At 42.3% G+C, this 144,179-nt stretch overlaps 1 protein-coding gene, 1 long non-coding RNA gene and 1 other non-coding gene across 6 annotated transcripts; 1 reads left to right on the top strand and 2 right to left on the bottom strand.

Moving 5' to 3' along the window:
• Positions 1–46,040: 46,040 nt before the first annotated feature.
• LOC132207814 (ral guanine nucleotide dissociation stimulator-like 1) lies at positions 46,041–93,953 on the bottom strand. 4 transcript variants are annotated; one of them, XM_059643665.1, is made up of 20 exons: positions 92,454–93,953; positions 90,123–90,200; positions 85,688–85,750; positions 83,017–84,299; positions 80,658–80,735; positions 74,974–75,036; positions 73,504–73,584; positions 72,302–72,379; positions 69,944–70,021; positions 67,889–67,975; positions 67,155–67,232; positions 61,834–62,027; positions 61,076–61,203; positions 58,723–58,938; positions 56,601–56,704; positions 55,734–55,812; positions 52,954–53,040; positions 52,359–52,391; positions 48,578–48,637; positions 46,041–46,095 (listed from the first exon to the last, which is right to left on the bottom strand). In XM_059643665.1, the coding sequence occupies exons 4-19, from the start codon at positions 83,112–83,114 to the stop codon at positions 48,629–48,631; spliced, it is 1,491 nt and encodes a 496-aa protein (XP_059499648.1). In that variant the 5' UTR covers positions 83,115–84,299; positions 85,688–85,750; positions 90,123–90,200; positions 92,454–93,953; the 3' UTR covers positions 46,041–46,095; positions 48,578–48,628. The 4 variants fall into 4 exon arrangements, with proteins under 4 accessions (XP_059499648.1, XP_059499651.1, XP_059499649.1 ...); XM_059643668.1 differs by lacking the exon at positions 74,974–75,036; XM_059643666.1 differs by lacking the exon at positions 85,688–85,750.
• A 24,116-nt stretch (positions 93,954–118,069) lies between these two features.
• Positions 118,070–129,496, top strand: LOC132207815 (uncharacterized). The gene is made up of 3 exons (XR_009443862.1): positions 118,070–118,184; positions 123,176–123,275; positions 128,839–129,496. It is a non-coding gene; the product is annotated as an uncharacterized LOC132207815 (long non-coding RNA).
• A 3,426-nt stretch (positions 129,497–132,922) lies between these two features.
• Positions 132,923–133,114, bottom strand: LOC132207817 (U2 spliceosomal RNA). The gene has a single exon (XR_009443865.1). It is a non-coding gene; the product is annotated as a U2 spliceosomal RNA (small nuclear RNA).
• Positions 133,115–144,179: the final 11,065 nt, after the last annotated feature.

The following is a 144,179-nucleotide window of genomic DNA, read 5'->3' as shown; positions in this document are numbered from 1 at the left end:
TTCTCTCTCTCTCTCTCTCTCTCTCTCTCTCTCTCTCTCTCTCTCACACACACACAGAGACAGACACACACACACATTTCCCCAGGCCTGAAATCCACTCAGAGACAAAGCTGCAGTTTCAAACTAGCTACAACGCCCTTTCATTCAGACAAGGGAACAGAATTTTCTGCAGCCAGGGAACCCAGATTTATCCCACAGGGGAACACAATACTTTCACACAAACACAAGATGTGAGTGGGATTGAAATTAACCAGTACAGTTGGCGAGTTTACTTTTAATGATTTTCTGAGAATGAACATCAATCAGTTTCACAGATGGACATCAAGTGATGACATGGATCTGTTGTACCATTGGGCGTATGTACATTGCACAAATGCTCATGTGTTTGTTAAACACATTCACTTTCTCCCTGACAGTAGCCAAGGGGCATCACAGCACTGTCCCACTTTCTCATTGGCATTTCATTTGTAAAAGCTCGGCTATATCTGATTCACAAGAACTGTCTTGAAGCTGGTTAATCTCAGGGCTGTGTCTGCTACTGCACACGGAATCTGTATGTGTCATTTTGTTTCTTTGTGTCTGTGTTTCTGTGTGTTTGAGGTGTGTGCTTCTGCCTTTGTGTGTGGCTGTGTCTATCTGTGTGTTTCTGTCCTTGCATGACTGGGTCTGCATGTACATACGTGTGCATAAATGTATCTGGATGTCTCCATGTCTGTGCGTATATGTGCATATGTCTCTGTGTCTAAGTGTGTGTGTGTGTGTGTGTGTGTGTGTATTGACGCTGCTGTGGGCGACTCTCCCTCTTTGACTGAGTCCCTGCTGGCTTCCACAATCTACCATCCCTGTGCAGTGGCATGAGGAGGCCAGCAGGGGGTAGTATTGTTTCACTTTAAACACGAGGGAGCAATCGGGATCAGAGACAACAGTGTGGAGCTGGATAGACACAGCAGGCCAAGCAGCATCAGAGGAGCACAAAAGCTGATGTATCGGGCCTAGACCCTTCTTCAGAAAAGGGGGATGGGGAGAGGATTCCGAAATAAATAGGGAGGGATGGGGAGGCGGACCGAAGATGGATTGCAGTGGGAGAGAGATTCCCTGAGTTGGTCCAGAGGGAGGAGGGTAACTTCTTCAGGTTAGGTATCCCTGGAAGAGGCTTCGCAGTGAGGTTAAAATTGTATCAGAGATAATGGGAACTGCAGATGCTGGACCAGTCGGGAATGAGATGCAGATCCTTCTCTCTCTCTCACTGTCCCCCACCTCATTCTGTTTCTGCCCCCTCTCTCTCTGCCTCTCCTGCTCTCTCACTTCATCTCTCTCCTCCCTCCTTTGCTCTCTCCCTCTCTCTCTCTCTCTGTCTCATCCCTGGAGTTTGGCCCACCATGAGGAAAGCTCATGTTTGATGTGATGGTAGGTGAACGCCCCCTTCCTGCCAGAGATTGCGGAAGGAAGGTGATAAATCTAATTTGAGAAGCAAAATGGGACAATGAACGAACAAAGACAGCGAACATTAGAAGATAGTGAGTGTCAGTGAGCAGCTTATTGTTGAGAATGTGATGCCTGAGAGCCCTGTCCACTTCCCTTCCATCACTTCAGTGAACATTGAAGATGACTCACTCAGAGATAGTACGAGCCGCTGATGCTGGAGTCTGAGATAACACAGTGTGGAGCTGGAGAGACACAGCAGGCCGGGCAGCATCAAAAGAACAGGAATGCTGATGTTTCGGGTCGGGACCCTTGTTCAGAAATAGGGGAAGGGAAAGGAGGCTCTAAAATAAATAGAGTGGGAGGCGGTGATAGCAGGTACGTAGTAGAGGGATACGGTGGGAGAGAAGACGGACAGGTCAAGGAGGGTGGATGAAGCCAGGAGAGGTGAGTGTGGTTGGTGGGGATGGTCAGTGAGATGGAGGGAGTGGATAGGTGTGAGGAGCGGGTAGGTGGGAGGAGCGGATATGTGAGAGGGAAGATGGATGGGTCAAGGAGACAGTGATTGGGGGTTGATGCTGGACTTGGGATGAGAACTAGTGGGGAGTGTGGAGGATATGAGGGATATACTTCCCTCTCCACCCCATCTACCTTTTGAGGAACTGCTGTCTCCGCGATTCCTTCGTGCGCTCCACACCCCCCACAAACCCCACCAACTCCAGCACATTTCCCTGCAACCGCAGGAGGTGCTATATCTGCCCCTGCACCTCCCCCCTCACCCCCATCCCAGGCCCCAAAATACCGTCCACGTTAAACAGATGTTCACCTGCACATCCCCAAATGTGGTCGATTTTATCCGCTGTTCCCGATGTGGGCTCCTCAATGTCAGGGAAACCAAACGGAGGCCCAGAGACCGCTTTTTGTGGAACACCTACGCTCGGTTTGTGACAAACGACTGCACCTCCCAGTAGCGAACGAGTTCAACATTCCCTCCCACTCCTCAGACGACATGCCTATCCTGGGCCTCCTCCAGAGCCACATCGATGGCACCTGGAAACTGGAGGAACAGCAACAATAATACAGTTCACTCTGCTGCTTGGCTCTCTTTAATGTACATATTTATCAATTACAAATTGAAGTAATAGTTACAGTCAGTGGGATGGTGCCCTTTCTCACTGGCCCACTGAGTTGAGAGAAACATCAAAATGTTTCCCTGTAACCCCCTGCAAGATGAGTTTGGACCAGCGCTACCTCCAGTCTGTTACCATAGCGACAGGCTGCTTCATTGCTGAAACATTGAACTGAAATGAGAAAATCCTGGATGGATTGATTAATGAGTGAATTTGATTGATTGATGAATTTGGGTAAAGGGATATTTCAGCACATTCTTCAGCTGCTGCCTGAACTGAGTCTGGGTCACGGCATAAATCGCGGTGTTTGTGCAGCAACTGAGGAGCTGCAGCATGAGGCCCAATTCCTGCATAAAGTCATGTAGATGCACAGACCAATACCCAAAATCCCACATCCGGGCCCAAATAGAAAACAGCATTAACGTTGACCATAACAGGATGAAATTGGCTGAGATCACAAACAGTAAAATGATGGATTTTCTTCGATTTTGCATTTCTGTGTCACACTGACCGTCCCCATTGGTGTGAGCCCGGAGTCTCCTGCGGGCTCTGCTGGTCACTAAAATGTGTCTGACGGTGAAAACATTGAGCAGCAGAATCAGGAGAAATGGGAGAGTCGGGGTTAGAATGTGGTGGAGGAACTCGATTGTGGTCCAGGCACGAGAGTCATAAACACCGTCTGTTACCTCACAAAACCAGGGGCCGTTCCCCAGCCAATAGTGAGGTGTGAGCATAAAATACCAGAAAATGTTCTTTAAACAGCTCAGCACAGTCACTGTTCCCAGAACCACAGCCGCCGTTTTCTCACTGCAATATTTACTTTTCAGCTTCTGGCAACAAATGGCCACAAATCGATCAAAGGTGAAAGTGACGGTGAGCCAAACAGAACAGTCAGTGGCTGCATAAAGCAGGACGGCGTGGATATTACACACGGGGATGGACCGCAGGAAATAAAACTGTTCGTCATAAACAATGGGAATGTGTCTCAGTATCAGGTCGAGGATAATGACCAGTAGATCCGCCACTGCCATGGCCCCCAGGTAATGTCTGACACATGGAGACAATCCACAATCTTTATAAAGCAGAACGTAGATTGTCACCACGTTAACTGTGAGGAAGGAAAACAAATAATATATGTATCAGCCTGGAGGCAAAGTTACCAGTTTGATTGAGGACTCAGTGGCATTTTCAAATGTGTCACTGATTTATTGAGGAAAAAAAAGCTCAAATAACAAATAGTAATTTCTCAATTTTGTTTGCGAGAAACGCTACGTGAAACACAAGAAGCACTCCCACCCGAAACACACAGACACACATCCATAAGAACGGATGTTTTCTGGAAAATTCCCACCTGCGCAGTCACAGGTCACTTCTTCACAGTTCCTGATACAGAGGGTGAAGACGTTGCCTTCCTGAAGGATTCTCTCCCTGTTCCTTAAGGACAAACAGAATTTGGAAATTTCTGTCATTTCGTCTAAATTGTGGTCAATTTTCGCTTGTGAAGAAATGTGAACACAGGGAAAATGTATTCACCCCTTTAACTGCCTTAGGAAATTTTGAAACAGCATCTCCTTCTCCCTGGAACAGGATCTTTTCCCTCGGGATCTTATCTTTTGTTCAATTAACTGACATCCAACCGTTCACAAACAATGTCAGTTGCAGAATGTTCCGGGGAATGTCAGTTACAGAATGTTCCGGGGAATGTCGGTTACAGAATGTTCCGGGGAATGTCGGTTACGGAATGTGATGGAGTCAGAAAGACCCACATCACAAAGGCCCTTCTGTCCATCAGTTTTGGTGAGATCCACTCAGCCTCGCGGTGGAAATCTCTCCACAAACTCAACACAATTGGCAAACACAAATTAAAGGCATTGCCAGATCAGCTGAAGTGGTCAGTTATCTTACATTCTCAATCCACCTCACAGAACCAGCCCATACACCACAAACCCAGATGGAATATCTGTTCAGCATGGAGCACTGTGCAGACCAGGCTAGTGTCCTGCTCAATACAACCCGGCAATCTGTCCAGAGTGGGACACTGTGCAGGCCTCACCAGTCACATAGATATCAGTCCAGCACGGGGAGCTGTGCAGACCACACCAGTGCATTGATCTATAAACCCGGACCAGGTATCTCTCCAGCGCGGGGGGCTGTGAAGTGAACACCACTGAACTGATCTGCAAACCTGGAGCAGTTACCCTCCCAGCGTGTAGATCTGTACAGACCACCCCAGTGCAGTGCTCGGTAACGCTGTGTTAAATCGCTGCCCAGCCTGGGGAAACTTGCAGCCCATGTTGGAAGTGACAGGATGTGGGGGTCCCATCCACTTACAGCTCCATATCTCCAATGTGCCATGACAAGGGGTGCCATGGGAGTGAAAATCACTGCCAGAGAGAGATGGTGGGGAATCAGTTTAAATATGAAAAATGGGAGCGGTTGGATATACAGACAGAGAGGGGGAGATTGAGAGACTGTGTCATGGAAGGATGTGCTCACATGTTTTAGAATGCTGGCATGTAGACATTTTGATAGCATCTTGCAACATGGGTCAGTTTTTCAGGAATGATGTGTGAATAGGATATTACTGTGAGTTCAGATGATGGAGAGTTTTGAATGAACATTTGTTCTGCATTTGTGACTGAGAGTGTGGTGAGCACAGTCTTTGGCTCATTTTGCCGAATCTAACAATATTTTGTCTCAGTGACATTTTAATTGAGTGTGACAGAGGGATAGGCTGCAGGAGGCTGAGCTAGTTTTCTGATGCTATCTTATCAAACTCCCCTCAGTATCTACCTACCCCAGCACATGCCATTCCTCTCATTCAATGCCAGCCTGACTCTCCCACCCATCATGGCTGGTAATAGCTCCCATCGTCTGGATGGCCCAGGTATTCCATCCCTGGTGCAGGTGCCATCTTTAAAAGGCCAATGGGCACACATTTGAACTTTCTTAGTTTGGAGCCAGCCTGCACGGTTTACCCCGAGCCTGGCAGATAAGGGGCAATTGCTGCAAGATTTGTCAAAAGGGGCTCGGAAGTGCTGGTGGGTGGGCGAGTACAAAGGAGGACCATTCTTTTAGCAGAGGAAACCACACCACCAGGCCCACCGAGCATGGTCTGAGCTCACCACCCAGCTCAGTGCAGTACCTGCAGTCTGAAGAAATATCCAGCAACACAGGACAAGCAACTATAACCTTCCCCGCTCTGTCAGGGTAAGTCTCACCATGTTCTCTCTGCTCTATCTCTCTCTCTCTCTCTCTCTCACACACACACACACACACACACACACAAGCATATAGAGACACAGACATAGTCATGTCTTTAAGACAGAGATAGATACATTTTGATTAATAAGCAGATGGTGGGTTACAGTGAGAAGACAAGAGAATTGTTTTGAGAAACATGTCAAACATTATCGAACAGCAGACCAGACTTGATGGGCCAAATGGTTAATTCTGCTCCAATTTCTTAAACTGCCTGGTCTGAAGTTGTCGGGAATATTTTCCCAAGAGAGCAGTGATGGCAGAGATTGACTGATACTTTACTGAACCGAGTCAGTCAGAATACGGAATAGCTTTGAGGGGGTGAATGGCCTCCATCTGCTCCCATGTGTTGTGCCCTTTAAAGAGGAGGTAACTTGCTGTGAGGTTAACACACTTTATGGAGTTTCCCCATAAACACTGAGATAAGAATATTTCATTCTCTTTAATATTGTGCTGTCTGTGTGTTCTCACCCCCAGGGAACAGTGAAGACTGGGTTAGTGAAGATATTCAAGGTGGAGATCAACTGACCGTTCATGGAGAAGATTGTCCATTATTGGGAATAAACAGGAAAGGGGTGTTCAGCCACAAACAGATCAGCCATGTTCTTTCTAAATTGAGCAGCAGACTTGAGGATCCGAATGGCCAACTGCAGTTTCTATCCTGTGTGTTGTTCTCTCACTCCAACCTTCAAGGCTGTTACAGAGGGAAACGAAATCCCCATTCAAATAGTTGTGATTGTGACAATGAGATAGGAGATCATTCTTCCTCTCTCAGGAGTCACACAGGACTAGAATGAAGTACTCAGACATCGAGTCAAAGAGACACAGAGATATACAGCATGCAAAAAGGCCCTTTGGTCCATCTTGCCCATGCTGTTCAGATATCCAAAATAAATCTAGGCCCATTTGCCAACATTTGGTCCATACCTCTCTAAACTCTTCTGAAACATATACTCATCCTGATGCCTTTTAAATGTTGTAACTGTACCAGCCTCCATCGCTTCCTCTGGCAGCTCATTCCATAAACACACCACCCTCTGCATGAAAATGTTGCCCCTTAAGTCCCTTTTAAATCTACCCCCTCTCTCCTTAAAGCTGTGCCCTCTCGTTTTGGACTCCTCCACCCCGGGGAAAAGACCTTGGCTGTTTACACATCTTTGCCCCTTATGGCTTTGCAAACGTCTGCAAGGTCACTCGTCAAAGACATTTTATTTTATTTTATTGTGTAGCAATTGTGGCAATCTTTCCACACAGCACCCACAGCCAACAATGAAATTAATCGTGAAGACTATCTGTATTCCTGGTGTTGTTAAAGGGACAAATGTTAACTAGGCTGAAAGGAAATCTCCCTTGCTGCTCAATATGTGTCCAGGGAAAATTGTGCATCTGATTGAGAGGGCAGACTAGATTTATTGCTGCATCTGAAAGACAGCATTTTTGACCCTGCAGCATTCTACTCAAATGTCAGTCTATATTCTGTGCTTGTTTTTGAAAATGCTCAAGGATCAGAATCATTGACAACCTCTACCTGATAATCTGACAACAAATAGCCCTAATGGTGTGTTGCTGAGCTCAGAAACACCTGGACAACCAGCTGCACACCACAGGAGAGGCCCTGCAACCTTTCCCAGCTGCTACACAGCGAGCCCTGGTTAGCTAACAGGAAATGCAGAGTAGAGAGAATTATTTATTTTCAGTTTGGGAAGCTGCAATTCATGGAATTTCTCAGGGATCAATGCGAGGTTCATCAACAGTTTACAAACTAGATTACCAGTTTGGATCAAGGGCTGATAGGATTGAAGCTCAATTTGCTAGTACACCAGCAGAGTCGTCCAATAAGATGCCAAGTGGAGGCAGAGCATCTGCAATGGGCTGTAGACAGAGGATGAGAATGAGCAAACCTTCGGCATTGCAATTAAAACAGTAGAGTGTGTGTTATGGGAAGTTTGTATTTTGGGGAAAGGATAAAACAGCAGGAAATTATATGAGTCGAGAAGGTACACAGAGGTCGGTGCCACTGAGGGATTTGTGTGTCCTGGGACATAAATCATATAATATTGTTCTGAAGATGTTGCTATTGATTTGGAAAGTGAATTGAATGATGTTGTTTCTTGCAAAGGGTGCCGGGTATGATCTCAGGCATGTTTCTCTGAATCTCTACAGGGCATTGCTGAGAGCTCATTTGATGCTCTGTGTGTAGTTATGATGCCCTAAACGGGAAAAAAAAAACTGTGCTTGAAAATTTTCAAAGATGGCTCTCTATACACTGCCCTGGGATGAAGGCATTATGCCATGGAAGATTCACAGCTCAGACCTGAGAACAAGAAATGTTCTTCTTGGACAATATAAGACTTTGAAGGGAGTGTAGCTGGTGAATGCCTGTTGAATATTTTCTCGTGTATGGGAGAATAAAACTGAGGAAGTAATTTAAAAAATAAAACAGGTTCTGAGGAAGGTTCACTGGGCCTGAAACATTAACTCTGACTTCTCTTCATAGATGCTCTCGGCCTGGTGAGCTTTTCTAGTAATTTCTGTGTTTATTTCGGAATAAGACGCTTTCATTTTAGCAGAGATATTGTGAAGACATTAAGCATTTTATTTTTTTAAATTACGCAGGCACATATAAACATATATTTAAATCAAGTCGGCCCATTTGTTGCTGAGGAAATGGCTCTCTGTACGGCAGCAGCAATGATGCACCGACATGGAGCCGGAAATGTCACGGAAACATATAGTTCAGACAAAGTTCAAGGAGACCTCACATGTTCCAGTTTGGGGGTTGAATAACATTATTGTGTGATTCAAATCAGAGAGGGAAATATATTGGAACCTCCCTGTTTAGCAATGGCCTATTGCTCCCTCTCTGTTTCCTTCTTCCCCATCACAGCAATGTATGAGAGCTAAACACCGGTCAGCCATCTTTACCGCTCGTGGAGGATTCATGACTCGGATTCACTGGAATCTCCTACTGCCTGGAGCAATGGGAATTCAGCCAAATCTAGCTGTTCCAGGAAGGAATCTCATTGCCAACAATTTGTGCTAACAGAACACATTTGGAAGCAGAATAACATTGGGGGCAATGTCACATTTTTCCTTTTATCATGAGTTCAACTATTATGTGAACAAAGTTATATCAAATTAACATTTGTATGTTAATGTGTGTGTGTGTGTGTGTGAGATATACCTACTTGCAGATCCAGACTGTTTTACATTCTTCTTTCCAGCACAGCTTGAGTAACTTTATGTTGGGCATAAACGTGCTTTTTAGCAGATTAAAGAAAACTGCCTGATTCGTTCCTTACACTGGCCCTGACCCAGTCTGAGACCTATATCATCGGCCACATCACCAACCTGGTTACATTTAAAATTTGTAGTGATCAGGGGAGAGGTGGGACTAGAAAAGGGAACACTGACCCGGCAAGCCAGGGAACCATAGACCAGTGAGGCTGACATGAGAGCTGGGTAAGTTGTTGGAGGGGATTCTGAGGGATAGGATTTACATGCAATTGGAAAGGCAAGCATTGATTAGAGACAGTCAACATGGCTTTGTGTGGTGGAAAATATGCCTAAATAACACGATTATTTTGAAGATGTGATAAAGAAAGTTGATGAAGGCAGTGTGGCAGACGTTGTTGATATGGGCTTTAAGATGATGTTTGGTAATTTTCCAAACGGTTGACAGGTTAATAATGGTGGGACACATGGGATCCGGGGGAGATAGCCAATTGAATTCAAAATTGTCTTGAAGACAGAGGATTGTTTTACAGACTGGAGACCTGTGACCAGTGGTGTGCCGCAAGTATCAGTGCTGAGTTCCCTGCTTTCCATCATTAACATAAAGGATTTGGGTGTGAATATCAGAGACATGGTTAGTCAGTTTCTAGATAACATTAAAACATGGTTCAGTGGACAGTGGTGAAGATTATCTCAGAGTGCAATGGGACATTGATCAGATGGGCCAAGGGGCCAAGGTGTGGCTGATGGAGTTTAATTTAGGTAAATGAGAGGTTTTGCATTTGTTACGGTGAAGCATGGCAGGACATGTACAGTTAATGCTAGGGCCCTGGGGAGTGTTGCTGAATAAAGAGACCTTGGGCGCAGGCACTTAGCTCCTTGAGAGTGGAGTTGCAGGTAGACAGGATGCTGAAGAACACATTTGTCGCGCTTGCCCTAATCAGTCAGAGCATTGGGTACAGGGGCTGGGATGGCATGTTGCTCCTGTACAGGACGTTGATGAGGACACGTTAAGAATACTGTGTACATTTCGGTTGGCTCTGCTAAAGGAAGGACGTTGCTAACCTTGAGAGGAGCAGAAAAGATTGACAAGCATGGTCCTGGATTGGAGGGTTTGAGCGAGAGGGAGATGCTGAATAGTTTGAAGCTTTTTTTCCCCTGCAGTGTTGGAGATTGAGGGGTGACATTACAGAGGCTTATAAAATCATGAGGAGCATGAATAGTCTGAACAGCCAAGATCTGTTTCCCAGGAGTCAAAAAGTAAAGTGCCTATGTTGAAGGTGAGAGGGGAAAGATATAGAAGGGAACGTGGGACAACATTTTCATGCAGAGAGTGGTGTGCGTACAGAAAGTGCAGGCAGAAGTGGTGGGGACGGGCGCATTTACACAGTTAAAGGGAACCTGGGTTGGTAAATGTATAGGAAGCATTTAGATGGATATCAGCCAAATACTGGAAAATGGGAATAGATCAGATTACATATCTGGTCAGTGTGGACAAGGTGGACTAAAGGGTCTCTTTCTGTGCTGTGTGAGTTTCTGATTCTACGATATGGATGAGAAGAAATTCTAAAAGGGCATTTTGACTGGGAATTCTCTTCCCCAGAAATCTGTGGTGCCTTTCTGTTTACATTTATTCAGAGCTACAGTCGTGAAATAGTTGACAGATGTTGCGAAATAAACTGAAGCCTCTCAAGCTGTTTACTCAAGTTTTATTAAGTAGACAGCTTTGTGCATCTCGTTGAATCTCGCTCTTGAAAGAAACCAGGACAAAACAATTTCTTACAGCTACAGCATTGTCACACAAGTTCGCACATCGAGCTGTTACACGGGAACCCTGGGAAGCCCAATGAGGCATTTGGCCCTGCTGTGCAGCCCCTTGCGTCACTGACATATGAACTGGAGGAGGCCATTCAGCCCCTACAGTCACTTACATGGAAACAGAGTGAGGCAACTGATACTCCAACATGACAAGCAAATGGGGCAGGGGCTGCACAGATAGTCAGCTTCATGCTGTTCCTCATGTGTCCATTGCTCGTGGTACACATGTGGTACTTTAAAATGGTTTTATAGCAGTGAGGTGGGAAGCTTTATGTTTTGTGCAAAATCTCAAGATGGCATCCTCCAACACGACAGACTTGTGTTCTCTATGGACACCAGAATCTGGTTGGAATGGCTTCTGTTTCAGAAGTAAGGTATTCCGGAAAATGTTGGGATTGTGAACAACAAGACATTAAGTGGAGAGTCACACATCAATGTGGCGAGATTTCATTAAGAGTCTGCATTTCTGTCTCAATTGACATAGGGCTCTATATAATTCTACATGTAAAATCTACTTGTATTTAAATAAGCAAATTATGGAATTTCTTATCTTATCAATGCGTTTCTTTGGACATAAGTCTTCAACACGAACTCCAAGTTCTAATGGAATTATCTGTTACTCTTTCACAGCTTTAGAGATTAAACAGTCAGTTTCCTCATGGGACCATCATCTCAGGGATGAGACTGGTGATACTCGTTTGCACTGAGCCTGTGGGAAGGTGATCTTTCCTTCCAAAATAGACCAAATGTGTACCAATGCCCCTAAATACTCTCTGTTCAAGGCTCTACAAGTGCAGAAAGATGGCTTTATTTATGTACTGGAATAATTTACAATGAAGGACAATATACCATTTACTTCCCTTGTTGCTGATACCCCGATATGTACTACTTTTGGCAACCTATGACGAAGGGCAGGCAGGTCATTTTGGACAACAAGACTTCCCAACCTTGCACCATTTAATCAACACAAAATGAGATGCATGCTATTGCTGGCCACATCCAAGTTGTTTGAATGCCTTTCAAATTCCTGTGATCCAAACACTGGTACATGTTATATACCAAAAGTAGCAGCGTTCAGCCTGGAAAAGGGCTTGACTCGCTGTATGGTCTCAATCAACAATTCTCAATCCATGTAGTATATTTCTACCTACCCCTCGACTCCAACTTTTGTCACACACCTATGTGCAACCATATCAAAAGTGTTCTGTAAATTTAAATACACCCCCCCCCCCCACCGTTCTCATGTGTGGATGCTTCAACTGTTATATACATATGACTCAGTCGTACATGCACTGGTCAAAGGATCACAACACACAGGAATTGCCAAAACAAATAGCAAAGTACATCTACTTCTGTCGATAGTATTGTTTTCTCTATTTTTACATCTCATTATCCACGTTCTCTCTCACTTTTTCCCTCGCTCATTACAGATATTGAGTTAATAAATACTCCATTCTTTCTCCATATATTAGCTGTTAAACCTCCATCTTTCAGTTTAAATATATTGCTCACGTTTGGATGTGACACAATTATAATTGAGAACTAAAACTACAAAGACATGAGGGAGGAACTAACCAAAGTTAACAGGAATACAATCTTAGCAGGGAAGACTGTGAAGCAGCAATGGAAGATATTTCTGGGGATAATTTGGACGCAGATCCGAAATTTGTGGATACTTTAATTAACACAGGCTTACCAAACATGATTTCCTTTTTCTGAATCTAAGTTGATTCTGGCAAGTCATCTTATGATTCCCCAAGTGTCTAGTTTTCACAGCCCTCATAAAAGATTCCGATATTTTCCTAATAACTGGCATCAAGTCGTCCAAATTTTAGTTTTTTTTGTTTCCCTCCCATTCCGGATTTTATCTGGGTTACAATAGCTATTTTCCATTCTGCAGGAAACAGAAAATCCACAATCTTAAGAATTTTGAATGGTGGCCAATAATTCTTTCTTGTAGTTACAAGTTTTAAACGACATTTGGATAAGTACATGAACAGGATACAAGTGGAGAGATATGGGCCAAACCCAGGCAGGTGGGACTAGGATAGTTTGCGATTATGTTTGACATGGACTGGTTGGACTGAAGAGCTGTATGACCATGTAGCTCTTTCACTAGCTCTATTGCCACCTCCATGTATACTCTGGAACATAGCAGAGAAACGTACCAAGCTTCAGTTCAATTAGCTTTCAGTAATTCCTCTTTATTTATTTAAATCTCCCACAGTTACTCATTTTCACATTCACTCTGCCCTGTGGAATTTCTAGAAGATTTTCTGTATCTTCTTCTGTGGACACAGAGTAATGTATCCCACTCAGCAGTGGGTCAGTGGGGGTGAGGTGAAGAGAGATGCCTCTGTCACCAAGTGAATACATTGGAGCACTGCACTTAGGAGATGATGGACATGGCACCCACTCCTACTCGGAGAGTTCTAGAATCTAAACAGTCCAATGTAACTGTCATTTGATGATCATTGACAGGTTATGCTGAAACCAGTGACACAAAGCTGTGACCACCTCATTTTAGAATCAAACTGGCTTCACACTTTCCAACTGGCATAGGCCCAGGTAGAGACAAAAATAAGTACACAATCAAAATATTAGTAACTGCAAGTGTGGCCAGAAGAGAACTGCAACTGGAAAGGAGCAGATTATAGTTTATTCAGAAACAGCGCTGAGGCAGAAGTGAAAGCTGGGAATATTATGGGTGATAAAGGGAATATTATGATATAAATCAGCTCAGGACAAAATGGGCCAATTTGTTTGTTTTCCCTCCCACTCCAGCTTTTATTTGGGTCATAACAGTTATTTTCCACTGTGTAGGAAAGTTATGAACACTTATGAACACTTCCTCCTCAGATCTTTGTTAATTGAAGGTGAAACAAAGCCACGGAATAAGAATTGAGTTTGTTATTGAAAGTGAATACGAAAGTTTCTATTTTTGCCAAATACAGAACTTAGAAATTGAGATTCTGTTCACAAAGTTTTACAGAATAAATGAATGGACAGAGATAGAAAGGCTTACCAGGAACACCAACAATAGCGAGGATGGGATAGTAACCAGCTTGAATAACCATCAGTACAGCTTCTATCCATGATGTTAATGGTAACCAATTGATAGAAAGCCAGGAAAGGCCCAAGGATAAACTCCTGTCCATTGTTGGAACATTCCAATCTATTCCTCTCTGATTCTTGTACATTGTTGTAAAGTTCTCACATTCTGATCCATGATTGGAACATCCCAATCTGCTGGTCACAGATTCTGATCTCTCCCTCTCTCTGGAGCTGCTGATCCCAATTGTGTTGAGGATGACACAGCCACGGATACTATGGGATAGCGCATTGGAAGAAACCCCTTATTAACAGAAGAGGGAAATCCTCCAGCGACACAGTTGGGATCCATGGTGACTGTCATTAATTTGAGTCACAGAACAAACTGCTCCAGTTAACCCCTTTCACTCTGACACTTTTAATGTAACAACACTACCTGGTCTGGGTGGGAAGCTGACATTGCCTGCTATTGGTCTTAGTGCCCATCTCCAATTACTCTCACAGTGAGAGAAGAAAAGGAGAAAGGTGATGCTGTCTCTGTACAGGCTCGGTGATTCTGCTGTGTTATCCACATGCGATGCCATATGTAACCGTTTACCTCAGAGCCAATCGAGAGGTTGTTACTGCACTGAGCTCTCCTCCACCACAACAACTGCCAAACTAAACACTGTCTCTGGCCACAACTGCCTGGAGAATTACAGGGTTTTGCTGAACTTTCCTCTCTCTGCTCTGAGAAGGCAACATTTTATCTTTCACAAAATACTTTCAATAATTTGCTTCTAAAGTTGCAAAAGTCTTTTTTTTGCAGGTTATACAGCTTTTGTTTCCTGATTTTTTGGCCTTAGCCCCAAAGTAAACATTACATTTCCAATTGCTTTGCTTACTGGGAGTAAAGGGTCAGAGACAATATCTATGTGAGTGATTAAGGAACCCTAAGGAAGAGGAGACAGTGTGTATGCAGACTGGGCAGGACTAACGTGATATCGCCCAGTAGGCAATTTCCTCTTCATAGACGGAATAAAATAAAGTGCAGAGAAAGAAACAGAACAAATTTGGCTGAAGGAATGGGGACTGACAGTGCAAACAAAACACAATAGTTTGAAATGGAATGGAGGAGAAATGATTTTATATTCACTGTTTAATCAGTGTGCGTGTGCAGATAGATAACATGCATAGATAAATGTTCACATTTGTGCAAGACATTCAGAGTTATTAATGGAGACGTGGTTAATACAATATGATGCAGATGAGATAACAAGGTGTGGAGCTGGATGAACACAGCAGGCCAAACAGCATCAGAGGAGCAGGGAAACTGATGTTTTGGGCTGAGACATTTCATCAGAAATGGAGGAGGGGAAGGTGTCTCTGAAATAAATAGGGAGAGGGGGGAGTTTGAACAAAGATGGATAGAGGAGAAGATAGGTGGAGAGGAGACAGACGAGGCGGGGATGGGTCTAGTAAAGATGAGTGTGGGTAGAGGGGTAGGGAGGGGATAGGTCAGCCCAGGTAGGACGGACAGGTCAAGGGGGCGGGATGAGGTTAGCAGGGAGGGAATGGGGGTGCGGCTTGAGGTGGGAGGAGGGGATAGGAGAGAGGAAGAACAGGTTAGGGAGGCGGGGATGAGCTGGGCTGGTTTTGTGATGCATTTGGGGGGAGGGGAGATTTTGAAGCTTGTGATGTCCACGTTGATATCATTGGGCTGCAGCGTTCCCAAGCGGAATATGAATTGCTGTTCCTGCAACCTTTGGGTGGCATCGTTGTGGCACTGTAGGAGGACCAGGATGGACATGTCATCTGTGGAATGCGAGGGGGGTGTTGAAATGGTTCACGACTGGGAGGTGCAGTTGTTTATTGCGAACCAAGTGTAGGTGTTCTACAAAGTGGTCCCCAAGCCTCCACTTGATTTCCCTGATGTCAAGGAGGCCACAACAGCTACAGGGGATGCAGTATACCACATTAGCAGATGTACAGATGAACATCTGCTTGATGCGAAAAGTCTTCTTGGGCCCTGGTGTGGGGGTGAGGGAGAAGGTTTGGGAGCAGTTGTAGCACTTCCTGCGGTTACAGGGAAAAGTGTTGGGTGTGGTTGGGCTGGAGGGGGGTATGGAGCGGGAAAGGGAGTCACAGAGAGAGTGGTCCCTACGAAAGCATACAAAGGTGGGGAGGGAAAATTGTCTTTGGTGGTGGGGTCGGATGGCAGATGACAGAAGTGTCAGAAGATGATGCATTAGATCCAGAGATTGGCGGGGTGGTATGTGAGGATGAGGGGGATTCTTTTTTGTTGCTATTGTTGGGACAGGGTGTGAGGGATGAGTTGCAGGAAATGCGGGCGGCGTGGTTGAGGGTGTTCCCGACCACTGCAGGGGGACGTTGCGGTTCTTGAAAAACGAGGGGCATCTGAGATGTGCAGGAGTGGAATGCATCATCCTGGGAGCAGATGAGGCAGAGGCGAAGGAATTGGGAAAAGGGGATGGCATTTTTGCAGAAGGTGGGTGAGAGGAGCTGTATTCTAACTAGCTGTGGGAGTCAGCAGGCTTGAGATGGATATTGGTTTCTAGGTGGTTGCTGGAGATGGAGACAGAGAGGTGCAGGAGGGTGAGAGAGGTGTTAGAAATGGTCCAGGTTAACTTAAGGTTGGGGTGGAAGGTGTTGGTGAAGTGGATGAGCTGTTCGAGCTCCTCTTAGGAGCATGAGGCAGCTCTGATACAGGCATCAATGTAACAGAGAAAGACGTGGGGTTGAGGGCCAGTGTAGGTACGTAAAAGGCATTGTTCCACATAACCTACAAAGAGACAGGCATAGCTTGGACCCGTGCGGGTACCCATGGTCACCCCCTTTGTCTGTAGGAAGTGAGAGGAATTGAAAGAGAAGTTGTTTAGGGTGAGGACGAATTTGGCGAGGCGGATGAGGGTGTTGGTGGAGGGGGACTGGTCAGGCCTGTGGGACAGGATGAAGCGGAGGGCCTTTAGGCCATCTGCATGGGGAATGCAGGAGTATGGGGACTGGATATCCATGGTGAAAATGAGGTGTTGGGGGCTGGGGAATTGGAAGTTCTGGAGGAGGTGGAGGGTGTGTGTGGTATCATGGATGTTGGTGGGGAGTTCCTGGACCAAAGGAGAGAAAATGGAGTCCAGGTAGGTGGAGATATGTTTGGTGGGGCAGGGGCAATTGGAGACAATATGTCCACCAGGGCAGTCAGGTTTGTGGATGTGGGAAGGAGATAGAAGCAGGCAGCTCGGGGTTGGTGAACAATGAGGTTGGAGGCTGTGTGTGGGAGGTTGTGCATGGTTTTGGAGATGATGTTTTGGTGCTCTGGGGTGGGATCATGATCCAGGGAGCGGTAGGAGGAGGTGTCAGGGAGTTGGTGTCTGGCCTCTGTGATGTTGAGGTCAGTGAGCCATACTAAAACCGCACCTCCTTTGTCCGTGGGTTTTGTGGTGAGTTTGGGGTTGGAGCGGAGGGAGCGGAGGGCTGCCTGTTCTGCAGGGAAGAGGTTGGAGTGGGTGAGAGGGGTGGAGAGGTTGAGGCAATTGATATCTTGATGGCAACTGGAGATGAAGAGGTCAAGGGAGGGGAGGAAACCTTGGAGTGGTGCCCAGGATAGGGGCTTGTGTTGGAGGTGGGAGAAGGGGTCAGTAGAGGGAGGGTTAGGTTCACAGTTAAAGAAGTAAGTGTGGAGGTGGAGGCGGCGGAAAATCTGCTCAATGCCCAAACGTAACCGGTATCCATTGATGTGTGGGTGGAGGGGGACATAGTTGAGCCCTGTACTGAAGATTGAATGTTCATCCTCCGTACGGGGAAGGTCTGCAGGGATGGTGAAGACTCAACAGGGCTTTGGGTTGTTGTCTCCTCTGGAGCTGCTGTCTGTCGAGGTTGTGGGCGGAGCGATGCTGGCTTCGGCTGTGGGCGGATTTGCGTCGGTCGTGGTGGGCGGAGTTGCGTCGGCGTCAGCTGTGGGCGGAGTTGCCTCCACGCCACCGCCCTCACTGCCATCCCAGGCCCCGAGAGGACTTTCCACATCAAGCAGATGTTCACCTGCACATCTGTCAATGTGGTATACGACATCCGCTGGACCCGTTGTGGCTTCCTCTGCATTGGGGAAACCAAGCGGAGGCTTGGGGGCTGCTTTGCAGAACACCTCCGCTCAGTTTGCAATAAACAACTGCACCTCCCAGTTGCAAATCATTTCAACACCCCCCCCCCTCCCATTCCGCAGACGACATGTCCATCCTGGGCCTCCTGTGGTGCCACAACAATGCTACCCAAAGGCTGCAGGAACAGCATCTCATATTCCGCTTGGGAACACTGCAGCCCAATAGTATCAATGTGGATTTCACAAGCTTCAAAATCGACCCCCCCACCCACCGCATCGCAAAACCAGCCCAGCTCATACCCGCCTCTCTAAGCTGCTCCTCTCTCACCTATACCGTCCTCCCACCTCAAGCCACACCCCCATTTCCTACCTCCTAATCTCATCCCGCCTCCTTGACCTGTCTGTTGTCCCTGGACTAAACTATCTCCTCCCTGCCTCCCCACCTACACTGGCTTCTTCCCCATCTCTTTGACTTGTCTGTCTCCTCTCCACCTATCTTCTCCTCAATCCATCTTCAATCCACCTCTCCCTCTCTCCCCATCTATTTCAGAACTCCCTTCCACTCCCCCATTTCTGATGAAGAGTCAAAGCCCGAAACATCAGCCTTCCTGCTCCTCTGATGCTGCTTAGCCTGCTGTGTTCATCCAGCTCTACACCTTGTTATCTCAGATTCTCCAGCATCTGCAGTTCCTGTTGTCTGTGATGCAGACGATGTGACTTTGTCTTGTTTGTGTCTTGTTAACATTGCACTCAATAGAGAGAGCCCATCTCCCGCATTCACACCTTTATTTATTCCCATTGTACATCTGCTTCTCTTTCACCGGAATTAAAAGCCCATTTGTATTTTGCACTGTTCCCCCACACCCTCTGTTTTCTATCACCCCTCCTCCACCTCTGTCAAGTTATAAAAAGTTTGTTTTCAAACCCTTTTCAGTCTGAAGAAGAGTCTCGCTGGACTTGAAACTTTAACTCTGTTTCTCCAACTCCACAGATGCTCTAGGCCTGCTGAATTTCTCCAGAAATGAATTAGCACTCACTGAATTTTCAACAAAACAAAGAACCGTGCATGCTGGAAATCTGAAACAAGCAAAATTGCTGGAGAAACTGGGACCCTTGAAAAGACATCGCTGGATCCAACAGCTTAACTTTGCTTTCACTCTGCAGATGCTGCCAGACCTGCTGAATTTCTTCAGCAATTTGTGTTTTTGAATAAATTCCAAAACATACGTCAAAGTTTCTCAAAAACCCTGCCCAACATGGATCACCATATACTGAGAAGTGAATGACAGCACAAGGTGAACAAATTAATTGGTTCTGAAACTACATAACACTTGCATCACTGACATTACAGAGCTCTTAATCATGGTCAGGGCGAGAAACATTCACTTTAAAAAAAACCTTCCTATGGTTTGGTAACAAGCCCTCCAGCCTAACAAGCCCACACCGACCCTCAGGGCATCCCATCCAGACCCACTCCCCTATTACCTACCTAATCTACACATTGCTCAACACAATGGGCAATTTATCAAGGCCGATTCAACTCGTCTGCATATCTTAGGACTGTGGGTGGAAACCGGGCCACCTGGAGGAAACCCACACACAGACACTGGGAGAATATGCAAACTCCACACAGACAGACACCTGCAGGTGGAATTCAGCCTGCATCCTGGGCGCTGTGAAGCAGCAGAGCTAACCACTGAGCCACCGTGCCACCCAAAGATGCCTCTACTGGAGGGGTAAACGTTCAGATGAATATGTTAAAGGGTTTTGAGGAATGTGACAAATTGGTGGTGTGTTATCATGGAGAGAAGAATGAGAATATTAAAATGCAAGAGTTACCACACCAGAAAACAAAGTAGGTCACTGTGTACAATGGGGACTCGGTCTGAACTGGGGGACATTACGTTGCACTTATTGCAGCTCAAAACTGGGCATCCATGTGGTGATAGAAACCCCAGCAGCAGCAGCAGAATTGTATTCCACCAGAATCTGTGACTCTTTGTCCCGGATAATCCCTCAGTCTATGATTCCCATGAAGCTGGTCAATAGCACAGTGACGAATGCAGGCAAACACGCCGGGGTCAGAACCATGTGTACCTGAAACTGATGGCAACTGTTATAGATACTGCATTTGACTGCTTGCATTACAGACAGCAGAACTGACACATTACAGACAGGGTGGAATGATTGCAAGATCAACAGACCAACTATCCTGCTAGAGCCAGTCATGAATGGTGATGGGGGCAGCAGGAACTGCTGATGCTGAAGGCTGAGATAACAAGCTGTGGAGTTGGATGCACACAGCAGGCCAGGCAGCATCGGAGGAGCAGGAAAGCTGACATTTCGGGTCTGGATCCTTCTTCAAAAAGGAGGGGAAGAGAGCTCTGAAATAAATAGAGAGAGGGGGAGGTGGCAACAAAATGGAATCAGTGGAGGAGATAGGTGGAGAGAGGACGGGCAGGTCAAGGAGGCGGGGATGAAGCCAGTAAAGGTGAGGGTAGGTAGGGAGGTGTGACGGGGGTTGGTCAGTGAGGGGGAGGGGGCGGGTAGGTGGGAGGGAACATGGACAGGTCGGGGAGGCGGGGATGAGGCTAGTAGAGGTGAGGTGAGTGTAGATAGGAAGTGGGGGTCAGGGTTGGTCAATGAGGGGGAAGCGTAGGTGCTTCACAAAGCAGTCTCCAAGCATCCTTTTGGTTTTCCCGATGTAGAGGAGGCCACACCGGGAACAGCGGATACAATAGACCACATTAGCGGACGTACAGGTGAATATCTGTTTAATGTGGAAGGTTTTCCTGGGTCTGGGATGGAGGTGATGGGGGAGGTGTAAGGGCAGGTGTAGCACTTCCTGTGGCTGCAGGGGAAAGTACCAGGCCTGGTGGGGCGAGTGGGGAGTGTGGAGCAGACGAGGGAATCGTGGAGAGCGCGGCCCCTCCGCAAGGCAGTAAAGGACAGGGAGGGAAATATATCCTTGGGAGTAGGATCAGATTGCAGATGGTTGAAGTGGCGGAGAATGATGCATCGGATCTGGAATTTGATGGGGTGATACATGAGGACAAGGGGAATTCTGTCTTTGTTTTTATTGCAGGGAGGGGGTGTGAGGGCTGAGGTGTGGGAAACACAAGAGATGTGGTTGAGGTCATTTTCAACCACTGTGGGGGTGAAATTGCACTCCTTGAAAAACAAAGACATCCGGGATGCCCGGGAGTGGAACGCTTCATCTTGGGAGCAGATGTGGTGGAGGTGAAGGAATTGGGAATAGGGGATAGCATTCTTGCAGGAAGGCAGGTGAATAGCAGAATATTATAGGGAGCTGTGGGAGTCGGTGGGCTTAAAATAGATATCAGTTTCCAGACACTTACCAGATGGAGACAGAGAGGCCCAGGAAGGAGAGAGAGGTATCAGAGATGGTTCAGGTGAGCTTAATGTTGGGTGAGAGGCGTTAGTAAAGTGGATGAACATTTCAATCTCCTTGTGGGAGCACGAGGCAGTGCTAATACAAGCATCGATGTAATTGAGGAATTGGTGGGGATGGGGCCAGTGTAGCTGTGGAAGAGGGACTGTTCCATGTATCCCACAAAGTCGCAGGCATAGCTTGGGTCCATACGGGTACCTATGGCCACCCCTTTCGCCTGTAGGAATTGTGAGGAGTTGAAGGAGAATTTGTTTAGGGTAAGGATGAGTTTGGTTAGGTAGATAAGGGTATCGGTGGTGGGGGACTGGTTGGGCCAGTGGGAGAGGATGAAGCGGAGGGCTTTTAGCCCATCTGCATGGTCAGTTACACAACTCCCTGGAGGAGAGGGTTTCAGAAATATCCCCATCCTAAATAATGGAACAGCCCTGCACATCAGTGCAACTTCAAGGATGTAGTATCCCCACTTTCCTCAGCCAGAAGTATCGAGTTGATGATTCACCTCACCGGCACCATGACGTCCACAAAATCACAGAAGCCAGTCTTCAAACAATTAGATTCGCGGCACATGATACCAAGAGAAAAGATAATGATAAAGTAAAGATACGATAAAGATAACTGGCCCTGATGCCATTCCTACAATGGGACTGAAGGCTTATGCTGCACAACAAGCCGTGCCCCTGGGGAAGCTGTTTCATTCCAGCCCCAACTCTGACACCTACCTGTCAATGTGGACAATTACTCAGCTGTGCCCAGTCCCCAAAGAGGAGAATAGTTACAATCTGACCAACTGCCACACCCTCAGTCTCATCAAGATCGTCGAATTGTTGGAAGTTGTTTTTGACAGAGCTGTCAGGCAGCACCGAAATAACCTGCTCAATGTGGTTTCTGATGGGTCCCCATGTGGAGATGGTGCTGTTGTGGAAATATCATTGGGTTTCTAATCCAGACCAGGCTAATGCTTTGGTAGCTGGGGGATGTTAAGAATAATTAATAAAACATCGAAGTCTCAAATCTGGTGTCAGTAAAAGTGACCTTGAAGCCAATATCGATTGGAAACATCAATGTGCTTCACCAACACACTTTCAGGATGCAAATCTACCGCGCTGTCCTAATCTGGCCGAAAAGCCTCTCCAGATACACAGACATGTGATGAACACTTCAATGTTCTCTGGAACAGCCAAGCAAGGGACTCAATTGTATCAAACTGCTCTGATGCCTTCAAGGATAAAATCGGATGGAACACCCAGCCGTGGTATCGGAAAAGGGACAAAGAAACACTGTTGTGTTGAACATACACAGGCCTCCTTCCTGATATCTGAGAGCTTGTGGGAACATTTAAAGAGCTTTCCCACGGGCGGTACAGAAATATCAGGAAAGGAGAAGGCCATTCAACCCATTTAGTGTCCCCCAATCTAGTTCATGGCTGAACATACACAGGCCTCCTTCCTGATATCTGAGAGCTTGTGAGAACATTTAAAGAGCTTTCCCACGGGCGGTACAGAAATATCAGGAAAGGAGAAGGCCATTCAACCCATTTAGTGTCCCCCAATCTAGTTCATGGCTGAACATACACAGGCCTCCTTCCTGATATCTGAGAGCTTGTGGGAACATTGAAAGAGCTTTCCCACGGGCGGCACAGAAATATCAGGAAAGGAGAAGGCCATTCAACCCATTTAGTGTTCCCCAATCTAGTTCATGGCTGAACATACACAGGCCTCCTTCCTGATATCTGAGAGCTTGTGAGAACATTCAAAGAGCTTTCCCACGGGCGGTACAGAAATATCAGGAAAGGAGAAGGCCATTCAAACCATTTAGTGTTCCCCAATCTAGTTCATGGCTGAACATACACAGGCCTCCTTCCTGATCTCTGAGAGCTTGTGAGAACATTTAAAGAGCTTTCCCACGGGCGGCACAGAAATATCAGGAAAGGAGAAGGCCATTCAACCCATTTAGTGACCCCCAATCTAGTTCATGGCTGAACATACACAGGCCTCCTTCCTGATATCTGAGAGCTTGTGGGAACATTTAAAGAGCTTTCCCATGGGCGGTACAGAAATATCAGGAAAGGAGAAGGCCATTCAACCCATTTAGTGTTCCCCAATCTAGTTCATGGCTGAACATACACAGGCCTCCTTCCTGATCTCTGAGAGCTTGTGAGAACATTTAAAGAGCTTTCCCACGGGCGGCACAGAAATATCAGGAAAGGAGAAGGCCATTCAACCCATTTAGTGACCCCCAATCTAGTTCATGGCTGAACATACACAGGCCTCCTTCCTGATATCTGAGAGCTTGTGGGAACATTTAAAGAGCTTTCCCATGGGCGGTACAGAAATATCAGGAAAGGAGAAGGCCATTCAACCCATTTAGTGTCCCCCAATCTAGTTCATGGCTGAACATACACAGGCCTCCTTCCTGATATCTGAGAGCTTGTGGGAACATTGAAAGAGCTTTCCCACGGGCGGTACAGAAATATCAGGAAAGGAGAAGGCCATTCAACCCATTTAGTGTCCCCCAATCCACTTCATGGCTGAACATCTCTTCAATGCACTTCTCTCACATAGTGCACATAGCCCTTACAGTGATTAATCATTGGGGAAACAATATTAATTAGGAACTGTAGTAATTCCTTCGGTCGATTGATTTTCCTCCACCACTCAACATAATGACGCTGATACTCTTTCTCATACTTCTGTTCTCTGCCATTTAGTGTCTAGAAATCCATATTTATATTCAGTGCCTGGCTTCTACAGCCTTGTGTGGCAGAGTGTTCCCAAAGTTCACCAGTCTCTTTATGTAGACATTAATGCTTATCTTGTTGTACAGTGGCCTGCCTGTACCTAATACTGTGGCCCCTTATGTTAGACGTCCTAGCCAAGGGCATTATTCTCCCTGCTTCCAAACTGTCTCACTCTGAGAGAACTTAATGCATTACACTGAGATCTTCAGTCATTTCCCTAAACCTCATGGAATTTCGGCTGATTTGACTCGAACTCAGCTCAAACAATGAGCCTGTCATCCCATTGATCATAGAACATAGAACATAGAACAGTACAGCACAGAACAGGCCCTTCAGCCCACAATGTTGTGCCGACCATTGATCCTCATGTATGCACCCTCAAATTTCTGTGACCATATACATGTCCAGCAGTCTCTTAAATGACCCCAATGACCTTGCTTCCACAACTGCTGCTGGCAACGCATTCCATGCTCTCACAACTCTCTGCGTAAAGAACATGCCTCTGACATCCCCTCTATACTTTCCACCAACCAGCTTAAAACTATGACCCCTCGTGCTAGCCATTTCTGCCCTGGGAAATAGTCTCTGGCTATCAACTCTATCTATGCCTCTCATTTTCTTGTATACCTCAATTAGGTCCCCTCTCCTCCTCCTTTTCTCCAATGAAAAGAGACCGAGCTCAGTCAACCTCTCCTCATAAGATAAGCCCTCCAGTCCAGGCAGCATCCTGGTAAACCTCCTCTGAACCCTCTCCAAAGCATCCACATCTTTCCTATAATAGGGCGCCCAGAACTGGACGCAGTATTCCAAGTGCGGTCTAACCAAAGTTTTATAGAGCTGCAACAAGATCTCACGACTCTTAAACTCAATCCCCCTGTTAATGAAAGCCAAAACACCATCAGTCTGGTCATCCTTCGCTGTGCTCCCTCAATATAAGGTTTATCCTTAATGAGGCAAGGAGACCAAAACTGCATACAATACTGCACAATGTTCAAGATATGGCTCATCAAGGACCTGGTCTCTAGTAATATAAATAGCCTTCTCACACCATCCCCTGACTCCTGCCATTAAGACAATTTTGAATGTGACTTGCCAAATTACCATTGATACCATTGCGTTTTACTTTCTTTATCAGTTTCCCATGTGGGGCTTTGTCAAAAGGCCTTGCTGAAAAACCATATAAGTGATCATCTTGAAAGAAATCAATGAAATTTGTTAGGCATGACTTCCCGCTAATAAAGTCGTCCTGACTATCCCTGATCAAACCTTGTCTCTCTAAATGCAGAACATTTTTTTTTTGCTTTCCTATTTTCTCCCACTGTTTCCCTAACACTGATCTGATACTCACTGGTCTATTATTGCCCAGTCTATCTCTGCACACCTTCCTGTAAAGAGGTACTACACTAACTGTTCTCCAATCCTCTGATGCCTCCCTGCGGCGATTCTTATAAATCTGGATCGGGGTTTCCCTCTCCTGTCTCCGACAGCTTCCTCTGTTGCAAATCAGCCAGGTTCGGGGATTTGTACAATTTTATACCTGCCAAAACCATCAATCACTGCTTGCATCATATATCCATCTGCTAAAGGGCTTCACAGTTCATCTTCTTGAATTCTGTCCCCGAATCCTCCTTCTCCCAATTAAAACAGGCATGAAATACTCATCTATCATGGTTCTCCAGCTTCACACACACATTGTCCCTTTGTTTCTGGTGGGCCCTATTTGTTCCCTGATTATTCCATTCCACTTGATGTACATGTGGAATATTTTCGGATTCTCCCTCATCTCACCTGCTTGCTGTTCTCCATGTCCCTGTGTTAGTCAGTCCCGTCTGTGTGAATTTTCTCAGTTTCACTGTGATCACTCTCACTCTTTTAAACTTGGAGAACACAGAATGAGTTTTCTGATCAGACAATTTTGCCATCTGTGGGAGTAATCTCGAGAATACCCACTGCATTTCCTCATTGTTCAGTATATTCTTTCTCAGCAAACTGGACACAATACTTCAAGTACCGTCTCACCGACATTCTATGGAACTGCTGCAAGACATCATTATTGCTGTATTCCAATACCCTGCAAATGAAGGGAAACCTAACTTTCACTTTTCAGTTTGCATATGTTCCTCCCTACACCCTTTGCTTCAATTTCCTAACTCACTGTGCGATCTCTTGGAAAATCCTTCTGAATATCCATATGTACCACATCCACTAGTTCTCCATTACCTATGCCTATCAGAGAAATATCTTCAAACAGTTTGAAATGGAAAGCTCATCAATTGTAATTTTCATTTCATAACTGTCTAATATTGCTGCCTGCGACTTCTTAGTGCTTGCATTAAATTTACAGCTGGAATTTTTGGCTTCCCATTCAAATTAGGTTTAAATGTATTTTTAAAGAACTGATCATATTGATTTTGAAAATTTCCTATTTCCAGTTTCCCCTCTCTTACAAACTGCAAGAGTTCCCCTCCTGTGATTACATCAATTCCGGCTTTGGAACATTGACAGGCAAAAAACAGTTTGAACTGCATTGCAACTTCGAAATGCAGGCATTAAACTAGCTCTGACATACGACCGTAGGTCAATTTCCAAGGATTAACTAGTTGCATTGTACACAAAGTCACTGAGAAACTTTACATTTTCACAAGTTCGTGATTAATCCCAAAGTGCACAATCCCTTCAAGTTTAAGATGATTTGTTTTATTGTTGTGCCTTTAGCTACTTACATTGTCGATCAGAAAGTGAAACCATGGTGGTAGTGTCCTTAATTCTGAGCCTGGAGTGCTGCGTTCAAACTCCACCTGCTCCAGAACTGTGTTATGATTTCCCTGAACATTTTAGTTAGGTTTATCAAGAAGTAAGTGGATATCAATATGGTGTCGGAAAAGGACTGAGGTTTGATTCCGGCCTCAGGTGACTGTGTGAAGTTTGCACATTCTTCTCCTGTCTGTGTGGGTTTCCTCTGGGTGCTCCAGTTTCCTCCAAAGATATGCAAGTTAGGTGGTGTGGACATGGGCAATGCAGGTGGTTCAGGGATCTTCAGAATGTCGGTGTACAGTCGATGGGCCGAATAGCCTACTTCCATACTGTATTGAGTTACCTGGTTCACTTGAAGCTTTCTCTGACCAGCCAACACTACAGACCATTAACTGTTTCATTCTGCCAAATTTTCATTGCAAGACTTTACCCGTACAATATTTTAATAGTCTGATGTCAATTTTTATGAGGTGGTGCCATTCCCAAAGGGATTGAAACAGGCTGGGGTTGTTGAACTGGAAAGTTGGAGAGTTGTGGCTTTCCTAGTGGCTGTAAGTGTGATTCCATTTGTATCAGCATCAAATAGGCAGAACACTGATCTTCTTAGGACTGGCTCTGGTATATGGCATCGAAAGGTTGCATAAAACCAACACAGATTTACTTACATCTGTCACAAAGAGCCACAGTGTAGTATATCCACACAGCCATTTGAAGTTGGATTACTTTTATATTAATGCTTCTAAGTGAAGTTGAGAAGGGAATCTGAATGGGATTTGGACAGTTTATGTGACTTGGTAAGGACACGGCAATTGGAATGTAATGTGAAATTTTCCACTTTAGAATGAGGGAAAATGAAAGACAGAGCCTTTCTTAAATAGTGAAAGGTTGAGAAGTGTTGCTGTCTGTAAGGACCTGGCTATCTTGAGCCTTCCAGTGAGCAGCAGGTACAGCAAGCTGTTGGGAAGATAAACCATTGGCCCTTATCACAATGGGATTTAAGCACAGGACTTGAGGCATCTTGCTGCAACTGTTTTGGGCATTGGTGAGACTGTACTGTGCACAGTTTTGGGCTCCTTCTCCAACAAAAGATAAGTAGAGACAGTGCAATGAAGGATCAGCAGACTAATTCTCGTGATGGTGTGTGTGTCTTATGAGGATAGATTGAGGAAGCTGACCTCCCTGGGGGAGGTGAAGGCCTAGTGGGTATTATTGCTGAACTATTAACCAACAGTCCCAGGTAATGTTCTGGGGAGCCCAGTTCAAATCCTACCATGCGCATGGCAGATGGTGGAACTTGATTTCGATAAAAATCTTGAATTGAGGATCTAATGATGTCTACGAATCCATTGTTAATTGTTGGGAAAATGATTCTGGCTCACTAATGTTCTTTGGGGAAGGAAACTGCCATCCTTACCTGGTCTGGCCTTCACGTGACTCCAGACCCACAGCAATGTGGTTGACTCTTTATTGTCCTCTGGGCAATTTGGGATGGGCAATAAATGCTGGTCTCACCAGCGATGCCCTCATCCCATGAATGACTCAAAATAAATATTCTCTCGTGTTTCGATGAATGCTTGGAGATCTTATTGAAACGAATACAAATCTCATGGAGATTGTCAGCATGCATGCAGATAAAATGTTTCTTCCAGCTGGCAAGGCTAAAGGCAGAGGATATAATCTCAGAATAAGAGATGGGCCATTTAAGACCAAGGTATGAAGAATTTCTTCACTCAAAGCTTGCTGAATTTTTAGAATTCTATACCACAGTGTGTTACGGAAGCTCAGACATTAAGCACACTCAAGACAAAAATGGAAAGATGTTTGTACACTGATGGCATCAAGGGATAATGGAGCTTTATTGTAGATGATGAAACATGTTCTAATTGAATGACAGAGCAGGCTGAGGGGTCTGACTAGCTCACTCGTGTTCCTACATTCTGTTAGAAACTGAAAAGATGTATTTTCCAGTTCTCAGTCTAGTTGACAGTACCACAATTCCCACAGGACCAATTTGGGATTCTAAAGGTAAACATCAGGAGGTCATCCAGGAAACTAAACTGTTTAGAACATGCTGCAGACTCCTGGACTATTAGTCTTTTTTTCCATGCAGTATATTTCAATAGCAACTAACTGTGGACAGGACAGAGACAAACATCGAGGGCCGAAGGGCCTGTACTGTGCTGTAATGTTCCATGTTCTATGTAAACCATGTGGAGCCTGACTTAGCTGCATTGAATCCTATTTACGTTTCAAGCCTTCATCAGAAAATATGTTGTTTGCTGCTCCAACTGTTTTAGCTATCTCTGCGGAAATGTACAATATGTGCTGCTACAATGCAATCCTCTTCCAAATTACTTTTGGTTTTCAATTCTTCATTCACTACACATAATCACTGTAGGGGCCAAACCAACCCTGTGTGAAGAACTGAATATTCTGCTTGTTGTGAATTGCATATTCCAACAGAAATTTAACAGGGATGAAGAATGGCTGTTTCAATAGTTAAGGGTCTGCTGTTGAAAGACTAATGTTTTCCAACCTGTTTGATCCTACTGGGACAGTATTTTTGTTAATATGTAACAGTTAATCATGTATTTCACAGGCTAACTCAACCTAAATGAAATTAAAGCAAAATACTACAGAAGCAGGAAATCAGAATGTGGGGAAATTGGGGAAAACAGAAAGTGCTGGAAATACTCAGGCAACATCTGTGAAGCGACAAAACTAACATTTCAGCAAACATTTCAGCTAACATTTCCTTCGCCCTGCTTTGGTCCTAGATGCATTTTCCGATAAAACAGCCTCACCACCTCAGAGCTCAGTCACTGCAAAAATAAACATGCAGCTTTCCTTTTTAGAAAAGGGAAAAAGCAATGAGCATCAAACAACATTTTGATAAAAATCTTGTGAGCAAAGCATCATGACCAGGGATTTAGCTAATGCTCTAAACAGAGGTCAGTATGCAGAAGTTATAAGATGCGGAATTCCACCACTAACCTTGAAGAATAATTTCCACTTTATATAAAATATTAAAGTGGTACGGACAGGGAGCCTTGCTGAGCAATTCAGTAATGAGCAGAAACTGGTTGAGTAGCATTATCAAACATATTGTGATCATCTGATTTGATAAATACCACAATTTACGTTAATGAAACTGCCATTTGTGTTCTGAAACTATGCTGATGACTGCCAAGCGTGATGCAGCTGAGATTATATCAATACCCTCATGTTGGAACTATTGAGAAAATCCCCCATATCAGCTGCCATGGGTCACCTTCACAACGTAAGCCATTACCTGGTTTCCCTGCAGAACAGGACACATCACATTTGCCACTGCAGCCAAGTTAAATCTTTTGGTGGGCATGTCTGAGCTCAGATTTTTGCAAACATCTACATCAGGCCATGGGAAACATACATTACTGAAAGCAAGTTTGCTTTTAATATTTTCACTTCAGGATTGCACGAAAATCTACTAGTTCCAATAATGAAACGTAGTAATATAAACATTCAACTTAGAGCATTTATTAGAGTCACAGAGTTATACAGCACAGAAATAGACCCTTCAGTCCAACTTGTCCGTGCCGACCAAGTTTCCCAAACTGTACTAACCTCATTTGCCTTTATCCCCCTCTGAAGCTTTCCTCTTTGGGTAACTGTCCAAATGTCTTATAAATGTAGAAGCAGAATTCAGCTGTAGTTGTCTGTACCACTTCCTCTGGCAGTTCATTCCACATGCAATCCACCCTCTGTGTGAAAATATTGCCCCTCAGGTCCCTGCTGCTTCCCTCATGCAAGTAATATGTTTAGACTTTCAGAAAGCATCAGTAAGATTTTATAAAAAGGATTAAATAGGTTAATACTCAAAATTAGACCTCCGGATTGGGGTTAAATATTGGCACATATTGGGAATTTATTAAAGGGCTTAAATTTGACAGCAGGATTAAACAGTTTTGTTAGTGGACAATACGAGGGACTTAAGGGGAGGAAAGAGAGGAGGGGGAATGGTGATTTTGGTTTGGGATAACATTATGGCTGTACTTAGCGAGTACTTAGGGAGGATTTCTGGGAGTTTGCCCAAGGAAATTATTTGGGTTGAACTATGAAATAAGAAAGGGGTGACCATCTTGTTGGGATTGTACAAAAGTCACCCCCAGTCGTCAACGGGAAATTGAGAAGAAAATATCGAAGGAATTCTCAGATATCTGTGAGAATAATAGGTTTCTAATGGTTGGGGATTTTAACTTTCCAAACATAGACTGGGCCTGGCACAGTGTTAAGAGGTGGGATGGGAAGGAATTTATTGCATGTGTGAAAGAAAACTTTCTTATTCAGTATGTGGATGTATGTACAAGAGAAGGAGAAAAACTTGACCTATTGGGAATAAGGCAGGTGAAATGATTGAGGTCACAGTAAGGGAGTACTTTGGGAAAGTGATCATAATTCTATAGTTTTAAAATAGTTCTGGAAAAGGACAGATTGATCAAAAAATTAAATTGGAAAAAGCCCTATCTTGATGGAATTAGGCAGGAACTTTCAAAAGTTATGAAAACAGAAATCGCTGGTAAAGTTCAGCAGGTGTTGCAGCATCTGTTGAGAGAAATCAGAGTTAACGTTTCAGGTCGAGTGACCCTTCCTAGATTCTGAAGGAGTGTCACTCGATCCGAAACGCAAACACTGATTTCTCTCCACAGATTCTGTCAGACTTTTCCAGCAATTTCAGCTTTTGTTTCCAATTTAAGCATCCGCAGTTTCTTCAGGGTTTTTACTTTCAAAATTTGACTGGGAGAGATTATTTGCAGGTAAAGATTGGGAATCAGGACTCCTTTAAAAAATAGTTAAGGAGAGTCCAGAGACAGTTTGTTGACGATAATGTGAAGGGTAGGGCTGGGAGGTGCCAGGAATGCCGGATGAATAGAGAAATTGAGGGTCCGGTTAAGAAAAATGAGCCATATATTGGGTTTGGACAGCTGGGATTGAGTGACTCCCTGAACAAGTATAGGGGCAATAAGTATATATTTAGGAGGGAAACCACGAGTGCAAAAAAGGGACATGGAATGGCTTTGGCAAGTGCAGTTAAAGAGCATCCAAAGAGATTCTATAACAATAATAAGGGCAAAACAGTAACAAGGGAGATAGTAGAGCCCTTTAAAGATCAAAAAGGCCGTCTGTGTGTGAAACCGCAGGAGGTGGGTGAGATACTAAATGAATATTTCACATCAGTATTTCCCCTGGAGAAGGACGTGGAAGCTAGGGAACCTGGGGAAATAAACAGTGATGTCCTGAAAACAGTCCATATTACAGAGGAAGTGCCGGAGGTTTTAAAATGTATAAAGGTGGATAAGTCCCTGGGACCTATCAAGTGTAACCCAGAGCATTGTGGGAAGCTCGGGTAAATTACTGGGCCCTTTGCTGAGGTATTCATATCATCAAAAACCATGTGCGAGTTGCCAGCAGACTGGAGGTTGGCTAACGCAGTGCCATTATTTCAGACAGGTGGTAAGAAAAAGCCAGGGAACTATAGACCGGTGAGCCTGACTCCAGTGGTGGAAGTGGGTACAATGACAGTTAAAAGGAATGCGGATGGGTATATAAATAGGAAGGGTTTGGAGGGATATGGGCCAAATGCTGACAAATCGGACTAGATCAGTTTAGGATATTTGGTTGGCAGGGACAATTGGACCAGACGGTCTGTTTCTGTGCTATAGAGCTCAATGACTCCATGAGTACCAGAGACTCTTAAGTCTCAGAACAAATTCCTCCTCGCCTCAGTCTTAGGCTGAGGAGTAGGACCTGTCAACTCTGGCCATTTCTTTTCTGTTTTGTTTTCCCTATTTTGGCTTCTTTCTTCTCGGTGATGCCCTGAATGTCCAGCCTCAGTGTAGGCCCAGCAAGGTGATCCATTGGCTGACATGCCTTAGCATGGACTTCTGGCCTTGAGGTGATTCCAGAGCAGTCTCCCGGCCTCGAGAGGCTCAAAGTGAAGCCTGGCATGGTCAGGAGTTTAGGCTCAGACTGGAGGCTCGGTGCCAGCGTGAACTGGGTTAAAAGGACTGACATTCTGAACTTCTTACTGATATTTTAAAATTTATTCCTGTGAACTATCACGGTGAATTTCTTGCTTATTGTTCTCCCTTATTACTCTGATCAATAATCCTGAAACTTTTCTTTCTTTATTTTTCTAATTGTCAATCTGACCAAGAATTTGTACTTAAGAATCTTAACCTGGGTACCTCTGTACCTGAAATGGCCCGATCTGTGACATTTGAGTATATGTGACAATAAAGCTACTTCTCAGATTCAATTCTAACGTGGCACCTTTTATTTGGGGACTATACCTTCTGGACATATAGTCTCCCATGAAGGAAACATCCTTTCCACATTTACCCTGTCAGGCCTCTTAAGAATCCTGTACGATTCACTGAAATCACATCCTCATTTTTTAAAAAGTTCCGGACAGTAGAGTCCCAATCTGATTAGCCTTTACTCATAAGGTCATCCCAACACATTGGAGATCATCTAGTGAACCTTCTTTGAGCTGCCTCCAGTAAAATGATATCTTTTAAATAAGGGAGGAAAAACTGCTGACATAGTCCAAATGTATCCCACCAGCACAACTCCCTCATTTTAAGTGGTTGGAATGTAAGACAAGGGCCAATATTCGATTCGTCTTCGTGTTTATCTGCTGCATCTGTGTGCCAACTTCCTGTGTTTTGTGCACAAGGACCTCAACTGCCTTTATTGCAGATTTCTGCTTTTTTTTCTCCATTTGAATAAAACAACTCTTTTGTTCTTCCTTCCAAAATTAACAACTTTGCATTTTCCCACATTATACTGCATTTGCTTTTTGTCTATTCAGATATCAATATTTCAATGTGAAATGTGTGTACATCTCTCACAACCCACTTTTCTACTTTTTTTTTTACATTTTCTGCAAATTCGGCCCAGGTACTTACACTTCATTACCCCAAGTTATTTATATTTGTTGTAAACAGTTGCCGTCCCAGTACTGATCCCTGTGAAACTCCACTGGTCGCAGGTCACCAAGTTGGAAAAGAACCTCTAATCCCTGCTCACTGCTTCCTGGCTGTTAGCCAATTCTCCATCCATGTCAACTTATCACCTCCAACACCATGGTTTTTACTGTAAGGCTTAACCTTTTGTGAGGTACCTTGATGAACGCCTGCTCGAATTCCAAATATAACACATGTACTGGTTCCCCCCTAACTGCTCTGGTTCAGCATTCTTCAAAAAACTAATAGTCAGACATGATTTCTCTTTCATGGAGTCATGATGACTCTGTTTAATTAGATTATTGCTTTCCAAATGCACTGTTATTATTTCCTTAATGATTGATCCCAACACCTTTTCAACATTAAATGTTTGGCCTAAAGTTACCTGCCTTTTGCCTCCCTCTCTTTTTGAATAGGGGTGTCACATTGGCAGTTTTCCAGATACTTCCCCAGAATCCAAAGATGAGGAAAACTACAACAGTACAGCCACTATTCCTGGAGCTAACTCTTTTATCTGTCCCACCAATGCTTGTGCCAGCACGAGTTGCCCCACAGCGCTGATGTGACAGTCACTGCAAACACCATTATTCAACAGTCTTGCACAGAAATTCTTTGAAAGTGCATCAAGACCAATGTGGCCTTTGCACTGAGGCTTGCATTTTACAAATGGCATGGGGTCAGTGATGCAAGTGAGTAGACGGATGTCAGAGGCCATTTTTAATGGAGGCACCTTTCCCACGTATTGCAAACAAACTGTTCCAATCCTGGCAGAGCCATTATTTGTTCAACCAGTTTGTCCATCAGCTGCCCCCCCAATAGAGATTTCCTGTGTGATGCCAAGGTACCTGCCTTGCTCTCTAGGATTATGACTATCAATTGCCCCAGATACATGGTTCGTGGAGGTGAGCTCTCAACACAAATTGCTGATAGGAGGTTATATTTAGTGAAGCAGCACTAATTAGAGATGAAGTATACTCCCTCAGCCTAGAATTTGTCTTCTACTTCAAAAGAATGAAACAAAAGATTGCAATTTAAGTTTTTTAATTTAAAACAAATGTAAGAACATTGAAAACATTTACTGAACACTATTTTTAGAAACAAACTTAGACAAAGAACTCAGATGATTTTCTCTTCTACCTGTGGCTGGTATTGTTGGCATAGCCTCGATGGTGAACCATTTTAATTTTAAAGTGGTTATGTGTAAATGTCTAATTAGTGAATCCTATGTCGAGCACCAAGCGATTTACAGGAGGAGAAGGAAATAAAATACATATGACCTCTCAAAAATCAGGGCGGTGAGCTCTCTAAAGCCCTTCCTCACCAGAGCTCATTGATTCACATTGGGAAGGAGGCTCGAACATTGCCTGTGGAAGAAAGGAATACCAGAAATGTTAAAGTGCTTGTTGTTCCTGGTGTTAATTTATACATCGTGCAAATGTGAATTTGACAGAGACTCAAATACTGTTAAAAATTCCTGATATTTTGCTACTTTGAATGGATTTTTGTTTTGGATCCATTTGAAAAGTGAATATACATAACCAACGCTGTCCTGCACGTGAGATGTGATTGCATGAAGATGAAAAGGTCAATGAATGAGTTTCAAATTGGCTGTTAACCAATGAGACCCACTTGAAACAATGACAGGTCTGAGTAATGGAACATGAGCAGATAAACTAGGAACAACAAGTGTCTTACAGTATTCATGTCTGAGGTGATCTGGTCCCCTGTACATCTTTTAAATACCTTTTATCCCCAAAATGGTTTGCACTTTACAAATATATATTCTCTTACACACGCACGCACATCTCACAATATAACCATTCAAAATAAATTCATTATAAAGCTGAGCATTAATTAAAGTCTCAAACAAGTGCAATACCACTGGCAATAATAAACAGTGCTGTTATTTCTTGCAGTTGCAGTGAGTTAAAAAACATCAATGGGTTTTTAATGCAGAATTAGTTAAAGCCTCTGGAAACAAAAGGTTGGCTGGAGACTTTAAAGGCCGAGCCAAACAAACCAGCTGAAGTACTCATCATCCCACCTAATGGTCTGGATAAATGGTTAGTTTGTTAGTTTTTTTTTCCCCTGAGATGGCTTGCACTTTACTCTCATATATCCTCTCATACACACACTCCCTCACTCTTACACTCTGACAGTTTCATTCGCAGTCTCACACTTACACACACAATTTCTCACTCAGCCTGTTATAGTCGCTCACACACACACTCAGTCAGTCTGACTCACACTTCACGCAGCCTCACTCACACTCAGTTTCACTCACAAGTATGGACTCATTCACACACATGGACTGACTCCCTTCCCTCACACTCTCAAACAGTCTCATTCACACTCAGTCTCACACAGTATCACAAGCACAATCTCAAGGGTGGCATGGTGTCTCAGTGTTTAGCACTGCAGCCTCACAGCGCCAGGGACCCGGGTTCGATTCCAGCCTCCGGTGAGTGTCTGTGTGGAGTTTGTACATTCTTCCCGTGTCTGCGTGGGTTTCCTCTGGGTGCTCCGGTTTCCTCCCACAGTCCAAAGATGTGCAGGTGAGGTGGATCGGCCACGCTAAATTGCCCGTAGTGTTTGGGAGTGTGTGGGTTGTAGGGGGATGGGTCTGGGTGGGATGCTTCAAGGGGCAGTGTGGACTTGTGGGGTCAAAGGTCCTGTTTCCACACTGTAGGGAATCCAATCTAATCTCACACGCTCTCACTCATACAGTATCACGCTGACTTTGCAGCTTCAGTCACACGCATACACAGTCTCACTCTGACTTTTTCACTCACACACATGGTCTCAGTCTCACACATACAGTCTCATTCTCACTTCACACAGTCTCACACATGTAATTTGACTCCCTCCCACACAGACACTCACATTGTGTCACATGCACAAACTCAGGCTCAATAACACACATGCCCAATTTTGACTCTCACGCACCAACTCAGTCTCACTCACACAGGCTGTCTCTGACACTCTTAGCCAGTCTCATTTGAGTGCACAGTCTCACCCACACAGAGACTCACTCACACAGAGTCTCACCTGCGCACAGTCTCACTCGCACGCAGTCTCACCCGTACATAGTCTCACACACACAGTCTCACTCATAACGCTGTCTCACTCGCATGCAGTCTCACCCGTACATAGACTCACTCGCACACAGTCTCACCCTCACACGGTCTTACTTGGAGGTTCAAACACACAGTATCACTCTGACTTCCCACGATTTCACTCTCACACACCTTGCCTCTCACACTCACACAGTCTCACTCATACACAATCTCACTCTGAGTTCACAGTCTCAATCACACATGGTCTTGTTCAAACTCACTCAATTACACATGCTCTCTCACTCATACATTCTCACACAATCTTATTCAGTCTGACTAATATTCAGTCTCACACTCAATCATACATTCTCAATTAATCTCACTGTGTCACTCAAACTCTCACTCACAGTCACACTCACATCGGATCACTCGCAGTCTCACTAACACAGTCTCACTCACACACAGTCTCTCTCAGACTCTCTCACACACACATTCTTATTCACACACATGGCCTCACTCTCACAAATGCACGGTCTCATTCACATACAAATTCCTACTCTTTCTCTCTCAGTCTCACTCTGACTCACTCACACACGGGCCCACTCACACACGGGCCCACTCACACACGGGCCCACTCAGACTCTTTCACTCACACACATGTTCTTAGTCACACACATGTTTTCACTCTCACAAATGCATGGTCTCATTCACATACAAATTCCTACTCTCTCTCTCTCAGTCTCACTCTGACTCACTGACACACAGACTCACTCACTCACCCACAGACCCACTCACACACAGTCCCACTCAGACTCTCTCACTCACACATGTTCTTAGTCACACATATGGTCTCACTCTCACAAATGCACGGTTTCATTCACATACAAATCCCTAGTCTCTCTCTCTCTCTCTCAATCTAACTCTGACTCTCTCTCTCACAGTCTCACTCGCACACATGCTCTCACTCACAGTCTCACTCTGACTTCATACAGTCCCACTCTCTCACACCCACTCACACAGAAACTCTCAGTATCACTCACACAGTCTCACACTGACTGTCATTCAGTCTCACTCACACGTACAGTCTTACTCTAACTTCACAGTCTCACTCTTACACACACTCACAGTCTCACTCACACATCGCTTACTCTGACTCTCACTCACACAGTCTCACTCATATGTCCCACTATGACACAATAATTTTATGTTAAATTGTTGTAAAATTGAACATTAAGTAAAAACAGTTAAGGTCTCAAACAAGTGCAATATGACTGGCAGTAATAAACAACTCTATTATTTCTGGTAGTTACCCTTTGTTGAAGGCATGTCAATGGCATTCTGTCCAAATTAGTTTAAACCACTGGAGAAATAAAAATATTGAAGGCAGGAATGGAGTGCTGAAGAGTTTAAAGGCCAAACCAAACACTTCAGTTGAAGTATTCATCATCCTGCCATTGGCTGAACAAATGGCTGGTTTGCTTTTTAACCAAACAACCATTGAGGAACCCAAGCAAATTCAATCACAATTGGTCAACAAGATTGATACGTAAACGATTCTTTTTCTCATCCAACCAATTGATACATGACTGTGATGTTCATAGAAGACCGGTGGCAGGGTTCAATTCTCCAGCATTCCAGAAAAAATAGCTGATGTGCAAGATGTTTGAAAAGGACAAACAAGCACTGGACTCAAAAGTTAATGTTAAGCAATTGTCTGAAGTCAAGTCACTCTCTCCAAATTGTCCAATAATTTAAAGTAGAACACTGCCAAAGTAATTTATTCATATATTGCAGGGTTTTTGGTACTGAGCAGAGATTTTAGATCCAACAGAGTCCCATGAAACATTATGTTCCTTACAGCTAAAACTTGCATAGACATGAAGATCTTCTTTCAGTGAATCTCAGGATGAAGTCATGATTCACTTTCTTGTTCATTGCATAATACAGGATGGCATCGGCCGGAAGTATGAGCACTGAAAAAGCAGAGGGAAAGCACATTATTATTCACACGTGTTTTCATCATATTAATTGTGCACAGGTCCAACTGCTTCCTGGATACGGAAATATCAATGGCTGGGAGGAACAGAACAAATGTACTGCAAGGATTCAGAACGTATTACAAAACACAAGAGAAAATCTTGGAGTTATACCAAATTAGGTAAACTCAATAACTGAAAACCATTATATCTGAGACCCATTCTCAGGATGAGCATTGTTGGTCAAGACTAAAATCCATTTCAAACCTCTCACTGTCCGATGGCACATGCCTTCTTCATGACAGTTTGTACAATTGAGTGGCTTTATTAGGCCACATATGAGGCTGTGAAGAGTCAGCATACAGTAGCCCAGGTAAAGATGTCAGATTTTCCTTACTACAGAACAACGCAAAACCCCAATTGATTCACGAATGACCCAGCAGCTACATGGTCACTTCTGCTGATACCAGCATCAAACACAAAAAGGTGCAGTGTGATCAATGCGAAAACACTGAGAAAAGCTATCCTCTCCTTCAGCATTGTGTTGGAATCATGAAACTAACACCACTGAGGGCACCTAAATCAAACACGAGTTAGTGATCCAGTGAATGGCCATTTTCTGAGGGCTATGATGGATGCAGAATAAATTCCAGCTTTGTCAGTGAGACTTACGTCCAGGGAACTGATTTTTCTTTTCTGTGAAATCTGACAGGGATAGCATGCTGCAAAGGCATTGGGACCTTTCATTTTCATAAGGCATTCTGCTTAACACAGCCTGGATGGCAAGTTTTACACCACAGCAGAATTAAACCCATGAGACCTCGTTTCTACTTTTCACCAGGAAATGGTTGGGGGAGGGTTGCGACAGATTTGCAACTTGACAGCAGTGACCCCAACCATGTTTCTGGTCTCTCAGCCACGGGCCAAAAAGAGGGGAAGAACAGATTAATTTCAGCAACAGGAAACATTTATTTTGGAATAACCAGTTAAAATAAGAATGAACAAAGCAGAACAATGTGCTAACAATGCGAATAATTCAGGATTTAATGCCACACCCAAATCCCGATGTACATCCTTCACTCAATATGGCTTTAGGTAGTTTTACAAAAGGGCTACTGGACTCTAAACACTACCCCTGACTTCTCTCTACAAGTGCTGCTACTGCTGCTGTTCTTTTCCAGCAGTTTCTGATTTCCAGCATTTGTGGTTCTTTGTTCTGATTTGGCTTTAGGGCAATCTGATGAAATAATTTGCTTTTATTAGGTGCAGGTATTAGTTGTTTATTGGCTTTACATTCCTCAGAGTTGAATCCTGCTGAACATGCTTGGGTATGTTCAATGATACAAATTTAGATATCTGCAGCTTTTTGGTGAAATCAAAAGAAAATATCAATTCCCTTGCAGTTGTTATGCTGTTCAGAAATAGATTTAACTTAAATTGAAGCAATTTCCACTGCTCACCTTTATTTGATTCAATGATCTGTGCTAGAGCAAATTGCTGAGGACGCTCGGGTTCAAATTTGAGCGCGGTGATGGCTTTGTTGAGAACTTCAGATACACGATCTTGATTAGTCACCTAATTAAAACAACATTCACTTTTCATTAATGCATTAGACACACACACCAAATGAAATATATAATGCCTCAATTTCCAAAGGGCTTATAAATATTGCTGCTTTCACCCAGAAAACTAATTGGGACATTACACTGTAAGCTGTAAAAGTTACATTAATGAAATAATATCTGGTAGGACAGTTATTGTAAAATCTGCATTCGATGCTCCATAACACAGTTACTGTGAACAGTAAAGGTTGGAATTTGAATGGAAACAGAGCCCAGTGATCAAGTTTACCTATACACACAGTTTGAAACAAGTAACTAATGACGAAATTCATAATTTAAATAATCCACTTCCATCCCCTCCCACCCAAAACCCCCATACCATTTGACATAATGGGAACTGCAGATGCTGGAGAGTCCAAGATAACAAAATGTGGAGCTGGATGAACACAGCAGGCCAAGCAGCATCTCAGGAGCACAAAAGCTGATGTTTCGGGCACAGATCCATCAACAGAAAAGCTTTGTTTCAAGGCTGAAGAGATTACAAGAGAGTTGCAGTGGGAGAAAGATCCACTGAGGTTTTTCCGGAGAGAGGAGGGTAACTTCTTCAGGTTAGGTATCCCTGGAAGAGGCTTCACAATGAGGTTAAAATTGTATCAGAGATAATGGGAACTGCAGATGCTGGAGAATCCAAGATAACAAAGTGTGGAGCTGGATGAACACAGCAGGTCAAGAAGCATCTTTGGAGCACAAAAGCTGATGTTTCAGGCCTAGACCCTTCATCAGAAAAGGGTCTAGGCCTGAAAGGCCAGACTGTGTGCTCCTGAGATGCTCTGCTGCTTGGCCTGCTGTGTTCATCCAGCTTCCCACTTTGTTACCCCCATACAATTTGCCTGCTTTTAACATTTATTGTCATTACAGCAAATGGCTCAATGTTGTTTGTGAAGTCTGACATTTCCTAATGTTATGCTTATTCATATAAATTATTCATAAAATTGCTTTAACAGTTTGAAACAGTTAGCAATTTGTGATTTGAAGACAGTGCAAATATTTAATCATAATGTGACTGTACAGGAATAATATTTGATAGGCAGGATATTGAGAAGACCAGTTTTTTGGGCAATTGTCTGCTTTTGTTTAATTCTCTGTTATATTTGGAGAATGCTTTTCTCAGCTCAAGTTTGAGCAATGACCTGGAAGATGAAATGCACCAGTAAATTTTCTGTTTCTTCTGGAGAACTGCAATGTTTTCTGGTTGAGTAAACTCACACTTAATTCTACTTTAATTTTGCTATAGTTCATGGCTAAAAAAACTACTTTTGCCACCCAGTCAAAAGCAAAGATCATATTAAATATATTAATGGATAGCAAATCTGAAAAATCCAAAAAATGTAGTGGAATTAAATTCCTGAGCAAGTGGCAGATGTAGACACAATTACAATGTTTAAAAGACATTTGAATAAGTACATAAATAGGAAAGGTTTGGGGGGATATTTTGTTCGGTACGTCTCGACAATTCTATAAGTGGTAGAGTCAAATATTACACAACTAGAGATTAGATGAACTACATTATCTTTCTAAGGAAGGGTCTAGGCCCGAAACGTCAGCCTTCCTGCTCCTCTGATGCTGCTTGGCCTGCTCTGTTCATCCAGCTCGACACCTTGTTATTTTACATTAACTAACATCCCCAAAAGTGATCTTTTTTGAATAACCAATACCTTTTCCACTCTGTATGCTCAGACTTTAAATGATTAATCACTAATTTTAGTGATTCATTGGTGATAAATTGGATTTTCTAAATTATGTTCGAAGAAGTGCCACACAAGTGTGCAAGCAAAATTGAAGCCTGTGGAATGAAATGGGCAGTGGCGGTATAGACTCAAAATTGGGTAAGGATTAGAACATAGAATCATGAAGAACAGTCATTTGCTCAGGCTAACTAAAGTAAATGAGGGAAACTGTTTACTGGTCCTTCTGACACTATGTACCAAGGTCAAAATCTAAGGTCATTGGTGGGGAGAAAAAGCAAAAACAAAAAAGAATCCTGCTTTTTCCAAACCGCAATGTACGAATAGGTGGTTAAAGCAGATTAAATAACTTTCTAAAGACAACTGAATAATTGCATGGAGCAAAATTTGCAGGGCAGGGCTAAAAAGGGCAATGGTGGTTGTGGTGGGGGAGATGGGTGGCGAATTAGGCTACTTCTCACTGAGATTTAACACAGACACAATAACTCAAGTTTTTGTTTTGCTTTGTGATAACATTCCACGATTTTCTAGTTGGCCTCTCATGACTGTATTAGTTGGCAACAATTTGTTGCACATTCATCAGGAGACATTTTCGTCATTTTGGTTGAGAATTTTGTTTTCTGTGTTTCATAGATGTTCAATCTAAACAAGCTGTTTGCCATTTGCTTATCCAAATTCTGCCTCAGATCTTAGGCTGGTTCTGCCCCATCTCCAACTCACTGACAAGCTAACAAATGTTCTCTTCACCAGAGTAAAGAGGCGCTGTTTGTTAACAATATTTAAACACTAGAAGCAATTTCCACACATCACACTGACCTCTGTGGAGGCACAATCAGAGTACGACTGATCCTGTCAAGGAAAATGCATGATCAAACAAAACAACCTATGTGCCTTCTAATTTGGCCAATATTCCTTCGACTTCCCTGAACTAGCCAATAGGCAATTATTCTGTTTTGGATTGCACTCTTGCTATTGGAACGCTTTGCCTGCAACGGTAGTAGATTCACCAACTTTAGGTACATTTAAGTCGTCATTGGACAAGCATATGGACGTACATGGAATAGTGTAGGTTAGATTGGCTTCAGATTGGTATGACAGGTCGGCACAACATCGAAGGCCGAAGTGCCTGTACTGTGCTGTAATGTTCTATGTTCTTCTCCAACCCATTTTTGATGTGCTTTCTTCCATGCACCAGCCTTTTAAATTTCACATGAGCCAAAGCCAGGAAAGAAATATTCAATATCTCTGTTAGTATTACTCGATTGGCTTACAGATGGACCAAAGTGCCTGTGGTCAGCTAACTGAAGATCTGGTACCTCCTTGCTGATTTATTGTACAGTTAATGGTGCGTGTTAATTTGTGATATTTCCTCTTCAATAGTTATCAGCCAGTCCCCAAAATGGGGCAACAGAGCGCTGCACCTTGCCATGTACACTTAAAGGAGAAATGCAAGGAAAATGTGTTCAGGCCTAAAACCTAAACATTGCTACTGCATTACAAAACAGGATCAAAATGATGGTCAAAGCACTCTCATAGAGCAAAAAAGGCTTCAGCAATGTGGAAAATACACACTGAATATGACTGCATCGCAACAAATAATTGGGATAAAAATTCCTCTTGCGATACTGGCAGGGAGCAATGGCAATTATTTGGACCGAGCATGACGAGAGCAACCAGTCCAGGGACTTACCAAAATAGTTTTGAATTCTTGTGCTCTGTCCTCCTCTAATCTGACTCGGATGAGGCAGCTTTTCTCATTCTGGCGGTTGTCCCTCCGACGTGTTGCACACCAGCAGCTGCCCAAACCTGCACGCCTACGAGACTTGGCTTTGTCATAATTTGATTTTGCTGATGCACCACTGTTGGATAAACCTCCAGAGGAGGCAGTATCCACGGATCTTAATGGCTGTGGAATAATTATTTTGTTTAAGAAAACGTTTGTCAATTGTTGCATATTAGATACTTCCCCCTTTCCAGTTATATTTATTATTACACAAAATATGCTGTCCTGCTGCCCATAAAGGTGAAGGCATTCTGCTCAGGACAGCTTAATTGCAAGAACATTATGTTGTACATGAATTCTTGGTCGTTGCTGTCTTGTGAAATATTTAACTTGCAGTTCTTTCCTCTACCAGTAAAGATCACTTCTGAGGAATTATACTCCCGCTTGTGTTTACTAGCTGTTCAGTCAACATCAACAATTCAGTACTTAGCATGCCCATAAATTACTAATTAGTTTCCTTCAGCATAATAACATTGTGGTCATTTCACTTGACCATGTAAACTGGTGCTTCAATTCTAAGTTTGTCAGATAAACCTTTGGGGTTTCAGTTTGCACTCAGTATGTGAACATGCTTACATAAATATTTATTTGCCCACTTCACCCTGCTACGCACAGAAATCTTGAATACAACTATACTGTTTGAAGTTAAAACACATTTATGAATTGCAGGTGACTGCGAATGGGCCAACCAGTGCATTGTGCAGGTCAGAATGTGTGCGGCACAGCACCACTGGCAGAAAGAAAGACAGACAGCAGCAGCAAACCACATACAGCAGAGAACTAAAGAAACCAGAATGAAATCATCCAAGTCACTGCAGCTCTCAGTTTATGATTAACATACAGGGAGTCACAACACTAAACAGGAGAATCCATAAAAAGGAAGAGGGTATTTTGAAACAAAGAAATACCACTCCAAAACACCTAAATGTGACCTAATAATACTTAGCCCAATTCTTAGGGGAATACATTATGAAAATATCCCTGGGACAAGTCCTAGACATATTCTGTAAACAATAACCATAACACAACTTTGATAATCTCCCAAGATACAATGGTCTTCAGCACAGAACGCACTAATCAACAGCTCAAAGCCCAAATATTGAAGAAAAAGAAAACGTGCAGTCACGAGGACTCCATGCAGAGAGCTGCATTACTTTGTTGCAATTGCTGGATCAAGACCTATCCAACATACTCTAAATACTGTTTTTGTGGGCAGTGCGCTTCAAGCTGCGACAGATGTACCCCATGCACTAAAATTTACTGTGTAGAAATTAAACATGCTGTGAAAAATTAAAGATGAAATATTTTGGCTATTAGTATAAAATCATATAAAATATCTAAGCAAAACAAAGCCAACAGCACAACTCAAAAAAAACAAATAAAATCAGCTCTCACTTCGTGAGCGAATAACACCTTTTCTGGAATCAAATGCTTCAGTAACCAGCACAAAGGTTGAATTTGGCTGGGAATTGCACAGCTGTCTTGCCTTCGTTCTGAAAGCAAGTAACCCAACTTTGGCAAGTGGGACTTGGGACGGAAAATTGCTGGCAGCAGCCAGGTATGAAGATGCTTGGTGGAACGGCATTCACTTTAAGGATTTCAGTCTGGCTGAAACATCAAAATGGCTATTCGGCTAATAGCTCTTAAAAGAAAGGCGAAGGAGATTGGCTAGGCAGCCATCCAGCTCCAGTGGCTGGGACGGTATCACTGAGTACCCTTGTATCCTCTTGACTGCCAAAGTGTAGTCAGGATAATAAGACGGCAGGAAGGCAGAAGAAAGGAAGGAAAGAAAGAAGAAAAAAACTGTCTGGACATTATTAGACAAACCAGAGTCTCCAAGAACAACATATTTTACGTGATGAGTGCCTCACTGTCTCACCTTTTCCGGCGCTTTTTGCGAAGTGCTCGGCTCTTCCATTTCCAAGTGGCTGGAATCTGATAAAATGCTGGCTGCGGTAATGCTGTCGTCTGAATCCTCATTCTGAAGGGATGCTCGCTGCTCAGAGCTTTTAGTTTGAGTGTTGTGTATTTTAACACCTCTCTTTGAAAACAGGCTGCACAAGGGAAAGGGGACACAACAAACATGAAAATGTCATTGCATTCTAGAGAAACTGTTTAAAAAAATTAAACTAGAATGAAGGTATATTGATGATGAGAGTACCAGGAGTTTGATGCGCGCCACATTTGACCTGTGAGAAATTAATAGTGGCACACTCATACCAAGAGCTCGCATTACTAGTATTGAACACCGTTACATTGTCTAATAGTTAGGGAGTATATGAATAGGTTACAATGTTTGCATATTCCAATGGCACAAGAATCTGGGCTTTTTGCAGTGTTTGTTCAACCTGCTATCAACTTCAATCTCATGAAAGGCAAAATGTGGATTTGAATACCCACAGGGTGGAAAATTTCCCCCAACCTGGCCACATGCTAATGTGTATGTAATTTCATCCTGAAAGCTGCAGTTTATTAAAAATAAAACGTAAAACAAAGTAACACCATTGATAATTGATAGAAAACTGTATACAACACTTTGTAAGGTAGGACAGTGAACTCTGAATTTGGCCTTCAGTATATTGGTACTGCAAACGTTAGGATTTCTATTCAGCAATTTGCATTTATATTGCATAATTAACATCGAAAATTTTCCAAAACTCCCAAAAGAAGTACAGCAGATGCAATGACAAAAAAATTCCTACACTGAAAATCCCGATTGTTGGTATATTAGGCATTAAATAGTGCAGGGAGCAAGAGCAGATGGCTGCTGAAATGTGAGATTGCACACTAATGCTGCAACGTTGATTGCCTGCACTTCGAGAATCACAATTAAGCCACGGAAGCCTAAATCACATCCATGTAACATCCACACTCATGTAAAGAGAAGATATCCTAGGAAGTGAATAAGTGTTTCCCTTCTCTTTCTTGGTTTCTATATAACAATAGTCACATGTCACAGTCCAGATCACTGCAAGGCACAACACAGCAACAAGGCATGGTTTTGCTTCTCTGAAACTCGACATGGGGAGGTGGTGGAAAATCTGACTTTGCTGAGTTCCGGTCAGTCCTTACCTATTGAACAGAAATATAAAATAATATCCCCAACTCAGGAAAATTATCAAAAACAATAACTTTGGAGTCTTTACACATGTATGCACAACAACACAAACACATACTTTCATGTCACCTACATGGAAAGAGATTTGAGTTTTATAGACAATAGACAATAGGTGCTGGAGTAGGCCATTCGGCCCTTCGAGCCAGCACCACCATTCATTATGATCATGGCTGATCATCCACAATCAGTATCCTGTTCCTGCCTTATCCCCATAACCCTTGATTCCACTATCTTTAAGAGCTCTGTTTATCTCTTTCTTGAAAGCATCCAGAGAGTTGGCCTCCACTGCCTTCTGGGGAAGAGCATTCCATATATCCACCACTCTCTGGGTGAAGACATTTTTCCTCAACTCTGTTCTAAATGGCCTTCCCCTCATTTTTAAACTGTGTCGTCTGGTCCTGGACTCACCCATCAGCGGAAACATGCTTCCTGCCTCCACAGTGTCCAATCCCTTAATAATCTTATACGTCTCAATCAGATCCCCTCTCATCCTTCTAAACTCAAGTCTCCAAGTCCAGTCGCTCCAATCTTTCAACATATGATAGTCCCGCCATTCTGGGAATTGACCTTGAGAACCTACGCTGCACTCCCTCAATAGCAAGGATGTCCTTCCTCAAATTGGGAGACCAAAACTGCACACAATACTCCAGATGCAGTCTCACCAGGACCCTGTACAGCTGCAGAAGGACCTCTTTGCTCCTATACTCAATTCCTCTTGTTATGAAGGCCAGCATGCTATTAGCTTTCTTCACTACCTGCTGTACCTGCACGCTTGCTTTCATTGACTGATGTACAAGAACGCCTAGATCTCGTGTGCTTCTCCTTGACCGAACTTGACTCCATTGAGACAGTAATTTTGAGGTGGAGCTTCAAATGTGAGAAGCATGTCTGATAATTTTTCAACAGAAGATATTTCTGCTGCCTGCTGACCCACAAAGTAGAACACAAATCTGATTTTTCACTCAAAATTGTTAAACATTGCTAGTTTTCATTATACAGGCCCACAAATATGCAAATTTAATTCACTGTAACACTTTTTTTGCTTACTTGTCTCTCATAAACAAATTTATTCCGGTGAAATTTAGCCATGGTGCAGAAACTTCTCTGGACAAATGAGAATCGCTAGGCAATACCAAGCTCATCACAGGTCCACATTCTACACTCATGGTCATAGCAAAGAATCTCTATCAATCAGTCTACACGAGACACATGCACAAGGTGAGAATAACAGCACCACTCCTTGCATCATCTCAAATTACTCAAACAGTTACTAAAAATCTCACTCCAATGAAGCAATAATGACCACACATCAAATGTCTCTATTTGTCAAGGAACAGATGTAATTACCTTTCTGTCCATTCATCCCAATAATAAAGGAAATAATGAGATATTTGCGGTGCTTAACATGGGATACTTACCAGCTGAGGCGTTTAAACACACTCTTTTTGGGCTTTGGCGGTTTCTCGAGTTCAGAGGAGCTGCAGGGTGGCAAATAAACATTTTCAGACAAGATTCATTTAAAAAGAATCAGATGCTTTTGTTCAATATTCTTATTATTTATGGCAAAATCAATCATTTACATAGATTTGAAATTGCAGAATGATAATTTTGTTTGCAAAAGGCACGTGTTTTCAGGCAGGAGAACACTGAACATTACTTTGAGTAATGAGCGACAAAAGTTCTCACTGTAGGCACATCGATCTTTTCTGCTTTATGAACAGCAGATCAAGACAATAAGAGTTCTGAAGAAATGTCACCAGACCCGAAGGATAACTCTGCTTTCTTTCCACAGATGCTGCCAGACCTGCTGAATGTTTTCAGCAATTTCTCTTTGTGTTTTTGATTCCCAGCATCTGCGGTTCCTTTGCTTAATTTTTTACCAAGACGATAACCCCCTCAGTCTTTTTGCAGAACACGTGGAATTGAACAAAATGCTCGAACTTCTACAGCAGGTACAGAAAAAATTAACAAGGACTGGGCTTGAAAAAAGTTAACTGGAAAACATGAGAATCAAACTTCCAGTGCCGAAGGTGATACAATAGGTTGTAAAGTTATACAGGAGTTTCTCTGGGCCTCATCCACACTGTCATGTGAATGTACAGACAATGTCAAGCAATGAAAGGTAGTCATGAATCAGTCACTTCAGGTGACTAAAACACCACATGCCACATCTCGGAGGTAGTAAAATGAGGAGTATATCTCTTGACCAGACTTTCTGTTGCTGATATTTTCAGACAAACCGTCCGAAAATCAACCAAACTATCCGAGAGGTCCAAAAGAACTTTAAATATAACTTATGATCCATGCAAAGTGAATTTCGGTAACATTTTGTAATTACTGTTATAAATAAATACCATGTTTGAAGTTGGCCCAATACTGACTGTGCCACTGATGGAACTGACGATAATGCCAGGTGCTTGCTGCACATGGTCATCCATAGCCTGAGGATGGGCTTAATAGTGAGCTTTGATTTTCAAAGCAGGAATGTAAATTGCTACATCAGGTACATTTTAAATAAGAACTTCTGCCCATCAATTTATGAAGAAGCAAACTGTTTTCAAACATTGTAATTATTACAAAGCCTGCTCTGTCAAAACTAAAAAATAGTTTCAGTGATCTATAATCTGGTTCCTTAATCAACTCTGGTCCAGGAATGGCAAAGTGTTTTGTTTATCAGTTGGAGATTATTTTTGGTTGCATTATTAAAAATATACTGTGGCTATTTCGAGATGAGGGAATGATGTTTTTAGGCAACCATTGAAAGATACTTTAAAATGCTGACCAATTGTGTAGGGTTATTGTTAATTTTATGTTAGTAATAGGATTATGTGTTTGAAAAGAAATTGGAAGGAAAAGAAACATTTCTCAAAACTGGTACAATTTACATCTGGATTTGTAGGTGCACCCACAATAGGAGCTCTTGGACATGTTGCTAAAATTGGTCACTCATCAAGTTTTTTGCATTTTCCTGCAATCATTGGCTTAGTGATAGTATACTCTGCACTATTATATACCAATGAAACGCATTTTGATGCAACACAACAGAATTGATTCATTGAGCAACTGGCTTTATCCTCATCGGTCAGAATTCATTGTCAAAACTTTGAAACCAAGGAAAAGGAAGACAGTAAACAATCTGGCAGCTCACTAGCATTAAACAGCAATTATAACGAGAGAAGATTTCACACACAACCCTTAACTGTTTTACCTGCACACTCCTACAATACCAGTTACGTACTCGCTATCCTCACTTAAGTATTGTTGCATAAAGAACAAGTCTAGAAAATTCTCGTTTGGACGAAGGGTGTAAGATGAGCAAGCAAACTGCAGGGATTTGATACCCAAAATTATTTCATATTCCTGAAAGAACACAAATAAATAATGAGCTGTTAAGGCAAGTTTAAACTGCTATAATTGCTCCTGCTAAATCCTAGTCTGTGGTATTTTGAACAGCATCGATAACTTTATTCAAAGTGCACAGTACATCATGTCACAAAAATATTTCTGCTTTGGAAATAAATGACACAAATGTGACTTTTCAAGGATAAATTTCTGTACAGATTATCCAGGATGGTTTCAGGACACTAATTCCCAAAACAGTGCTTCAAAGATGGATTATTTTAAAAAATGATTCACTTAAGAACCATAAGCTGATTTAGGGTGAAGACAAGAAATGTTATGAAAGATCATTCATCCAAGCAAAAGGAAGTCTGCCAAGTACAAAATAAGTGGCTGATCTATAGTAACTGATACCAAGACAGACGGTGAAAATGTTGAGTTAATTTTTCAAGGTTGCACCACCATGAAATTGAATGGACCATGAGCAGCTCGAAGTTACTGGACTATTTTCTTTCAACCACAGTGGCTTCTTGGTTGAATCTTGTCACAATTTGACATGTAAAAAGGGGCAGACCTTTCTCAGTCAAACTCTGACAACATGTTACTGTCAAGTTGTAAAGTGCCAGCCAGTTTTCAACAGGTCAGTGAAAAGAAACACTTCACTACATCCACATCAGCCACGACAAATGGCGGGCCATTTGACAGATTACATTCCGAGCTGGTGAATTGGAGTCACATAGCGTTGGATGCCTATTTTGCCACCCAGCTGATTTTACATCACATGGCCCAGTTTGGCAAATTCAGCATCAGCTGCTTCTGATCGGAACCTATTCTATTCATAGGGACCTCAAGTTACAGCTCTGTAAGCAAGAATTCATTGTTTGCCATAAGGTCAAATTCCTCTCAAATTCATATTCTCAGGTTGCCTGCTGAATGTTGCAGTACAAGATGAAAATACAATCTGAGTGGGTTATCTCTGGGTACTCTGGTTTCCTCCCAAGGTCCAAAGATGTGCATGTTAGGTGGATTGCCCACGCTAAATTGCCCGTAGTGCCCAGGGATATTTAGCTTCAGTGAGTTAGACATGGGGAATGGGTCTGGGTGGGACCCTCTTCAGAGTGGCCCTATGAACTTGTTGGGCTGCATGGCCTGTTTCCACACTATAGGGATTTGATGATACCCTCAACAGTAGCCATGACAACAGGGATGTTTGAGAATTTGGTATTACCAAATTCAGAAATATGGAGTAAAACATACTGCCCAGTCAGTGAGAATCCAAACAGGTGCACTCCCTCAATTTCTGACATCCCATGACGAAATGATGTCTCTCATCTAAAGGAAAATACTAATATGGAGAGATTGTTTATCCAGTGTCTTCAATAATGAAATAGCTTCCATGACACTGAGATTAATTGAACAACATCTTCACTCACATAACGCCTAGCATATCCTGTGCGTGGCTGTGACTGTTCAAAGGTAAATTGTAGCACATTAGCAGCGCAAAAGCAGGCTATTTGACTGAACTGCTCCATGCTGATCTATACACCTCTCCCACCTTGCTTCAAACTCTAAATATGCCGCTGTGTCCTTTCTGACATCTAACTTTCTCTCAAATACATCTGTGCTCATCCTCTCAACGAGTCCTGGTAGCAGCAGCTTCTGCATTCTGGCTGCTCTGAGTAACAAAGCATCTCCTTAATTCTTTATTGGATTTATTAGTGACCATATACATTTAGGATGCTGTTGGGGACTCCCCCTACACCCCCATCAAGCAAATAAAGCAGCACAAGATTGAAAAGCATGCTTTTCCCCTTTCATACAATTCCAAACATTTTGTACAGTGCAATTTTCAGTACTAACTTTTTGTCTCTTGTCAAAGTTGATCAAGCCATTCTGTAAGAGATAGACAAGGACAAAGAAAATTAATTCAAATGTACAAAGGTCAAACAGTACAACAAGATCATGAAATTTAAAAGATCAGAAGTGAAATACAAGCTCTGTAAACTTGGTTCCATTTTAGTATATCGTCAAAGGCCAATCACAAATGATCTGTCATACCACCAGGTCATATCTTGGACACTACATAGAGCCCTTTGCTCCAGTCAAGTAGGTCAGTACCAAGCTGAAGACATTCTCAGCTGTTCAACTGCTCAATACGCAGTGACATCCAGGTAACCAATTTACCTGTACAGAATAAAAATGATGTGCAATTTATCCAACCTTTTGAAAAACTAAACCCATATTCAATTAACTGCAAAGTGATTTGCATGTTCCTTTGTTTACAAATTGTTTGATTCACAGCACAAAGCATCAAATTATTCTGATTGGGATTATTAATCAAACTCATTCATTTTTTTTATTGCTTTGATTCTCATCTACAAGCAGCTTGCAATGAAACCATAATAATAGCGCTCATCAGCAAATAAGGAATCCAAATCTTGTAAGAGAGACTTACTGAATGGTAATTCGGGAAAGCCGAATCCAGTGCTGAAAATTCTGTTAAGAAAGTTCCCAGGTACGGCACAATTCCCTGAACGATATCCTAGAAAAAGAGAGGTGAATTTGTTTAATCCATTGTGAACTCATTGTCCTATTTCTCAAAATTACTACTCCATGTCTTATTTATTCCCTTGATCATACAACTAAATCTATTTAGAATCAAAATTTAGGACTCAAAATTTTAGACAGTTATACAGTGGAATGCAACGTTAGATCTATAAAGGCCAGGCAAGTTCAACGTTTGATCCCTCATCTGTGAACTGGAAACCAAACTCAATATTTGTGTAACCTCATCATTTGGAGATTGGAAATTTTCGATGTAACGTGCAATTTCGCTTGAAGATAAAAACAATTTACCTCACCAGATCTCCAAAACTTTGTCTCAACAAGTTTAAACGTCATTTTTTTCTAAACTCAAGAATACAATTCTTCTCAAGGTCTTTTCATTAGACACCTCTCTTACCCGAAGAAATAATTTAATGGTCTCAGATGGTGGGTTGGTTCAGAACCTAAGAGCCTAGGAGATACATCGAATTGGCAAATTGGAGCCAAAATTGGGTTTGCGGCAGGAAGTAAATGTGATTTTTGAAGGGCTTTTCAGCAACTTGATGCTTTCATCCAGCAGCATACCACAGGGTACAGTAATAGTTCTTACTGTGCGTACATTAATGTTGAAGACACGAAAGCTCCAAGTATGAACAGCCGATTCACAGATGACACAAGAATTGGACGGTTGTGAACAGCAAAAAGCCTTAGTCTCTCGGGTTATGCATATGGGCTGGTTAGAAGGCCTGAACAGAGGCAAATAGAATTCAATCCAGAAAAGTGTGAGGTGAAGCATTTTGGGGGTCTAATAGGTCAGGAGAATATATGTTCAATGAGATAATAAGGTGTGGAGCTGGATGAACACAGCAGGCCAGGCAGCTTCAGAGGAGCAGGAAAGTTGATGTTTTGGGTCTGGATGACAGAGGATCAAAAGGACTTTGGTGTGTGCATGAACATATTCTTGAAGGCAGGAGGACCTGTGGATAAGTTGGTAAAATATTGGATACTTGCCTGAATATAACAGCAATGGGGTAATGATGGAACTGTAAATAACATTAGTTGAGCCACAGCTGGAACAATGTGTGCCTCAAAACTAAGGCATTTTGCTACTTACTACCGTTCCAATTCTTGTGTCATCTGTGAACCTGCTGTTCACACTTGGAGCTTTTGTGTCTTGAACATTAATGTACTCACAGCAAGAACTATTGCGGTGCCCTGCACCACTGCCAAAGCACATTTGTGTAAGATGCTGAAAGATTAGCAAACCATGCACTGTAATTCACTGCATAATCTGGGAGAAAGCTTTATGGAAGTTATACAACTGTCCAATCATGAACTCACATTTTCCCCTGTATACTTACAGAATTTTGCACCACAAAAACAATCATCATGCAGAGCACACATTTTTGATTATAAAAGCAAACCTACTTTTAGATTCAATCTAGATCAGAAAAATATGTTGAAATTCTGTACAGTGCACCAATCACAACACACAATAAACAAAGTGTGACAGCAGGGCAGTAGAAATTCTGGGGCAAACATCTGGAAAGCAATGTAAAAAGATAGTTCACTGCAACTAGAACATTGAGCAGTTTGAAAAATGGAGTGTCTGTCAAACTGACAACATGCTAGCATGATTACTGCATTTCTCCCTCTTCAAATACCAGCTTGAAAGTGTTTCAATTCCAACTAAGAATGATTTAGAGAATAAGAAAACGTTGACTATTTTCTGAGCTGGACAACTAGTTTGGTAAAGTGGCACCAAAATATTTATATCTGACCAATTATTCTGTTATTTTGTCAAATTCAGGAGCAAAATGAGTGGACAAAGAGCATGATAAAAGGAGTGAGGAGGAATGGCTAGAAACTTGTCAGTTTTCGTCCAAGCTAGTTGAAACTAGATAGTTGATGTCTGAAATACTGAACAAAGAGATATGAATATCTCTCCATTCCTACGCAGCAAATAGTTCTGACTGCAGAGAACAAGAAAAGGAAGACATGGTAATTGAGTAAAAACACTTATGAGAACCAGTTAAATCTCTTAATGTTTTGCCTTGGCTTTTATTAATTACAAGGCCCTTGAGGTGTACAAAGCAAAAGAAAAAGAAATTGGCACATATCGCACTTTAGACATTGCTTCAGTTCAAATTTCCAAGATAATGAACACTGAGAAAGATAATCTATGAAGGCTGCATCACTGCATCATAGACATTGCTTCAGTTCAAATTTCCAAGATCATGAACACTGAGAAAGGTAATCTATGAAGGCTGCATCACTGCATCATATACATTGCTTCAGTTCAAATTTCCAAGATAATGAACACTGAGAAAGATAATCTATGAAGGCTGCATTACTGCATCATAGACATTGCTTCAGTTCAAATTTCCAAGATAATGAACGCTGAGAAAGATAATCTATGAAGGCTGCATCACTGCAGTATAACCAAATTAGATGTCGATTAAAATGTTAACTGCAATATCATCAGCAATTATAAGAATCATGACAAAACAATCTTGGAAGACTTGAGCCAAGCCAGACCACCTGGACTGCAATACATATACTCCTGTTGCAGTATTGATTGACAGAATCTGTATGCATTCAGTCACCAACTGAGTTCATTGCAGATATTTTACTAGAAACTATTGATCATGCCCTGAATATAGTCACACTGGGCCAAGTGCAACACCTTACCTCCATTAGCAGCTCTCTACTCGCTACAAAGTTATCTTCTTCATTGTTTGAAAGGTCTTCAAATGTTGTCTTACTGCTCCTAGTCAAGAGAATGAGACAAATTACTCTTGACAGAATAGAGTCAAGATAACAAACAGCTGATACGGAATCTGACAAATAAGCAAGTAATACAGAGAGTGAACGGCAGTGAAGCATTTTTACAATAAGTATAGTTATTTTAACCCAATTGTTCAGAAATGTTTTGGCAATCTCTGGGGCAGGTAGAACTTGAACCCTGATTGTTGAAACCCAGGGATGGGGATACTGCCATTGTGCTGCAAAAGCTCTTGAGTGCAGTCGTTTTGGTGAATCTCATTGCAGCAAGAGAGATTTCATTCCCAAGCTGCCTACAAAAACACAACCATGATCAAATGGTCTGAGGCACACGAACATAAACTACAGGTGTGCACTTCAAAGTGTTATAGAGTGCTTTCTTGGGAGATTAAAATAATTGTTGTCTTTGTATTTTAGCATCCCACACAAACCTCCGGCTTATATCACCCCATCACAGCATATCCACAGGAAACTGTGTTACGTTACATCCAACAGCAGATCAGTTTTGGAACACGATAGTTAAATATTTCAAGTTGCCAAACAGTTTTCTTTTTCCAATTAAACAAATTAACTCTTCGCTCCTTTGTGAAAGGATGAAAGATTCTGCCAATTAACCAATTGTTAGGATTGCACTGTAGTGCCTCTGGTAATCCTGTTAATGCACCGAGCGTGTGAAGATCACTTGTGCAAGTAAACCTGGAGGTCAAACCTGCAATTTCCTACCTCATACTTATTAAATAAAAATTACATGGCTCTTTCTGAACAATGACTTACTTTGACACGGCTGCCCAAGTCTTCTTCAAATTGAACACACTATTTGATTGCAATGCAGTGGTAATAGCATGCACTGACGAGAAATTCTGCAAAATCCTACATTCCTGTCAGAGAAAAAAAGCCGTGAGTTCTGTGGAAAAAGCAGTGACTCCCCATTACCCAACACCTCAGACTTTTTAAAAAGGTTCTATCAGAAAAATGTTAGCTGAGAAAATAACAGCATTAACAAACAAACTTTTTGAGGGAAAGAATTCCATGATTCTTGGCAACTCAAACCTTGATATTCGTTTTGTATCCCTCTGAGACAACCTCTTCAGTTCCCTTGCTGCCAGCCTGTGACTGGTTAGATATGATTACTGACACCAAAGGAGAGCTTAAAATGAGTAGGATTGAGACATGGACATCTGAGTGGTAGAAGTCGCGAAGGTAGGGGGTGGAGGCGGGGTAATCATCTTTGTTATATCCATCACATTTAGCTCATAAATGAATGATAGGTTGTATTATCTGACAGAATAGGAGGGCAGGACCAGTCACGTGAGATACTCATTCGAGGGAAAACAGACAAATCAGGAAATTGGGTCTACTTTTATGAATCACTACGTTATTGATACTGAGTTAACTAATCTTACCTAGATTAGCAGCTGAATGTCCTTCATCTGTTTCCACCACCCCCCCAACCTGTTGGAGGTAGGGAGAAAACTGGATCAAATCAAACCTCCCAAATGTGTACTTTGGGGTGTGGTGGAGATGAGGAGGAAGCCTGCGAGTGTTTGTTATCAGGTCTCAAAGCCAATTCTGCTTGGGGAGGAAGGCCAGGGAGGGGCAGGGTGATCACACCATTTGGGATTTCTTTAGAGGTGCGTCAATTGGCATAATCATAAGAGCCTTATCTGATTAAGGCCAGCAGGTAGGTTCTCCAGCCCATAGTCTTCCGGCTTCAGGGAAATAAAGCTGCTGCAGTAAAATGGAAGTAATGGAGGGCACTTCAACATGGAAGCCACTCCTTGTCAACTATTGTAAAAACTCAAAATCAGAACTAGAAAAGTCAGCCAAGTGATCAAAGTAAGGTGGTGATTCCTCTTCAGAATAGCCTTTGATAACACCAGTGTATATGTCAGCAACTCCTTCATCCATGTCTACTACTGGGAGTCAGCCTACATTCGGTTGAACTGCTCCATGTTGTGAAACTGGAGACAGACTTTCAAATCCCCATCAAGGTCCCATTAATGCCTCAAGACTCTTAACGAGTCAAAACTGATGCAGGCAGTGTTGCCAAGACCCAAACCAGACTTCTCTAAATTAGCTGGCAACAGAATTATTGTGAACTTTCATTCCAAACCTTACGAATGAATGAATATTTTGTTGTCACGTGTATACGGGAAAATACATTGAAAGTACAATTTTGTTGCAAAATCCAGTGCAATTTTGGATTATAAAATCAGTAAGAATCAATTACTTCCTTTACTTAATTAGTTAATTACTCGGTTCCTATCCTGATCCTTTCCAAATGTACGAGTGGGCATGCCACATGTTGGCGACAAGTACAAACCTGGTATCAGATCTGACAGCCCTTCCTCACTCTTTTCCCGATTGCTGACTAACATGCTGAGACAAATTCCTTTGGCAAACACATAGGAAACAGACAACCAGGCAAGTTACTGAAGTGCCGTCATGTAGGCATACAGAATGCAGAACATTGGGAATAAAATGTACACTGTTTCATAAACTGATTACGGCTTGGAAGGCAGGCAAATAACACTATGTAATGCCCAATAACTAACTTCGTTTTTGAAGGGCCAGTAAAAATCTGAAATCAGTTTGCCTTTTTTATCCACATAAATATTTTTGATTAGAAAAAAATACATTAATATTTCAATGCAACTGTAAACTGAGGCAAGAGCTATTAGCAGCCAGCACTACAGAAATTATGAATGCTAGGATTTTCCATGAAGCATTCAACTCTTATTCAGAAAAGTATTCTGCTCACCAATTCAAGAGGCTTTCAAACCTTGGACATATCAACACATAGTGTTAATGGCTTGCTCTCTTCCACCATGGTTGTTTCATGCACTGTGGACTTTAACATGTCACAAAGGCTAAAAACCAATAAAGAATAGTGTACCTGGGCAACATCAATCCATTTCTCAATGATTTTAGCCGTCTGCCATGGTTTCAACTGTTGGCGTCTTAATATGGTGCTGGTGACACATTTTGTAACATTATTGAACTGTGTCATGGTGGCCTGGACGGTTGATACCAGATGCTGTTTTTCTTCCTTCCCTCGTTGAGACCAGATGGACCCTAAACATTGGCTGGGCACAAGTTTCCGAAAAAGATCCTGATCAAAAATAAAAAGGAAACAAAGGTTAAAGGTGTCAGTCGTGCCATGTTTTAAGCAATGAACGACAAACAAGATTTGTCCATCCATGGGTACATTCGTCCTGCTAGTTTGCAATTGTACATTAAAACTGCATGCTATATTGTCAACGACTGGCTAGAAAATACTCACATTGATGCACAAGGGCACATTGGCTATTCAGACAGATCAAAACCCTCGAATTTTCAGTCATCTGCTTCCTATTTGTAGGTTAGATTTAAAATCACTGGTTATCTCCACCCAACTCCGACTGTTGGCTCCACGCACACCATCAATGCATGGCTCTGCTGGCAATAGTCACTGCTACAGATGCTCAGCCCTGGTGGCCCACAGGCTAGACAGGCTGGGCATCAGTATAGCGGCCCTGCATCATGTCTACTTCTCGCACCAAGGCAGGTTGACAGAACACAATGGCAGCCTGGCCCTCTGTTGGTTCAACAGGCCTCAATGTCAACACTTCACCACTGTTGGTTTCATGCTGAACACAAATATTGCCAAACGTCCAAGCTTGTCAACTGGTCATTCAGATTACATTGTGTCCTTCTGTCTCCCTCTTCAAGATGAGCAACTCCCATCAACAATTATGCTCCGACAGTGAAAGTTAACACAACCGGCAAATAGCTCCTTCGGATCCCCGTAAACTCATTCAGAATGGAGAAATTTGTCAGTTTCGTCACTTTCAAAGCCAGAGTTGGCTGTGACAGGCTGCAGTAGAAAGGAGTGCTCAGAAACCATCGAGAGGGAAACTGTTGCATGTTTATGCAAGCATGGTGGGCTCTCACTTTTAACAGTCTGATCACGTCACAATGATGTCAGCGATCATTTCCGGCAAGGAATAGCTTAGGCTAACCCTGCTGCCTCGACAGTAAACTACATAATAAAACTCCTGCTGTTTAACATTTCAGCCCCCTGGCTCTGCATGGTAAAGAAAAAAACTAGCAATGAGGATCAAAAAAACCGCTTTAATATTCACCAGGTAAAACCACTGATTTGACAAAGACTCACAACCCTCACTGCAGATCTCGATGGTTCAACAAAAGAAAAGCAGCTACATTCCTCAACAGACACCCAGCTAGGTTGCTTCCCACCAAAAATGGCTGTTGTCATCAATATGTCACATGATTAGACTCTAAGTGCCAGTCGGTGTATACATACACATATGCAACAGAGACTGCAGTCAAAACAGACAGTTACCTTTGGAACTCTGTGCAGAAAAGCAGCTGCCCCTCAACAAACTGAGATAACAAAGTGTGGAGCTGGAGGAACACAGCAGGCCAAGCAGCATCTTCGGAGCAACTGTGCTCACCCAGCTCTGCACTTTGTTATCTCGGGTTCTTCTGCATCTGCAGTTCCCATTATCTCTTATCCCATAACCAAAACCTACTTTTGACAAACTGGTCACTTCCAGATGAGATTGCTGCACCCCTGTTCTGAACATGAACATATGCTTAGGATTTTTGAGACCTAGAGGACTACTTACATTCTAGAGTCACACCCAATGCTGTCATACAGACCACTAAACTTTCACTTCAAGCCTAAGCCTATGACCAGACTTTGACATAACTCAAATTTTGATTCAGCAACCAAGAGTCTCATTTTGTAGAGGTAGGCATCAAGCCACCTTGGAGACTAGACTGGAATACCCCGTGGCTGATCCCACTCCAGAAGATTCTGGGAAAACAACAAAATTGCCATCCTGGATACTACAAACAAAATCAGTGGACTCTTGAAGAAACAGTGACTGTTATGATGAAACAATTAAACTTTTACCCTGAAATACTATTCATTTTGTAAAGTTTCAACACTAAGTTACAAAGGATTTTCAGTGCTCTCTCGGGTCACTTATTTCACATGGCGTTCATTCAAAACAAATGACAAGTGCTGAAGTTTTAGTTGGCAGGTATTTCAAGCGAGATACTGAAGTCACACGTCAAACAACACATTTTAACATCTTGGAAGACTGCATTTTGAAGGGAATTCAGTTATAATGACTGGTGGAGCAGTAATAGCATTAAACAATACAGAGAGATTCAGATGCCGACTGCTGACTGAAACATCTTATTCAGAATGACTGGCCGCCAGACTCCTGTTTACTCACAGCATCCATAAAAGTCAGCTGCTCTGCAATGAAGCGTGATGGGTAGGACAGGAGCTTTTCGTCAACTTGTTCGATGGTTTGGTCGTGTTCTTCTCCCACATAGAATCTGACTCTTCTACGGTAGCCTTCTGTGCAAGTGAAGATAGACATGTATTTTGTGCCCAAAGTTCACATTGCTCTAAAATATCTCACGAACTTGTGACTAGAAATTGTGCATTGGTTTCCAATAGTTATCTAATATTCATACTTCTAAATCTAGATTTGGTGAAAGTAATATGATATTGCACTGAAATCCTCTTGTTGGGAGCATCTCAATTGCAAAAGAACTTGTATTTAATGACAGATTCCCATCCCTATTTCTGGCTTTAGGAAATATTCTGAATCACAATCTATTGTTTCACAATAACTTGCAAAATTATTACGTCAGATTATAAAATAAAATGTCATTGACGAAAACATTTCAAAAGGAAATTGTCCAGAAAGTCGCATTACATGCTGCTGGGTCTTATCGGACCATATGAGAGTATCAATTCTATGCAGAATTTGGTCTTGTACATCATGCAATTAGTACAGGGGTAAGCACTCAGCAATAATTTTAATTCACTTCGTTTATCCAAAAATTTGCAAGTAATTTTGAAGCTTGTCGAAGGAAACCAAAATGAACTAAATCCTGAGACAGAGGGGCAAGCCGCACACAAACTTGTAGGGAGGCACCCTGAATTAAAACCACATTTTTGCAACATAATTGTAAATCTTACTAAACATCTCTTTCTCCGCTGTTTCCTCCGCCAAAAACCGACTCAGGAGTTTCTGGGCCCGATGTTCAGCATCTGACCCTGGCACTGTCTGGTTCAAGTAGGAAAGTACCTTCCGGAGACAAGAGTAAGTTGGAACTTGACGAAAGTCTTCGGCAGACTCCTCCAGCCAGATTTCGAGAATTTCAGGAATAGCACTGGAAATAAAGTCAGAGTTAACAACTGTTCATCGGGGAAGCAAAACATGTGGGGGAGAAAAAGCTTCTAATTCTACAAATGTCAATGCAATAGATTAAAGTTGGAATATGGGGTCATCGTGCTCACACAGGAGATGAGCTGCCATCTTGAACTGCTGCAGTGCACATGGCAATGGTGATCCTGCTGTGCCATCAGAGGGGGGCTGTGTGGCACTTTGACCCAATGATGAAGAAATGACTGTCCAAGTTAGAATTACGCTGGCCATGGATGGAAACTGCAAGTTGGCCATGTTTCCAAGTTTTCTTCTTTGTAGATTGCACAGGTAAGCTTAAGGCTCACGTATAAAGTGATTTCACATGTGTCTGAGGTTACTTATTACACCAGCAGGACCTCTTCGTGTTTAGAGTTTACTAGTAAAGAGAAAGTGAGCTTTAACAAAAAATCTTCTTTATAAAAGTCAAATGGGACAAATCAGATGAACAAAGAAAAACACAAGGATAATGATGATTTGTTTGCGTTTGTTCTGGGAGTTGCATTGCCAGTACTTGGATACCTCGGTAACATGGATAAATTGGGTCTAGTTGCAGGTGAATAATGAAATACTCCAACATAGTCAGCTTTCAATTCACTTATTTTAACTGTCTGGCTAATACTGAGAGGCCACGTAGCATTATTTCACAGGTAAATCAATGGTTACTTTTTTGCAACAAGACATCAGCTGCACAGAGAAGTCATCACATCACTGAAATCGAACCCTTTGCACAGAAAAACTCCCCAGGGCACTTCACAGCAGATTAACCAGACAAAAACCGACAAAGGAGGAGATATTCAAACAGGTGACTAAATATTTGGTCATAGTGACTTTTCATGAGTTTCTTAAAGGCGAGAGATGGTGATGTCTAGAAGAAGGAACTATATATCTGCAGGAAGTAGCACTAACGGTGGTGGGCTGATGAAAAAAATCAAGTAGTACACAGCACACTGGACGTGGCAGAACAGAAAAGTTCCAGGCAAAGTTTGGGACCTAAAATAATTCCAGACTAAAGCAAAATAAGAACATGAAAGGATGTGAACACAAGAATTGAAAGTTTTTTCGAAAAAAAATCTAAAGTTCAGACATTGGTCAACCAAGAGACAACGTGGGCCAGCAAACATCAGAATGATGAGTCTTGTTGTGAATTAGGAGATGGACTGAGTTGCAGCTATGGTCTATAATGCAGTAGGTAGGAGAAAACTTTGACTTTCCAAAGACTCCAAAAAGTAAACATTTGTTTGATTAGCATCGCCAATTTACATGGAACATTTTACGCTGAAAGTGCTGTTCTAGTTTTTAATTTGGAATTTCTTTATCTGCAGCCCTACACTGAAACCGATGATCACCTATTTGAGCCCGTTCATAATAGATCATGACAGCACAGAAATTACATGGTGTGAAACATTACACACAGACATTGGGGCTTGATTCAGACTTCACCAGCTCCATTCCTGTTAAACAGTGGTTGGTGTAGGAAGTGCTAGGCAGCCACAGTGCCATATGCAGCAATAGCCTCTTGTTGTTTGAGAAAGATATACGACTTAGAAATAGTTCACACTGGAGGGGCTATTTTGACTTCATCTGCTTTCAGATCAGTTGGCATAGGTTGTACTCTTTTGCAATGATTCAAAAACACAGCTGGCCCATACTGGTAAGGTGCTGTATGATATTAACTAGTGAACATGGCAAATTTTGAAATGAAGTGACTCATTTTGGAAATGTCAAGAGATTGTTTTTCAGTGAGGTCAGAAGAATCATGAAAAGCTTGATAAAAGGTGAAGTTTTTCATCAGCTTTTTACAAAATGGAGAAAAGCATACTGTGCATTTCAGATTTTCGAGTCTCAACAGCTGAAACCATGGCTGGTAACAACAGGACAAACATAATCTGGGATAGGCAAAAAAGTGAAACTGGACAGGAAAAAAGAGAAACGTCCGAAGCGGACACAAGGAAATTGCAGAGATGGAGGGACAAGGCTGTGGAAATGTTATTTGTTATGTTACCTCTCGGAAACAGTGACTAACTGAAACACACTGGAAACATGACCTAAGGAAGTTGCCTGGGCTCATTTGGTCCTGAATCATTCAGAAATGCCTAGGTCACATTACAAACACTCGAACAGTAACCCTCCAAAAATATATATAAAGAAAAATCAATTCAAAAGATCACAAAACCAAAAAATTCCATTTCCTACTGAAAGCCTTCATGGCTGGGAAATAAGTTGCTGAGCTAAAGAGCCTCTACCCTGCTGACAATATGGTAGAACTTAATTAGTACTGTGCTGAGTCCAAAATTTGACCCAAAACACTTTTCTGTCGTCCCACTAGAATTAAAGTCTCTGTTTCCAATAGATTCATTAACAAGTTACTACATCCCCACCGAGTAATCTGAAACCTTTAATCAGCTGCAGTGTACAACATCATTTCATTTAATTACTCATTATCAGCCTTCCACCATCTAAAAGGATCATTTCCTAAAGCGAGCACAACATAATCTTAGATTCCAATGGCACTGGAGAGAAGTGTATTCTTAAAGTATTAGAGCGTTCCAGAATTGAAATAATTATGTACGGGTGCACTTTTGTCTTTCTTTTCAATTCTGGCCACTTGCGCATCTGAGATTAATTGTTTCACCGATGACAACTTCACTGGATAGATTCCTGCCTCTTCTGCCCTCACTCAAGATGTTCCTTTAAAACCATGCTTTTACTCAACCCCTCAATATCTGTGTTTTCTTCAATGTCAAACTGACAGGTTGTAAGCTACTATTCTGTAGAAAAAGAACTCAACCCAAAAAACTTGAATTTAAAAGGAGATTAACATACCAAAAAACATACCAAACCAGCACATTACTTTCATGAGGATTACACTGTCCTCAATCGGGGATCAGGATAATTTAGGTTCCTTTATACACTTCATCCCTATATGTCTCTTGAGACATTGGCACAGGAATATTGTGAAATTAATCAGGACCAATTTGGTATCCACAATTAGCTGTGTTCATCCAGACATGAATAGCTAGGTGTTGGAGAAAAATGTCCGGATAACCACCAAGCCCTATGGCTTAGATTTCTAAAACTTTGTTTCATTTACCCAAAAAGACAACTGGGTGGGTTAGAGTGAATAGCAATGCACAAGGCATCCCAACTGTGTTCTGAGTTAGTAGGTACTGCTGATGCTGCAGTCTGAGATAACAAGGTGTGGAGCTGGATGAACACAGCAGGCTAGCAGACTAGGGGCTCAGGAAAGCTGGCATTTCAGGTCTGGACCGATCTTCAGAAAATTTCTGGTGGAGGGCCCAGACCCGAAACATCAGTTTTTCTGCTCCTCTGATGCTGCCTGGCCAACTGTGTCCTATTTGTTTGATTAACGAGAGGGATTTTTCCTTTGCTGCATTTTTCATAAATTGTTTGAGCTTTATTTCGAACTTCAGTGCAGCCCAGTTGTGAACGCTTGCTATTGCATCTGAAGTAAAAATATTCCATGAAAATCCTCACTCCCTCAAATTGACCATTTTTCTCAATGCAATACTGCAAAAATTTGCCTTTGTATTTGCTCACAAGTAATTTTTCTGTGCTTGGCCCTTCAGGCATTGGCTTTCTTGATTGTAAAAACGACAAACAATATCAACTCAAGAAAACAAAATAAATGAGTAAGCAAACCATGTACAAAAGAAAATAAATCACTGTATATATAAAGGTAAGAATCTCAAACTTTAAAGTCCCCAAGTCCAGTCCAGCACTCAAATCTATTGGATAAATGTTCTTTTGTCTTAATCAAAAAGCACAGAGTTTAATCGAATGGCCAGACAAAGAAGAATAATCCCATCTTTAACCCCATGCAGCCAAAGTGTCATGCAGGGCAGCATGGTGGCTCAGCAGTTAGCACTGCCACCTCACAGCTCCAGGGTCCCGGGTTTGATTCCAGCCTTGGGTGACTGTCTGTGAGGAGTTTGCACATTCTCCCCATGTCTGAGTGAGTTTCCTCCAAGTGATCCAGTTTCCTCCCACAGTCCAAAGATGTGCAGGCTGGGCGGATCAGCCGTGTGCTAAATTGCCCTTCGTGTTCGGGGAATGGGTCTGAGTGGGATGCTTCAAGGGACAGTGTGGACCTGTTGGGCCGAAGGGCCTGTTTACACATTGTAGGTAATCTAATCTTATTCAGAGCAGTAAAACAACCTCAGCAATCTGGTACAGCTCAAAAATAACTAGAATTCCAGCTAGAGATGCATTTGTGCGATGCTTTCTACAGTCAAATATCTTTGAAAGCACTTAGTTTACAAACTTCAAACATGAAAAATCATTTCACAAGATCATTTGGATTTCATAGATTCAGGAAGTATTAATTCAAGATCGATTATGTGCAAAATGTACAACAGCAGCACGGAGTGGGAGGTCTACCAAAGTCAGGACACCACAAACAAACCACTTGCCAAGTATCTGACTGCTCTAGATAGCGGTATCATTCGGTTTCAACTATTCACAGGAAGTTTGCAGGATAACTTCTAATAAAGTGGTGTGAAGAGGAAAACCATTCCTGCAATAATGCATCATTATCACAAACTAGACTAATGACAATCTGAGATAAACAACCCCAAAAGCGTGATCATGTAGGACAAACAATTCCAAAAGACAAAGAATTTTGGATGATTTACACTGAAAAATATAAACAAGCCAATCTCTGGGAATAATGCAATCATTGGACATGCAAGACAAGCAGCTTCTTTAATGCAAAAACAGAGTTAACATTTTGGGTCCAGCGACCCTCCCTCAGAACTGGAAGGGTCACCCGGACCTGAAACATTAACTCCATTCTTACCTTCACAGATGTTGCCAGAAATGCTGAGCTTTTCCAACAACTTTGTTTTTGTCCCTGAATTGCAGTGTCCGTGATTCTTTCAGTTATTATTTAGCTTCTTGAATGTGATTGTTATGGGTTGGAGTGCCGTTTGCCATCCTGTTCTGGGTGCCTCATATCTTCATGACAAAGGCTCTACATTATTTTACAGGTCTTTCTGGCTCTCCAGCAATTCTTCTCACATTCTTAAATTTCACATTGAAAATACAATTTCACTACATGTCAAATCAAACTTACATTTTCATTAGTGTTTCCTTTTCTGCAGGACTGAAATTATATTCTTCTAGAAAGCTTGATCTGTTGAAGTCTATGCTTCTGCAATTGATCATAAACCACAAAAGAAAAAGCAAATTAAAATGGTGTTTGGGTCTACAATTGCTTGCCAGCCGTAAAATAAGAAATGAAGTCTCAAAATTCAGCATCCTAAGCCGTGATCAGCTAACTTTATGAAACAAGGTCACACTCTAAATGTAAAACTGCATAAAATAGTGAATACCTTCTTTAAATTTCCTCAGGAAGTTTACCAGAAATGCCCTTGAGGGCCAAAGCAGCTCACCAGCAGTGGTGGTGGCTGGTGGTAACAGGGGAAAGGAGCAGGTGCAAGGAGTGAAGCCACTTCTTCAATAGCTTACATTTGCTACTAGTCCAGAAATTTCAGTCTGAGATAAACTCAACACCTTCACACGCAACTGCTGCTTGTGCTTTGTATTGCTTGTTCCTCAGAATTAGGGAGAGAATATGCAAAGAACTCAGAAGCTGTTTCTTCATCGATGTGCCATGATCTGGAATGATATCCGAGTTTTTGTTTCTGTGGTATGTCTTACAGAGTCATACAGCATGGAAACATCTCTGCCTTCATGAAGAGATTTCTGATAATTCAACCTATGGCCACCAGCTCTCCAGCCATTCCCTTTACACACTACTGTATTGCAAATGAAGCATAACATGGTCACATTTTGGATCAAACTCACTTCTTGACTGTCGCTCCCTTCTCCGGTGAACTTAAATTCTGAATTTCATCAGAATTCGGACAGTGTTTGGACTCAACACTTTCACAGCTGCAATTGAACATCAAGAACAATTTAAAACACCTCAAGCAAACCCTTTCATCTTCAGTTAAATCCATTAAAATACCCATGAAAATTGAAGATTCAGAATGACAAGCCTCCATCAGATGGTTTTATTAAACAGGTTACACACCAGATGGTGAAGATTTCTGAGTCAGCATAAAATGTTAGCCCATATGCTCCCCAAGTATTCTTGCTTGAGACTGGGATTACAGTTCCTGTGATGCTGTCCCGCCAATAAGATGAATCTAGTTGCTGGATTTATCCACACACTTTTGAACATAAACATAGTACATGTTGTAATCCTCCAGTCCTCTGATACCACCCCCTGTATTCAAACAGGATGAGGTTGTTGTGCAAAGTGCCACTGCAGCCTCAAGCTATTTTTTTTCTTTCTCAGTATCCTCAGTTGTCTACAATTCACTTCCTTCTGAGTTACCAACACCAGGGACAACCAGCCGTTCTAATCAAAGCAGAAATTGCTGTAAAAGCTCAGTGGCTCAAATTACTCAAAAATATTAACTCTGCCTTCTCGCCACAGATGCTGCCAGACCTGCTTAGCTTTTCCAGCAATTTCCATTTTCGTTTCAGTTTTCCAGCATCTGCAGTTGTTTAATGTTCACATTTCTAAAATGCTGTCCAACCTCAGCTCATCCTTGTCTCAACTATTTACTTTTCATCGTGAATTGGGCATCAACTTCTTCTGAATAGTATCGCAGCCAGGCCCTTACCTCTGTGAAGATTAAACAGTGATTTATGACCATTAGCCCCACTTTCGCTACCCTTTCACTGCTCACAATGGAGGATGACATTCGGATTCCCTTTTAACATTAGCTGCCAGCATCATTTAGTTCAACACTTCCCTTCTGAACTACTTATAATTAACTCGGTACACATTGGGGTCATCAATAATCCTCATCATTTGTACCATTTGCCACTCTCTCCTGCTTGTGGGAATATTCTGACACTGTCACTAAACAACCTCCTTCTGTAAGACAGACTGCTGTTTCATTGCAGTTTTCCCTGAACTTGTGTTCAACCTTACTTGCTGCAAACGCCTTCTTGCTCCTTTTGAAGTTGGACCTCCTCCAAATCAAAATTATTCTGGATTGTTCCTTCCTCTTTTCTGTAGCCAAAATAAATATCTTATGATATGGTGCTTCCTGAAATGATCCATGCCTGATATTTGATCGATAGTGTGTGTGTATGTGTGTGCACAATAATTATAGAAGTGGTAGTGCAGGTTGAAGATATCATCAGGATTCTGAACTTTAAAAATTGGAGCATTGTATGAAAAACAAATATGTTCTGACTAATCATGATTAAACAAAAAACTCCTGATATGCCCTCAACTCTGGTATTTACCAACCACACTTCAGGAAGGGATTTGAGAGGGTGCACAAAACATTCACAAAAAATATTACCAGAGATGACAAACTAGACAGCCCTGTGGAGAGGCTGAAGGAGCTTGGGCTGCTCTTGGAGAAGACTAAGAAGTGATTTTAAAAGTGTTCAAAATTATAAGGGATTTGGTTGGAATGGATAAGAACAATCGGTTCCTTGTGACAGAAGGCTTAAGAAGAAAAGGACACTGATTTAAGATGATCAGCAAAAAGAACCAATGGTGACAAGGATTTTGTTTTTAAATAGCATCATTAGAAACTGGAAAGCTCTGCCTCATTGTGTGGTGGATGCAGCTTCAATTGAGGTCTTCAAAAGTGAGCTACAATTTTCGAAAGGAGAGGTTTCGCAGTATTACACAGTAAAAGGACTTCGGAGTGAACGTAGGCAAGTCCCTCTTTGAGAGCTGGTACAAACATTATTAAATCATTGTCTCTGGGCTATTACCATTCGATGGCTATACAACATTGCACAAACTGCTAGCTCCCCAGCTATATCCTACCGCTTTGTCATATTCTGAATAATGATTCATTTTGTCATGCATGCAATTAAACTTACTCAGCAATTATTTCGCTGGATCCTGAAGAAACACAACTTCCACTTTCCTCACCATTTGCACTGTCAACATTTCCAGAACTGCAATTGATCAAAGAGGACAAATTAAGTCATTTAGAACAGGCAAACTCGTCCAGAATTAAATCCAACCCAATTCAACAACAAAAAATCACAGCCTTGAGAGATGGATTGTTTTGACTTCCACAGGATGCCCACAGGCCTTCATATTGAGGCACTGCTGGGGTGTGGGTTGGAAGAGACAGAGCAGGGCAATAAGGAGAGAAAACCAATTCTTCAGTATTTCACCCTTGTTGAAAGCCGTTTCTGGGCCATGCAAGAACTTGATACTGAAAGACAAGCAAAATTTAATCTACCATTGAAAAGCTTTGAAAGCTTTATGCTAATTCAACATTATTCCATCTCTCAAAATAAGCCAAACATTGCAGAAGCAGTGAAGCAGTTGCTTCATGTGATTGCTTTTGTCTGGATTGGTGCTCACTGCACTGCCAATTGGGGTATCTTCCTGAGGCAACCCTGACATAATCCTACAGCAAATCCCAACAGTTTCCTTTCACAGTATTAGATCCTAAATACCATACAACAGGTTTAATCTGTCGTCACATCAAATTTACTTGTCAATTACTCCTTCAGTTTCTGACAAACTTAGGTTTCCACCCACCACACAGTGTGACATGTCAATATTTTCACAGCTGCAACTGGTCACAAAACACCAAATAAATCATTTTACTTGTGCATATGATCACATTTTTAATTTCTGGCACTCTTATCAACATTGGGATTTGTGGCTGTGAGGGGGAGCCAGTGGGTAGATGAGGTGTAAAGATGTCAAATAAAGAACCTCTGCACTGGGACAGACAACAAACATCCCAAAAGAGAGGATTTAAGTTTAACTTCCTCATATCTGAAAAAGAAACTCAAGCTCTTCACAGACTATTGACAATTCAACCCTCACAAGCACAGCTTGTAACTCAAAGTTTGATTCAGAGCACTGATGTAGGAATTTGTCTTTGCTCAAATTCACTGAAGCTTAAGGTCAGATTAGTCACCATTGGCTGTTTTGCTGAAAAAAAAATCATTTTTCTATCCTGCTCCTTTCACAGTTCTGAGTTTCGTTAAAGATCTGGACAGAATAAGGTCAGGATTAAATCAAGGTCTCTGACTTGTGAAAGTGCCTGACTCCATGAATACACATGGCAAATGACCAAATTAGATAATTCAAAATGCAAATTATTCAATGGCAATATTGTATGGGAGAAATACCAAGGCTCGGACATGGGGAGCAGGTCACATTCTTAATTGAAGACATATTTCTTCAAATGTTACGGACATTTGGAGGACACTTCAATGAACTTGGAAGAAGTTTGTAGGGAGGGTGCAGCTGAGCTGGAAGGAGGAACACAGAGAAGTGCTGAGGTGGGGTAGAGGAGATTAACTCATTTCTTTAGCAATTTTACCAGAGCCACATTGTCCAGAAATATAACCTCAATATTGATCTGAGAACAATTTCCCATCTAAGTGTTTTGGATGCTTCAATGGTGATGCTATTATTTCAGACAACTGTCTCTGTTATAAATTTTCGAGGGAGGCAGCCCAGCAGACACTTTAATGTGACTGCTATAGTCTGGAGTGGCACTCATTACATTGCAACAAAAATTTTGAAGAAATCAATGGTTCTCCATCATTCCCTTTTCACACTGCTGCATTCCAAATGAAGCAGAATTAAAACATATCAAAATTATTTCCGATCAACCTTGCTTCCTCATGGTTACACAGATGCCTGGCAAACTTTGATTCCTACCCACCCGACAATCTATACGGCCAAAATATCTGCAGCTGTCAGTGCACATGAAGCACAAATTAAGAAAAGGATTTGCATCTACAACTGACTTGTAAACATTGAAAATAAATGCTGAATCCCAAAATGCTCAGTATTTCAAGTCCCCATTAGGTCAAAGTCCACATGAATGACTACACTAGATGGTTTGCTTTCCAAATTTTCAGAGAAAATATGTAGGACACTCCAGTTACATCGGCTGGTGCATTTGAGGGGAGGTGGGAGGTTTCGCAGTTTAGCATTGTTGCAAGTTAGACCACCAAGGTCTGGATGTTGAGGGCCAATCAAATTTTCACTGAACATTTTAAAATGTTTTCTATGGATCAAAGGCTGAAATGTGTCATTGATTTAATTACTGGCAATGGCCTCGGAGGGAATAAAGCTGTTTCTTTAATGTGATTTTTATCGTCTCGAATGGTGACATAATCTTTCAAGAGCTACTATATTCACAGCAATTTCTTTTCATGGTATGTATTATGAATGAAGCACAGAAGGATGAAACTTACTTTGAAATGTCTGCAGTCGCTTTTGGTGAACTTGGTTCTTCATCTTTCTCAGAGTTTGGGCTGTCAAAGGTTTTAGACCTGCAATTCATTAAGACCATAAGACCATAAGACAGAGGAGCAGAAATTAGGCCATTTGGCCCATTGAGTCAGTTCTGCCATTCAGTCAGGATGATAAGTTCCTCAATACCATTCTTCTGCTTTCTCCCCATAACCCTTAATCCCCTTGATAATCTGTCTCAGTTTTAAATGTACTCAATGACCTGGCCCCTACAGCCTTCTGTGGCAGTGAATTTCACAGATTCAACACTCTCTGGCTGAAGAAGTTTCTCCAAATCTCCAATTGAAAAGATCTCCTCTTTATTCTAAAAGTGGGCCCTCGGGTCCTAGTCTCTCCTACCAATGAAAGCATCTTCCCAACATCCACTCTGTCCAGGCCATTCAGTATTCTAAAAGTTTCAATTAGATCACCCCTCATCCATCTAATCTCCAATGAGTATAGTCTCAGAGTCCTCAAACGTTCCTCATATTTTAAGCTTTCCATTCCCTGGACCATTCTCATGAACCTCCTCTGAACCCGTTCCAGGGACAGTGCATACACAACCTCAGTGACAATCAGCATTAACAGTTGGGCTGAGAAGGATGCTGATCTGCCATCCCTTTCACTGGACCAGCAGCTGTCAAAACTGATCCAAACCGTCAACTGGTGAGTAACGCCGGCAGCAATCTCTGTATTGGTCACCGCTGGAATCGGCCAAGGCCTCCAGGTTTCAGATCCAGCAGAAGGCCTGCAGCATGAACCACAAACTTCCATCTAAAATTTCTTTTTACAACACTAAGAACAGAGCAAATATTAGAACAACAGCCAACTGTTTCTTTAATGTAAAAACAAACAAACTATGGACACCGGCAATCTGAAAGAAAGGCAGATGTTTCTGGAGAAACTCTACAGGTTTTGCAGCATCTGCAGACAGAAAACAGAGTTCAAGTGAAGCCAGGTGACACTTCTTCAGAGGTGTGAAGTTCTGAACAGGGGAACCTTAACTCAAAGCGCCCACTCTGCTTTCTCTCCACAGATGCTGCTAAGTTTCGGGAGATAGCCTCTATGTAATGCTCCTGAAAATGTCAGACCTCCAGCAGCTGCCCTTCATATTTTTGTATTCCGATTAAAGCATCATTTCCTCACATATTGGATCAATACTTACTTTCTGATCTCAGCAACTGTCTTTGGAGGAATTGGATTTTCAAGCTCCTCACAGCTCAGAATGTTATCATTGTTCCCGATGCTGAAATTAGTTGTGAAGAATGTCATTTTAAATAAATACTTGCACCCAGTAATTCTTAGCTCATCGGCAGTTTCCTTTGTATTCCTTGTACTCTGAATAAAGCAAAACCTTAACCACTTATTGTATTCAAACTTGCTCTTTCATGACAGATTTTAGAGTGCAAGGTTTCCCATCTACCTCGTAGTTTGCACTTTCAGGTGATCTGCAAATGGTCCTAAAAGTGTTGTCAAGTAAATTTGAGCAAACATCCACATCCACAAGAAAATTATCTCCATACACCTGAAAGACATTGAGTCGGCATTTTGTGCCATTGACAGCTAATTTTCTAACAACGGGTCAAGACGCAACTACAGAATATGGTCATTGGTCTCCCCGAAACCCCCAACGGTAGTTTGCAAGATAAGACCATGAGACTGGAGTGTGGAAGTAAAGAGAGAGAGAGAGAGAGGGAGAAGGATGCAACAAATCCATTTCTTCAACATTTTATATTTGTTGCAAAGTCTAAAAATATCTCAAACAAAGAGCTCCAGGCCCAAATATAGAAAGGCAACCAACTTTCCAGTGAAGAACTTCAGATAGCGTCTCTACATTCAGGGCTGAATGTCCCAAGTCAACTGGCCTTGGCCTGAGACATGAAATTCTTGGCAAAGTGGAGGGGAGTTCAGGAGGAAAGCTGAACTCTCTTCTGCACCATTATACTGTATTGTCAGAGGTGGGCAAAGTAGGTGGTTTAATGACTCACTGGGCATGAATCACGTCACCAGCTGACAGCCACTTGTGTCTGTCTGTCTCTCTGGTAAATATTAGAGTTCCTCAACTCCCGCAGTGGACATTGGCCTGCAAATCTCTTTTCTATAAGCTCGGCAATGACAATTGTAAAGATTGCAGCTCTGCCCCTATTTCGTCCTTTTGTCAACTGTTTTTATGAAAAAAGATCACCCTCCAGATTTAGTGTGTTCATGGACAGCAGCAGGTTTTTCTTCAAAACCTTCACAGGAGATTTGAAAGACACCACAGGCAGACTGAGGGTAGGGGATGAGGTAGGAACCTCAATTCTTCGACATGTGGTATCCTTAATTCAGAGCTCAGCTATCTAAATGTTTGGCGACAAATGAAGATCTGAATAGTGAATGGATGAGCAATTTTTTTCACTGAACACTTTTGGATCTTTTCTGTTATTACAGCTTTTCTTTTTAAACAAACAAAATCTGTGTAGATTTTTGATACAATCAAGCAACTTTGATAATGTGACTGCTGCTGTCTAGTGTTTGCTGCATTGCTGTGGGAGGAAGGCCCTCCACAGATCTTACAGGAAGTGCCAGCAGGTTTTTTAACATTGTTGTATTTTGGATGAAACTTAATTAAGTCACACATTAGACTAAAGCTTACTTTGTGTTCACTGAATCGATTACTGGAATCTCTTCTGCCTCTGAGGTGTCAAAGCTTCCATATCTGCAATTGGTCAGACTGCACAAACTAAGTGATTTTAAACAAGCTTGAATCTACAATTTGCATTCAGCCACTGAAAAACATCTGAAGGTTCGGGATTTCGGCATTTGAAGCCTTGATTACCGAGTTTGTTAAAACATTACACTGAAACTCCAATTTGGCATTTTACAGCATACCTGCCACATCCCATACAACAGAGAAGAGTAAAACATTCAATGTGGTTCTGTCTCATCTGATCGTAACTTCAAATCTACATTCCTGCCTATCTGAGTGACCTTTCACTCCCTTGCTCTCAACAAGTATCTATTTATCTTTCCATTTACAGTATTCCAGCGCTCTGCTTTTACCATCTTTTCAGGAAGAAAACTTAAAAGAATACCCACATTTTGAGATATTTAAAAAACCACTGTTTTAAGTTGACAACCACTGAATTTCAGACACTCGCCCTTCATTCTAGTCTCTTCTGTAAGAGGAAACACCGTCTGCATATCTACCCTGTACAAATGCTCAGGTTTTTTTCTTTCAATCACATTGCGCCTTCCGCCCTAAACACCGACTGATGCAAGCCTTGTCTGTACAAATTTTCCTTGTGAGGCAAGTCACTTAGGCTCGGTATTATTCTGGTAAACCTGTTCTGAACTGCCTCTCATATATTTAGTTCCATCCTTAAATAAGGCTGACCACCACAAAGAAAAACATTCAAGATATGGGCTCACCAGTGATCCCTAATTTTGTGTTTAAGTTCCTTCATGATAAAATGAAAACATTTATTTGCTTTCCTAATTACTTAATGTATCTGTACATAAGCAATTTGTGATTCATGCACGAGGATACCCAGAATCCACTGTATCTCAGAGCTATGCAATCTCCTTCAACAAAAAAAAACTGCTATGCTTCCTGCCAAAATGGACTTCAAATTTACCCATGTACAACTGTCTTTGTCAGATCTTTGACGACTTGCTCAACCTCTCTTTCTCTGCAGTATTCCAATGTCCTCTGAGGTTAATTTTTAATGCATTTTTGTCTCTTCAGCACATCTGTCAGCCATAAATTCATTCCTTCCTAAGTCATCGACTGTTCGTCAATACTTCGAAAACTTGGCCAGAAACAGATTATTAAAATTATATTGGAATTATGTGATCCGAACAATTTTGAGCTCCAGTTAATTCTCTGTCTCAAATAAACACCTAAGTAAATGAGAACACGCATGCAAAAAGGGATGAATTCCTTGGATCTAATTACAGAAGACCAAAATAACTGTAGCATCTAGTCAGCCTGTTTCTCCCTTTCACTATGGATATAGGAAAATCTTGAAATGTAGGATGTGTGTAAGGTGAATGGATACTATTAGCATCCATTGAATTATGATGATCTTTTAGCTGAATTCAAATGGTTGACTCAAACACGAATCTTAAACACAACATCTGTCCAATTAGTAAAATGGATTTGAACTTTCGAATGGCATGGAAGCCATTTTAGAACATAGAACATAGAACATAGAACAGTACAGCACAGAACAGGCCCTTCAGCCCACAATGTTGTGCCGACCATTGATCCTCATGGATGCACCCTCAAATTTCTGTGACCATATGCATGTCCAGCAGTCTCTTAAATGACCCCAATGACCTTGCTTCCACAACTGCTGCTGGCAACGCATTCCATGCTCTCACAACTCTCTGCGTAAAGAACCTGCCTCTGACATCCCCTCTATACTTTCCACCAACCAGCTTAAAACTATGACCCCTCGTGCTAGCCATTTCTGCCCTGGGAAATAGTCTCTGGCTATCGACTCTATCTATGCCTCTCATTATCTTGTATACCTCAATTAGGTCCCCTCTCCTCCTCCTTTTCTCCAATGAAAAGAGACCGAGCTCAGTCAACCTCTCTTCATAAGATAAGCCCTCCAGTCCAGGCAGCATCCTGGTAAACCTCCTCTGAACCCTCTCCAAAGCATCCACATCTTTCCTATAATAGGGCGCCCAGAACTGGACGCAGTATTCCAAGTGCGGCCTAACCAAAGTTTTATAGAGCTGCAACAAGATCTCACGACTCTTAAACTCAATCCCCCTGTTAATGAAAGCCAAAACACCATATGCTTTCTTAACAACCCTGTCCACTTGGGTGGCCATTTTAAGGGATCTATGTATCTGCACACCAAGATCCCTCTGTTCCTCCACGCTGCCAAGAATCCTATCCTTAATCCTGTACTCAGCTTTCAAATTCGACCTTCCAAAATGCATCACCTCGCATTTATCCAGGTTGAACTCCATCTGCCACCTCTCAGCCCATCTCTGCATCCTGTCAATGTCCCGCTGCAGCCTACAACAGCCCTCTACACTGTCAACGACACCTCCGACCTTTGTGTCGTCTGCAAACTTGCTGACCCATCCTTCAATTCCCTCGTCCAAGTCATTAATAAAAATTACAAACAGTAGAGGCCCAAGGACAGAGCCCTGTGGAACCCCACTCACCACTGACTTCCAGGCAGAATATTTTCCTTCTACTACCACTCGCTGTCTTCTGTTGGCCAGCCAATTCTGTATCCAAGCAGCTAAGTTCCCCTGTATCCCATTCCTCCTGACCTTCTGAATGAGCCTTCCATGGGGAACCTTATCAAATGCCTTACTGAAGTCCATATACACCACATCCACAGCTTGACCCTCATCAACCTTACTAGTCACATCCTCAAAAAACTCGATAAGGTTTGTAAGGCATGACCTACCCCTCACAACTTTTTAAAACCTCGCAAGGATCTCCCTGCAAATGGAAACATTCACCAAAAGACAATAGACAAGTCAGTGATCTAAGCAGCCAATGTAATAAACAGTTACACTGTGAAAGGAGGAGATAGTAAATATAACAGATGATTGTCTTAACCAGAACGATCTCAGAGCTTAATGAGAACCAACATCCTCAAATTTCAACATCCACATTTTGCTGAGATTCCTTCGTTTTACAAATTTTTCGCTTGACCTTTAAAAGAATACCATCATCTAAGATGACTACAGGCACAATACAAAAGCAAATAAGAAAGTAATAACCTGCGAAGAATCTTTATGCACTATTGAACCTCTGAGAGATAATGTGAGACACATGAGTGAGCTGTCATGTTTAAAATTCGAGGGCAAGTATAGGTCATCTTTTTCTTTAAAACTCAAAAGCTTATTGCTGGAATTATTCTGCTGGAACATTTATTTACTTGGGCAAAGAAAGAGAATATTTTGGCCACAGGAAAAAAGAGAAACCCAAATTCCCTTTTGAAAGGACCAGCTGGATCATTTCTGCAATCCATTGGGTTCATGAAAGCCAGCTCATTAGCTTACTGCTTTGAAGAAAAATCTAATCACCTCTGGTTATTTGCTGATCTTCTCAAATTTTATAAGCATAGCACATTTGTGAAACTTTTCATCCCCGGGGTGTCCCTATAATGTCAGAGGCACATCAATTGAAGGTCAGCAGTGGTGAGAATCGCTTTGTCTCTGAACTGAGTTTTGATCAGTTACCCCAAAAAACCATTTGTGAATTGCATAAACTGTTAAATACTCACCGACATTCAGAAAACTAATGTATTAAAAAAAACTGAGGTGACAAGAGAAACCATCACTGATGTCATTTGAAAAATATGCAACCCATTATGGCAGAATTGCGGTACTCCTGCATATTTCAGTGGTAAACAGACATTCATTTGACCAACATTTCAGTTTTGCAAAAAGGCTCCTCATACTGCATTCAGCTTCCAAACTTTTATTGTTATGCCCAACACAGACTTACAGAAATTGATAGATTTTGTTCAATTAAAATAGCACTCTTCCATTCACTACATGCAGAAACTTAGACATCCCAAACATTGTTTCAGGAAGCTCCAAACTACATAAAAAGCATTGAAGGAAGTCAATGTTACATTTTATCCTTAATCTCAAGGTCTAGTCATTGTCCTAACACATTCACCGCACTTATTAAACTTTGTGTTGTACTGGGTCAAAATCACTTCATTATTGCGAAAAATTAATCAAAAATACTTTGCCACCTGTCTCTGTATTATGTTTTGTGAGTATGTTTTATTCACTTTTGTCCCAAACCACTAGCGGGGCGCTTAATCATGATTTGTGCCACCATTTGGGATCAAGGATATTGGAAGGGGATAGGGGCACAGAACAGGAGAACTGAAGGACTGCTTTGCCTTGTTGTAAACAAACAAGTTCATCACAGGATGTTGTCAAGGATTCCTGCAGGAAATAGGAGAGCCCAAAATAGTCACAAGTTCATCTTCGAGAAAAGAAAATCTAATGTAAATGTCGGGGAAGCAGAATGAACGTCACACACTGGATTTCCACATCTCTTTTCTTTTCATTTTGAAAATTAGAACATGTGTGTATTGCCCGTGAAATCATTCTGACTGCATTAATATGGCACAATATTTTGTGGGTCCTTTAAATCTCTTATGCATGCAAATCCACATTTAGCAAGAGATTACTGAATGCTGCAAGGCACCTGAAAATGTTTGCCAGTCTCCTTTCCTTCTACACTTCCCTTCTGAAGTACCTATATTTCACTCTGTACACATTGGGGTCATCAATAATCCTCATCATTTGTACCATGTGCCACTCTCTCCTGCTTGTGGGAACACTCTGAGATTGTCACTAAACAACCTCCTGCTGTAAGACAGACTGCTGTTTCATTGCAGTTTTGCCTAAACTTGTGTTGAAATTTACTTGCTGCAAACGCCTTCTTGCTCCTTTTGAAGTTGGACCTCCTCCAAATCAAAATTATTCTGGATTGTTCCTTCCTCTCTTCTGGAGCCAAAATAAATATCTTATGATATGGTGCTTCCTGAAATGATCCATGTCTGATATTCGATCGATAGTGTGTGTGTATGTGTGTGCACAATAATTATAGAAGTGGTAGTGCAGGTTGAAGATCTCATCAGGATTCTGAACTTTAAAAATTGGAGCATTGTATGAAAAACAAATATGTTCTGACAAATCATTATAAAAAAAACTCCTGATATGCCCTCAACTCTGGTATTTACCAACCACACTTCAGGAAGGGATTTGAGAGGGTGCACAAAACATTCCCAAAAAATATTACCAGAGATGACAAACTAGACAGCCCTGTGGAGAGCCTGAAGAAGCTCAGGCTGCTCTTGGAGAAAACTAAGAAGTGATTTTAAAAGTGTTCAAAATCATAAGGGATTTGGTTAGAATGGATAAGAACAATCGGTGCCTTGTGACAGAAGGCTTAAGGAGAAAAGGACACTGATTTGAGATGATCAGCAAAAAGAACCAATGGTGACAAGGAATTTTTTTTTTCAATAGCCTATTCAGGAACTGGAAAGCTCTGCCGAATAGTGTGGTGGATGCAGCTTCAATTGCGGTCTTCAAAAGTGAACTACAATTTTCGAAAGGAGAGGTTTCGCAGTATTACACAGTAAAAGGACTTAGGAGTGAACGTCGGCAAGTCCCTCTTTGAGAGCTGGTACAAACATTATTAAATCATTGTCTCTGGGCTATTACCATTCGATGGCTATACAACATTGCACAAACTGCTAGCTCCCCAGCTATATCCTACCGCTTTGTCATATTCTGAATAATGATTCATTTTGTCATGCATGCAATTAAACTTACTCAGCAATTATTTCGCTGGATCCTGAAGAAACACAACTTCCATTTTCCTCACCATTTGCACTGTCAACATTTCCAGAACTGCAATTGATCAAAGAGGACAAATTAAGTCATTTAGAACAGGCAAACTCGTCCAGAATTAAATCCAACCCAATTCAACAACAAAAAATCACAGCCTTGAGAGATGGATTGTTTTGACTTCCACAGGATGCCCACAGGCCTTCATATTGAGGCAGTGCTGGGGTGTGGGTTGGAAGAGACAGAGCAGGGCAATAAGGAGAGAAAACCATTTCTTCAGTATTTCACCCTTGTTGAAAGCCGTTTCTGGGCTATGCAAGAACTTGATACTGAAAGACAAGCAAAATTTAATCTACCACTGAAAAGCTTTGAAAGCTTTATGCTAATTCAACATTATCCCATCTCTCAAAATAAGCCAAACATTGCAGAAGCAGTGAAGCAGTTGCTTCATGTGATTGCTATTGTCTGGATTGGTGCTCACTGCACTGCCATTTGGGGTATCTTCCTGAGGCAACCCTGACATAATCCTACAGCAAATCCCAACAGTTTCCTTTCACAGTATTAGATCCCAAATACCATACAACAGGTTTAATCTGTCGTCACATCAAATTTACTTGTCAATTACTCCTTCAGTTTCTGACAAACTTAGGTTTCCACCCACCACACAGTGTGACATGTCAATATTTTCACAGCTGCAACTGGTCACAAAACACCAAATAAATCATTTTACTTGTGCATATGATCACATTTTTAATTTCTGGCACTGTTATAAACATTGGGATTTGTGGCTGTGAGGGGGAGCCAGTGGGTAGATGAGGTGTAAAGATGTCAAATAAAGAACCTCTGCACTGGGACAGACAACAAACATCCCAAAAGAGAGGATTTAAGTTTAACTTCCTCATATCTGAAAAAGAAACTCAAGCTCTTTACAGACTATTGACAATTCAACCCTCACAAGCACAGCTTGTAACTCAAAGTTTGATTCAGAGCACTGATGTAGGAATTTGTCTTTGCTCAAATTCACTGAAGCTTAAGGTCAGATTAGTCACCATTGGCTGTTTTGCTGAAAAAAAAATCATTTTTCTATCCTGCTCCTTTAACAGTTCTGAGTTTCGTTAAAGATCTGGACAGAATAAGCTCGGGATTAATTCAAGGTCTCTGACTTGTGAAAGTGCCTGACTCCATGAATACACATGGCAAATGACCAAATTAGATAATTCAAAATGCAAATTATTCAATGGCAATATTGTATAGGAGAAATACCAAGGCTCGGACATGGGGAGCAGGTCACATTCTTAATTGATAACATATTTCTTCAAATGTTACGGACATTTGGAGGACACTTCAATGAACTTGGAGGAAGTTTGTAGGGAGGGTGCAGCTGAGCAGGAAGGAGGAACACAGAGAAGTGCTGAGGTGGGGTAGAGGAGATTAACTCATTTCTTTAGCAATTTTACCAGAGCCACATTGTCCAGAAATATAACCTCAATATTGATCTGAGAACAATTTCCCATCTCAGTGTTTTGGATGCTTCAATGGTGATGCTATTATTTCAGACAACTGTCTCTGTTATAAATTTTTGAGGGAGGCAGCCCAGCAGACACTTTAATGTGACTGCTATAGTCTGGAGTGGCACTCATTACACTGCAACAAAAATTTTGAAGAAATCAATGGTTCCCCATCATTCCCTTTTCACACTGCTGCATTCCAAATGAAGCAGAATTAAAACATATCAAAATTATTTCCGATCAACCTTGCTTCCTCATGGTTACACAGATGCCTGGCAAACTTTGATTCCTACCCACCCGACAATCTATACAGCCAAAATATCTGCAGCTGTTAAGTGCACATGAAGCACAAATTAAGAAAAGGATTTGCATCTACAACTGACTTGTAAACATTGAAAATAAATACTGAATCCCAAAATGCTCTGTATTTCAAGTCCCCATTAGGTCAAAGTCCACATGAATGACTACACTAGATGGTTTGCTTTCCAAATTTTCAGAGAAAATATGTAGGACACTCCAGTTACATTGGCTGGTGCATTTGAGGGGAGGTGGGAGGTTTCGCAGTTTAGCATTGTTGCAAGTTAGACCACCAAGGTCTGGATGTTGAGGGCCAATCAAATTTTCACTGAACATTTTAAAATGTTTTCTATGGATCAAAGGCTGAAATGTGTCATTGATTTAATTACTGGCAATGGCCTCGGAGGGAATAAAGCTGTTTCTTTAATGTGATTTTTATCGTCTCGAATGGTGACATAATCTTTCAAGAGCTACTATATTCACAGCAATTTCTTTTCATGGTATGTATTATGAATGAAGCACAGAAGGATGAAACTTACTTTGAAATGTCTGCAGTCGCTTTTGGTGAACTTGGTTCTTCATCTTTCTCAGAGTTTGGGCTGTCAAAGGTTTTAGACCTGCAATTCATTAAGACCATAAGACCATAAGACAGAGGAGCAGAAATTAGGCCATTCGGCCCATTGAGTCAGTTCTGCCATTCAGTCAGGATGATAAGTTCCTCAACACCATTCTCCTGCTTTCTCCCCATAACCCTTAATCCCCTTGATAATCTGTCTCAGTTTTAAATGTACTCAATGACCTGGCCCCTACAGCCTTCTGTGGCAGTGAATTTCACAGATTCAACACTCTCTGGCTGAAGAGGTTTCTCCAAATCTCCAATTGAAAAGATCTCCTCTTTATTCTAAAAGTGGGCCCTCGGGTCCTAGTCTCTCCTATCAATGAAAGCATCTTCCCAACATCCACTCTGTCCAGGCCATTCAGTATTCTAAAAGTTTCAATTAGATCACCCCTCATCCATCTAATCTCCAATGAGTATAGTCTCAGAGTCCTCAAACGTTCCTCATATTTTAAGCTTTCCATTCCCTGGACCATTCTCATGAACCTCCTCTGAACCCGTTCCAGGGACAGTGCATACACAACCTCAGTGACAATCAGCATTAACAGTTGGGCTGAGAAGGATGCTGATCTGCCATCCCTTTCACTGGACCAGCAGCTGTCAAAACTGATCCAAACCGTCAACTGGTGAGTAACGCCGGCAGCAATCTCTGTATTGGTCACCGCTGGAATCGGCCAAGGCCTCCAGGTTTCAGATCCAGCAGAAGGCCTGCAGCATGAACCACAAACTTCCATCTAAAATTTCTTTTTACAACACTAAGAACAGAGCAAATATTAGAACAACAGCCAACTGTTTCTTTAATGTGAAAACAAACAAACTATGGACACCGGCAATCTGAAAGAAAGGCAGATGTTTCTGGAGAAACTCTACAGGTTTTGCAGCATCTACAGACAGAAAACAGAGTTCAAGTGAAGCCAGGTGACATTTCTTCAGAGGTGTGAAGTTCTAAACAGGGGAACCTTAACTCAAAGCGCCCACTCTGCTTTCTCTCCACAGATGCTGCTAAGTTTCGGGAGATAGCCTCTATGTAATGCTCCTGAAAATGCCAGACCTCCAGCAGCTGCCCTTCATATTTTTGTATTCCGATTAAAGCATCATTTCCTCACATATTGGATCAATACTTACTTTCTGATCTCAGCAACTGTCTTTGGAGGAATTGGATTTTCAAGCTCCTCACAGCTCAGAATGTTATCATTGTTCCCGATGCTGAAATTAGTTGTGAAGAATGTCATTTTAAACAAATACTTGCACCCAGTAATTCTTAGCTCATCGGCAGTTTCCTTTGTATTCCTTGTACTCTGAATAAAGCAAAACCTTAACCACTTATTGTATTCAAACTTACTCTTTCATGACAGATTTTAGAGTGCAAGGTTTCCCATCTACCTTGTAGTTTGCACTTTCAGGTGATCTGCAAATGGTCCTAAAAGTGTTATCAAGTAAATTTGAGGAAACATCCACATCCACAAGAAAATTATCTCCATACACCTGAAAGACATTGAGTCGGCATTTTGTGCCATTGACAGCTAATTTTCTAACAACGGGTCAAGACGCAACTACAGAATATGGTCATTGGTCTCCCCGAAACCCCCAACGGTAGTTTGCAAGATAAGACCATGAGACTGGAGTGTGGAAGTAAAGAGAGAGAGAGAGAGAGGGAGAAGGATGCAACAAATCCATTTCTTCAACATTTTATATTTGTTGCAAAGTCTAAAAATATCTCAAACAAAGAGCTCCAGGCCCAAATATAGAAAGGCAACCAACTTTCCAGTGAAGAACTTCAGATAGCGTCTCTACATTCAGGGCTGAATGTCCCAAGTCAACTGGCCTCGGCCTGAGACATGAAATTCTTGGCAAAGTGGAGGGGAGTTCAGGAGGAAAGCTGAACTCTCTTCTGCACCATTATACTGTATTGTCAGAGGTGGGCAAAGTAGGTGGTTTAATGACTCACTGGGCATGAATCACGTCACCAGCTGACAGCCACTTGTGTCTGTCTGTCTCTCTGGTAAATATTAGAGTTCCTCAACTCCCGCAGTGGACATTGGCCTGCAAATCTCTTTTCTATAAGCTCGGCAATGACAATTGTAAAGATTGCAGCTCTGCCCCTATTTCATCCTTTTGTCAACTGTTTTTATGAAAAAAGATCACCCTCCAGATTTAGTGTGTTCATGGACAGCAGCAGGTTTTTCTTCAAAACCTTCACAGGAGATTTGAAAGACACCACAGGCAGACTGAGGGGAGGGGATGAGGTAGGAACCTCAATTCTTCGACATGTGGTATCCTTAATTCAGAGCTCAGCTATCTAAATGTTTGGCGACAAATGAAGATCTGAATAGTGAATGGATGAGCAATTTTTTTCACTGAACACTTTTGGATCTTTTCTGTTAATACAGCTTTTCTTTTTAAACAAACAAAATCTGTGTAGATTTTTGATACAATCAAGCAACTTTGTTAATGTGACTGCTGCTGTCTAGTGTTTGCTGCATTGCTGTGGGAGGAAGGCCCTCCACAGATCTTACAGGAAGTGCCAGCAGGTTTTTTAACATTGTTGTATTTTGGTGAAACTAAATTAAGTCACACATTAGACTAAAGCTTACTTTGTGTTCACTGAATCGATTACTGGAATCTCTTCTGCCTCTGAGGTGTCAAAGCTTCCATATCTGCAATTGGTCAGACAGCACAAACTAAGTGATTTTAAACAAGCTTGAATCTACAATTTGCATTCAGCCACTGAAAAACATCTGAAGGTTCGGGATTTCGGCATTTGAAGCCTTGATTACCGAGTTTGTTAAAACATTACACTGAAACTCCAATTTGGCATTTTACAGCATACCTGCCACATCCCATACAACAGAGAAGAGTAAAACATTCAATGTGGTTCTGTCTCATCTGATCGTAACTTCAAATCTACATTCCTGCCTATCTGAGTGACCTTTCACTCCCTTGCTCTCAACAAGTATCTATTTATCTTTCCATTTACAGTATTCCAGCGCTCTGCTTTTACCATCTTTTCAGGAAGAAAACTTAAAAGAATACCCACATTTTGAGATATTTAAAAAACCACTGTTTTAAGTTGACAACCACTGAATTTTAGACACTCGCCCTTCATTCTAGTCTCTTCTGAAAGAGGAAACACCGTCTGCATATCTACCCTGTACAAATGCTCAGGTTTTTTTCTTTCAATCACATTGCGCCTTCCGCCCTAAACACCGACTGATGCAAGCCTTGTCTGTACAAATTTTCCTTGTGAGGCAAGTCACTTAGGCTCGGTATTATTCTGGTAAACCTGTTCTGAACTGCCTCTCATATATTTACTTCCATCTTTAAATAAGGCTGACCACCACAAAGAAAAACATTCAAGATATGGGCTCACCAGTGATCCCTAATTTTGTGTTTAAGTTCCTTCATGATAAAATGAAAACATTTATTTGCTTTCCTAATTACTTAATGTATCTGTACATAAGCAATTTGTGATTCATGCACGAGGATACCCAGAATCCACTGTATCTCAGAGCTATGCAATCTCCTTCAACAAAAAAAACTGCTATGCTTCCTGCCAAAATGGACTTCAAATTTACCCATGTACAACTGTCTTTGTCAGATCTTTGACGACTGGCTCAACCTCTCTTTCTCTGCAGTATTCCAATGTCCTCTGAGGTTAATTTTTAATGCATTTTTGTCTCTTCAGCACATCTGTCAGCCATAAATTCATTCCTTCCTAAGTCATCGACTGTTCGTCAATACTTTGAAAACTTGGCCAGAAACAGATTATTAAAATTATATTGGAATTATGTGATCCGAACAATTTTGAGCTCCAGTTAATTCTCTGTCTCAAATAAACACCTAAGTAAATGAGAACACTCATGCAAAAAGGGATGAATTCCTTGGATCTAATTACAGAAAACCAAAATAACTGTAGCATCTAGTCAGCCTGTTTCTCCCTTTCACTATGGATATAGGAAAATCTTGAAATGTAGGATGTGTGTAAGGTGAATGGATACTATTAGCATCCATTGAATTATGATGATCTTTTAGCTGAATTCAAATGGTTGACTCAAACACGAATCTTAAACACAACATCTGTCCAATTAGTAAAATGGATTTGAACTTTCGAATGGCATGGAAGCCATTTTGTTGTTGACTTTTTAAAATCTCGCAAGCATCTCCCTGCAAATGGAAACATTCACCAAAAGACAATAGACAAGTCAGTGATCTAAGCAGCCAATGTAATAAACAGTTACACTGTGAAAGGAGGAGATAGTAAATATAACAGATGATTGTCTTAACCAGAACGATCTCAGAGCTTAATGAGAACCAACCTCCTCAAATTTCAACAAACCACATTTTGCTGAGATTCTTTCGTTTTACAAATTTTTCGCTTGACCTTTAAAAGAATACCATCATCTAAGATGACTACAGGCACAATACAAAAGCAAATAAGAAAGTAATAACCTGCGAAGAATCTTTATGCACTATTGAACCTCTGAGAGATAATGTGAGACACATGAGTGAGCTGTCATGTTTAAAATTTGAGGGCAAGTACAGGTCATCTTTTTCTTTAAAACTCAAAAGCTTATTGCTGGAATTATTCTGCTGGAACATTTATTTACTTGGGCAAAGAAAGAGAATATTTTGGCCACAGGAAAAAAGAGAAACCCAAATTCCCTTTTGAAAGGACCAGCTGGATCATTTCTGCAATCCATTGGGTTCATGAAAGCCAGCTCATTAGCTTACTGCTTTGAAGAAAAATCTAATCACCTCTGGTTATTTGCTGATCTTCTCAAATTTTATAAGCATAGCACATTTGTGAAACTTTTCATCCCCGGGGTGTCCCTATAATGTCAGAGGCACATCAATTGAAGGTCAGCAGTGGTGAGAATCGCTTTGTCTCTGAACTGAGTTTTGATCAGTTACCCCAAAAAACCATTTGTGAATTGCATAAACTGTTAAATACTCACCGACATTCAGAAAACTAATGTATTAAAAAAAACTGAGGTGACAAGAGAAACCATCACTGATGTCATTTGAAAAATATGCAACCCATTATGACAGAATTGCGGTACTCCTGCATATTTCAGTGGTAAACAGACATTCATTTGACCAACATTTCAGTTTTGCAAAAAGGCTCCTCATACTGCATTCAGCTTCCAAACTTTTATTGTTATGCCCAACACAGACTTACAGAAATTGATAGATTTTGTTCAATTAAAATAGCACTCTTCCATTCACTACATGCAGAAACTTAGACATCCCAAACATTGTTTCAGGAAGCTCCAAACTACATAAAAAGCATTGAAGGAAGTCAATGTTACATTTTATCCTTAATCTCAAGTTCTAGTCATTGTCCTAACACATTCACCGCACTTATTAAACTTTGTGTTGTACTGGGTCAAAATCACTTCATTATTGCAAAAAATTAATCAAAAATACTTTGCCACCTGTCTCTGTATTATGTTTTGTGAGTATGTTTTATTCACTTTTGTCCCAAACCACTAGCGGGGTGCTTAATCATGATTTGTGCCACCATTTGGGATCAGGGATATTGGAAGGGGATAGGGGCACAGAACAGGAGAACTGAAGGACTGCTTTGCCTTGTTGTAAACAAACAAGTTCATCACAGGATGTTGTCAAGGATTCCTGCAGGAAATAGGAGAGCCCAAAATAGTTACAAGTTCATCTTTGAGAAAAGAAAATCTAATGTAAATGTCGGGGAAGCAGAATGAACGTCACACACTGGATTTCCACATCTCTTTTCTTTTCATTTTGAAAATTAGAACATGTGTGTATTGCCCGTGAAATCATTCTGACTGCATTAATATGGCACAATATTTTGTGGGTCCTTTAAATCTCTTATGCATGCAAATCCACATTTAGCAAGAGATTACTGAATGCTGCAAGGCACCTGAAAATGTTTGCCAGTCTCCTTTCCTTCTACACTTCCCTTCTGAAGTACCTATATTTCACTCTGTACACATTGGGGTCATCAATAATCCTCATCATTTGTACCATTTGCCACTCTCTCCTGCTTGTGGGAACACTCTGATATTGTCACTAAACAACCTCCTGCTGTAAGACAGACTGCTGTTTCATTGCAGTTTTGCCTAAACTTGTGTTGAAATTTACTTGCTGCAAACGCCTTCTTGCTCCTTTTGAAGTTGGACCTCCTCCAAATCAAAATTATTCTGGATTGTTCCTTCCTCTTTTCTGTAGCCAAAATAAATATCTTATGATATGGTGCTTCCTGAAATGATCCATGCCTGATATTTGATCGATAGTGTGTGTGTATGTGTGTGCACAATAATTATAGAAGTGGTAGTGCAGGTTGAAGATATCATCAGGATTCTGAACTTTAAAAATTGGAGCATTGTATGAAAAACAAATATGTTCTGACTAATCATTATAAAAAAAACTCCTGATATGCCCTCAACTCTGGTATTTACCAATCACACTTAAGGAAGGGATTTGACAGGGTGCACAAAACATTCCCAAAAAATATTACCAGAGATGACAAACTAGACAGCCCTGTGGAGAGCCTGAAGAAGCTCAGGCTGCTCTTGGAGAAAACTAAGAAGTGATTGTAAAAGTGTTCAAAATCATAAGGGATTTGGTTAGAATGGATAAGAACAATCGGTGCCTTGTGACAGAAGGCTTAAGGAGAAAAGGACACTGATTTAAGATGATCAGCAAAAAGAACCAATGGTGACAAGGAATTTTTTTTTTCAATAGCCTATTCAGGAACTGGAAAGCTCTGCCGAATAGTGTGGTGGATGCAGCTTCAATTGCGGTCTTCAAAAGTGAACTACAATTTTCGAAAGGAGAGGTTTCGCAGTATTACACAGTAAAAGGACTTAGGAGTGAACGTAGGCAAGTCCCTCTTTGAGAGCTGGTACAAACATCAAATCATTGTCTCTGGGCTATTACCATTTGATGGCTGTATAACATTGCACAAACTGCTAGCTCCCCAGCTATTTCCTACCGCTTTGTCATATTCTGAATAATGATTCACTTTGTCATGCATGCAATTAAACTTACTCAGCAATTATTTCGCTGGATCCTGAAGAAACACAACTTCCATTTTCCTCACCATTTGCACTGTCAACATTTCCAGAACTGCAATTGATCGAAGAGAACAAATTAAGTCATTTAGAACAGGCAAACACGTCCAGAATTAAATCCAACCCAATTCAACAACAAAAAATCACAGTGTTGAGAGAGGGGTCCTTTTGACTTCCACAGGATGCCCACAGGCCTTCATACTGAGGCAGTGCTGGGGTGTGGGTTGGAAGAGACAGAGCAGGGCAATAAGGAGAGAAAACCAATTCTTCAGTATTTCACCCTTGTTGAAAGCCGTTCCTGCGCTGTGCAAGAACTTGATACTGAAAGACAAGCAAATTTCAGTCTACCATTGAAAAGCTTTGAATGCTTTATGCTAATTCAACATTATTCCATCTCTTAAAATAAGCCAAACATTGCAGAAGCAGTGAAGCAGTTGCTTCATGTGATTGCTGTTGTCTGGATTGGTGCTCACTGCACTGCCAGTTGGGGTATCTTCCTGAGGCAACCCTGACATAATCCTACAGCAAATCCCAACAGTTCCCTTTCACAGTATTAGATCCCAAATACTGAACAACAGGTTTAATCTGTCATCACATCAAATTTACTTGTCAATTACTCCTTCAGTTTCTGACAAACTTAGGTTTCCACCCACTACACAGTGTGACATGTCAACATTTTCACAGCTGCAACTGGTCACAAAACACCAAATAAATCATTTTACTTGTGCACATGATCACATTTTTAATTTCTGGCACTCTTATCTTATTTTGGCTGTGAGGGGGAGCCAGTGGGTACATGAGGAGTAAAGAGGTCAAATAAAGAACCTCTACACTGGGACAGACAATAAACATCCCAAAAGAGAGGATTTAAGTTTAACTTCCTCATCTCTGGCAAAGAAACTCAAGCTCTTTACAGACTATTGACAATTCAACCCTCACAAGCACAGCTTGTAACTCATAGTTTGATTCGGAGCACTGATGTAGGAATTTGTCATTGCTCAAATTCACTGAAGCTTAAGGTCAGATTAGTCACCAGTGGCTGTTTTGCTGAAAAAAAATCATTTTTCTTTCCTGCTCTTTTAACAGTTCTGAGTTTCCTTAAAGACCTGGACAGAATAAACTCAGGATTAATTCCAGGTCTCTGCCTGACTCCATGGATACACATGGCAAATGGCCAACTTAGATAATTCAAAATGCAAATTATTCAATGGCAATATTGTATGGGAGAAATACCAAGGCTCGGACACGGGGAGCAGGTCACATTCTTAATTGATAACATATTTCTACAAATGTCACAGACGTTTGAAGGACACTTCAATGAACTTGGAGGAAGTTTGTGGGGAGGGTGCAGCTGAAGCAGGAAGGAGGAACACAGAGAAGTGCTGAGGTGGGGTAGAGGAGATTAACTCATTTCTTTAGCAATTTTACCAGAGCCACATTGTCCAGAAATATAACCTCAATATTGATCTGAGAACAATTTCCCATCTAAGTGTTTTGGATGCTTCAATGGTGATGCTATCATTTAAGGTAAATATCTCTACCATGAATTTTCTAGGAAAGCAGTCCAGCAGACACTTTAATGTGACTGCCATAGTCTGGAGTGGCATTCATGACATTGCACAAAAAGTTTTGAAATCAATGATACTCCATCATTCCCTTTTCACACTGCTGCATTCCAAATTGCAGAATTAAAACACATCAAAAGTACTTCTGATCAAACTTGCTTCCTCATGGTTACACAGATGCCTGGCAAACTTTGATTCCCACCCACCCGACAATCTATACGGCCAAAATATCTGCAGCTGCAAGTGCTCATGAAGCACAAATTAAGGAAAGGATTTGCATCTACAAATGACTTGTAAACATTGAAAATAAATTTTGAATCCCAAAATGCTCTGTATTTCAAGTCCTCATTTGGTCAAAGTCCAGATGAATGACTACACTAGATGGTTTGCTTTCCAAATTTTCAGAGAAAATATGTAGGACACTCCAGTTACATCGGCTTGTGCATTTGAGGGGAGGTGGGAGGTTTCGCAGTTTAGCATTGTTGCAAGTTAGACCACAAGGTCTGGATGTTGAGGGCCAATCAAATTTTCACTGAACATTTTTAAATGTTTTCTATCGATCAAAGGCTGAAATGTGTCATTGATTTAATTACTGGCAATGGCCTCGGAGGGATTAAAGCTGTTTCTTTAATGTGATTTTTATTGTCTCGAACGGCGATATAATCTTTCAAGAGCTACTATATTCACTGCAATTTCTTTTCATGGTATGTATTATGAATGAAGCACAGAAGGATGAAACTTACTTTGAAATTGTTGCTGTCTCTTTTGGTGAACTTGGTTCTTCATCTTTCTCAGAGTTTGGGCTGTCAAAGGTTTTAGACCTGCAATTATTTAAGACCACAAAACCGTAAGACATAGGTGCAGAAATTAGGCCATTCGGCCCATTGAGTCTGTTCTGCCATTTAGTCATGGCTGATAAGTTCCTCAACCCCATTCTCCTGCTTTCTCCCCATAGCCCTTGATCCCCTTGATAATCAGGCACCTATCTGTCTCAGTTTTAAATTTCCTGGCCTCCACAGCATTCTGTGGCAGTGAATTTCACAGATTTAAAACTCTCTGGCTGAAGAAGTTTCTGCAAATCTCCAATTTAAAAGGTCTTGTCTTCATTCTAAGGCTGTGCCCTCGGGGCCTCGTCTCTCCTACCAATGGAAGCATCTTCCCAACAACCATTCTGTCGAGGCCATTCAGTGTTCTGAAAGTTTCAATTAGATCACCCCTCATCCTTCTAAACTCCAAATGAGTATAGTCTCAGAGTCATCAACCGTTCCTCATATTTTAAGGTTTCCATTCCCTGGACCATTCTCGTGAACCTCCTCTGAACACGTTCCAGGGACAGTACATCCTTCCTGAGATATGGGCCCAAGTCTGCACGCAGTACTCCAAGTACGGCCAGACCAGAGCCTTATAAAGCCTCAGAGGTACAGCCCTGTTTTTAGATTCATATCTTTTCACAATAAATGCCAACATTACATTTGCCTTCCTGACTATATAAGGCAAAAACTAAAGACATTTTAAAAAAACACTTGCACCCAGAAGTGGCTTCATCACAAAAGGACCAATGAAATATTTAGTGTCAAATCCATAAGACCATAAGATATAGGGGCAGAATTAGCTCATTCAACCTCCTCAGTCTGCTTTGCCATTCAATTCTGGCTGTGATGTTTCTGAAGCCCAATCGCCAGCCTTCTTCTGAAAGCCTTGATCCCCTTATTAATCAAGAACCCATCTCTCTCTCTATCTTAAATAGTCCGAATGACGTCGGCTTCCTGCAATGTTTTCCTCAGATTAACCACTCCCTGTCTGAAGAAATTCTTTCTTACCTTAGTTCTAAAGGTTGGCCTCTTCACTCCGCGACTGTGCCCGCATGTCCTAATCTCTCCTCCTAGTGGAAACATCTTCTCTGTTCCATGTACAATCCTTCCAGGCCTCTCAGTATTCTGTAAGTGCCAATAAAATTCCCTCCCATCCTTCTAAACTCCATCCTAAACAGAACCAAAACCCTCAACCACTCTTCAGATGACAAGCCCTCTCAAGTTTTCAAGTCCTATTCAACTGGATTTGTTAAACAGGCAACATTTCTGATGTATGTAACTACAATAGATCGAGATTTGTTTTTCCCTTCCAAGCTCTAACAGGTGGTTTGCAAGTGACAGGAGTTGAGTCTGGAAGAGGAGCTGGGGGAGTTGCAAGGAAGAAGGGATTTCAACTTTCACACAAGTTCTCAAAGCACAATAGTCTGGATTTTTTTGGGCGATGCAGGGAGGTGGGACATGTAATAACACTGCAAACAGAGTTAGAGAGTCAAGTTTTTCAATATATTTACCGGCAGTGCACAGTCCAATGTTTGGAAAAGAAATATTCCATTGAAGACTGTGTGTTAATGCATGGCCAATCATTCGCTGACAATTAAATTGGAGGTTGGAGGATTAGGAAAATGGCAGGGAGGGAGTTTACCACCTACACATTGCAAAGCTATGTGACATGGGCCAGTTCTCTTTTTCACCTGGGCTCTCCCTGACATCTAAGGACTGCCTCCCTCACTTTCCGCCCACTGACACAACCTCAGTGACAATCAGCATTAACAGTAGGGCTGAGAAAGGTGCTGATCTGCCATCCCTTTCACTGGACTAGCAGCTGTCAAAACTGAGCCAAACCGTCAACTGGTGAGTAACCCGGCAATGATCTCTTTGTTGGTCACCGCTAGAATCGGCCAAGGCCTCCAGGTTGCAGTTCCAGCAGAAGGCCTGCAGCATGAACCACAATCTTCCATCTAAAATTTCTTTTTACAACACTAAGAACAGAGCAAATATTAGAACAACAGCCAACTGTTTCTTTAATGTAAAAGAACAAACTACAGAAGCCGACAAGCTGAAAGAAAAGCAGACATTGCTGGAGAAACTCAACAGGTTTTGCAGCATCTACAGACAGAAAACAGAGTTCAAGTTGAGCCAAGTGACACGTCTTCAGAGATGCGAAGTTCTGAACATGGGAACCTCAACTCAAAATGCCCACTTTGTTTTCTCACCACAGATGCTGCTAAGTTTCAGGAGAAAGTCTCTAAATAATGTTCCTGAAAATGGCGGCCTCCAGAGGTTGCCCTTCACATAGTTGTATTCTGATTAAAGTATCATTTCCTCATACATTGGATCAATACTTACTTTCTGATCTCAGCAACTGTCTCTACAGGAATTGGATTTTCAAGCTCCTCACAGCTCGGAATGTTAGCATTGTTTCCGCTGCTGAAATTAGTTGTGAAGAATGTCATTTTAAACAAACACTTGTACCCAGTAATTCTTAGCTCATCGGTAGTTTCCTTTGTATTCCTTGTGCTCTGAATAAAGCAAACCTTAACCACATATTGTATTCAAATTTACTCTTTCATGACAGATTTTAGAGAGCATGGTTTCCCATCTACCTTGTAGTTTGCACCGTCAGGTGATCTGCAAATGGTCCTAAAAGTGTTATCAAGTAAATTTGAGGAAACATCCACATCCACAAGAAAATTATCTCCATACACCTGAAAGACATTGAGTCGGCATTTCGTGCCATTGAGAGCTAATTTTCTAACAACGGGTCAAGACGCAACTACAGAATATGGTGATTGGTCTCCCCAAAACCCTGAACGATAGTTTACAGGATAAGACCGTGAGACTGGAGTGTGGTTGTAAAGACAGAGAGAGGGACAGAAGGATGTAACAGATTCATATCTTCAACATTTTATATTTGTTGCAAAGTCTAAAAATATCTCAAACAAAGAGCTCCTGGCCCAAATATAGAAGGGCAACCAACTTTCCAATGAAGAACTTCAGATACTGTCTGTTCATACAGGGCTGAATGTCCCAAGTCAACTGGCCTTGGCCTGAGACATGACATTCTTGGCAAAGTGGAGGGGAGTTCAGGAGGAAAGCTGAACTCTCTTCTGCACCATTGTACTGTATTGTCAGCGGTGGGCAAAGTAGCCGGCTTAACGACGCACTGGGCATGAATTAAGTCACCAGCTGAGAGCTGCACATGTCTGTCTCTCTGGCAAATATTGGAGCTCCTCAACTCCTACAGTGGACATTGGCCTGCAGATCTCTTTTGTATAAGCTCAGCAATACCAACCGTAATGACAGCAAAGAAAAGATTGCAGCTCTGCCTCTATTTCATTCTTGGTCAACTGTTTTTATAAAATAGATCACCCTCCAGATGTACTGCGAGTAGGTTTTTCTTCAAAACCTTCACAGGAGATTTGAAAGACACCACAGGCAAACTGAGGGGAGGGGAGAAGGTAGGAACCTCAATTCTTCGACATGTTGTATCCTTAATTCAGAGCTCAGCTATCTAAATGTTTGGCGACAAATGGAGATCTGAATAGTGAATGGATGAGCAATTTTTCACTGAACACTTTTGGATCTTTTCTGTTGATACAACTTTTCTTTTTAAACAAAATCTGTGTAGATTTTTGATACAATCAAGCAACTTTGTTAATGTGACTGCTGCTGTCTCGTGTTTGCTGCATTGCTGTGGGAGGAAGGCCCTCCATAGATCTTACAGGAAGTGCCAGCAGGTTTTTTAACATTGTTGTATTTTGGATGAAACTTAATTATGTCACACATAAGATTAAATCTTACTTTGTGCTCACTGAATCGATTACTGGAATCTCTTCTGCCTCTGAGGTGTCAAAGCTTCCATATCTGCAATTGGTCAGACAGCACAAACTAAGTGATTTTAAACAAGCTTGAATCTACAATTTGCATTCAGCCACTGAAAAACATCTGAAGGTTCAGGATTTCGGCATTTGAAGCCTTGATTACCGAGTTTGTTCATACTTTGCATTGAAACTCCAATTTGGCATTTTACAGCATACCTGCCACTTCCCATACAAGGAGGGAAGAGTAAAGCATTCAATGTGGTTCTGTCTCATCTGATCGTAACTTCAAATCTACATTCCTGCCTCTCCTAATGACCTTTCACCTCCTCTCCCTCAACAAGTATCTGTTTATCTTTGCATTTACAATATTCCAGAGCTCTGCTCTGCATTTAATTGCTTTCCAAATTACTTAACATGTCTGTACACGATCATTTTGTGATTCATGCACGAGGATACCCAGATTCCACTGTATCTCAGAGCAATGCAATCTCCCTCAATAAAAACAAAACTGCTATTCTTTCTGCCAAAATGGACTTCAAATTTACCATATACAACTCTATTTGTCAGATCGTTGACGACTTGCTAAACCTATATTTCTCTGCAGTATTCCGAAGTCCTCTAAGGTTAATTTTTTAGCGCATCTTTGTCACGTCACCAAATCTGTCAGTCACAAATTCATTCCTTCAGAAGTCATGGACTGATCGTCAACACTTGGAAAACTTGGGCAGGAACAGATTTTTAAAATTATACTCATACTATACAATCCTAACCATTTTGAACTCAAGTTAATTCTCTGTCTCAAATAAAAACCTCAGTGAATGAAAACACTCAAGTAAAAAGAGATGAATTCCCTGGATCTAAGTACAGAACACCAAAATAACTGTAGCATCTAGTCAGACTGTTTCTCCCTTTCACCACGGATAAAGGAAAATTTTGAAATGTAGGGTGCGTGTAAGGTGAACGGATGCTATAAACATCCGTTGAATTATGATGATCTTTTAGCCGAATTAAAATGGTTGACTCAAACACTAATCTTAAACACAAAATCTGTCCAATTGGTAAAATGGGTTTGAAATTTGAATGGCATGGAAGCCATTTTGTTGTTGACTTTTTAAAAACTCCAAGAATCTCCCTGCAGATGGAGACTTTCACCAAAAGACAATGGACAAGTTAGAGATCAAAGCAGCCAAAGTAATAAACAGCTACATTGTGAAAGGAGGAGACAGTAAATATAACAGATGACTGTCTTAACCACAGCTACCTTAGAGTTTAATGAGAACCAAACTCCTCAAATTTCAACAAACCACAGTTTGCTGAGATTCCTTGGTTTTACGGAATTTTCGCTTTACCTTTAAAAGAATACCATCATCTAAGATGACCACCGGCCTAACACAAAAGCAAATAAGAAAGTAATAACCTGCGAAGAATCGTTGTCCACTATCTCACCTCTGAGAGATAACATGAGACACATGAGTGAGCTGTGATGTTTCAAATTCTACGGCAAGAATGGGTCACCTTTTTTTAAAAACTCAGAAGCTTATTGCTGGAATTATTCTGCTGGAACATTTATTTAGTTGGGCAAAGAAAGAGAATATTTTGGCAACAGGCAAAAAGAGAAACCCAAATTCACTTTTGAAAGGTCCAGCTGGATCGATTTCTGCAACCCATTGGGTTCATGAAAGCCAGCTCATTAGCTTACTGCTTTGAAGAAAAATCTAATCATCTCTGGTTATTTGCTGATTTTCTCAAATTTTATAACCATAGCACATTTGGGAAACTTTTCCTACCCAGGGATATCCCTCTAATGTCAGAGGTACATCAATTGAAGGTCAGCAGTGGTGAGAATCGCTTTGTACCCGAACTGAGCTTTGATAAGTTACCCCAAAACACCATTTGTGAAGTACATAAACTGTTCAATGCTCACCCAACGTGCAAAAAACTAATGTATAAAAACTGAGGTGACGAGAGAAACCATCACTGATGTCATTTGAAAAACATTTCACCCATTATTACAGAATTGCGGTATTCCTGCATATTTCAGTTGGAAGCAGACATTCATTTGACCAACATTTCAGTTTTGCAATGAAGGTTCCTCACCCTGGACTCAGCTTCCAAACTTTGATTGTTATGCCCAACACAGACTTACAGACAATTGATCAGAGATAATGGGAACTGCAGATGCTGGAGAATCGAATTAACAAAGTGTGGAGCTGGATGAACACAGCAGGCCAAGCAGCATCTTTGGAGCACAAAAGCTGGGTCTCGGCCTGACACTCAGCGTGTGTGCTCCTAAGATGCTGCTTAGCCTGCTGTGTTCATCCAGCTCCACACTTTGTTATTACAGACAATTGATAGGCTTCTTTCAATTAAAATAACATTTTTCCATTCACTACATGCAGAAACTTAAACATTCCAAACATAGTTGTAGGAAGCCCCAAACTACATAAAAAGCATTGAAGGAAGTCAACGTCACTGTTTATCTTTAATACCAAGGTCTAGACATTGTCCTAATACATTCACCACACTTTTTAATCGTTGTATTGTACTGGTTCTCGATCGCTTCATTATTGCGAAAAAATAATCAAAAATACATTGGCACCTGTCTCAGCATTATGTTTTGTGAGTATGTTTTATTCACTTCTGTCCCAAATCACTAGCCGGGTGCTTAAACATGATTTGTGCCACCATTTGGGATCAGGGATATTGGAAAGCGATGGGGGCACAAAACAGGAGGGCTGAAGGACTGCTTTGCCTTGTTGTAAACAAACAAGCTCATCAGTCCCACTGCAGTCTCTCTTTATGAAGGACTTCAAGTCTAATTACTTTTAATCAAGTTATTCAAACTTATTATGACACATGACATAGGAGATAGAATTTGAATCTGGACCTTTTGGGCAGAAGGTGTAGGATAAAACCATCTGTGTGGAGGATAAAATCCTCCAGAATACTTTAAAAAATGTGGACTTTTCTGATGAAACTGGATGAAAGTTAAAGCCCAAATTTGCAGAGCTTAACGTCCGAGGGATTGGGGTGCAGGTAAGTTCATGTCTTCAATGAACAAAAAATCGTCTCCCTTACTGAGGGTTGGATGGAGATTCTCAGTTTACTGAGAGTTTGTTTCCATATGGCTAGTTTCAGCGATTCATTGCCAGAAGGATTAATAACAAAAATTACTCGACAGAACATACTTTTCTATCATTACCATTAAACAAAGGAGATGCTCATTAGATTTATGCTCACTTGTCCAGGAGGATGTACAACACACTTTCAGCAGTGGTATATGCTTTGTATGTCGAAAAGAATGTGCGGATGTAGAAACGCTCCTTGTTCATGAGAGCGATTACAAAATTTTCGACGAGTCTTTTTGAGGTCTCAGAGTTAAGAATTTGAACGTTGGAGGTATCGACAGTGAGATGTGATGGAAGCTCATCTCCTGATGCCTACAGAGAGTACGAATTTAAAAAGTAAATGTGATGCAGGAACAACGTTTATTTGTATAGATCTCTGACATGGTAGAAACATTTCAAAATGCTTCACATTTACATAATCATTTAAAAATCACTCCAAGATTCATGAAGCTAAAACTAGGACAGGCCACCAAAAGCTTGGTCAGAAAGATTGGTTTTGAGGACAAAGAGGAGATGTTTTGGAAGAGTGTCGCAGAACTGGGTAGCTGAACACACCAATGACAGAATAAAGAAGATCAAGCATGCAGGCAAGATCAAAGTGGCCGGAATTAGAAGTGCAAAGATATGAGCATTGAAGGGCTGGAGGGGAATACCATTGATGAGGAGATACAATATGTTCAATCCAATGATAAAGCAGCTGGTCACTTCATGTATTACTTGAACCATTCAAAGAAAATACAAAGTTAAAATCAAAACATCACAGAAACATGGCCAGCTAGATTCATATAAAACAGAAATTTGAGCCTTGGAGTTATTTTGTATCGATCTCAAGAATATTAAACCATCATTTTAAGTAAATAAACATTTAATATTAAATCCCTTCAGCTGACCACCCACTATTTCTCAATTTCTACTTCAATCCAGTCATCAGATGGGCCAGAAAGTTTCCACAACAGAGTAAATGTGGAATTATGTACAGCAACTTCTGTCTACAGCTCGAGGCCACAGCAAGCTACCGGAAACAGGACAGTCTGGCTTCAATCCTGTTTGAATTCTCTGCTAACAATATCACTGACTTCACATTTCTGAACAATATTGTTTTTAGGAATCTAATTACTCTTGAAAGCAAGCTTACATAACTGGTAGGAAAACAGAGAGGTGTAAAATATTTGCTGACTTGGCGGAAAATAGAAGGAGGGAGAAACTGAAGAAAAAGGAAACCTCTGTTTTTTTTTGTTCCACAGCTCGTGCTATGCAAGGTCTCTTCCAATGTGCTGCCTAAGGGTTATCATACTTGATACTGTGGAGTGTGCAAAAGAAATTAAGAACTCTCACAAAGAACTTCATAGTTCAAATCGCATCAAGCACCCCTATATCAAATTCAGTTTCCTTCATGTCAGCAGATGAATATACCTTTGGGATTGGGCAGGGGTCAGGGTGGAGCATGTCAGCAAAGGAGGGAATTGGAGCACTCTTTAAGGAGCCTGATTTGAAATTTGAAATCCAATGTGAACCTCTCAACTTTGCCAGAGTAGCTGGCCGGTTCAGTCAGAATGATGAATTGTCTGTAATCACAGGAAATGTATTTCCAAGACTTGTTCCAAGTAATAGAAAATTGTACAAAATGTGTTTCAATTAAATGAAGTTGTCGTTTTAAGAACTTTACCCCACACAAGTATAAAAAAGCATGACTGAAGAAAAGCATAACCTTCAAACAAAGATAACAAAGTGTGGATAATAAAATGTGAGGCTGGATGAACACAGCAGGCCAAGCAGCATCTTAGGAGCACAAGATGCTGCTTGGCCTGCTGTGTTCATCCAGCCTCACATTTTACTATCTTGGAATTCTCCAGCATCTGCAGTTCCCATTATCTCTAACAAAGTGTGGAGCTGGGTGAACACAGGAGGCCATGCAGCATCTTAGGAGCACAAAAGCTGATGTTTCGGGCCTAGACCCTCCATCAGAAAAGGGGGAGGGGGAGGGGGAGAGGGTTCTGAAATAAATGGGGAGAGAGGGGGAGGCAGATCGAAGATGGATAGAGGAGAAGTTCGGTGGGGAGGAGACAGACAAGTTTCGAGGCAGGAATGGAGCCAGTAAAGGTGAGTGTAGGTGGGGAGGTGGGGGGGATAGGTCAGGCTGGGGAGGTCGGATAGGTCAAGGGGGCGGGATGAGGTTAGACAGAAGGAAATGGGTGTGTGGCTTGGGGTGGGAGGAGGGGATAGGTGAGAGGAAGAACAGATTAGGGAAGCGGGGACGAGTTGGGCTGGTATTGGGATGCGGTAGGGGAAGGGGAGATTTTGAAGCTCAAATTGTTTATGTGTCACCATATTTTGATCCAGTAAGACAAATAACATTAAAAATAAATTGATGTTTTATGACCATGCTGACAATCTCAGCAAGAGAAATTACGTAATGTCCATGTTTAAATATTACAAGAGCAAAACTATTGAATGGTTGCAATACGTTACTAAAATAAAGGCTACCAGCTGTCAATACATTGCTTTCACCATTTTTAATGGTGAAATCTCTGTTCCTTCCTCTCTCACTCTACTTCTCATTCCTTCCATCTGTTCTGCTGTTGTGGTACCAGGCTATCAGCTCCCCTACTCAAATTTACTTCATAATCATTCTTCCCGCTCCTTTCCTTCCCATTCATCGCACGGTGTAACAGAAGAAAGGGCAGGATATCTATGGAAGGATGTGCCCTTCAGTGTTCTAAGTTTTCACAATGCCAGCAAAAAGGAAAAAAAAATAATCGAGCACAGTAAATCACAGTCCCTCAACGCACAGTTTTTGCGGCGATAATTCAAAACTGGTGCATTTTCACAGCATATTGAACATATGCAATTAGTAAGCAATCAACAGGCATGGAGGAAATCTCTCAAGCAGATATTAACATGTCAATAAAAGCAGGATGGAAGAGTTGAAGTTAATTATGCAGTGGAGAAAATCAACTGAAGTGTGCACATTCAGGTTTCAAATATTAAGTAGAGTTCCACATGAACATTGTTTTATTTACCTCTCGTAGTCAAAATGCCACAACACACTAGCTTGCCTGACAGATGACATGTTCTCTTCTTGTTTCAAATTCAGGAACTGGTTTGCAAATCTGGTTCAAGTTTGGACTTTGTTAACTGAAGGTTGCCAGGCACAGCATGTGGCAGAGCAGTGGAATGTGGCCAGTGATTGAAACACCATCTCATGTCCACACTTAACTCCTATTAACACACTCCAGTTTGTGGCTATAAGTTAGTTCTAGTCATGATGATTGTCAAAAATTTACGAAAAACATGACAGTTACGTTCACCACCCCCACTACACTACATCAAGGGACACAATTCCTCTTCATGATTATGTCGTTGTTCTATGTTCATCATGAATGTAAATTGGGTGACTATTCTATCTCAGTCTTAAATTGAAAAGAAGAATTTGCACGTCGCTTACTTAATTAATACCAATTAGAAAAGTTGAACAGATCTCTATCCTAGTACACAGCATACTTTTGTTACTCCATTTGTCTTACAGTTTGCTTGCTGAATATCTCAGAACTTAAACGATATTTTCTGAATTCATAGGAATAAGGTTTCTTGAGCTTGCTCCATTGTATCACATCATGATGTGTTTCTCTCTTAACTCCATTTATCCACCATTTATCCATTTACCGTGAATACACTGGCATAACATAAATGGCAGTCTTGAAGTTCTGAATGAACCCAACAGACTCCAACTTCAGAAGCTCCAACGGACAACATTTTTGGAAAAACGTCTGTCGCCAGATTTCACACCCAACGGACATAGCTTGGATTTGAAAAGTGCAGCAATAGATATTTCCTGACATAAACAGTCAGTGATTATCACAAGAAAAACCCGCTTGTCTGTTTCAAAGTGACCCACCTTTCGAAAAAAAAAGTCACCATTATCACACCACATCATAGGGCTGTGCTCACATGAGTGAGAGAGAGAGACAGCTGGTGGTTGTTTAACCAGCATGTCAGGCACAGGGAGAAGTTGAGAAGGACAATCCCTCATGGTCAACACAAATGTTGTTTACTCTTTCAATATCATCTTGCTCTTCCTTAGAACAATTGAAACTTTAAAAGGCCAAGTGAGCAGACGAGAGCATCAGCCTTCAAATATTTCAGCTCCCTCAGAATGAAATGGGACAAACCTGTGACCAAATATATAAAACATCTTGCACATCGTGGAAGAACGTGCGAGTGAGTGAGTGTTGGATGGTATATAGGAATATGAAGAATAAGTAATCAGGGGATTGGAATTTGTCATGTGTAAAAAACCAAGGATAGTACAAACCATTTTTATTCAGAGTAGTATGACGGAAATCTGACTGCTTCGGCAAGCTGACTGACCGGAAATAACAGTCAAATCTATAAGATAAATGAAACCATCATGACAGACAAAACAAAATTAAACATGTAAAGAGAAAGACTGCCATAAAAATTAAATACTGGACCAAAAAAGATAAAATGCTGACTTCAGTGTAGTTACATCTGTCCATGATCTGTTTGCTCTTCTGATATCACATTGCTCTTGCTTAGAAAACACAACTCTAAAATCCTAACTAAGCCAACACGGACGTCAGGTTTCAGACTTTTTAGGCCACTCAAAATAAAAATCAACAAAGCTTTCACATCAATATATAAATAAAAATCACTCTACACACCCTGGAAGCACTGTCTCAGAATCTAAAGGGAGTAACCCACAGTCGAGGCAAGGTAGGCTGCCTTCACACAGGATAGGTTCACCAAGAGCAGTCTCTGGCATTAATACAGGGTAATGGGCACTGCCAGATGGACACCCGAGGCAGTCAGCTTCTCAGAGTCCACACCTCTGCAGTCCAGTGAGTGGGACTCAGTCAGCCCAGTGGGAGACTGAACCCAGTGTGGGGAGTGGGGAGAAAACAGCTGGGAAACTGTAGAGACATCAGTTAGATGTCGGGTCACCTATTGCTCAGTCTGTCAAGGTCGCTCAAGGGGGCTGCCACATCAGTCCTCATTGTGCTCAGTGATATTACACTGAGAAATGTCTGACTCCAGGGTCAGGCTGCTGTCATTGATGCAAGGCTGACAACTATTACTTTTCAGAGGTGTCAATAGACCGCTGCTGTTTTAATCTCGTCGGATATGGGAGGCACGGTGGCTTAGTGATTAGCACTGCAGCTTCACAGTGCCAGGAACCCGGGCTCGATTCCAGGCTCAGGCTGACTGTGTGGAGTTTGCATATTCTCCCCGTGTCTGCATGGGTTTCCCCTGGGTGCTCCCACAGTCCAAAGATGTGTAGGCTAGGTGGATCGGCCATGCTAATTTGCCCGTAGTGTTGAAGGGCGTGTGGGTGAAAGGAAGATGGGTCTGGGTGGGATGCTTCAAGGGGCGGTTTGGACTTGTTGGGCTGAAGGGCCTGTTTCCACACCGTAGGGAATCTTATCTAATTTAATATGTCAGAGATGAGTATGAGCAAATGGAACAAAGGAGCAGGAATACTTCCAAGATAACAAAGTGTGGGGCTGGATGAACACAGCAGGCCAAGCTGCTGCAGTTCCCTGCTGTGTTCATCCAGCTCCACACTTTGTTATCTTGGATTCTCCAGCATCTGCAGTCCCCATTGACTCGAAAGGCAAATTTCCATGTGAAGTCTGGAATAAGTGAGTCAATGCCTGACTGAACACAGGGAGACAAGGAACTGGATTGAAGCTTGTGCTTTGTGAAAAATTAATGATAACTCATACCTTTCAGAATCAAAGTGGGTTGGAGTCTGAGGAATGAGAAAGGTGAAGTATCGTCAAACCTAAAAGACAAATGAAAACACCATAAAAGTAAAAGCCAAATTCAACATGAAAAGAGAAAGAGTACGATCACACTTAAATACTAGACCAAAAAATATCAACTGCTGACTTCAGCCTCATTATATATGTCAAATATTCATTTGCCTCTTCACTGTCGACTTGGTCTTCCTTCAACATTTTAACATTTTAACTTGTCAACTGAGCAGCCAGGACATCACCCTTCAGATACTTCAGTTCAAAATGAAACTCAACGAAGCTTTGCTCTAATTCAACTCCTTGAACATTTGGAATGATTTCCCAAAGGGCCTTTTTCATCCAAATACTATTTTTTGGCTGCTGTAATGTAGGAAAGGCACTGGTTAATGTGCAGAAAGCACGTTTTCATGAATAACAATTGGTAATGACTAGTTTCTCCATTGAAACAACATTCACTGAGGGATAAATAGTAGATGATTTATACGGGAGAATTCCATTCTTGTTTTTTTTGCAAATTGTTGTGATAATGGGATCTTGTGGTCATCCGAGATGAACATTTTCCCTGCTAATATCACCTTCAGCAAAGACCAGAAGAAACATTTTGCTCCATCAAAGAGTGGACACAAAAATGTGGCCAATATAATTTTGGTTTTGGCAAGTACTGGAACCATTGTGACCCACAACATACACGCATCAATTCAATCGGGTTACCCCACATTCACATCATTTTTCCAGTTTTCCCGTCTTTGAAATTCGTACTAAAATCCAATTTCTTTACAAATAGTGTCCAGTATATATTGAATTCAAATTACCTCAAAACTCTTCTCACAACCAAGAGTGATACCACGAATGTATTGCTCCTTTCCCTCCGCTTCAATTAGTGTTAGTTCTAATTACACTGACGAGGGAGAGAAAAGAAATAAGCGATGCGCACTTGAAACTGCAGAGCTACAAGTCTGCAATGTTCACCTCACGTTGTTTCAACATGAAGTGAGGACACACAGCAGTTATTGTTTATTCTTGTTTGTGTTTATGACATCACAGGCAAACCATTGTGATGTCACTGGGCTTATTCTTTTTTAAAAGAAAACCTTCCCGAGAAAGAACACAAAACCTGTTCGAGCAGTTACCTGCTGTTTTCCACTTCATCTCCATGTACGCGGTTGTCATGTCGGGAGGGCTTGTTTGTAAACGTGGGCATCATGTCATGGATGCAGTTTCCCATCTCCGCCATCTTCCCTTAACAGTCTTCCTGGTATATTGCCCATGGAGGTGAAGGCACCAGGAGGCCTGCCCACATGTGACCAATACATCTATTAATTTATTTGGTGGCCAGACTGGCTGGTCAGCTGTCAAGAGGAAGGATGGTCTCATCTGTCCTGAAAGTCCATTAAAAACATCCTGGAGGTTAATTCAATGTTTACATTGACCTTCGAATCCTTTGCACTCCTCTCATCACAGTCACAACAACACTTACTGTTATGTCCTGCATGTTCACCAACTCTCTATTCATGCTCATACATTACCTTCAGTTCCAGAGCCCTTCCCTTATCTATTAGCCACCAGTGTGACACCCTACAAAATGCCTCTTGGGAATCCAGGTGTTATGCAGCTGTTGGTTTCCTCTTTGCGACCTCACTTGTTTGACTATCAAGAAGGAATGAAATTGTCAAACATGCCTGGCCCCAGGGTGACCTTGAACTTACCTGCAACTGCCCTGTCTCCATCATGGAAAGTCTTCTTCTGGATTGACCACGTTGATTTAATCAGATGATACGATTTTTGTTTTAAAAGCATTGCTAAAACATACGTAATGAAGAGACATTATTAAGCACTTTCCCAACTGATTGAAATCATGTTAACTGGCTTTATTCCTTATTTTTGCTCCTCCTTCTTTCTTACATAGCAGTGTTACAACTGCTAATTTCTACTGAACTCAGACTTTTCCAGAATCCAGGATGTTTTGGTAAACCAGAAACCAAAATATCTACGATGTCTGAAGCTGGGCTCCAGGGGTATTCAGTTTCTTGGAAGGACTGACAAGAAGGAGGAGGTAGGTCAGCTTTGCTGGTTACGGAATAAAATTAATATGGTAATGACAATGGATATTAGTTCTGGTGAAATGGAGTCTGGGTACAGTTTAGAAACATCAAGGGACAGAAATTGACAGTGGTCGATGTATATACACCCCAGTCAACTCGCGTGGTACTTTTAGCAGAAGGCACTAAAAAGGAAATTGAAGACACCAGCAGAAAGAGAGAGCTCTAACTATGATGAAAGGTCACTGACTTCAAGAGTCAGGTGACTTCAGTCTGCATAAAGATTGGGCAAAGCAAATCAGTTATCATTGCATACAGGAGGAATTCCTGACGTACTTTTTAAATTCATTCACGGGATGAGGGCATCACTGGCTAGGGTAACATTTATTACACATTCCTAAATGTCCAGAGAGCAGTTAAGAGTCAACCACATTGCTGTGGGTCAGGAGTTACATGTAAGCAAGAATGGCAGTTTACTTCCCTTAAAGGACAACAGATTCATGCTCATCATTAGACGCTTAATTCCAGGTTTGTATTGAATTCAAATTCCGCCGTCTGCTGCAACTGGATTCAAACACAAGCTCCCAAAATACTATCTGGGTTTCTGGATTAAGTGTCCAGTGATAACAACCTCAGGCCATTGTCTCCCCAATGAAGTGTGTGCTGTGCGGGTTTCTGGGTCAACACTTTGAGGAACCAACAAGCAAAACTGAAGTTTGAGGTGGGAAGACTGTGCTCATGCCCCCTCGGGGAAGTGAACCTCATTTTCACCCACAGAAGGAAACTAACAAGGACACCTTCCACCGAGAGTGCCAGAGGCTTTCGGAGAGAGCAATCCCCAGAAAGCAGAACTTCACTCACTTGGCTCTACTGTCCCATTCCAGACTCCAAAACTAGAACCTATTTACAGCAACAAATGGAAGTATTTGATGGATGCCCTGGGTTTGTGCTCCTCCCCCATTGCTCACCTACAGTTTTCCTGCTTCACCTTGTACTTCCAGCCAAACATCACTGATGCCAGCTGCTTCCTGCCATTCCAAATGCTCCTCCTCAAGTGGAAGGACAAACAGCAATGTGGAAATTCACACATATTTCTGGTCTGTGGAGGAAATGATACTGTTATAATTTCAGATAATTTTTAAAGGGCTCTTTTTGACCTTTGAAGCAGGGTGTGTACAAACACTATCACAGGCTCGAACTCACAACCACTTGTTTCTGAGACCAGTGCTCTGACCACTGAGCTGTGCAGCCAGGCACAAGACATGGAAAGAGGGTCTCATGTATTGGAAATAACAAAAGAATAGATAACTGGAGACTGTTATATATCAAGACGTAACAAAACCGAAACAGAGCAGAGGGGCATCATGTGCAGAAGGTTGGGAGAATGCAAGGCCGGATCAGACAGTGTCCTGAGTGCCATAAACTGATCTTTCCTGCTGGTCCAGAGATTACGATTCAGTGCCTTCACTGTCGTAGCCTGTTCATGGTTATCATTTAAAGTAATAAATCTGAAATATTGACTGATCTTGAGAAGGAGAATTATGTCATTGATCAGTCAAAATCAATTCACTCCATGTTACAGTTCCACAGCAGCAATGCCAGCTGAAACTGCCTGATGTGCAATCAGTTTAAAACAAGAACAGAGGGGAGGCCAGGAAAAGTGAAGTGCCATGGTAGTTTGTGAGAGGTGACTGGAGGCCAAGTGGAGCCAGGTTCAATGTGGGTGTTGAAGACCAGTCTTCACTGTTACCCTGGCATACAGATCACATTGGATCAATCACACAAGGATCCTCCTTTGTGTGTTGTCCTTTGCACATCACAACTCGGGTCAGTGCCTTGAGGGGCTCGGATAATTTTAATTTTGAACATCAGCCGGCAGCAAAATGACATGACAAACTTTCCCTAATATCAGTACACCCGGATAATGAAGGCCATCAGTTTAACTGGGACAACATCACCGTAGTAGTGCAATCCAAACATAGCCACACATGGGAATTCCTAGAGGCATGGTTCTCAATCCATAATGCAGTCGGCAAACAAATAGAATTGGACCCCATATGCAACCCATACAGAACAGAATGCGAAATGACAGAAGTTGCCGGAACAGACCGGGCAGTATAAATTTCAAGTGGAGGAGAACAACATCGCTTCTTCGGAAGTCTCACTCATGACGTTACCTTGCGTGGTGACGAAAAGTCTGAACGAAAACAAGCCAGCTGGGCGAGCAAGTTTACAACTTTACTTGTTATCTTTACCGTTTAATGTGTGGCTCAGTGTCAGTCTTATACACACAGTGTTCTACCCGCTTCTCCTGCTGTACACAAGGTTTCCCAGCAAAAGGCAGCTTTGTGTGGAACACATGCAGTTTCTCCTGACAATGGGTACTGTTGCCATGAGCTGGGATATGAAATATACAATGAGCTGAAGTAGCCCCACACTCAAGTTACTCATTTACCTTTTAATTTCAATTTTCAATTTCCAAAACCCAGCAATCCATTCACTTAAGCTGCTGGGAACCTGACAAAAACAGCGTTGGCCAGACATTCCTCTTCGGGAGTGTCTGTCAATTTGCAAGGGTAGAAAAGCTGTCAACTTCACTCGAGTGAGAGAGGATACAATATTCCAAACTTCCAATTCAAAATCAGATGCCGTCTCAATTACACCACTGGCTCCACACGTCTTGCTGCAGCTTTCATCCTGTCGATTGCGATGTAATCAGGGATACTGGCGGAAAAACCATTTGCAAGGTGAATATCCTGCAAAATAATCACCGTCGCTGCTGCACTTCAACGTTCTCCACTTTGTGAAGCGGTGAATGTCACTGGCAAACGAAACACATTAGCCCTCACATGCCTGGCTGTCACCTGTTTCTTTGCCACCTGTTTCTCTGCTGGAACTTGCCATTGCTTTGTTCACAGTCACTGCAAAGTTCTGCCTTGCATTTTTTTTTAATTAAATTATCTCCTCCCAACTTAAAAACATTCCCGAGTCTTGAAATCTCCTATCCTTGGGAAATGACGACCACAATTCATACTATCTACATGTCTCATTATTTTATGAACTTCTAACAGGCCGCCTCTCAACCTCCTAAGCACCAGCAAGAAAAGTCAAAGTCTATCCAACCTTTCTTTATAAATCAAAGCTTCCATACCAGGCAACATCCTGGTAAACCTCTTCTTAACGCTCGCCAGCTTCATGATATGCCTCCTGTAATTGTGTGACAGAAACCGCACATTGTATTCCAGAAGAGGTCTCATCAACATCCTGTGCAACCTCAATATGACTTCCCAACTCCTAAACTGAAACAATTGAGCAATGAAGGCTGCTGTGCCAAAAGACTGTTTAACCACTGTCTAAATGGGATGGAAACTTCAAATAATCATGTACCTGGATCCCCTAAGTCCATGAGTAGGCACCTTAACAGTGAGAGAAAGTCTGAGGGAGGATGAGGAATAGTTTTGAAATTCTTTGACCTCACATCTGAAGAAATTTATTGTACACATGCAGCTGAATAAGTTCAACAATTCATACTCCGTGAAGAACTATAAATGAACCTGAAGATTTTTCAATTAAAAAGTAAAGTTAGACCCTCTCGAGTCAGAAGGAAGCCATCGCTGTTCTGTTTCTGAACTTCTCTTACCCAACAGGTTCTGCAACATGTCCATATGAAGATGGATAAGGGACAACCAGTGGATGTAGTGTACCTGGACTTTCAGAAAGCCTTTGATAAAGTCCCACATAGGAGATTGGTGAATAAAATTCGGGCACATGGTACTGGGGGCAAAATACTGAGTTGGATTGAAAATTGGCTGGCTGACAGGAAGCAAAATGTAGTGATAAACGGGTCCCTTTCAGAATGGCAGGCAGTGACCAGTGGGGTACCACAAGGTTCAGTGCTGGGACCGCAGCTGTTTACGATATATATTAATGATATAGACGAAGGCATTAGAAGTAATATTAGCAAATTTGCTGATGACACAAAATTGGGTGGCAGTGTGAAATGTGAGGAGGATGTTATGAGAACACAGGGTGAGTTGGACAAGCTAGGTGAGTGGACGGATACGTGGCAGATGCAGTTTAATGTGGATAAACGTGTGGTTATACACTTTGGTGGCAAGAACAGGAAGGCAGATTACTATCTCAATGCAGTCAAGTTCGGTAAAAGGGAAGTACAACGAGATCTAGGTGTTCTTGTACATCAGTCAATGAAAGCAAGCATGCACGTACAGCAAGCAGTGAAGAAAGCTAATAGCATGCTGGCCTCATAACAAGAGGAATTGAGTACAGGAGCAAAGAGGACCTTCTGCAGCTGTACAGGGCCCTGGTGAGACCGCACCTGGAGTATTGTGTGCTGCTTTGGTCTCCAAATTTGAGGAAGGACATTCTGGCTATTCAGGGAGTGCAGCGTAGGTTCACGAGCTCAATTCCTGGAATGGCGTCCGGGACTATCATATGTTGAAAGATTGGAACGACTGGGCTTGTATACACTTGAGTTTACAAGGATGAGAGGGGATCTGATTGAGGCGTATAAGATTATTAAGGGATTGGACACTCTGGAGGCAGGAAGCATGTTTCCGCTGATGGGTGAGTCCAGAACAGAAGACATAGTTTAAAAATAAGGGGTAGGCCATTTAGAGCAGAGTTGTGGAAAAACTTCTTCACCCAGAGAGCGATGGATATATGGAATGCACTGCCCCAGAAGGCAGTGGAGGCCAACTCTCTGGATACTTTCAAGAAAGAGATAGATAGAGCACTTAAAGATAGTGGAATCAAGGGTTATGAGGATAAGGCAGGAACAGGATACTGATTGTGGATGATCAGCCATGATCGTAATGAATGGTGGTGCTGGCTCGAAGGGTCGAATGGCCTACTCCAGCACCTATTGTCTATTCATTCACCATATCCAGATACATGAACGTTGGATCACTCTCCAAAGGTATCAGTAACTATTGCCAATCCTCAGTTACATCTGGAGAACTTGATGTTTGACCTTTCTGAACCAGTGCAGGTCATGTGGTGAAGTCGCACTTGCAATGCTATTAGGTAAGGAGTTACCAAATGATCGTGAAGGATTAGTGATGTTTTCCAAAAGAACAATTTAAATGTTTTCACATATTTGATTCAATCCAATGATCTGACATATTACACAAGGTTGTCACAAAACAATATTTGATACCAGGTACTTATTAGGACAAGTGACCCAAAACTGGCCAAAGAAGTAGGTTTCAAGGAATATCCTGAACAAACAAGGGGACTTGGAAAACCAGGGATGTTTAGGGAGTAAATTCAAGAGCTTATGGCCTTAGGAACTGAAAACATGAAAAAGGTGGGAGTTAAAACCAGAAATCCACAGGAGGTTGGAAGTCAGGGAGAACAAATGTCTTGAAGGAAAAAGCAAAAGGACAGTAGATGCTTGAAAGTTGTAACACAAGCAGAAATTGATGTAAAACTCAGCTTATCTGGCAGTGCTTGTGGAGAGAGAGAGCAGCATTACTGTTTTGTGTCCAGTGACCCTTCTTCAGATATATCTCAGAGGGGTTTGCAGCTGGACGGACTATCAAACGAAAGTGGTGTGATGCCAAAATTTCAAAATAAGGATATGAATTTCAAAACCTTGGTGCTTTGCCACTGAGAAAATGTTTATGTTAGTGAGCACAGAATGGCAAAACTTGAAGATGTTAAAATCGGTGAAAATAAACACATGGGCAGCAGATTTTTGGATCAGTTCAAGATTTCAGGGAAGTAGTATTAAGAAGCCGGCCGGGAGTGTGTTTGGGGAGTTAAGTCGAGAGGTAGCAAAGGAATGGATGAGAGTTTCAGCAGCAGATGACCTGAGATGCTGTTGAGGTTGAAATTGTATGTGGTCTTTGTGATAATGAGTGTGGGGGTGAGTAATGTGGTTAGAAGCTCATCTTGGGGTGAAATATTGCACCCTGACTGTGACCAGTGTGTTACCTGCCAGTTACCAGGGGCAGGGATGGAGTCAGTGGCGAGGGAGTAGAATTTTGCTCCCAGCCTGGATTGACATTTTTCATTGTCTATTTAAATGTGATCTATACCCCTTTTCAAACAAGAACGGACTTGGCAGCAGAACTAATTGGTGAACCAACTGTCAGCTTTATTGAGACAAAGTGTGGAGTTTATCTGTTATGAAGTAAACTACAGTGACAAACTCAGATAGCTACTTACAGTTGAATGTGGATTATACTGCTTAAGTCAATAACTAGGCAGTAGAGCAGTGAAACAACTTATTGGAGTTTCTGCAGCCGCGGTCTTCAAACTTTTTCTTGTGTTGGGCTTTTATCTTCTGATTCTCGTTGCTTTCCATTGCACAGACTTTTCTTGAGAATCTCTTTTCTGCTTGTTCTTTTTTGATTAACCTCCCTCTCTGCCCAATCACAGTTCATATGAACAACACTCACCTCACTTCACCACGTGATGTTCTTCATATTCATAATTATTCCCTTTACATCTTACCTGAGGACTGCTAGACCTGTATTTATTACCCTTATTTCACCGCTATTTCTCTATTGGCTGACAGAGCGGTATCAAGAGTACCTTCAGCTTTGAGCTGCAGGAAGCCTTTTCAATCGCGACTTATTAAAAAATAACAAAAGAACTGGGATGTTGTCAATCAGGAACAAAAACAAAGTTGCTGGAAAAGCTCAGCAGGTCTGGCAGCATCTGTGAAGGTAAAAAGACAGATCCAGTTTTCAGTCTCATTCGTCTCAAAATGCAACATTGCGACGACGTTCATTTGCTTCTAACAATAACACAAAGCACTGCGCATGCTCCAGCTCACAGTGAAGTCTGGCTGATTGATGTCAGTGCGCGACCAATAGGAGCACAGGTGTGCCGTGCATGAACGGACGGATGTCGCCCAATCGAAATGAAGGGAGGGCGGGATCAGTGAAAACCACGTGATCATCCACGAGTGCGGTGCAGAGTCGCTGAGATAACCGGAACTGCAGATGCTGGAGAATCCGAGATAACACGGTGTGCAGCTGGATGTACACAGCAGGTCAAGCAGCATCAGAGGAGCAGGAAAGCTGACGTTTCGGGCCTAGATCCTTCGCTGAGACCAAAATTTGTGCAATTGAGGTAAGAGCAGGCCACAGTAAAGAAAGCAAAACGGTAGAAAGCTGGAGGGAAGTGATATTCGTATGGGTTTGGAAGTTTTACAAACAGTTAGTGCACGTCGGAAAACACACCCATTTGAAACTCCCAGACTCACGTTTGCAGAAAACAAATCAACGCCTCAGATGGCGATAGGCCCGTGTGACCGTCACCATCTTTATTGGGGGCAGTGATCCGCGGGGCGCATGCGCGACAGCTTTGAAACTTTAAAAGGGCCGGGGGTGAAGCTGGAGGAACACAACAGGACAGGCAGCATCAGAGAAACAGGAAAACTGACGTATTCGGGCCCACACCCTTCAGAAATGGGGGAGGGGAAGGGGATTCTGAAATAAACAGGGAGAGAGGGGGAGACAAGTGGAGAGGAGACAGACAAGTTAAAGAGGTGGGGATGGAGCAGGTAAAGGTGAGTGTAGGTGGGGAGGGGATGGGTCAGTCTATGGAGGACCAACAAGTCAAAGGGGTGGGATGAGGTTAGCAAGTAGGAAATGGGGGTGTGGCTTGAGATGGGAGGAGGGGATAGGTGAGAGGAAGAGCAGGTTAGGGAGGTGGGGATGAGCAATTGTTTATTGCGAACTGAGTGTAGGTGTTCTGTAAAGTGGTCCCCAAGCCTCTGCTTGGTTTCCCTGATGTAGAGGAGGCCAGAACGGGTGCAGCGGTGCAGTATACCACATTAGCACCTGCATACCCCATACAGATGGCCTCAAAGCCCTACGCTATTTCCTGTCCTGCAGGTCAGAACAGTTCCCCTCCACTGACCCCATTATGTGCTTCGGTGAACTCGTCCCACTGCCTACAGACAAAGGGGGTGGCCATGGGTACCTGCATGGGCCCAAGCTTTGCCTGCCTCTTTGTTGGAACAATCCCTCTTCCGTACCTCTTCCTCCAGTACGTGGATGACTGTATCGGCGCTGCCTCGTGCTCCTATGAGGAGCTCGAACAGTTCGCCCACTTCACCAACACCTTCCACCCCAACCTTAAGTTCACCTGGACCATCTCTAACCACCTCTCTCACCTTCCTGGTCCTCTATTTCCATCTTGGGGAACAATCTCAAAACCGATATATATTTCAAGCCCACTGACTCCCACAGCTACCTAGAATACACCTCCTCCCACCTGTCAAGTTTGTTTTCGGAGACCCTCACGGACGTGCTGCAATAACAAGACACTGACCTGTTTAGAAAAACACCAATCATTTTCTTACCAAGCAAGTACAAGCTGTGAAGAATCACTGTACTCAACCCGGCACACAGTGCAAAGTCTCACAAGGAGTTCTCCCTGGACAGTCCCTGCTTTTTATACTTTACAAAAGACCTGATACAGAAAACGATTTCACAACCTCCAATGACATGATACATAAAACAATTACTACAACAGACAAAAACAGGATACCAAGCAATTATTACATCGACAACATAAAAGACCAGGATATAGTATCGATTGCTTGTGAAGTAGCTGCTCATGGCAGGAGGTGATTTTGAGTTGTTGTCCGGGACAGATTGTGATTTCAAGTTGCCAGTGTGTCTGGCTAGGACAAAGTCAGTGCCCTGGCCCCTTAGTCAGCGACAGAAGTTACATGCTTTAGAGGTTTCACACCTTTACAAAATTTCCCCACCTAACCCTATTTGATACAGATTGATTCTAATTTCAGTTCAGTCAGGAAACTTAAGACAGTGTCTGCATGCCGATGTGTGAGAAGATAAGGAGTTACAAAAGCTTTACACTGAATTCCTAGCTGGGCAGGAAGCTTCAGGGCAGTGTCTGCATACCGATGTGAGTAGATAAAAGACTTTACTTCTATAAGTCAAAGTCTCTGTATAGGAATCAAATGCAGATGAAAGACTTTGATTTCTATACTTCTTTAAATTAATGGGATGTTATCACATTAACATCTCACACCCACCCACCGTCCTGCAAAAATGCCATCTCCTATTCCCAATTGCTTCACCTCTGCCGCATCTGCTCCCAGGATTCCACTCCCGTACATCTATGATGTCCTTGTTTTTCAAGGACCGCAACTCCACTCCCCACCTCCCCACCGGAGTGGTCAAGAACACCCTTGACCGTGTCTCCTGCATTTTTCTACAACTCCTCCCTCGCACCCTGTCCCTGCAATAACAACTGAAAAAGAATCCCCCTCATCCTCACATACCACTCCACCAATCTCCAGATTGAACACGTCATCCTCTGACACTTCCGCCATCAGCAATCCGACCTCACCATCAAAGACATTTTTCCCTCCCCACCCTTGCTTGCCTTCCGGAGAGACCAGTCTCTCCGTGACTCCATTGTCCGCTCCACACTGCCCTCCAACCCCACTACTCCCAGAACCTTCCCCTGCAACCAAAGGAAGTGCTACACTTGCCTCCACACCTCCTCCCTCTTCTCCCCCCCCCCCCCCCCCCCCATCCCAGGCCCCAAGAAGACTTTCTACATCGAGCTGATGTTCACCTGCACATCTGCCAATGTGGTATACTGCATCCCCTCTACCCGTTGTGGCCTCCTCTACATTGCAGAAACCAAGCGGAGGCTTGGGGACTGCTTTGCAGAACACCTACGCTCAGTTCGCAAGAAACAACTGCACCTCCCAGTCGCGAACCATTTCAACTCCCCATCCCATTCCTCAGATGACATGTCCATCCTGGGCCACCTGCAGTGCCACAATGATGCCACCCAAGGGTTGCAGGAACAGCAACACATATTCTGCCTGGGAACCCTGCAGCCCAATGGTGTCCATGTGGATTTCAGAAGCCTCAAAATCTCCCCTCCCCCAACTGCATCCCAAAACTAGCCCAGCTTGTCCCTGCCTCCCTAACCTGTTCTTCCTCTCTCCCATCGCCTCCTCCCACCTCAAGCTGCACCCCTATTTCCTGCTTACTAACTTCATCCCACCCCCTTGACCTGTCTGTCCTCCCTGGACTGACCTATCACCTCCCTACCTCCCCATCTATACTCATCTTTACCTGCTCCATGCCTGCCTCTTCAACTTGTCTGTCTCCTCTCCAAATATCTTTTCTCTCCATCTTTGATCTGTCTCCTCCCTCTCCCGATTTCGTTCAGAATCCTCTTCCCCTCCCCCATTTCTGAAGAAGTGTCCAGGCCCAAAACGTCAGCTTTCCTGCTCCGAAGATGCTCCTTGGCCTGCTGTGTTCATCCAGCTCCACACCTTGTTATCTTGGACTCTCCAGCATCTGCAGTTCCTATTATCTCTTATCCAAGAGAAATGTTTGTTTCTTATGGATTTTTTTTCCCAGACTGTTGGATCATAGCAGCTCACACTGCTCTTGCTCACTTCTGTGCTCCCTGATCACCTTTGTCGGTGTCTAATCTCTTCAGTCTCTAATGATGGATAGATTTGATCTCTGTAGTATTTTACTGTAATTTCCTTGTACCTTTTTTGTAAATAAATTTTCCACTGCTGCCCACCCCCTGACCATGTGCTGCTCTCTTACCAGATTAATTTTTGAATGGTATCTTTCACAGTCAGGAAATATTTTCCCAGAAAGAGAGTGTATTTTTCTTCCATTTCAGACCACCAAATTCTACAGCGTTTTTATCTGTGTCATTCATTTTGCACTTCTGCAACATTTACTGTGTGTTTCTCCTTCCACAGATACCAGCGATCGTTGCCAAAGCCCTCTTGTGGAGAAGGTGATGTTTAACTTTCGTGTGCTACTGCAGTTTGTATGATAAAGGTGCTCTCACAATGCTCCATTTGAGAAGTTACAGATCATTCATCTAGCGATACTGAAGAGCTAATGGTGTATGTCCAAATCAACAAACTATTTGTATTTTTATCATGTTTTATAATTTCACAAAAATATTATCAACAAACTTTTGACGTAAGGCCATATTAGGGCAGGTGACCAAAAAGTTACCATATCTACAGGTTTTCCTGACTCTCTCAAGGAAAGCAAACCTAAGAGGTTTATCAGGGGAATTCCAGATCACGTTTTCTGGCAACTGTAGAAACAGCCTCCAATAGTGAAGGGATGATTAAACACACTGTTGGAGTCTGGAACTAAATGAGTTATCGAAGTCTTGAAGGTTGTTTGGTGCAGGGAGATAGGGCTCATCACAGCCAGGAATTAAATCACGGGTGAGAATTTTAAATTGTTGCTTATAAATAGGAGCCTTTGTGGGTCAGGGAGCACAGCAGTGATGGTGAACAGGTCTTGGTACAAATGAACTTGTGTGCAGCAGAATTTTAGGTATTCTTGAGGTTACAGGGATGTTGAATGTGGGAGGCCAACTGGCAGTGAGTTTGGATAGTTAAGCCTAGAGATAACACAGGAATAGATGAGAGGTTCAGCAGATGAGCTGAAACTAAGGTGTCACTGTCAGTCATTGTCACTGAAGTGGAAGTAAGTGGTTTTTGTGCAGAGCTCTGCTGTTTACCCTCACCTCACCTCAGGAATTCAGCTGCTTGTGAATTTGTGGATCAAGTCTGTAATAAGATCAGGAACCGAGTGCCCACCATGGCCCATGCTGGGTGTCACTGAGCAGGTTACTGCTGAGTAAGTGCTGCTTGATAGTGCTGTTGACAACACCTTCCATCACTTTACTGATAGAGAGTAGATTGCTTGAGGGGAAATTGGTCGGGTTCGATTTTCAGTGTTTTTGTGCTGAACAGACCTGGGCAGTTTCCCAAATTGTTAGGAGATGCCAGCGCCGTAGCAGGACTGAAATAGTTTGGCTTGGATGCTAGCAAGCTCTAGAGCACGAGTCATCGCTGCTATTGTCAGTGTGTTGCCAGGGCCCATAACCTTTGCACTGTTCATTCATTTCACATAATATTAAAGAAATGAATCAAATTGGATGAAAACTCACATCTCTGATGTTGGGGACCTCTGGAGAAGGCTGAGATGGATCATCCAGTTGGCACTTCTGGCTGAAGATTGCTGCAGACTTGTCTTTTGCAAGGATAGGTTGGGCTCCTGTGTCGGGTAAAGATGGGGATTTTTGGCTTTCTTCCTCCAGTGAGTTGTTTAATTGTGCATCACCATTCACGACTGGGTGTGGTAGAACTGCAGAGCTTGCATCTGATCTGTTGGTTATGGGGTGGCTTAGCTCTAACTCTTGCTGCTTATGCTATTTGGCATGCAGATAGTCCTGTTTGGTGGTTTTACCAGGTTGCACCTTATTTTTAGGTATGCCTGGTGCTGCCCTTGGCATGCCCTCCAATACTCTCCGTTCAACCAGTGTTGGTCCCCTGGATCAATGGCAATGGCTGTCTGTAGGATATGCTGGGCCATGAGGTTACAGATTGTGCTGGAGAACGTCTGCTACTGTTGCAGTCTCTCTCAAAGCCTCATAGATATCTGGTTTTGAGCTCCTGTGTCTGTTCCAAGTCTGTCCCTTTTAGCCGAAGTTAGTGCCACCCAACGCAATGGGGGGTATTATCAAGTTTAAGATGAGGCTTTGTCTCCACAGGACTGTGCGGTGGTTGCTGTTAACAATCCTGTCATGGACAGATGCCTCTGCAGCTGGGAAATTGGTGATGATGAGATCAGCAATATTTTCCCCGTTTGGTGCGTCAGCACCTGCTGCAGTCCCAGCCAAGCAGCTTTGTCCTTCAGGACCCGACCAGCCTGATTGGTAATCCTCCTGCAAACTACTCCTGATGTGGACATTGAGTACATTTAGTGCTATTCACACTCGCAGTGCTTCCTCCAAGTGCTGTTCAACATGATGGAGTTTTTTGTTTCTTAAAATTCGCTCTTGGGATGTGGAAATCGCTGGCTGGACCAGCGTTTATTACCTGGAAGGCAGTTAAGAGTGAAGCACATCACTATGGGTTGGGAGTCACATGTCATCCAGACCAGGTAAGGATGGCACATTTCCGGAAAGGACATAAGTGAACCAGATGGGTCTTTCCTGATAATTGGCAATGGTTTCATGGTCATCATTAGAATCTTAGTTCCAGATCATTATTTAATTCATGTTTCACCATCTGCCATGGCAGGATGCGAACCCAGGTCCCCAGAATGTTATCTGGGTCTCTGGATTAATAATCTCGCGATAATACTACTGCTGATTTATCAACCAAGGGAGGATGGTACATGGTAATCAGCAGGAGCCATGAGACTTCCAGGCGTCAGAGTCAATGTTGAGTACTCCCAGGTCAAAATAGCACTGTGCTGTCACGTCTGCTGGGACAGGGCTTCACTAAGGACAATGATAGTGGTGTGTGTCATTGTTTGCCAGGTATGTTTCCATGAGTCTGACACTGTTCCTTGACTCGTCTTTGAAGCGGCTCTCCAAATTTTGCCACTAGCCCCCAGATATTATTAAGCAGGAGTTTGGGGGGCCGATAGGGCTGATTCTGCAGTTGTCTTTCCTAGTTCCCTGGTGGATGCCAAATGGGCCACCCAGCTTCATTCCTTTGTTGAAACTTTGTAGTGATTTGCAACTGAGTGGCTTGCTGAGGTTGGCAAATTTCTTTCCCCGAAGGACATTAGATTTTTTTTTTCTCTCTGTCATCAGCAATCGTTGCCATGGCAACCAGTTGATTCTTCCAGTTTTTTTTAATTGAATTCAAATTCCACCATCTGCTGAGATAGGATTTGAACCTGGACTTCTGTTGTACATTTTAACATTCTGGATAAAAGTTAGTCATCAGGTTTGTTCACTCATTTTTAAATATCACTAACACAGGCATTGTTTCTTTGCAAAACACTGTCCATCATCCTGTCTCCTCCATCCTCCCCTCCAACAGCAAGTGAAGGAGACACATGCAGTTTCTATTTCACTAAGATTGAGACAATCCAATCAGCTGCCTCTGCTGCTTCCCTCTCTTCCACAAGCCCACCAAACCAAATTGCCTGGCATGTTGCTCCTCGCTTTAGGCTTAAACTTGCATCTTTGTCCAGTTTCATGTCAAGCCTTATCAGAGCTCATCTTAACACTTTGCCCTATTCTCACTAAACTACAAATATTCCAACTCTTATTTCTCCTCCTCCTCCTCCTCCTCCTCCCTGCCTCTTCCCCCATGCCAATTCACAGATATTGTTACTTGTTCTGTCTGTTTCTCTTTTCTGGTTATGTCCTTCTCACCCATTCTGTTTAAAACCAATGTTCGACCTCACCATCATTGGAAAATCCCACTCCATCTCTCTTTCCTGTCTGAAATCCATGTAATAAATGTCCCTCAAGGATCTATCCTTGGCCCATGCTGTTTCTCACCAACATACTTCCAGGAGGTGAGATCTTCCACAAGCACTGTGTTAACTTTCACATGTATTCTACAATGTTCAGATCTAACTCGTCTCCATCACTTTGCTCCACTGTTACTCAATTATAAAACTGCTTATCATGCTTCCAATACTTGATTAGCTGAAATTTCCTCCAATAACACTTTGTGATAGTAAAACACATTGCCTTCAGTTATTATTACGAATTATTTTTCCTCAATATTGTACTGAATCCATCCCTCTCATTGGGAACTGTCTGAGGCTGAACTGCACCCTTCTCAATAATGCTCTCATATCTGGTCTCAAGATGAACATCTTACCGTACATTTCAATCACAAATGCCAGAAATTTCAATCTCTAAAATGCTCTTTCTCTCCACCTCACTCCAGCTCATTTGTGACTGGAACCCCTTACCAATGTCTGTGTTGCCTTAAGCTTGACAATTCCAAAAGAGAACCCTCTCTTCTCTGCCTTATCAAGAATCTGCTCCCACGATGAGAAATATTCCCTCAACATTTATCCTGTCAACTCCCTTGAGAATCCTCTATTTTTAATTAGAACATCTCTCATTCTTCAAAAAAATCTAGTTAGTATATTCCAGACCTGTTTAGTCTTAGCTTAAAACATAATCCCTCCAAACCAATGATCATCTTAGTTCATCTTCTTTGAAATGCCTCCAGTGAAGTGATATACTTGCTCGAATAAGTGGATCAAAAAAGCTGCTCACATTCTTCCAGATGTGGTCTTGCCAGCAAGTTGTATATTTGTCCTAAGACATGTATTCCAAACTCTTATACTACAAACACCTTGACATAAGGATAACATCCCATGACCCTTCCCGATTACCTGTTGCAACTGTGTGCTCGCTTCATGCTTCCTGCACAATTATTCCTGAATCCCTTTTGTGTTGCAGTTTTCCACAGTTTTAACATTTTTAAATAACACTGTTCTTTGGTCATCTCCTCAAAAAATAAACAACTTCACGTTTTCCCAAATTATACTCCATTTGCCGACTTGTTGCCCATTTATCAATGTCTCCCCATAAACTCCAACCCTCATGGAACTTGACCGTTATCCCTTTTTATGAGATCCTCCCTCATTCTTCTCATCTTTTTGTTGGGAGCACTGGGCAACATGACACATATGTAATTGCTGCCTTTTTAAGGGGCGTTTTTTCAAATGACTGGGAGAAGCTTACTGCCCATTTCTCAGAATCGAGACAACTTGTTCATCAAGTTGCATTGGGCCGGAAAAGCTGATGTCTCATTGTGGCAGTGCAGCAGCACAGAAGGAAAGAAAAGGAAGCAAATCCTGCTGCCTGCATCGCACTAAATCTGGGACATTCTTTGCCATCTGTCAAACACCTGTTGTTCTGTTCAGTGACATGAAGCCCCAATGTGGAAATTCCTAGAAACCCAAATAGAAATCCCTCGAATCAGCTGCTGACTCCCACAAGGAATAATGTGCAGCAGGAACAATGCACAGTTACCCTCGGCCAGGAGGAGGGGATGTTGTGGATTTCTACTCTGACAGTGATGGATTTTATGAATTTGTGTTACAGGATATTACAAGTGGACTTTCAGGTAGGAAGCTCAATAATTGTAACACCAAACTCTGACAGAATTACTCAATTCATCAGGACCTGGATATTCGCATTGTGTGTGAGTATTGTGTTCCTGCTCATTCCCATTTGCCATGTAAAATTTCTCTCTTATTACTCCATTCTCTCAATAGATCTTTCCTACAACTTTCAATATATGTCCTGTAGTCCTTTTTATGGCCAGTTGAGTGTACGTTTTACCATTCTAATGTTTATCTTTTGTAAACACCTCCTATCAAAGGTCCCCTCAAAATCCTTTGTTACAAGGAGATCAATCTCAGTTTCCCCAAGCACCTGATTACCGAATGACAGTTTGCTTCTTGTGTGTAAGGCACTCATCCACTTTTCACTTCCACTTCCCTGCATGAGTACAGCCCCAACAATATTAAAGGAAGTTAACATCCTCCAGATGAAGCAGTGTCAGAGTGGTGTCCCATCCACCACATTCAACATTCCCCTCTACACCACTGAGCAAAGTGGCATCACTGTGCCTAAGGTAAAGTCACCATTATCCTACCTGACCATAGGGCTGGTTTAACCTGAAGATTACCACACCCCAGGCAAGAGGAGAGGTTGAGAATGAGAGTCCATCTATTGTCGATGGATATTCTCAATATGTACCAGCAATACCTAAGTCACATGAAATTATAACTTTTAAAAAAAACCCTATCCATGCAACTAAAAACCCTCTTCCTACAAACCATTCTGTTAAATCTCCTCTGCCCCCTGTCAGGGACCCTCCCATCCTTCACGGTGTGTGGGGGGGGGATCTTTGGTTTGCACAGACTCAGCTCGTCTCTGTTCCTGTCTGTGATGTCATCATGCTGTGACAATGGCACTGAGCCTCACTGTCTGTGAGGGTGGTAGGCACCGAGATCCTCATAGCGTTTAAGGCATATTTAGATGCCCACTTGTGATGCCAACGCAGACAGGTCTATAGGCCAAGTGCTGGAAAATTAGATTAGAATAGTTAGGGTGTGGTTTTTAACCAGCCCAGGCTGGATGGGCCACAAAGCCTTTTTCTGTACTGTAGACCTCCGAGACTCTTCACAGAGGAAGATGCCCAGCAATATTTCAAGTTATTTCAGAAAATGAGATATTAGAATAAATGACTCATGATTGGTCAGTGTTTACGGGAGAAAAGTGAGGTATAGAGGTAAAGCGGTTGACTTCAATTCTGGGGCTTGAAGCCCAGGAAATTGAAAGTACCGCCATCATGTGGATGAATAAAAATAAGGATTGTATTAGAGGAAAGAAATATTGTTCTTGTATCATTGATCTGTGAGGCTGGATGATATGTGAGACAAGAAGGGTTCTGAGACTGGAGAAGACTACAAAAATAGAGAAAAGTGAGCTTGGAGGAGATTACAGAAATGGGGAAGATTGTGAGGCTGGAGGAGACCAGACAAAGGGAGGTTTGTGACGGTAAAGACAATTATAGAGCTAAAGAAGTTTGTGGGCTGGAGGAGATGACAGCTAAGGTGGTCTGTGAGACTGGAGGAATCTAGATAGATGGTGTGAGTTGAGGCTGGAGGGGGATTCCACAGATGTGAAGGGTGTTGAGGCTCGAGAATGATGCCTGCAACAATGCAGGTAGCGAGGCTTGAGGGCATGATCTGGAGGGTAGTGAGGTCTGAGGTATGATTCCTGCAGTAGGGAGGGTAGTGAGGCTCCAGGGTGGATTATTATCATAACAGCACAGTGGTGTACTTACAGCAGATGGAGTGCAGCAGTAATAGAAAGTACCACTTTCTCCAAATCGAATAAAAGTGGAAATCAATATTTGCCTGTGCAGCAAAGGCCACGTCCCATAAGTAAATTAAAATTGATGTGTCTCTGGTTTGGAGAGAGTGAACAGAAGCTCAGGTAATTCTCCATTGTAGCAATGTTTGGTAACTGTGGAGTGCAACATTCAGATAATTGGCAAAAAATGCAGAGTGAAAATGTGAACAGTGTTTGACTCTGCAAGTTCCCAGGATCTGGAACAGTCTGAATGGCAGCTGGATGCAGATTTAGCAGTTATTCTCAAGAGAATTGGGATTTAACTTTTCAAGGAATGATGGGCAAATGGTGGGGGAATTGTTTCAGTTTTGCAGCACCTCCCAGAGTGAGAGTGAAGCCTTTGACATGATTCCACATGGTAGACTGATGCGTAAAGTTAGATCACATGTGATTCAGGAAGAGCTTGCTAATTGGAAGTGGAATTGGCTCAGTTGGAGGAGAGACCGTGGTGATGGAGGATTTTTCAGAGTGGAGTTCTGTGACCAGCATGTTCCACAGCATTTGGCACAGGGTCCACTTTTGTTTCTCATTTATATTAATGATTTGGATGAGAATTTAAGGGACAAGATTAGTAAGTTTGCAGATGATACTAGAATTAGTGGTATGAAATGTTGGTATAGTGGTCAGTGAAGGTTATCGAAGATGACAGCAAGATCTTGATCAATTATGTCAATGGGTTGAGGAGTGGAGGATGAAGTTCAATTTGAATAAATGTGAGACATTGTATTTCGGTAAAATGATCAGGGTAGGACTTGCACAATTGATGGTTGCACCCAGGGTAGTGTTGTGGAACAGAGAAATGCTGAGATTCAAGTGCATAATTCTTTGAAGTTTATGTAGACAAGTAGACAGAGTGATTAATAAGTTGTTTAGCTCACTTGCTTTCATTGCTCAGACCTGAGAGTCTCAGAGTTGGGATGTTATGTTGAGGTTGTACAGGACATTGTTTTGGCTTCATTTGAGGTATTGTGTGCAGCTCTGGTCGCCCTGTTACAGGAAGGACATTATTATTAAACTGGAGACAGTTCAGAATAGACTTGCTGGGATGTTGCCAGGAATGGAGGGCTTGATTATCAAATAGACGGCCAAAGCTGGCACTTTTCTCACTGCAGCATAATGGGTTAACGAGTGGCCTTAGAGGTTCATAAAATCATGAGGGCACAGATTATGCAAATAGCAAGGGTTTATTCCCAAGGTTGGCTGATTTCAAGACAAGCGGACATGTGTGTAAGGTGAGAGGAGAAAGACATATTTAAAAAGACATGAGGGAAACTTTTATTTTTACGGAGTTGTCCATGTGTGGAACAAACTTTCAGAGGAAGTGGCAGATACAGGTACAGTCACGTTGTTTAAAAGACATTTGAATTAGGACATAGACAAGAGAGGTTTAGAGGAGTATATGCCAGATGCAGGCTGATGTGATCAGTTTAAAATAAAACTTATTTATTTAATATACATTTCAAAATTCTAAATTGGAGTAAGGCCAACTTTGACATTGTTGGGCAAGAACTTGCAAAAGATGATCGAGAGAGGTAATATGCAGGTCAAGGAATGCTTGGAAAGTGGGAGGTCTTCAAAACTAAAATAAGGAGAGCCCAGACACAATATGTTGCTGTTCATGTGAAGGGCAAGGCTGGTAAATGTAGGGGATACTGGCTGACTGGAGAAATTGAGGCTGTGGTCAAGAAAAAGGCGGCAGCACATGTCGGGTATTGACAGCAGGAATTGGGTCAATCCCTCGAAGTACAAGGGCAGTAGGAGTATACTCGAGAAATCAGGACGGCAAAAAGGAGACATGAGCTATCTTTGGCAAATCAAGTTAAGGGGAATCCCAAGAGACTCTGAAACTTCATTTGGGGCAAAAAAGCAACCAGGGAGAAAATAGGGCCCCTTTAAAGATCAACGAGGCTGTCTGTGTGGAACTGCAGGCTGAGATAGTGAATGAGTATTTCACATTAGTATTTACTGCAGAGAAGGATATGGAAGCTAGAGAACATGGAGACATAAATAATGAGTCGTGAAAAGTGTCTATATTACAGAGATCTCGGTGCTGGATGTCTTAAAATGCATAAAGGTGGATAGGTTCCTGGCACCTGATCAGGTGTTACCCACAAACTCTGGGAGAAGCTGGGGAAGTAATTGCTGGCCCCTTGCTGAGGTATTTGTATCACTGACACTAGTGAAGTGCCAGAAGGCCGGGTGGCTAATGTGGTGCCATTCTTTAAGGAAAAGCCACGGGACCATCGACCGTTGAGCCTGATGTCAGTGGTGGGTAAGTTGCTGGTGGGGATTCTGAGGGACAGGATTTGCATGTGTTTAGAGAAGCAAAGACTGATTAGGGATAGTCAACATGGCTTTGTGAGTAGGAAATCTTGTCTCACTTAATTGATTGAGTTTTTTGAAGAAGTGACAAAGAAGATTGAAGAAGGCAAAGCAGTGGACATTGCCTTGCTGAAGTCCATAATAGACATTCACCAAAGCTCCACATGACAGATTGGTTAGCAAGATTAGATCAAATGGAACCCAGGGAGAGTTAGCTATTTGAAACAAAATTGGCTTGAAGGTAGGAGACAAGATTATGGTCAGCCGGGGGGGGGGAGCGGATTCAGTCTAGATGACTATGAACAGCAGTGTGCTGCAAGGATCGGTGCTGGGTCCACTGCTTTTTTAATCATTGATGCAAATCATGTGGAATGAATATTGGAGGAATGGTTAGTAAGTTTGCAGATGACACTAAAATTGTTGTTGTAGTAGACAGCAAAGGCGTTTACTTCCCAAGCACAATGGGAACGTAATCACATGGGTTGATGGGCCAAGGAGTGATAGAAATAAGTTTAGTTCAGCTAAATGTGAGCGATTGCATTATGGTAATGCAAATCAGCGCAGGACTTAAACAGTTAATGATGAGACCCTGGGGACTGTTATGCAACAGGGACTCCTTGGGGTGCATGTGCGCAGTTCCTTGAAGGTGGATTGCAGGTTCAGAAGGTAGTGAAGATGATATTTGCTGTGCTTGCATTTATTGGTCAGTGCATTGAGTGTAGGAGTTGGGAGGTCAATGTTATAGGCTGAACAAGGCATTGATGATGCTGCGTTTGGAATACTGTGTTCAGTTCTGGTCTCCCTGCTATAGGAATGATGCTGTTGAACTTGGCAGGGTGCAGAAAAGATTTACAAGGATGTTGCAAGAGGTGGCAGTTTTGAGCTGTAGGGAGAAGTTGAATATGCTGGGTCTATTTTCCCTGGAGCATTGAAGGCTGACTGGTGACCTTATAGAGGTTGTTAAAATTATGGTGGGCGTAGGGTGAATGGCCAAGATTGTTTTCCCAGGTTAGGGGAGACTAGAACTAATAACATTGGCTTAAGCTGAGAGGGAAAGTCTTAAAAGGGAACCAAAAGAACTGCAGATGCCTTAAATCTTAAAAAAAAAACAAAGTTGCTGGAAAAGCTCAGCAGGTTTGGCAGCATCTGTGGAGGAGAGAAGAGTTTCGGGTTCTGAGGAAGGGTCACCGGTCCTGAAATGTTAACTTTTTTTCCTCCTTAACAGATGCTACAGGCCTGCTGAGCTTTTCCAGTGAATTTGTTTTTTTTTTAAAAGGGAAAGTGGGTGGTGCCTGTGTAGAATGAGCTGCCAGAGGAACTGGTGGAAGCTGGTACAGTTACCCATCCAGATACCTTTTAAATGTTGTATGTGAATGGGAAGGGTGTAGCAGAATATAGGTCAAATGCTTGCAAATGGGATTAGATTAATTTGGGATATCTAGTCAGCGTGGACAACTGGGACCAAAGGGATTGTTTTGTGCTGTACAACGCTGACAAAGCATTTTTTGTTTTCATTTCAGATTTCCACAATTTTACTTCTGCACTATTCTTAGTCTTTCAGAGGGATCAAAAGGTTGAGTTACAGATCTATACAATGACTGTCCTTCCTCGCTGGCTTCCCCCACCTCTCTCTTTTGGTAGTTTTATGCAAACACTGACTGGATCCCTTACCTGGAGGATATTTATGAATGAATTTGTTCTAATGGTGATCCAGCATTTTCCCCAAGTATCGCTCCACACATGCCCAGAGAATTTCTCAGTTTCACAATCTGTGTCCTTCTGGTTTCTTACTCGCTACACTTAACTTTCTGTTTGAAAGTATAGTCTGCAGTTGGAGAATTTAAACAGGTCCACATCCAGGTCTGACGGTCACTTTGTTTATCACAACCCAATTATCTCAGGATTTTGAACAATGAAGGAAAAAGCAGCACTCACATTGGGGAGAAACGCACATGGTGTGTGTGTTGAAGAGTCTGTGAAGATTCATCTGAAATGTCCGAACACCAGTGCAGTGACACTGGGAGACAGTGTGGAAATGTGCAGATTGCAGGAAGGAATTTCTTCATCCATCCCAGCTAGAAACTGACCACCAGAGTCACACTGGAGAGAGACCATTGACCTGTTCTGCATGAGGGAAAGGCTTTGCTGATTCGAATTCCCCGCTGATATACCAGCGAGTTCACTCTGGGGAGAGACCTTTCATGAGCTCTGAGTGTGGGAAGGGATTCATTGTCATCCAAACTGTTAACACACCAGTGAGTTCACAGACAACCACAGTTGAAGAACTTTGCTGTCACTCTCACTATCAAATGAACCATGGTTTTGGGCTGTTTGTACAGATGTTACCGATCCCTGCTCAATGAAAGGTGCTGGTATTGTGAATAAAATGTCACACTAACAGTTGTGTAAGGTAGAGCTTGGAAATAGTCACGTTGTCACAACACGTCGACACATTCGCACTGACTAAAGACTATCCACCTGCACGATATGTGAAAAGGGATTTCCTGGTTCATCAGGACTGGTTAACTACCAGCAAATTTCTGAATAAATTGATTGGTTTGAATATAGCTAACAGTAGAATCAAAAATAGTATCAGTGACAATGGGAACTGCAGATGCTGGAGAATCCAAGATAACAATATGTGGAGCTGGATGAACACAGCAGTCCAAGCAGCATCTCAGGAGCACAAAAGCTGACTTTTCAGGCCTAGAGAAGGTTCAAGGCCTGAAACGTCAGCTTTTGTGCTCCTGAGATGCTGCTTGACCTGTTGTGTTCATCCAGCTCCACACATTGTTATAGTAGATTCAAAAACCATGTGTTTTGGGCTTGTTGCTGGAGATCATAGAATCCCTCCAGTGTGGGAGCAGATCATTTAGCCCATCATGTCCGCACTGACCTGACAAAGAGTGTCTTACCCAGACACTGTCTGCGTGAGTTTCCTCCAGATGCTCTGGTTTCCTCCCACAGTCCAAAACTGTGCAAATTATGTAGATTGACTATGCTAAATTGCCCATAGTATCTTGTGTGCAAAATGCAGGCATAGGGTAGGGTGTGAGACTGGGTGGGATGCTCTTTGCAGGGTTGATATTGACTGAATGGCCATCTTCCACACTAGGAATTCTGTGATGATCTCGATGGCCCTTTATTTGTTAGATAGGTCTGCACACCTTTACAATGACGGATTCTGTTGCTCTCCACAGACATTTGTTTATTGGAAACAATGTAATCTTTCATTTTGTGGATAAAAATCAAAGGAATGTTTGGATTTAAAACTTAGGTTTGGGATGAGTCATGTCCTATAATCCCTGATTGCATTTTCCCTGTCGGCTATGAAACCTGGTGACCGCTGTGACTCTGCCTGGGGGCATTGCAGTCTCTTCAGCTCTTTACCTGGTGTCCATAGCAGCGATGGATCTCATGATGGAAACATAAACCCAGACGTTGTATGATTTCTAGTACATATTTTCTATTTAGTCTTCTGTCCATCACTTCCCTAGAGGCTGAGATACTGGTCTGGGGACCTAGGTGTGAATCCATCTGGAAATAAGAATTTGATGATGACTGTGAATCCATTGTCTTTGTTGGGAAAAACCCATCTGTTCACCGATGGCCTTTAGGAAAGGAAACTGCCATTCTTATCCAGTGATGTGATCATCCCATTATTGAATTTTTTTTTTACAAAATGTAAAAAAAAACTCCTGCAAATACGTTTAACTCTGTCTTAATTTATTTGACAGCTGATGGTTCAAACTGCTTGATGGTCACTTTCTCTTTTGATCAAGTTGTGGCCATTTCGTGGTTGAAACCGTAGTAATTCTCGTACAAATAGTGCAAGCTCTGACATGCTACTTATGAACCAGACATCCACGTTGACCATATCCTGAGGCTGTGTACCATGAAAGCGAAATTTTTCACCATCTTATCTTGTGCTGCTGTTTCAGGGAGCTATGGACTTGAACCTCCCAAACTCCTGAAAACCTTGAGCATTTCATCAAACTGACTTCCAATGGCAGGAATGGACAGGGTCAGCTTGGATTGATGAACATAATTCAGGCTCAACAAGTCTATTGCAGCATTTTGAGAATGTAATTAGTAGTGAGTGTGGCCACCTCTCTGTACTGTAGTGATACAGATTCCCTGATCCTGATTGCCCCAAATGGCTGACTGACACTGTCAAAGTCCCTGGGCTGATATCAAATGATTCCTTGGACATGCTGTGTCAGGATCCCCTGACTGAATCCTGTCTCCCTTGCCCTGACTGAGAACTGTTTCCCTGAGACTTGTAGACGTGACCATTTGGTTGAAAAAAATGCATTAGTTGCCACAGCTGCTGACCAGCCCTTGACTGACTGCTGGTAATAACGATGCTAAGCTGCCTGACTTATGCCTGTGATAAGCAACCAGGCAAGACAGGAGCACTGTGGGACATTAGGTTCTAGTTGAGACATCAAAGTGCAAAAATGCCAGGGAAAGGCAGAGATATTGTGCCAGGCCCTGAGCAGAACATGCCTCAGGTGCTGAAAAGCATGTAGAGTTCTGACAGCAACAATGTACTTTGTGGGCAGGCAATTCTGCATCTTGACGTAGCATTTTTATTTCACTCTGGCTCATTTTGCTAGATCCGCAAATAGCTATTGGTCTGGCTAATGTGAGAAATGGCTTTCGGCGTAATATGCCACTGACTTGGTCATTCACAGTTGTGTCCCACATCAGTGAGTCAGTAATCTGATTAAACTCACAGGCCTCGACTTGCGAAAAATAAAGCAGCCACATGCACATTTGTTTGATTGGTTGCCTTTGCACTCAAATGAAAAATGTGCATTGTATACACCATATCCTTTCCTGGCTCACAGTGTTCCCAAAATCTCTCATTCAATACATCCAAGTCATCATCATCAAATTCAAAATTAGAGAATACTTCGATAGCATTTTTTTCTGAAATGCTATTTGTAATGAGGTAGTGTTGGCAGGTGATTTTCTTTTACTTCTGATGCCATGTGTGAATATTCAGGGATGGTGTTGGTGGGAAGGTGCAGCATGTACCAGGGATGAGGCAATAATATTCAGAGTAAGTGCTGAACATGCAGAAAAGGAGAGATTAACGTTTACCTTGGAACAAGCATATTTAGAGAAAGTTGGGTGAAAGTACTGAGAGAAAGCATTTTAGTGGCACGGTGGCTCAGTGGTTCGCACTGCTGCCTCACAGCACTCGGACCCGGGTTCGATCCCAGCCTTGGGCGACTGCCTGTGTGGAGTTTACACATTGTCCCCATGTCTGTGTGAGTTTACTCCCACAGTCCAAAGATGTGCAGGTTAGGTGGACTGGCTGTGCTAAATTGCCTGTTGTATTCAGGGAGGGGTACATTAGGAGGGTTATAGATCTGGCTGGGATGCTGTGAGGTTTGGTGTGGACTTGTTGGGCTGAAGGGCCTGTTTCCACACTCTAGGAATTCCATGATTATGGTTCCAGAGCATTGAGCATATCCCAGCATATAGTTCTTCAAGGATTGTAGGAACTTCAAATGCTGGAGAATCTGAGATAACAAGGTGTTTACACCTAGGATTTTTCAAGTTTTGATCAGTCTGCTTTTAAAATTGGTTTAATAAGACTTCATCATTCCTGGGAACACTGCAATACCACAATAATGCATGGAGAAAGCTCGTATTCCAACTCCCTGCTCCAAAAATCAGTTTAATATAGGGTCCTTAGGCAAAGGACATATCGCATATTAAAGCTGATAGGGACAAATGCTTTTTCTGTGGTGTTGTCTTCACACCAAAGCCACTAAAAGCAAGGCCATGTTTCCACACATGAGATAGCCACCAACTGTGAACACTTGGTATAATAAACACTTGATCCTATTTTCCACCAGCCTGACTGTGTGCAAAGACTTGTAAATCACTGCTGACAGTTTTTACTGTTGTTCCCAAACTCCTGGGCTTCTTAACCAGGGCAAAGAAGTCAATTTGCACCAGTGCTTTTCCGTCACTTTTCTAGAAAACATCTTCGTAGTGAATGTAGATCATCGAAAATGTACCAATCAGATGAGGTAGGGCAGAGCTGACGTCACCAACAAGCCTCATCAACCAGCTCCATGACTAGCAGCGGGTCAGTGAGATTGCAGCAACAATCGGCAGAGAACCGCACACTCAGAGAATGTCCCAGCACAGAGGAAGGTGCTTCAGCCTGTCACTCTCTGCATCAGCTGTCTGTATGGGTGACTTCACCAGTCCTTCCCGATGCCCTGTAAATCTCTCATCATTCAACTCTCTCCTGAGGGCCATGAATAATTCTGCTTCCAGCGCCCTCTCAGGCAGTGCACAGCCGGCAGGAACCACTTGCTGAAGATGGTGGGTCCACCTCCCTTGACAAATGTGACTCTTTGTTACAAAAAACAGGCGAATCTCTATCCCCTGCCCTCCAAATCCATCCCACCCCGTCTGTTTCTTTGGAATGTGTAACTGCCTGCAGTGTCAATGTGCCTGCAGTTGCTAAAAGGGTCTGATTTTTGTGCCGTTCTATTCTGTGCACTAAGCAAACTGAACTGTTAGCAATGCATAAAAATGCCTGCCTCTTCCCAAATCAAATCAAATACTTGAAACAAATTCTAATTCCGATCAAGTAATATCCCTGTCGGGAAGTACTGGGTCACAGTTACAAACAGAATTTCTTAGACTAATCCATCTGACCTGGAATACATGAACTCTGGTCCCCAAACCACTCCAACATCCCTAACGTCACTCCCCGCCCTTCATGGAAATGAGCAGCGTGATGCTGGATATTAAGTTCAGTACATTGAAAAGTCACAAATGGTTTGGCTTCGACTCCAAACATTCCAATTACAATCTGGTAATTTAGAATTGCAATTTAAGATCCAAGAGCTGTCGAGATATAACGGATGGAAACAGACTGATTGCTGCAACTTATCTATTCGAACCAGATATCCTAAGTTATTTTAGTCCCATTTGCCAACATTTGGCCCCTATCCCTCTGTCCCCTTCCTATTCATTTACCAATCCTGATGCTGTTTAAGAGCTGGGATTATACCACCTCCTCCATACATGCAGCATGCTCTACATGTAAAACTGTCCCTCAGGTCCCTGTTAAACCTTTTGCCTCTCAACTTAAACCATGCTCTCAGGTTTGGATTCCTTTCCTTGAGAAAAAGATATTGACAATTCACCCCATCCAAGCCCCGCATGATTTTATAAACCTCTGTAAGGTCACGCCTCAGCCTGTGACATTACAGGGAATCAGCTCCGGCCTATTCAGCCACCTCTTCCTGTCGCTCAAACTATTCAATCCAAGCACCACTCTTGTAAATGTTTTTTTTTCTGCAACCTTTCAGTTAAACAATTTTCCTGCAGCAGGGATATTATAACTGAATGCAGTATTCGAAAAGTGGCAATGTTCTGTACACCTGCATTATAACGTCCAAACTCCGATACTCAATACATTGATCAATAAAAGCAAGCGTGCCAAATGCCTTCTTCACCACCCTGTCTAACTGTGGCTCCGCTTTCAAGGAATTTTGCACCTGCACCCCAATGTCTCTGTTTGGTGACACTCCCCAAGGCCTTACCATTAACTTGTAAGTCCTGCCCTAGTTTGCCTTACCAAATCGCATCACATCACATTTATCTGAACTCTATCTGTCACTCATAGGCCCATCTGATCAAGGTCCCGTTGTACTCTGAGATAACATTCTTCAGTGTCCCCAACAACATGAATTTGGGGGCCATCGGCAAACTTACCAACCATCCCTCCTATGCTTCCATCTAAATCATTTATATAAAGTTATGGCTAAGCAGTGTCCCAGCACTGATTCTTGTGACACACCACAGGTCACAGGTCTCCAGTCTGAAATATAATACTCCGCCATCACTCTGTGCCTCCTGCCTTCAAGCCAGTCTTGGATCTAAACCACTAGCTTCCACTGGATTCCATGTGATCTAACCAGTCTACCATGAGGAACCTTTTCAAACACCTTTCCAAAGTGCATCCAGACAATGTTTACCCTCTCTGTCTTCACCAACCTTCTTTGTCACCTCTGCAAAATCCTCATGTTAGTGGGACATGATTTACATCACACCAACACCAGAGTCAGATGACTGGGAACAGTATATGAAGCAAAATGTGTACATGAGATAACAAAATGTGGAGCTGGATGAATACAGCAGGCCAAACAGCCCACAGCCTCCACAGCCAGCAGCCCCAGAGGAGACAGCCAAGCTGAGCCCTGCCGAATTTTCACCATCCCCCAGACCTCCCACTGACCGAGGTCAAACGGTTAGTCCTCAGTCAGGGGCTCACCTTTGTCCTCATTCACCCACACATCCACGAATGACAGTCACGTTAGGACATTGAGCAGTTTTTCTGCCACCTTTGCCTCTCCAGCTATCTTCTCCTCTATCCATCTTTGATCCGCTACTCCCTCGCTCCCTATTTATATCAGAACCCTCTCCCCATTCCGCTTTCCTGATGAAGGGTCTAAGCCCGAAACGTCAGCTTTTGTGCTCCTAAGATGTTGCTTCGCCTGCTGTGTTCATCCAGCTCCACACTTTGTTATCTCGGATTCCCCAGCATCTGCAGTTCCTATTATCTCTGATACAAAATGTGTACATTACTGGTTGAAAATAATGAAATAATTTCATTGTCTTCAACTTTAAAATCAAATGCTGGAGTCTGCAGCTCAAAAGATATCAGAACCACTGGGGTCAGAGGAAACCCACAGTTCATGAAATGCCCAGGATTCAGGGTGATGTCACTGAGCAATTGCCCGTGTGTGATAACATCACCCACTTGAACACAGAGCATTCGGGTCTGCACAAACAGGTGGTGTGCACAAAGGATGTGAGGGTCTGTGGAGTGATTGAAAGGAGATTGATCAGAATGATTCAGGAACTGAGGGATATTAATTGTAAGGTCAGGTTGGTGAAACTGAAGATGTTCTGCACAAAGCGAAGGAGACTGATGATCTTTGACAAAGATGTCTCGGTCTATGATACTCCCAATCATCCCAGATGTCCTCTTTTTTCAAAAACCACAACTTCCCCTCCACAGTGATCAAAAATACCCTCGACCATGTCTCCCGCATTTCCCGCAACTCATCCCTCACACCCCCTATTCGCAATAATAACCAAATTTGAATACCCATTGTCCTTACATACCACATGACCAACCTCCAAATCCAACGCATCTTCGTCTGACATTTCTGCCATCTGCAATCCGACCCCACCACCAAAGACATTTTTCGGCTCCTACCCTTATCTGCTTTCCGGAAGGACCACTCTCTCTGTGACTCCCTTGTCCACTCCACACTCCCATCCAATCCCACCACCCCGGGCATGTTTCCCTGCAACCGAAGCAAGTGCCATGCCTGCCCCTATATCTCACCCTTCACCCCCATCCCAGGCCCGAGGAAGACTTTTCACATCAAACAGATGTTCACCTACACATCTGTCAATGTTATACACTGTATCCGCTGTTCCCGTTGTGGCCTCCCCTACATTGAGGAAACTATACGGAGGCTTGGGGACCGCTTTGTGGAACACCTATCTTCTGTTCGCAACAAACAACTACACCTCCCAGTTGCGAACCATTTCAATTTCCACCCCTCCCAACTCCTCGGATGGCATGTCCATCCTGGGCCTCCTGCAATGCCACACTGATGCCACCCGAAAGATGCAGGAACAGCATCTCATATTTCGCTTGGGAACCCTGCAGCCCAAGGGTATCAATGTGGATTTCACAAGCTTCAAAATCTCCCTTCCCTCGACCACATGCCAAAACAAGCCCAGCTAGTCCCTGCCTCCCTAACCATTCCTCCCATCTCAAGCCCCACCCCCATCCCCTATCCACTATCCTCACGCAACACCCTCCCGACCTATCCATCCTCCCTGGTCTGACCTATCTCCCCTTAACTCCACACCTACTGTCACCTTCACTGGTTTGAACCCCAACTCTTTGACCTGTCTGTCTCCTTTCACCCTATCTTCTCCTTTGTCCACCTTCTATCCGCCTCCCTGTCTCCCTATTTATTTCTGAATCCCCTTCCTCTCACCCATTTTTGAATAAGGGTCCCGATCTGAAACGTCAAAATTTCCTGCTCCCCTGAATCTGCTTGGCCTGCTGTGTTCATCCAGCTTCACACCGTGTTATCTCGATTGCTTGGAGACTGCTTTGTGGAGCACCTACACTCCCCCCTCACTGACCAACCCCCACCCCCACTTCCCACCTACACTAACCTCACCTCTACTAGTCTCATTCCTGCCTCCTCGACCTGTCCGTCTTCCCTCCCACTACTCGCCCCTCCCTCCTCACTGACCAACCCCCGTCAAATCTCCCTACCTACCTCACCTTTACTGGCTTTATCCCCAACTCCTTGACCTGTCCATCCTCTCTCCACCTATCTGCTCCACTATCTACCTTCTATCACTGCCTCCCCCTCTCTCTATTTCAGAGCTCTGTTCCCCTACTTTTTTTCTGAAGAAGGGTCCAGACCTGAAACATCAGCTTTCCTGCTCCTCTGATGCTGCCTGGCCTGCTGTGTTCAACCAACTCCACAGCTTGTTATCTCAGCCTTCAGCATCAGCAGTTCCTGCTGCCCCCATCACCATTCATGACTGGTTGTAGCAGAATAGTTGCAATCCTTCCACCCTGTCTGTAATGCATTAGTTCTGCTGTTTGTAATGCAAGCAGTTGAATGCAGTCGCTATAATGGGTTGGCATCAGTTTCAGGTACACATGGTTCTGACCCCGGCATGTTTGCCTGCACTCGTCACTGAACCATTGATCAGCTTCATGGGAATCATAGACTGAGGGATTATCCGGGACAAAGAGTCACAGATTCTGGTGGAATACAATTCTGCTTCTGCTGCTGCTGCTGTGGTTTCCATCACCACATGGATGCCCAGTTTTGAGCTGCAATAAGTGCAATGTAATGTTCCCCAGTTCAGACTGAGTCCCCACTGCCCTTGTACGCAGTGACCTACTCTATTTTCTGATGCGGTAACACTTACATTTTAATATTCTCATTCTACTGACAGTCTCTCCATGGTGTCACATCTCCAATTTGTCACATTGCTCAAAACCCTTTAACATATTCATCTGAACCTTTCCCTTTCCAGTAGGAACATCTTTGGGTGGCACAGTGGCTCAGTGGTTAACACTGCTGCCTCACAGCCCCTGTGATGTCGGCTCAATTCTACCCTCAGGTGACTGTGTAGAGTTTGCATGTTCTCCCATGTTTGCGTGGGTGTCCTCCAGGTGGTCCACTTTCCACCCACAGACCTAAGCTGTGCAGGCTCGGTGAATTGCCCATGCTAAAGTGCCCATTGTGTGGATTAGGTGAGTAATAGGGGGCTGGGTCTGGATGGCATGCTGTGAGAGTCGGTGTGGATTTGTTAGGCTGGTGGGCTTGTTTCCACAATGTAGGAAGGTTTTTAAAGTGAATGTTTCTCTCCCTGACCATGATTAAGAGCTCTGTACTGTCAGTGAGGCTAGAGTTATGTAGTTTCAGAACCAAGTAATTTTTTCACCTTGCACTGTCACTCACTTCTCAGTGTTTGGTGATCCATGTTGGACAGGGTGTTTGAGCAACTTTGACACACGTTTTTGGGATTTATTCAAAAACACAATTTGCTGAAGAAACTCAGCAGGTCTGGCAGTGTCTGTAGAGTGAAAGCAAAGTTAAGCTGTTGGACCCAGTGATGCCTTTTCAAAGCTTCCAGTTTCTGCAGCAATTTTTCATTTTTCAGATTTCCAGCATGCATGGTTCTTTGTTTTGTTGAAAATTCAGTCAGTGCTGATTCATTTCTGGAGAAATTCAGCAGGTCGAGATGCATCGGTGGAGACAGAGAAACAGGGTTAAGGCTTTAAGTCCAGCAAGACCCTTCTTCAGAACTGAACAGGTTCGGGAAATGGCCTTTTTAATACCTTACGAGAGGTGGAGGAGGGCTAACAGAAAACAGAGGGTGTTGGGGTGCCGTGCAAAATACAAATCGGCTTTTAATTGTGTTGAAAGAGAAGCAGATGTACAATGGGAGTAAATAAAGTTATGAGTGGGGGAGATGGGTTCCCTCAACTGAATGCAATGTTAACAAGACACAAACAAGACAAGGTCACATCGTCTGTGCCATATTGTGTTCATCATATCTTCATTAATAACCCTGAGTGTGTTGAGCATATGTGAACAATCTTATATGTCTACACACATACGCTGATTAAACAGTGTATATAAAATCATTTCTCCTCCGTTCCGTTGCAACCTATCGTGTTTTGTTCACCTTGTCAGTCGCCATTCCTTCAGCCAAATTTATTCTGTCTCTTTCTCTGCACTTTGTTTTATTCCATCTTAGAAGAAGAAATTGCCTACTGGGCAATATCAAGTTCATCCTAATAGGACTGCACAGCCACTGTCCCCTCTTCCTTACTGTTTCTTAATCAATCACATAGATATTGTCTCTGACCCTTTCCTCCCAATAAGCAAAGCTATTGGAGATGTAATGTTTACTTTTGGGCTCAGGCTAAAAAATTGGTCAGGAAAGGCTGTATAAACTGCAAAAAAATTGTTTGCAACTTTAGAAGCAAATTATTGAAAATATTGTGTTAAAGATAAAATGTTGCCTTATTAGGGCAGTGAGAGGAAAGTTCAGCAAAACCCACATTTCCTGCCTTTCTCCAGGTTGTTGTGGCCAGAGATGTGTTTGGATTGGCAGTTGTTGTGATGGAGGAGACTTCGGTGAAATAACAACCTCTCATTTGGCTCTCAGGAAAATGGTTACATACGTCATCACATGTGGATAACACAGCAGAATCATCGAGCCTGTGCAGAGAAAGTATCAACTTTCTCCTCTGTCTCTATCATTGTGAGATGAATTGGAGATGGGCATTGAGTCCAATAGCAGGCAATGTCACCCAAACCAGGTATTGTTGTTACATTAAAAGTGTCAGAGTGGAAGGGGTTAACGGGAGCTGTTTGTTCAGTGACTCGAATTAATGTCAGTCTCCATGGATACTAACTGTGTCACTGGAGGGTTTCCCTCTTCTATTAATAAGGGGTTTCTCCCAATGCGTTATCCCACAGTATCTGTGGCCGTGGCATATTCAACACAATTGGGATCAGCAGCTCCAGAGATGTGGAGAGATCAGAATCTGTGACCAGCAGATTGGGATGTTCCAAATTATGGATCAGAATCTCAGAACCACAGCCGGGAATGTGACAACAATGTATAAGAAACTGAGAGGAATAGATTGGAATGTTCCAACAATGGACAGGAGTTTATCCTCTGGCCTTTACTATCTTTCTCTCAATTGGGCGCCTTTAACATTGTGGATAGAAGCTGTACTGATGGTTATTCAAGCTGGTTACTATCCCATCCTCGCTATTGTTGGTGTTCCCGGTAAGTCTCTCTATCTCTGCCCATTCATTTATTCTGTGACCAGCGACCCAATTTCTAAGCTCTGTATTTGGCAACGAAGGAAACTATTGTATTCACTTTCAGTGACAAACTCAACTCTTATTCCAGGGTTTTTTTCACCTTCACTTACAAACACCCGAGGAGGAAGAAAAGTGTTCATAACCACCATTGGCCCATTTTGTCCTGATCTGATTTATATCACAATATTCCCTTTATCACTAATAATATCCTCAGTTTTCACTTCCGCTTCAGTGCTGTTTCTGATTAAATCATAATCTGCTCCTTTCCAGTTGCAGCTCTCTTCTGGCCACACTTGCAGTTACTAATATTTTGATTGTATTCTTATTTTTATCTCTACCTCGACCTATGCCAGTTGCAAAGTGTGAAGCCAGTTTGATTCTAAAATGAGGAGGTTACAGCTTTGTGTCAGTGGTTTCAGCATAACCCGTCGATGGCCATCAAATGACAGTTCATTGAACTGTTTAGATTCTAGAACTTTCCAAGTAGCAGTGGTGCCATATCCATTATCTCTGAAGTGCAGTGCTCCGATGTGTTCACTTGTTGACAGAGGCAGTGTCTCTTCACCCCAACCCCCACTGACCCACTGCTGAGTGGGATACATTACTCTGTCTCCACAGAATAAGATATAGGAAATCTTCCAGAAATTCTACAGGACTGTGACTGTGAAAATGAGAAACTGTGGGAGATTAGAATTAATAAAGCGGAACTGCTCAAAACTAATTGAACTGAAGTTTGGTACTTTGCTCTGGTATGTCCCAGAGACTACATGGAGGTGGGAATAGAGCTTGTGAAAGAGTTACAGGGTCAGACAGCTCTTCAGTCCAACCAGTCCATGTCAAACATAATCCCAAACTATCCCAGTCCCACCTGCCTGGGCTTGGCCCATATCTCTCCAACTGTTTCCTGTTCATGAACTTGTCCAAATGTCATTTAAAACTTGTAACTACGAGAAAGAATTATTGATTACCATTCAGAATTCTTCAGATTCAGGAATTGCCAGTTCCTGCAGAATGGAAGTAGCTGTTGTAACGCACATTAAAAAAAAACTGGAGTGAGAGGGAAATCAAAATAAAAATAAATTTTGGACAACTTGATATCTGTTATGAGGAAAATATGGAACCTTTTTTGAGGGCTGTAAAAACTAGACACTTGGGAAATCATGATATGACTTGGCAGAGTCAACTTCGATTCAGGAAAGGGAAGTTATCTTTGGTAAACCTGTGCAGTTTATGTTAATTGAAACATCCAAAAATTTCAGATGTGTGTCCAAATTATCCCCAGAAATGTCTTCCATTGCTACTCCACCATCTTCCCTAAGATTCTATTCCTAATAACTCCAGCCCATTCCTTCCTCATGATGTTTTTTTAGTTTCATCACTCAGTTGTAATTGTGTCACATCCAAATGCAAACAATACATTTAAACTGAAAGAGGGAGCTTTGAGAGATAAAACATGGAGAAAGATTGGAGTATTCATTAACTTGATTTATGTCATGTATGTATGAGATAGAGAGAGAGAGAATATGGGTGATGAGATGTGAAAATAGAGAAAACTGCATTATCGACTGAAGTTGATGTACTTTCCAACTTGTTTTGGCAATTCCTGTGTGTTGTGATCCTTTGCCCAGTGCATGTACGACTGAGTAATATGTATATAATAGTTGAAGTATCCACACATGAGAACCAGTGAGAGCGGTGTATTTGAATTTACAGAGTACTTTTGATATGGTTGCACACAGGTGAGTGAATAAAATTAGAGTTGAGAGGTAAGGTGGAATATACTACATGGATTGAGAATTGTTTAGTTGACGCAATACAGAGAGTGGAGCCCTTTTCCAGGCTGAATGCTGCTCGTTATGGGGTATCACATGAATCAGTGTTTGGACCACAGTAATTTAAAAGGCATACAAACTATTTGGATGTGGCCAGCAACAGCATACATCTCATTTTGTAATGATTAAATGATGTGAGGTTGGGAAGTGTTGTGGTCACAAAAGGGCCTGCATGTCCTTGATCATAGGTCACCAAAATTAGTACATGCAGCGCTATCAGTCATGTGGGAAGTAAATGGTATGTTGTCCTTCATTGTAAGATGATTCATGTACATGAATAAAACCATATGTCTGCACATGTACAGCCTTGATGAAAGACTATTTATGGGCACTGTGCATAGGCTTGATCCCTTTTGTAATGAAAGAACTCCTTGCCACAGACACGGTACAAATGGTCATCACCAGTCTAATCCCTGAGATGATGGTACCATGAGGAGCGAGTGAAGAAAGTGAGTGTTTAATATGTTGTGCTGTGAGAGAATCAGAGATTACTGCATTAAAATTACGAAGTTGGTGATGAACTCTTTTATCCACAAAAGAAATTGATAGGGTGAGAAATCCCATACGTGACCCATGTAAATACATGTGGATTTTACATATAAAATGACATAGAGCCCCACAGTGATTCAGAGAGAAGCACAGGCTCTGAATGAACTCTTCCCACATTAATCTGTGACCCTACACTGAACCCGATGTTGTTCACAATCCTGACAGCAGCCCAAATACCCTCTTTGTGACATTAGCCAGACCAACCAGATTCTGATCTCCATAGAGAACGGAAGCATGTATTTTCAGAGGATGCCACTTGTGATTTTGCACAAAACATTAGTCTTCCCACCACACTACTGTAAAACTGCATTAAAGTACTGCATGTGTACCATGAACAATGGAGGCATGTTGACCAGCGTGAAGCAGACTATCTGTACAGCCTAGCTCCATTTGCTTGTCATGTTACCTAAGTCTGTTTACATGTAAGTGACTGTAGGGTCTCGATGGCCTTCTCCTTTTCATATGTAGGGACGCAAGGGGCTGTACAGCAGGGCCAAATGCTGAATTGATCCACCCTGGGCTCCTGAGGAACAGTTCGATGTGTTCATGTGACATTGCTGTAACTGTAAGATATTATTTTATTTTGGTTTCTTTTAAGAGAAGGATTGAACGAGAGGCACAAAGCTGTCTAGTTAAGACCATTGAGTAAACAGTCTTGAGAGGGTTCGGGTTTTTTTTAAATGCAGCCTGAATGAGTGCGACGAGCTCTCACAGATCAGAATTTCTGAGTTTTGCTTTTCTGTTGCATCAGAAGCTATTGGTGTCTCAATGGAGTTGGAAGCTTCAGTGAATGTCTCCTGACTGCAGAATTTTCTTTGGATGATTATTTTCTCCTCCTGAATTGGAGAACCGCATGTGAGAACCTTCTCTGAATTTTATTTCTGACCAAAGTGTCTGTTTATGGGCTGCTACTATGCTGGAACAGTTAATTAGTAATATTTGCTATAGCTATTATACTATAAGTTTATCCACCAGAGCGAGGTTATTCTAAATTCCTTTTTTTTGGTTCTACTTTGACTACAGTGTTTAAATAAATTG

The sequence above is a fragment of the Stegostoma tigrinum genome, unplaced genomic scaffold, assembly GCF_030684315.1.
Source record: "Stegostoma tigrinum isolate sSteTig4 unplaced genomic scaffold, sSteTig4.hap1 scaffold_166, whole genome shotgun sequence".
In the NCBI taxonomy this organism is placed as follows: Eukaryota; Metazoa; Chordata; class Chondrichthyes; order Orectolobiformes; family Stegostomatidae; genus Stegostoma; species Stegostoma tigrinum.
The sequence above is the reverse complement of the archived record's forward strand: the minus strand, read 5'-3'. Positions and strand labels throughout refer to the sequence as shown.

Excerpts from the sequence above, each read along its gene's own strand:
- LOC132207814 (XM_059643665.1), bottom strand. The coding sequence starts at position 83,114 with ATGGTCTTAATGAATTGCAGGTCTAAAACCTTTGACAGCCCAAACTCT. Across the intron at positions 72,380-73,503 it reads ACAGTTGCTGAGATCAGAAA|GTCTAAAACCTTTGACAGCC; the intron begins GTAAGTATTGAT and ends AATGAATTGCAG. Across the intron at positions 61,204-61,833 it reads AGCGGAGAAAGAGATGTTTA|AAGGCTACCGTAGAAGAGTC; the intron begins GTAAGATTTACA and ends TCACTTGCACAG.